Raw genomic sequence first — 140,728 nt, 5'->3', positions numbered from 1 at the left:
TCCTTTGAAGTCCTATGTGTTTGTATTATAATCCTAGTAAAACTACATAATTTGATAACCAGTATAATTGGCTTCCTTTGTAAATCTATGCAGTTTTTTTTATTCATTTAAAAACGATTCTGAGAAGGGGACCATAGGCTTCACCAGCCTGTCTGCGCAGGATGTCCAGGGCACAAAAAAACTGTTGACCCCCTTTAAGAAGGAAAAAATATCTGGAGACAAGCCAACGGTTTGCTGTGTGACCCTGGGGAGTCATTTCCCTTCTTTGGCTCCCGTCTACCAGTCTATGAAATGGGAGCATTAACAAGATAAGCCCAGTCTTGCTCTTGGAGCAGTTCTGATTGAGGATACATGAATATGAATGTGTCCCTTTGCCTGTAGCTTCTGGAAGAACTTCAGCTGTGGAAGGCAGGTTCACGAACAAGAACGAGCAGCCTACCACGTCATCCAGACTGAACAGAAGAAGCTGGGCCCCATGAGCTTTGCTGAGAAAGCCGTCACCTTCCTGTTCATCCTCCTAGTAGTGCTGTGGTTCACCCGAGAGCCCGGCTTCTTCCGTGGTTGGGGAAACCTGTTGTTTCCTAACCATGAAGGGGAAAGGTGAGACATGGGTGGGAGGCCTCATGCTTGGGGGTGAGGAAAAAGGATAAGGAAGAGCCCTGAGGAAGATGATGAGACCAGTCCCAAGAGTGAGCAGGCAGATCCCACCAAGCTGCACCCCAATGGGCATCCTTCTGCTGCAGGAAAGGAAGGAGAGATATTAGACGTGGGGAGGAACTTCCCAGAAGTGGCGGTCATGGAGGTCAAAAAAGTCTTCAGAGAGAGAACTGGATGAGGAGATCCCCAGAGACAGAGCTGAAGAGGACTTTGTGTACTGTCTAGTTCAGGGACTTCTTAGTTTGGGATCTGTGAACTTGGTTTAGTTTTTTTTCTTAATATTTGGGGATTTTTCTTCATACTTGGTTTTCAATACCTTAATATTAATACTTAATGCTTGGGGGTTTTCTTGATATTCTAATAGCTATATTTCAATGTAATTGGTTTCCTTTGTATTTATGTACTTTGAAACCTAAAGAGGGGTCCATAGGCTTCCCCAGACAGGGGCCTCCAACACAAAAAAGTCTAATGGGATGAGAGGGGAGAGATGGAGTTGGGAGTAGAAGTGTCTGGGATGAGGAGCTGGAGGAGGGATGAATTAGGAGGTAGAGGCAGATTTGTTTGATTTAATAAACATTTATGAAAAGGCTACTATATGCCAGGCACTGTACAAAGCCAAGACAGTCCCTGCCCACTGGGAAGGTACAACACATAAACAAATGAGTAAATATAAGGTAATTTGAGGAGGGAAAGCACTCTAATAATTATAGTAGTAGCCAACACTTAGTGCTTTTAAAGTTCTTAAAGCCTTTTATCTCATTGGCTGTAATAGTGACAATTTAGAGATATCCATCAAGACATCTTCACTGTACCTTTAAAGAAACAAAGAATTCCTAGAGTAGGAGATGAGAAGGGGCCAGATCCCAGGTTCAGGAGACAGCTTATATGAAAACAGAAGTAAAAGATGAAATACCCAGTTCTGGGGAAAGCAAGGAGGTCAGTTTGGTTGGAATATACAGTACATGAAAGAGAGGAAAGCAAAAAAAAAAAAAAAAACCCTGGAAAGGTATGGAAAGGTATGGAGGGACAGGCTGTTGAGGTGGCCAGTTCAAGAAGGGAAAATACTTTCAAATTCCCTCTGGTTCAGTTCAGGCAAATTCCGCCTTCCAAAAGAGGCCTTTGTCATTGTCCCCTCTACCATCCTCCCAACCACCCCCACTGCTAATGCCTTCCCTTTCATTTGCATACACATACCTTATACGTGTATACTTGTTTGCATGTTCCATTAGACTAAGTTTCTTGAGGGCAGGTACCATATTTTTGTCATTCTTTGTATGCTCAATACTCAGTACCATGTCTGCACATAATAGATGCTGAATAAATGTTTGTTGACTAACAGATATCAAGGGGTGGCTATCAATTGCTCCAGCATACTAGGGAGGGATAATAACAGAGGAGACAGGCCCAACATCAGGGACCCCAATGGGGACGACAACATATGCACACCAAAAACCATAGGTACAGAACAGCCAATCAATAGGTGAGAATTAATGCCAGCTAGAGCCCCAGCTTCAGAGGAGTCAGGCCTCAAACTGGGAAGGCTCCCTGGAGGAGGCAAGGTTTGGACTGAATCAATCAGTGAATTAACCACTCATCTTGATGGAGAATCTGGATCTCACTCTGGCCTCAACCTTCTGGCTTGAGGTCTAACCTTTGATACACTACATTACACTCTATCATGCTGTCCTCCTAAGTAATATAAAGGTTGCCCAAGTACTAGGTGTGGTACCTGCCTTCATCGAGTTTACAGCCTAGCTATAGAGATAAGGAGGTACATGATTACTATGCACAATAAGAGCTGGAGGAATTTGGAGCAGAGGAAGACCAGTGAAAACTGTGAAACATTATGTATGCATGTGAGACTTGACCTGAGCCTTGAAGGATGGGCTGGATGGAGAAATGAAGGGGGAAAGGCCAGAGCTCTCCTAACTGCCTTCCGCCCCCAAGCCTGTGCACTCATTGCTTCCCCACTCTCCTTTGCAGTATGGTCTCAGATGGCACTGTGGCCTTCTTCATCGGCATCATCCTGTTTTTCATACCCTCAGAGCTCACTGGCTACTCCCAGCGGCAGGGTAAGCATTTGGTGGCAGAAGAGGGAGGAAGAAAGGAGGATGGTAGGGAAGGAGAAGTGGGGCAGAAATCAGCAAACCTTAGACAAGGAAGAGAACCCAAAGTCATCTGATCTGCATCCCATGTCCCTCCCTCCCACCTTTAGGTAGATAAAGTCCTCATTTTACAGAAGAGGTAAACAAAGCCCCAGGAAAGTGAGGGTCACTTGTACATTGGTGGGCACTAGAACCTGAGTCTTCTAGGTACCAGCTCAGTGTTACTTTTCCCACTTTGCTACAATGGAAGGAGTTAAGCTCTGGTGCTCTTCCCAATACCTGGGCAGAGTGAGCAGAACAGGATTAGGGGAGACGGAAACATGTCATCCTGGGGCTCTTTCAATGACCCAGCTCCTCTCCTTGGGGACCAGGCACCCAGGGAAAGTTCAAGGCCCCAGCCGCCCTCCTCGACTGGGATACTGTGAATAAGAAAATGCCCTGGAATATTGTCTTCCTGCTGGGTGGAGGCTTCGCCCTGGCCAAGGGCAGTGAGGTAGGTATCCCCCCCACTCTTGCCCCCATCAGCTCCCTCTCTGCTCCCAGGCAGAAGAGAGAAAGAAGCTGGGAGGATGAGGAGCTAACTGGGTGGGGGAGCTCACATACCACAAAGAAGGAAGTTCAGAAGTTAGAAGTTTTGGGGGGAAGATGAAAGGAAGTAATTTGATTAAAAGATTATGATAATATATATATATATGTAGTTAGTGTTATATACATAATAAATTACGTGTGTATATTATATGTGTGAGTATATTATACATATACATATGTGTGTGTATATACATAATGTCCACACTTGTGATTTCGTCAGCGTAGGGAATTTCTAGTGGCAGCTAGGTGGTGTAGTGTAGCAGGCCCTGGAGTCAGAAAGACTCATCTTCCTGAGTTCAAATCTAGCTGTGTGTCCCTGGGCAAGTCACTGCTTGCCTCAGTTTCCTCATCTGTAAAATGAGCCAGAGAAGGAAATGGCAAAACCGGGCCAGTATCTTTGCTGGGAAAACCCCAAAAGTGGTCTTGATGAGTCAGATACAACTAAACAACAAGCATTTATACAGCCCTTTAAGGTTTGAAAAAGCATTTTTACATTTGTCTCATTTCATCCTCACAACAACCTTATGAAGTAGGTGCTATTATGATACCATTTTACAGATGAGGAAACTGAAGCACATAAAGATAAAGTGACTTATCCAGGGTCACCTAGATAGTATGCGTCTGCGACAGAATTTGAACTCAGTTCTTCCTGACTCCACATTCTGCACTCTTTCCACAACATCACCTAGTTGCCTCCAGGAAAAGAAAGCATGAGCTTGTTCTTTGGAGTCAGAAAGTCAGGTCCAGGAACCTCTTGCTCAGCTTAATCCAAGGACACTGAAATAATACCCTTCCCTCTCATCCCACCCAATGCTGACCCAGCTCAGAGAATCACTTTCTTCTAAGTTGGAGTGGCCACATTGCCTGCTACAGCCACAAGGGGGCAACAAAATCCCATTCGGGATCTCACCTGAGGCGGCTGTGAAGCCTCCCTCTAAGCCCAGAGCTCTTTATCTGTCCCACTACGGACCAGGACAAAGGGGACTTCCTCAGAGAGCATATCCCCAGGAATATTGTGCCAGGCCCCACCATTCCTCCTCATTGTACAATTGGGAAACCTGTGTGTTCGATGGGAGAAGGGTAGCATGTCCTAGTCACCTGACCTCAAGGCATGGATCCAACTTTCAGCGGTCTCAGCAATTCTTTTCTCTGAGTTGTGGGGTCAAGGAGATGGCTAGAGTGGAGGGCTGGGGGGAGATGGAAAGGACAGATAGAGGTCTCCCTGGCCTGAAGGATTGGAGTCCTATCCCTTCCTGCTTAAGAGGCCAGTTCATACAGTGCTCGTTCCCCTTCCCCTTCCCCCCAGCTCAGCCCCTAATGCTCCATGAACAAACTGTGTACCCAAAGATGAAGGGGAGCTGGGGAGGGCTGAGGGGAGGGCAAGAGTGGATGATGACAACAGGGAGGAGGGGCAGAGATGACAAAATTGTCCCCCTTTTAAAGGATGATCTTTTTCCCATCTGTTCCCCCACCTTACCACCACCATTTTGTTTCTGCATTAGAATGTTTCCCATTGTTCTCAGAAGTCTTATCAGAAATATAGAGCCAAGGGATGCTACCTCCAATAATATTTTGGTCTTCCAAATGTCCCAGTTGCCCCTAGGTCAAGGAAGAGACAGGGAGGAAGGTGGGGGAGGGGTCTGGAATCCCTGTCTGTTCTCTTCTTACTCAAGCCACTGGGCCTGATCCCCTGACCTGCCAAGGGAAAAGGGAAAGGAAATGAGGCTTTGTCATACCAAAGCTCAGAGAGACAAAGCAATTTTGTCAAGGGCACACAGCATCTTGGCCCTTGCTCAGGGCTCCTGGGTGAGGCGACCATTGTCCCTGGTTCCTCAGGTCAGTGCCATGTCAATTCCCATTCCTTGCTCCCCATAGGAATCAGGCCTGTCCCAGTGGCTGGGAAACAAGCTGACACCGCTGCAAAGCATCCCTTCTCCGGCCATCGCCTTCATTCTTTCTCTGCTTGTGGCTATCTTCACCGAATGCACCAGCAATGTGGCCACCACCACCCTATTTCTGCCCATCCTTGCTTCCATGGTGAGACACCCCTCAGCCCCATACCTCTTTCTATACTGCCTTTTAGAAGCCCCTCTTCCTTCATGTCCTCTCACCCCAAGCTGTCCTAGATCTCTGAGCTTCTAAACTGAGGGATAGGACCCTGCCACATCTATGATTTGTGGAAAAGACTGGAGAACTCCCAGCCTCCCTGAGCTGCCAGGCCCCGGTGACCTCTGGATGCCTGGCTTTTTGGCCCCTGACTCACCTCCACCCCCTACCCTCCCACCCCCATTCCCTGTCCTGGCTGACATCACCAGATGAGAATCCATTTGGTTGTTCTGTCATTTCCCCCCCTCCCAAACCCTCCCAATATGAGTCTTGGTCACCCTCAAAGTGACCAGGTGAGATTTCTCACCAGGGGCGTCCCTGGGCCCCAGCCCTCTCAGGGAGCGTTCCCACAGCCCTTTGATGGAATCCCTGTGGTCCCTTTGAGATTGGTTTTATGGGCCCCTCCCCTCTCCACACCTGAAGGGCAGGTCAGCATAGTCATCCTCTTGAAGAGATCTAAGGCCCAGAGAGGTGAAGGGCCCCTCTTAGCCCTCAAAGTACCTTCTTAAGTGGAGAACAAGTCCCAGAGCCCTCCTGAGGGCTCCAGGCCTGACTGAAGGGACTCTACCCACATGGACAGAGAACATGGGGGCCAAAGCTGGTCCCACTCTCATCTTGCTCTGTCACTTTCAAGGACTCCCCATCAGTCTCCTTTCTGTGAAATAATGGAATGTGAAGCAATGGAAATAATCCCCTAGCACCTAGGTGGTATGAACAGACCTCTTTCCCCTTCCTGCTCCCTCCCCACCTCACCTTCGTAAGGCCAAGGCTATTATTTTTTTTTATTTCCTCTCTCCCATTCCCTGGTTGTTCTGACCTCTCCTCCCCTTTGTCTTCCCTGCTAGGCCCAGGCCATCTGCCTCAACCCCCTCTATATTATGATCCCCTGCACCCTGGCATCCTCTCTAGCCTTCATGCTTCCTGTGGCCACCCCACCTAATGCCATTGTCTTCTCCTTTGGGCAGCTCAAAGTGTGTGACATGGTGAGTAGGGGAGGAGAAACCAGGGTAGGAGAAGCTGCCCCCTCCTACACACACACACACACACACACACACACACACATTTCCATTCTCTCTCTTCTCCCATCCTACTCCATGGGAACAGAAGGTCCTAGTAGACCACAAGCTGGATACAAGACTCAGCTCAAGTGCTCTCCTATATGATGCTTTTCCCTTTTCCACCTTAAGTACCTTCCACCTACTTCTTGTCTATATCTATTCATGTACATATTATCTCCCCCATTAGAATGCAACCACTTGGGTGGGGGTGGGGGGTGGCTATCTCTGCCTTTCTCTGTCTACCCAGTTTTTAACAGGATGCCTGGTACATACACTTAATAAACTCTTGTTGATTGATTGGTAGAAAATATGCTAAGATCCCATTCTCAGGGTCCAGATTAAGATGCAAGGGAAATTGAGGGGGGGAGTACCTCAAGTTAGTAGGGGACAGGAAGGGAGTCCACTTTCCTTCTCCAAAAAGTACAGCATGGAACAGTCCAAAGAATGTTGAACTGGCTGTGGATTCAAATCCCGACTCTGACACTCACTATCTGTGTGACCTTGGCAATCAACATACTTCACCTCCCTCAGGCTTAGTTTTCTCCTCTGTAAAATGAGAGGATTGGGCTAGACCAGGGCTTCTTCAGCTTTTTCCACTCATGACCCCTTTGACACCTCTTTAACTGTGGGTCACGACCCCACTTGGCTTCTGCGGCTTCTTCTAGCTTTAGAGCTACAACACTGAAGTATTGGCTTATCGTTCTGTTCTTCCCTCCTTTCCCTTATCCCTGCAGAATGTAAGCTCCTTGAGAGGAGACTGCTTTGGATCCCTTAGCACCTAGTACTATGCCTTGCTTATGATAGACACTTAGACATTTAATAAGTCTTTGTGAGATGGGATGGGGTGGGATGGGATGGGATGGATGAGATGGGATGGGATGGGATGGATGGGATGAGATGGGATGGAAAGAGAAGGGATGAGAGAGGATAGGGTAGCATGGGATGGGATGGGACGGGATGGGATGGGATGGGATGGGATGGGATGGGATGGGATAGGATGGATGGGATGAGATGGGATGGAAAGAGAAGGGATGAGAGAGGATAGGGTAGCATGGGATGGGATGGGATGGGATGGAAAGAGAAGGAATGAGAGAGGCTAGGGTGGGATGGGATGGGATGGGATGGGATGGATGGGATGGGGTGGGATGGGATAGAGTAGGGGGTGGCCTCGAAAGAAGGAAGGAAATAAGCATTTATTAAGTGCCTTCTGTGTGTCAGGCACTGTGCTAAGTACTGTATAAATATTATTTCATTTGATCTTCACAACAGCCCTGGTAGGTAGGTGTCATTTTTATTCCCATTTTACAGTTGAGGAAACTAAGGCAGACAGACACTAAGCAACTTGCTAATTAATAAGCTGGTGAGTGTCTGGGGTTGAACTTGAATTCAGGTCTTCCTGACTCCCAGCCCAGAGCTCTACCTGTTTTTCAGTCATGTCCAGCTCTTTGTGACCCCATTTGGGGTTTTCTTGGCCGAGATACTAGAGTGGCCTGCCATTTTCTTCTCCAGCTCATTTTACAGATGAGGAAACTGAGGTACAGAGTGAAGTGACTTGCCCAGGGTCACCCAGCTAGTAAGTGTCTGAGGAAGATGAATCTTCTTGACTCCAAGTCTAGCATTGTATCCCCTGTGTCACCTAGCTGCCCAGGGCCCTGTCTACTGCTGTTCTAAGGTCCTTTCCCATTCTGTATCCACGATTCTATGATCCCCCCTCCCTTACTCTATTCAGTCAATCAACCAACAAGTCACAATGCTAAGCCCTATGGATACCAAGCAAAGCAAAGACACTCCGTGCCCTCAAGGAGCTTACCTTCTAACATAATTCTAGTTGGAGTGGGAGTCCCACTGAGCCGCTCACTGAGCTCTGCCATCTCTCTTTCTCTTCTTCCAGGCCAGAGCAGGATTCATACTCAATATCTTCGGAGTACTGGTCATCTCACTGGCCATCAACACATGGGCCTACCCCATCTTTGGACTATACCAATTCCCCAAATGGGCCCAGTCCAACATTACTTCTTGCAGAGTCAACGGCCAGTTCAACACAAGTTTGGTCTTCCCTTAATCCCCCTAGGGAGAGGGAGTCCACTTGGAGAGAGGCCAGTGATGTTCACTGAACTCATGCTCCCAGGCCTTTCAACCTAGGTGTCTGGGAAGGGCTGGGGATGGTGAAGAGGTAATCCCAGCATTAGTGTGAATGGCACATGTGTACATATGAGCGTGTTTGTGTTACATAACATGTATGTCAGAGGGCATGTGTGCTCACATGATGTGGTGTGTTTGCGTGGCACACCTGTATGTGTGTTTATGTGTGTCCAGGTGCTAGCCGACTGAGGGTGTTTGGTGCCAACACTTACTTTGGTTTCTCAAAAGACATGCCCGCAGCCCCTTTTGACTATATTTATTGAGACTCCGGGGAGGGTCAGGTTGGAAGTTCCCAGCCCCTCTGCAAGAAGTTTAAGCAATTCCAGCACCTAGCTGGACAGCTCCTCCCTTGAAGAGTCTGGGGGTGGGGTGGGAGAGGAGGGTCAGAGGATTTGCCACATTAAAGGCTTTTCAATATTGGAGACTCTCAGCGCTCATTTAAGGGACTACCCCAGCACCTCTTTCTCTGAACAAGCCAACCTGTATGTTGGCCCCAGAGTTTGGGGGCCTGGGCAGCCGGGGAGGGGGAGAGGGAATGCCCTGTCCTGAGGCTAGAGAGGCCCTTGGTCGAGTGTGGAGCCTTCTCTAGGAGAGAAGCAGAGAACACTGGGAGGAGTTCTGGCTCACAAGTCAGAGGACCTGGGTTCATATCTTGCCTTCACCATTTAATCCCTGGGGCCATTTGGGCAAATCACGACCAACCTCTCTAGGTGTCACTTTACTCATAGATGGCCCTTAAGGTCCCTTAATTTCTCTGACCTCATTTTTTTTATCTGAGGAGATTGGACTTGATGACATCTAATGTTCCTTCTAGATCTGAAAATCTGTCCTAGAACTTGGGGCTAGTGGAGAGATCTGAGCCGGAGGGGAGGAAGAGAGTGGAGGAGAAGGTGCTGGTTCTGCTGGGCTTGTTCTCAGTCATAGGATTACAGGCTTTGGGGCTGAAAGAGTCCTTAGAAATCACCTAGCTCAACCCCCTCATTTTACAGATGAGGAAACTGAGGCTTAGAGGGCTTGCCCAGCATCACACAGCTAGTAAACAGTCAAAGTAGGATTCAAACCCAGGTCCTCTGACTCCAAATCTAGCTCTTTTCCCACCGCACCAAGATTCAATAAATCAGTTCAGCCTCACCACGAGACACCCACCATCCTAGTCAGCTGCCCCAGGGAAAGATAACCAAAGGGAAGCCAGGGGAGATGGGGAGAACTCACTCTCCTTTAGCAAACTTGGCCTGTCAGGGGTGGGGGAGAGCTGGAGTAGCAGGTCTGAGCCCTTGGACACCAGTGGCCCAACACTGTGGGGGTGTGCAGCCCCTCCCCCTGCCCCCATGCCAGCCTCACCCCCTGGCATCCATAGCACAGAGAGAAGGTAAGGCCTGGCACTGTTGCTGGGGCCAACCAGAGTAGGCGCAGCCACCCAAGAAAAGCAGGGCTGACATCACCACAGCCGGGCTAATTGGGAGCTGCCGGTCCCTGCCTGTCTTTGGGAAAACCAGCCTACCCCTTCCCAGAGCACTCCCTCACCATTTACATAAAACCCGCCATCCCTGCCAGCTCCAGTGAGCGCCGTCATCCAGACCCTTTCTCAGGCTGGTAAAACCGGTCCTGGGCAGGGAGGGGAGGCAGTGCCACCCAAAAGGAAGGGGCATGATGATTTGCAAGGCATCCCCTTTCCTGCTTCCCTGCTCAGGAAAAGGAGAAGGTAGAGAAAACATGTTATCAGACCCTCTGAGGTTTGCCAAAGACTTCCCTAAAGTAGCCTGTGCTCTGAATTATGCCCATTTCACAGAAAAGAAAACTGAGGTGCAGTCCAGACCCAGAGATTTTAGAACCAGAAAAAACCTTAGAGTCTATCTGGTCCACACACCCCCTCCCCATTTTTACAGATGAGGAAACTCAGTTACGGAGGGATTGGAAACTGGATTGCGATTGTCCAGACTTGAAGCATCACAATGGAAAGAACACTGACCCTGGACTTCAAATACCATCTTTGTGACCTTGAGACATTACTTCTCCAAGCCTCAGTTTCCTCCTGTATAAAATTAAAGGGTTGGACCATGGCCTCTGAAGTCCCTTCCATCCGCCCCCCTTCCAGCCTATAAAGATGTCTCAGAACAGAGCCCAAGGCCAGGCAGTTGCACCACGTAATCCCTCCTCCCCTCCCTGGCCCGAGATTCCTTCCCTCTTATCATCTGTTACCCTAACTTATATCTCTCACCATCTGGAGGTCCCTTCTTATGTCTACCTTATTTCTTGCCTGCTGTACTTCACTGGCGAATATCATTTTTAAGCCCACTTCTCCTTTTTAGGAGCCTCCAAAGCATCCCATCCGATTGTCCTTCCTGGTGCTCTCTAGGTGTGACAGGGTGAGGAAAGGGAACAGGGATGAGCAGAAAAGCAGGGGAGACCCAAGAGCGCTGCAGCAGCCTGAGAAATCCCTTGCACCAGACTCCTGGGTCTTAGCATAGAATGCCACAGCTTCAACCACTTCTGGTAGAGGCTGGGCGAGGAGGGGGCTGTCTGATGGAGACTGGACGGAGGGGGAGAGATGGGCTTGGGGGAGGAGGAGACAGAAGAGGTGAGAAGGGAGGGGGGCTGCTGAGATGGGGAGAATGCAGCTGTCCCCTGAGGGTGAAGGGGGGGCATCCTGACAGTACTTGCCGCAAGATTCCCAGAGAAGTAAGTTCTCTGGAGCCAGCTGTCCTTGGTCCCTGGGGGCTGGCATTCCTCACCCATGAAGTACAGGGATATAAATCACTTTTCCCACCTCCACCGCTGAGACACAGCCACACCTGGGAACCCTAGCCCCTTAGGAGACAGCCCCCATGCTAGGGAGAGGGTATCCTCACCCTCCCTCCTCTTTCCCAGGTTTGGCTTCTCCATTTTCATACAACCCACCTCCCTTATTATCACCACTATGCCCAAAAGGAACACTTACCCATAACTTCATAGTGTGGTGGGCTCACCCCACTCTGGGGTTTCCTTAGGAGCAGCCCCCAAACTCTAAGCCTAACATATACCCATGGTTGAAAAAACAAAGCCCCTCCCTTGATGTCCCCAAATTAGACTACAGTTAGTTCACCAAGCATTAGACAATTTTTTAATGGTTTTGCTTTAAATGTGGGTACTCTCAATCCCTGCCCACTGTCCCCAGTACCTCTGAGGATCCAGTCCCAGAAAGAAGACAAATCCCTCTTCTCTGGGCAAGTCAGCCCACTTTTTCCAAGGAACTCCAGTATCTCTCCCTTTTCCTTCTCCCAAGGCAGACAGGAGAAAGAGGGTAGGGGTGGGAGAGAGAACCAAGAAGACACCCGGATAATGGCACGCCACAAGCAGCTCCGGGAAGAAAGGATCGTTGCCTGGATCCCGCCACTATGGGGGTGGGGGGGAGGGAGGTGGACACCAACCCAGGACCTCCAACTCTGCCCTTCCTCCACTGTTGGGAGATCTGTGAATATGGTAGAAACAGCCCGGCCCTGGGTTGGATCAGGGTGGCCAGACCTGGGGGTTCTCCTGAGTTCAGGTTGCCAGGCCTGTGTGCTCTCCTGGGCTCAGGCTGCCAGGTCTCACCCAGCCATTCAGAAAACAGCATTCTCAGCAGCAGCACCTGCTGTACTAATCACCATCATTAGTCCAGCAATAAAGCGGGCATCAGGGCCAGAGATCCTTTGAAGGGCCTGTCCGCCTCCAGCTAGACTTGTACTGACATCCCCCTCCCATCTAGGACCGTGGCAGGTGGATAGAACCTGGTGAGGAGTCCAGCAAGCAGGAGAGCAGCCCCTTCCCCCATTTCCTGCTGAGATTTTGGAGGGACTTCGGCAATAATTATCTCAGTGAAGAAGGAATTTATTAGTAAACAGTAAGCACTTAATAATTGTTTGTTGACTGACTGACCAACTAACTTAGAGCTGTCTAACGACTGAACTGGTTGCCTGGGATGGGAAGAAGTAGTGAGCTCTCCATCACTGGAAGTGTTCAAACAGAAGGTGGAAGACAACCTGTTGGAACAGTACAAGGACAATACCTGCTTTAGATGAGGGTTGATTAGCACATCTCTCTTCTTTATCTAGGATGCCAGGGGAACTCAGGAAAACATCCTGTACTCTCTGGTCCTCACTGCCCCAAATTGTATGAATTCATGGAGGCTCACATGCTCCTTGCCCTCCCCACCCCCAGACTAGCACCCCAGGCTAGATGCATTAATGAAAAGGTCTCCCTCTGCCCCAGCTGAAAGTCCATCCTTGGATCTGCCTCAGCTCCAGGGGTGGGGGGCAGGGGAAGGGAAGGAGAAGAAAAGTGCCAAGTGGTGCCTAAGCCTTGCCTGGGCCCCATCATGGAGAAGGAGGAGCCTCGGGGAGGAGGGGAGAGCCCTCAGGCCCAGGTCAGGGAGGGAGGGAGGGGAGCTGGGTCTCACTGGCCTCTCAGTCCCATGATTCACCCCTGCCTGAGCTGCTAGCTCCCTCTAGTCTTCCTTTCCATCAGAGATGGTGCCAGGGGCACCAATAAGGAGTCTGGAGCAAGATTTCTGACACCCAAATTGGAGACTTAACAGGGGACTTCTCCCTCAAACCACCTAGCATCTCAATAAGGATGGAAATCAGGGTGGGGGCAGGGGGCGGGAAGGGAATAAGCATTTATATAATGCCTACTGTGTACTGTGCTAAGCACTTTTTACAAATATCATCTCATTTAATCCTCACAATAATCCAATGAGGTAGGTGCTGTTCTTACCTCCATTTTACAGGTGAGAAAAATGAGGCAGACAAAGTTGAAATGACTTGCTCAGGGTCACACAGCTAGAAAACATCCAAGGCTAGATTTGAACTCTGGTCTCTCTGACTGTAAGCCCAGTCCTGTATCCACTGCACCAACCAACTGCCTCCCAAGGAAAAACTCTCCAAACTAATCAGAGCCAGGCAACATCCCTCCCCAGAACAGAACCATCTAACCCATCTGACACCCCACTTCACCCTGTTCCTTCCCTCTCTTACACATTACTGTCTTTGGGCATCCTTCGCCATCCGCAAAGTTGATGTGGCAGAAGGAATGATGAGTTTAAAGTCACAGGATGGAGGTTTAAATCCCAGCTCTTGAATTTGTATCCTCTGTATGACCTCCGGGAAATGACTTTACCTCTCTAGGCCTCAGTTTCCTCATCTGTAAAAAGAAGGGGGTGAGCGACGTTGTTGTTATTGTTCTGTCGCTTCTGATTCTCTGTGACCTCACTGGGGATTTTCTTGGCAAAGATACAGGAGAGGTTTGCCATTGCTTTCTTCAGCTCATATGACAAATAAGAAAATTGAGGCAGACAGGGGTAAGTGACTTGCTCAGGGTCAGCTAGTAAGTGTCTGAGGACAGATTTGAACTCAGGAAGATGAGTCTCTCTGTCACTCTCTCTCTGAACACCCATCCATTTTGCCGTCCAACTGCCCAAGGTTGAACAATATGGCTTCTGAAGTTTCTTCCAGGTCTAAATCAATGATCCAATGATATATTTCAAGTCCCTCTTTTAATTAAAAATTTTTATTCTAAATTTCAACACTAAATACCATGAGAATTTCCATATCTAAAGCAGAATTGAAGAAAGAGGATTGTGCATAAAACTGCAAATCCCTGTTACGGATAGCTTCCTTACCTTTTAAATAGATAGTAAATTCAGCATGGAGCTTTCAAAGCTATCCTGCCTGTCTGTGTTTCCTTCTGAACTTCCTTCTCTTCTGTGCCTCAACTCCGACTTACCCCCAAATAAAGAAAAGAAAAATGAAGCTCTGCTATTAGACAGTCATCAATTCCTTCCATTTTTACAGATGGGGGCAGGTAGGTGGCACAGTGAGTAGAGCAATGGCCCTGGAGTCAGGAGGACCTGAGTTCAAGTCTGACCTCAGACACTTGACACACTTACTAGCTGTGTGACCTTGGGCAAGTCACTTAACCCTAATTGCCCTGCCTTCCTCCCTCCAAAAAAACACAAAACATTTTTACCGATGAAGAGACCAAAGCCCAAAGTGGGACTGACTTTTCCAAGGCCACATAGAGAATAAAGAATAGAGGTGGGATCTGACCCCCAGGTCTATTTTGTTTAGCTCTGGTGACCTTTCCATTGCTGTTCCCATGGCACAAGGCAAACCTGGAGTTAAAGGACCCAAGAGGACAGAATCAGAAAATTGGATTTCATTGAGAGGCCCCATTTGAGCTCATTTGGAAGGAAGAGAAAGGGGATGGGAGACCATTCTCTCTATTAAAGCTTCTTTATATAAGAACAGGAGAAATGGATCTGCTTGGGAGAATCTGGTTGGGGTGAGAAAATTGAGCAGGAAGAATTTCTCTCCCACTCTCACCCACCTTGAGTCCACAGCCTCCCTTCTTCTCCATTTCTTCTCCAGCCTACTCAGCCTCTGCCCTCCAGGAAGCCACCTGGGCTCCTTGCAAAGTCAGCCCCTTCCCTCAGGTGCTTAGGGCCCCAAGCTTTCAGTCTCAAGGTGGGTGTGTCCCCCCCAATTCCCAGGGATTGTCCTTCATCCCCATCCCCTATTAATAGGCTGGTCCAGGCTGGAGGTATCTATTAATCCTTTCAGCATGATCATTAGGCAGTAATAGAGGCCCTGGCTATTTCCTCCAAGGCTCAGAGGTGGATCATCAAAGACCCTGATCTGTTCCAAAGGAGAGTCACAGAGAAGTCCTTCTGGGTGGATCGAGGTCTGGGGAAGCTAGAGGCCCTTGGGCACTGAGGCTCCCTCCAAGGCCAATGGAGAATGGGACCTGAGTCCCCCTTCTGGACCACTAGCACATAGGAGAGAGAATGGGAAGCTGGGAAAAGAGGGGCTGACACCTCTAAGGTGAAAAGTATACTTCTGGCCTCTGGCCCAGATCTCTGAAGTGATGAGACTCTACAGTTTGCTCGGATCTGGATCATCCTCTGCTTGCCTGGCTCAGGAGGGCTCTTTCTGCCTCAAATACATCACCTCCTCCCCCAATTAAGGCTTTTGCAGCCAGAGGAGTTGAGGTCAAGCTTCAGGAACCCCCTCCAGCCTCCTGAAGTTGCCCCTCCCTGCCAGACCCCCTCCAGCTAACAGCTCGGAAACTCCCTGGATTTCCCCAGGCAGGCCCTAGGGTCACCCAACCAGAACCAGCTCAGGCCTCCAGGCCCACCTCTCCCTGGTGCTCTCCACCACCCCCACCCCCACCCCCACCCCACACTGGTTTACTCCTCACCTGTCAGACAAGAATAACAGTTTGGTCCCCTGGGGAAATGTCTCCCCCAGTTCTCAAGTACATGGAGCCCACCAGCCTTAAGTTCAAGAGCTGACCAGGGACCAAGCCCATTAGCTTAGAAGTAACTTATAGACCTGACCCATTCCCCCCAGGCTTTTCCACTAGGCCCCTGTTCCTCAAACCTTATTCTTCTCTGCTCCTTTGAAGAAACCCTCTATAACTAGCTCCCTCCCTTCGCTCCTTTTCAACCTGGCTCATGACTGACTCACTAGCTGCCTCCAGGAAGTCTGCCTGTCTTAACCTCTGCTCCGCTGTGATCTCGTCTTTATGATGTCCCTTTTGCGCTTAGCTCACCTCAACCTGGCTGCTACTCAACCAGTGTCTTATCATTCTTCATCCACTCTCTTCACCTCCAGTCTCCCCCTTCCTGTGTCCTTTTCTTTATTTGGGGTGGGGGGGTAAGTCAGAGTTGAGGAACAGAAGAGAAAAGAAGGAAGATCAGAAAGAAACACAGACAAGGCAGGACAGCTTTGAAAGTTCCATGCTGAGAGAATCCTCTCTCTTTTCACTTCTGTGTCTTAGAATCCCTGATTTCCTTCAAGACTCAAGCTCTACCTTCCAAAAGCCCCCAGCTACCTCCCAAATCACCCAAATCCAATGTGTGTAGCGGGGCAATAGGGGGGAAGAGGTTCTCCTGTTCTCATATAAAGAAGCTTTAATAGAGAAAATGGTCTCCCATCCCCCTTTTCTTTCTTCCAAATGAGCTCAAATTGGCCTCTCAATTAAATCCAATGTCTTTTTCTTCTAATTTATTATTTTATTTTCCCCCAATTATATTCATTTTATATCCATTTTGTATGTCTTTTATATCTATATTTATGTACATGTCTCCCTTGGCTAAACTGGATACAGGTACAGTTTCACTTTCATCTTCAGAGAACTGGAAATTGAGGGGATGCCCATTAATTGGGGAATGGCTGAAAAAGTTGTGCTATGTTTATGCAATGGAATACTATTGTGCTAGAAGAAATGAGGAGCAGGGAGATTTCAGAAAAACCTGGAAAGGCTTCCATGAACTGATGCTGAGTGAAATGAGCAGAACCAGGAGAACACTGTACACAGTAACAGCAACACTATGCGCTGATCGTGTCCATCTTCACTGTCTCAGTGCCTGACACGTAGTAGGCGATTAATAAATACTTGTCGATTGGCTATTTGCCGTTGTCTGGTGGTCTTGGGAGAGTCTCTGAAGTCCCTCTCGATTCATTACAAGTTATCTGAGTGTCGATTTCGTCCAGCTCGCTTACGGGGGAATAAGAGAAGGGTAATAACCATAACTGACATTTATAGAGGGCTTATAAAGTCCTTTACATATATTATCTCTCCATCTTGTGAATGCTGTTACCCATTCCCATTTTGCAGATGAGAACACTGAGACTCTGAGAGATTAAATGGATCACACAGCTGGGAAGTGTTCAAGGCAGGATTAGAATCCAGGTCCAACTCTGTATCCACTCTACCGTGTAAGCTTCTTGAGGGAAGGGACTGTCTTTCACCTCTTTTTGTATCCCCAGTGTTTAGCACAGTGCCTGACCCATAGTAGAAGCTTAATAAATGCCTGTTGATTGATTGAAGATGCCTCTTGAAGTAAAGCATAGAGTATGCTCTTAAGAAAGGTGCTTCTAATCTAATCAAAGGGGTCAACCCTGCATAGAATTAGAGCTAACTTGTCTATAGGTTTTGAGATTTACAAACCACTTCTCTTAGGCAGTCGTGCAAGGCAGGCAGCAGGAGTATTATCCCAGAAATTTTACAGATAAAAAAACAGAGCCTCGGTTTCCCTCCTTGTAAAGTGACCAGTTCAGTCAAATCTAGACAATATCTCAGGCTCCTTCCAGCCCTGACATGCTATGGCTGTGGGAAAGAAGATGATATACCCCCCTACTCCAATCAATAGCCAAGTCTCCTTTCTCCTCATACCCTTCTCTCCATAACCCAGCCCCCACCCCAGTCCAGATCCTTATCACCTCTCACCTAGAGTGGTGAAACACTCTCTAATTGGTCTGCCTGCACCCCCTCCCCGATTCCATCTTGCACATAGATGCCAAATCGATATTCCTAAAACACAGGCCCAACTATGTCACTCTGCTGCTCAAAAACCCGTACTGGCTTACTATTCCCCCAAAGATAAGTAATGAACTCTCCCATGAAGCACTTAAAACTCTTCACAAACTGGCTTTAACCTAATTTTCCAGGAAGATTATACAATACCCCACCGCTTCCCCAAACACATTCTATTCCTCAAACTAACCCACTTGCTGCTCTCCAGTATAGAACATTTCATCTCCTCCTTCAGGGGTAGTCTCTCCCCAGACAGCCTCCCCATTCCTGCAATACTTTCTCCCTCAGTGCTGTTTTTCAGAATCTCTAGCTTCAGCTCAAGCATGAACTCCTAAGGAAGGCCTTTCCAAGTCTCTCATTGGCTAGTGCTTTTATGATCAGAGCCTTAGAGCTGCAAGGGACCACCTTAGATGACAGGAAGGACAAACCTCCCATTTTACAGATAAGGAAACTGAGCTCCTGAGGCAGGATTCCAGGCCACGTCTTCCTGGGGACACTAAGATGGTGATCAGTCGAAGGCAGATGCTTTCAGTTTGGGTCAGCAGGAAGGTGGGGTCTTACAGGAGACCCCAAATGACTTCTGAAGCACCCTATCAGCTTCAACACTGGGATTTCCAAGGCTCCAAGGCTGCACCTCCTGCTTGGGGAGGAAGTCAGGCCTTCCAGAAGGGCCGAAGAACCAAGCTCTCCCATCCCCCCGGCAGAGGCGGAGTCCTAACTTAAGAGAAGTCCATCAGGAGCCTTAGCCTGACAGACAGACACAGACAGACAGGTAGACAGAACCACTGACACATTTTTGCAGTTGAGTCCCTGGGGCTCCTGCCTTCTGCCCAAGGAACCTCCCTACTTGTCTGTAACCTTTCTGTTCACAGAAATGGGGGGCGGGGAGGGGTGAAGCTGCTCATGTTTTCACCTAACGATCACTTTGTAAACACCCCTCTATTTCCTTATCTGGCATTCTCTTCTATGCCCCAATTAAAATTTTAGCTCCTTGAAGGCAGGGACTGTTTTCCCTTTTGTTTTTGTATTCTCAGCCTGGCACACAGTAGGTGCCTAATGACTTCTTGCCAAATTGAAATGAATTAAATCAGTTAAGGTTGTTTATTATAGTTGTCTTCACATGCTTCTTAACACTGTACTAGAGTCTAAGGTCTGTGATGGCAGGATTGGGTCTTAGCTAAATTTTGAGAGCAGCTAAGTGGCACAGTGGATAGGGGGCCCTGGAGTCAAGAGGACCTGAGTTCAAATTCAGCCTCAGACACTTACTAGCTCTGTGGCCCTGGGCAAATCACTTAATCCCAGTTGCCTCCAAAAGACAAAATTAAAAAAAAAAAAGCTTTGTATTCCCCACTTACAGCCTAGCAAGGTATTTGATACACAATATATGTTTATCAAATGAATGAACAAACTAGCAAATGAATGTCAAAGATAAAAACAGTTAACAAACTGTGAATGATAATCATCTTAAAAGGGAAACCAGCTTTAAAAGAACTGTGAATTTGAGGCCACTCTCAGTGGCACGGGCCTACTCAGGTGTAACTCTCCAACCCCCAATACACACAAGCACACACACACACACACACACACACACACACACACCACCCTCACCCCCACCCCTTATAGCTTGAGAGTCTGTCTTCCAGTCTGTCAAAAAATTTCGACCCTCCATGGGCAATCCCTGCATTAGCTCTCTAAATTCAGCCAGGCTGGGCCTCGGGAAACAGACCAGTTACTTGGTACATACTTACAAGGTCCATACTTGCTCCAATCAAACATACCAGTGGGAATTCATTTCTTACCCATCACCAATTGGCTTCACCTAGACAGCAGAGGTTAGCTCAGACCATCAAATCTTTTTCCTGGGACAACAGAAGTATAAATGGGTTCTCCCCACTCAGGAATGGATTCCCACTCTGCTATAGACAGTACCAGAGAATCCTGGGGACATGGTGTTCAGAGTTGGAAGGGATCCAGAAACCCAACTAGTTCTACCTCTTTGTTTTATAAATGGGAGCCAGAAAAATGAAGTGATTTACCCAAGGTTGTTCCTGAGCTTGCTATGAATGCCATCCAGACCAGGGACCCTCCAGCTGTTTAGGTCCTCATCCCCGACCCCCACCATTGATTGAATACTTCTCCTAACTCTCAGTAATTCCTTTCACCGGGAAAGTGGCTCCTGAAAGACTCCTTTCCATGAGACAAGCTAAAAGGCCTCTATGGGTTGTTATGGACATTCGTGTGGTGTAGTGGATAGAGTGCTGGCCTTGGAATCACGAAGAACATATGTGTCCCTGAGCAAGTTACTAAACCTCAAACACAAAATGAGGGGGGTAGGCGAGATGGTCTCCAAGGCCCCTTTCAGCTAAAGCTGTGATCACATGAGGAAGGAATGTGCCCTGAAGACCCCAGCTAAAGGCAAAGGAACCCTCAGGCGCCCCACCCAGAGACCCTGAACTTGGCCTCATCTCTCTGTATCACTCACCGCTGGACTCCAAGAGGGGCATGTGGACAAGGAGACCAGGGCAAGGAGCAGGAGAGAACATGGGAACCAGAGAGGGAGGCTGAATAGAGACAAGGGGGGTGTCAGCGAAAAAAGGAGTCTGCTAGAAAGATGGGAATTAGGGCAGGGAGAGGAGAGGGTGCCAGGCCAGCTTGTGGCTGGGGATACAGAAGGGTAAGACCCGAGCCTAGGGGAGAGAAGGCTCATTCTCAAGACAGATATTCCCCCATAGGGCTCCACCTTCTGAATTAGACTATGTTTCCCTAACCTCCTCACAAAGTTCTTCACAAATAGGTTACTCAGGCTAGGCGTTAATAACATAGAGACTGAAAGAGATACCCAAGGTAGAGAGTCATGCAGACAACATAGATAAAGTTGGAGAGAAGGCAGTCATAGAGGCAGACAGAGTCAAAGTCATGGGAAAGGACAGAGACCAGCAAAGGGTCTCAGTTTCATGATCCTTACCCCAACAGCCTCAGCTCTAGCTTGGACCAACAGGAATTGATTCTTTGCCTTGGACCCCCACCACCACCACCCCAAGAGAACTGTACTCAATGGGGTCTCTCAATTCTGTCTCCTAGCTAGCTTCCCCCACAACTACCACCCTTTCCATGGGTCCTGTGCCAATGCCACTATTAGGCTCCCATCCCGTTTTCCCTTTTTCTAGGGTCTCCTCAAATATACATGTGGCTGGGCCCTGGCTCTCCCAAAACACATGTGCAGGCCCTGGCAGGCCCTTGCCCCACCCGTGGGACTGGCACCCCAGGAGAAGGGGCTGGTGGGGTACAGGTGAAGGTGATGGGGGAGGGCTAGGGAATGATGTGGGAGGGGAGCCTTCACTCATTCCCTCTCTGAGCGCTGGGCATCAGTGTGGAGCCCTACTTGGTCCGGGGACGGGGGTATGGCCTGGCACTGGGAGGGGCAGGGGTGGAGTTTTGGGGGATGGGGTGTGTGGAGGGGGGGGAAGAGGGCGAGGCCAGGGCTGCACGGGAGGCCAGTACCTGTCAAACAAGAGTGAAAGAGCAAACGGGCTGCTTAGTCATTTTTTTCCTTTTCCCATTTTGGCAGGCTGGCCCCCAGGGCGAGGGGAAGCTGATATCATAATTATTGGCTCACCCTGGCAGCTGCCTCCCCTCACCTGATGTCAGCGCAGAATCCCGGCGCTCCCCAAGGCCTGCGCACGGCTTCTCCCCCCCCAAAAAACCGGCCCCCTGCCGCCCAGCCCCCTGAGCCTGGCGCGCCCCACGCCGAGCTGCTTCGCTGAGAAGGTAAGAGGAGACCCGGCCCAACTCAGCCGTGGAGGCCAGAGGGGGCTGGGGCCCAAGGGGGTGGAAAGGGAAGCAGGCTACTTAACCATCGGCTGGGGGCTGCTCCTAGGGAGCCGGCCAACCCCAGAGAAGTCTTGGTGTTCACCCCACATTCCCATCTGAACCTCTCACCACCTGCCAAAGGGGAACAGGTCTGCAGGTTGGTGTCCGGGGCAGGTAAGTGCCCCAAGGGCTACTGGAAGGGCAGGAAGAGGTGTTGTTACCGAGGGGAGCCTTCCCACCTCATCCTTCCTCCTTCTCATTCCCATTCCAGGTTGTCTTACCTCAGTTCTTCTTGATGAAACAAATTGGCATTCTGGATCTATTGCTTGGTGAAAGGGGAGGGAGGAAAAGTCAGAGTGGATGAACTCTATGTCACACAGAACGGGGCAAATCAGCAAAGTTTGCCTGGGAGGAGATGAAAAATTTGAGCTGAAGGATGGGACTGGAGGTTTCCCCTGCTGTGCTATGCCAGAGTTGAGGTTGGGTGGTGGGGTAGGTGAGAAATGGAAATTAGGGGAGTGGATCTGGGATGGGGATGTGTCAACTCTGTGGAAGGATCCCATTAGGTCCTGCATTAGCAAGGCACCCTGGACACCAAGGTCCATTGGGACAGGGCTGAGTGAGTGGGAGATGAGGACAGCACCTTGTTGTGAAGGCAGATGAAAGACAGTCATTGCCTCAGACCATGCCCCCTCCTTATTCTAAGGGACTGTGCATGCAAGCAGAGTAGAATGATGGAGACCCATTGTTTGGGATTTGTGGGGGCAAGGAGTTCTCAGAGAAGGAGAGTGGCGAACAAGAGGCAGTGCCAGGAATCCTTGAAGTCCCAGTAGCCTTGAGGACAGAGAGCACAAAAGGAAATAGAAGCATGTGGGGAAAGGGGTGAACGGGAGCATCTAGGTTGGGATTTTACCATAGCATTGAGAACCTAAGAGTGAGGCATAACCTGAGATTGTGGATTTGGGATTCATGGAGAGGCAGGGGGATCCCAGGGCAGAAACAGCAGAAACAATCTTCCACCCATCCCCACTGTCCTTCATTCTCTCTCAGATAAAGTCGAGGCATTCTCCAACTCCCCCTTCCTCTTTTAGAAACTACTCGAACTCCCAAGCAAGGCCCTGCTAAATCTTCCAGTCTCTTGTCACCAAGGGAAAAAAAAATGTGAAGGGCTGAGGGACGATTTCCATGGGCTGGAAAACAGGGATATGTTTTCCCCTTTTCACTGTCAGGGAGAGTTGGCTTGGAGGGGGCAGAGAAGATGTTCAGGCTGAGGGGGGTCTCTCCCTATTCTCTTGAGAGGGGGAGCTTAGCTTCTATATTAGCTGTCTCTCCTTCCAAGCAGAATTGTCCTCTCCCTGTTCCAAACCCTGAAAGATGGGATTCCAATGGCTTCCATGAGGATATGTCCCTCAAAGATTGAAAACTCTAGTACAGTGGGAAAAGTGATGAAATTGGAATCACAGGAGCTGAATGTCAATCCTACCTTTTACATTTATTACCTGAGGGATCTTGAGTAAATCCCTTAACTTCCCCGGGCCTCAGTTTCCACATCAGTAAAATGAGGAGGTTAGGCTTCTAGTAAGCCTACTGCTGCAATCCCCAGCCCTCACTTCTGAGCAGACGGGGCAACCCCAGTTCCTTTGGTATTCGGGAGGTCTTGGGGACGGGGAAGGTGCCCAAATATCTCTGGAGTTTGGAATCATCATTCCTCCTTAACCTCCCTCTCCTTCACCCACCTGCACAGGACCCATCTCAAGTCATTATGTCATCTCTCTCCAACTTACTCAGTTCTCGGTCTTCAAAGACCATTGGTTCTCTGTGTACCCTAGAACAAGCCCATCCATCCTCTCTGGGCCTCAGTTTCTGCTCCATCAAATGAGAGGATTAGATTAGATGGTCTCTAGCCTGGTTTTATCATGTGCAACTCTCATTTGTGCAGAGGAACATGGGAAGCAAGTTCATGATTTGCGCATGAGGAGGCAGGACCCCCAGCATCTGGGACCTCCAACCTTAGGAAGGCCCTCCAATGGAGCTAAACTGATTCATAGGATAGTATCATAGATACATTGCTGTTAAGGGGCCTTCTAGGCCATCTGTCTCATTTTACAGCTAAGGAAATAAAAGTCCAGAATGGTGAAGTGATTCGTCCATTACTGCACAGCTAATAAGCATCAGAATCAGGGTTTGAAGCTAAGCCTCCTGCCTGACTCCAAATCCTGAGCTCAGTGTGGGAAGGGGCCAGTGGTGGCCCAGGTTACAGGCTGAGGAATTCAGTCTTGCTCCAGACTTGGGAATCCCAAGGGGTCCTGGAGAGGGGGCTGACAGAGGAAGGGGGTGTGGCCCCCTCAGAGCTCCCAGCCCCTGCCCTGCCCCACCTGCCCCTCCCCTCCCACTGTCTCTACACAGCTCAGCTCCAGGCTCCTGGGGCCTGCCAGGGCATGCCGACCCCCCTGGCCGTGGTCCCTTGCCAGTTTGGTGAGCCAGGAACCTGTTCTCCTGGGAATGCCAGAGAGTTCTTGAAGGACGTTATTTCTCAGGGGCTCAGGGATCCCCAGAATCCTTTGGGGATAGTGAATCTGAGGAAGGAGACAGATCCAGGGCATTTTGAACATTCACCCACACACAAAAGCACATCTTGGCACTTAGCTCCTAGTTTATAACCCTCAACCCCTTCTCTCTAAAAACAAGCAATTCAACAAGCATTTATTAAACACCTACCAAACGCGAGGAACTTTGTTATGTACTGAAAATACAAAGATAAATAGTGCCAAGTTTCTGCCCTCAAGGAGCTTATACTCTGATTGGGGAAAAAACTCTCAGTGCCCATCCCTAGCATTTAGCTCCATCAACTTCCATTGAACCCCCATCAAAGCATTTCAGCTCTATTCCTGAAACTTCACCTTTCCCTAGCACACAGGTCGTTTAATTCTTCATCAGCCAAATTACACAATCTGATAGAGGAGGGATTTCAGAAGCCATTTAATTCAATCCTTATCTACAAGAGAATCCACTTTATAAAGCACCCGAAGTGATCATTCCCTTGAATGCGTATAGGAAGGAAGGGGAAACCCACTACCTCCCTAGGCAGCTAACCATTAGGGAATCTTTCTTTATGTCAAATCCAAATCTGCCTCTCTCTGACTGCCACCCCCAGCTCCTAGCTCTGCCTTCTGGGACAGAACGGAACAAACCTAATCCCTCTTCCACGTGGTCCCCACCCCCAAACCTTCTCTTCTCTAGGCTAAACATTTCCAGCTCCTTCAGTCTTGAATGGCATCGTTCCAAGTCCCCTCACCGTCCTGGTTCCCTGCCTTTGGATGAACTCGTCTGTCAATGCCCTTCCTAAAATAGGGCACCTGAGATCTGAGCACAGTTTCCCAGACAGAGTCTGATTACCCCCCTCCCCCACCTTCCCTCCTTATTTTGGTCACAATGCTCTCTTAATGCAGCTTAAGATTACATTAGGTTTGGGGGGCTACCATTTACATCATTGACTCAGTTCAGTCTGCTGAAAGCCTCAGATCTTTTTTCACACCAGCTACACCTCTTCTGTCTTATCAACCTGCAGAGTTGATTTTTTGAACCCAAGAAAAGGGCTTTATGTTTCTCTCTATTACATTTAATCGTATTAGATTCCGTCCCAAATTCTCATCTTCCAAGCTTTTCTTCTGCTATCCATTGTTCTAATAATCCTCATTCATCCCTTTCCATCCCCACCATTCACATCCTGAATGCAAATCATTCAGTCATCCCCATGCCCATCCTTCAGAACCCATCATCAGTCCCCAGAATGTAGGCTTCATCCCCATTTCTTGGCCCCCATTCCCATCTTTAATTTCCACCCCCCCAGTCCTCAGTTCTTCTTCCTATCTTTTAGTCCCCCATCTCCAAGCATCCATTCACTCTCCCTAAGCCATTTCCCCATCACTCATTCATTTCCATCCCTAAGACTCCCATCTCCAGCACTTAGCTCCCTCATGGAAATGAGTGCTGTAAAGGTCAGAGAGAAAAGTGAAGTATATTGAGTTGCAAGGTCACTTTCCAAAGCATCTTGTCTATTTGGGCAGGACATCTCTCTAAAACTGACAATGTTTTGCCTTTCAACAGGTGATGTCACCACTTGTCTCAGGCTTCCCATCCCCTCTCAGCCAGCAAGTCCTTCCTAATGTCTAATTTCCTTCTTCCTTTCTTGAGTCAAAATCTATTCTTTTAAGTATTTTCCTCAAGGATTAGCAGGTAACTCCATCTGAAAAAAAATCCCTCCAGATCTCACTTAACACCATCTAATGTGAGTTGTGGACCTACAGTTATGTGCTGAATCTACAGAGGTAAAGGGGTGAGTTATCTTTCTTATCTCCTCTATCCTCTTGAACATTTAGGGGCTTTTAGGAGATTTTCCCCCTATTTTATCTGACCACCATAAAACAGAAAGTAGGTGTAGGGACAAACTGGAGCAAGGACAGAGACTTTCAAAGTTTACCATTCCTTCTTTTCTAGAAAAAGAACATCAGGTCTTAGCATATTCTCCTCCCCTACCCTACCCCAGTGGCTTCCAAAACCATGATTTCATCCTCCCCAATCCCTAAGGTAAGGGAGCAGGGAAGAGCTTAGAGGGCAAGGAAGACTGGCTTTTGTAGCAATAGGGATAAAGTTGGATTTAAGGAAGGGCCTTTCATTACTTGAACATATGGAGGTGGTTTCCAAAATGGAGAGAAACCTATTTATCCTGGGTGAGGGCTCATCATGCACCCAGAGGTAGGGTACAGTAGAGGATGACCTCTTGGAAGAGTTCTCTCCAGTCTTCTACCCAAATACCCCTGAGATCTTCCCTTCTCCCTCACTTTGGGACCCCAGATCCAGTTTGGGGGAGGAGTTTTCAAGGATCCGATAGAGTAGCTAGTTGTACCAACTGTTACTGGTCCAGGAGCTAAAGGCAGGGGGAGAGTTTCTTTATCCCCCCAGAACTGTAGCTCCTCAGCTCCCCAGTTCCTCTGCCCTATTCTTTCCTATATTTTAAGGCTCTCAATTAATATTCAGTGTTAATGAATGATTAATTCGTGAGGTTCCACAGGTTCTTATCTACTTGGCCCCATTTGCTGTCCCCTCCATCTCTTCAGTCCCATCTCATTAATCTCCTATTTTCTCAGTTCCATCTCCTATCTCCCTCTGTCTAGAATTAGCTTCATTCTCTCAGCGTCCCCTCCCCTGACTTCTATATCCATCCCTTCAGTCTCATCTCCTCAGTCTTTTCTCCTTATCTCTCATACCCCTTATCTTCTCCATCTTCAGTCCCTTCTCAGCTGCAGCTGCTTCTCCTTGGTCTCCCATTTTCTCTCCACCTCTTCAGTCCCCTTTTCCTCAGTGATATCTCAGTATCCCATCTCATCAGTGCCATCTCCTATCCATTTCCCAAGTCCTCAGCCCTATCTTCTCAGGCTCCCTTCTTCTCGGTCCCATTCCTTTAGTTCTTCCTCCTTGGCCTTTTCTCCTTAGTTCAGACCTCATCATTCCTCCACATCCTCAGCTCTCTTCTCTTCAGCCTCATCAGTCACATCACCCATTGCTTTAGTCCCATTTCCTGTCTGCATCTTGTTTCCTTAATTCATTTTACATTCATATCTCCTTAGCTCACCTTCTCTTTTTTATCTCCCTAATCTCTAGCTTTCCTTCACTCTCCAACACTTTTATCCTCTGTGTCTCCCTCCTATTTTCCTGTATCAAACCTGCCTTCCTAATCTGTGCCTCCCCATTCCTAGTACTCCTCTCCGAACTTCAGCTCCCAGGCTGAAAACCCCTGGGGTTTTCTCTAGTCATGGGACCCTTCTACTTTGAACCAAGAGTTTGCAATGGATCACACCTAGAGAAGTCCCAAGCTGCCTGGGGCTTGAAGCTGTTAGGTCATGGTCAAATCACAGGAAGAGATAAACTGGAGAGAGATGGGTTGAGGTCAGAATTCTAGAAGAAGAGTTCCTCTGATTTCAAGAGGAAAGGGGGATGAAGGGGGATGCAAGGGGAAGAGAACAGTAGAAAGAATGCTAAATTTGGAGTCAGAGAACCTGGATTTAAATCCCAGCTCAGCCGCTTAGTACATGTATGACATTGGGACTCAGTTTCCTCATCTGTAAAATGAGGGGGTTAGACTAGATGGTTTCTGATGTCCCTTCCAGTTCTAGATCCATGATCCGAAGTGATTTCATCTCTATGGGATTCAGTTTCCTCAATCTATAAAATGAGAGGTTTGGACTAGCTTTAAACTTCCTTCTTGCTCTGACTCCATGTTCCTACAAGTTCCTGGGTCCGAAAAGGGAAGCTATAGCGTCCAGGAAGGATTGACCAATTGGATTTAGGTGTGGTCTAATCCCAAGAGAGGTAGGGAGATGGGCAGAATGACACTGGCTCCCACTCTGCCAAGCCTCCTTCTCCTGCTCCCACCCTCCCCCACTCCCAATGAAAGAGCAGGGGAGAGAAGGAGGCTTGCTGAACCTTTTAAAGATGACTGAGGTTCTGAACATCCTTGGGTCTCTACCCCACCCGAAAGTCCTGCTTAGTCAGCTCAGATTAATGGAGCCGGCAAGTGAATTAGCTGAATAGTGCTCTCCTGGAAGAAGTTAACTAGAGAGACGGGCCATGAGTCACAGAACCTGCTCCCACCAATAGTGCCAACCTGCTGGAAAAGCTAGCAGAGAGTGGGAACAGAGGAAACAGAGATACTAGATTTCAAGTCACAGGACCTAGGTTCAGATTCTGGGTCTGCAGCTAACCTGGGCAATCTTGAGCAAAACCTTTAATCTCTCTAGCCCTTGGTTTCCTCATCTGGAAAACTGAGAGGATCTTTGAAGATTCTTTCTAGCTTTAATTCTGTGATCTAGGATCTTTTGATGGGAGGATCATCCAAAGATGCTGGTAATGTTGGGGGTGGAGGAGAGACAGTGTAGGGATTCTGGGAGATGCTGGTAGGTTATTTGGAGAAACCCAAAGTGCCAAGGAAGAGGGATTTAGGATGGAGTCCTCCATTCCCACCTCCCCATCCCTACCCCCTGCCCTACCCCACTGCCTCCAGGCAGGCTCCCAGCTCTGCCGGCTGCCAAGCCTTCTTGATCAATAGGAATGTGGATTGGCATTCTGCTTCAAAAAGTACAGGATTGGCCCAATTTTCCCCACATTAAGGACCTGGTGAGTAAGTGAAAGAAGGGCATGACTTTAGGACTACCCCACCAGGCTTTCCTGGCTCCCCAGTGAAAAATCAAAACGGTTGGCAAGAGCTTCCCCCATCCTGGGCACACACACCCAGAATGGGGTGTGTCCCTGGAACTAGATCACCCTGAGACTGTTGGCCACACCACCTACCCTTGTAAATTCCACAGCCATGTACCAGTCCTTCATCAGCCAAATCACCTTCAGAAGGGATGGGGTGGGTACAAAACAGGGAGAGTGGTGATGGGGTAGGAAGAGGGGGAAAGACCAGCAGCAGCCTCCTCTAATTTCCTGAGACATCATTTTCAAGATCTGCTCAATTCTGTCTTCAAGAAAAAAGAAACTCAGGTGCTATCCTTAGTGAAGGTAAATTGCTGTTTTCATGGAAGTTACAGAATCCCGGAATGTCAGTGCCAGAAGGGACCTGGAAGGGCATCTATTCAAAGCCACCCTTTTAACAAGTAGAAAAGCAGGGCTCAGAGAGAAATGTTCTGTTTATAAATGGCAGGGCTAGGATTTGAGTCTCTTGACTCCAATTCCAGTGTTCTTTCCTCTGCTTTGTGCTTCTGTCTGTCTCCTTTTGAGGGACACAGAACTAAGTGCTTTTTAGGGACTAAGTTCTCGCGTTTGGGACATGGATGCTATGCGGCCTTCAAGAAGTTTTTCAATTCCTCTGTGCCTGCTAAACAAAAATATCTACCTAGATCAAGGCTAAGATGGATATTGGAGAGACAGAGGGTAGGTTGAAGATGCTAGTCTATAATAATAATAATAATAACAACAATCCCATTTATATAGCACCTACTATGTGCCTCCCATTTATATAGCACCTACTATGTGCCAGACACTGTGCTAAGCACTTTACAAATGTTACCTCTTTTGAGCCTCACAACTACCTTGGGAGGTGAGCGCTATTATCCCCATTTTACAGATGGGGAAATTGAGACAAACAGAGGTTAAGTGCCTTGATCAACATGTGCCTTGGTCATACAGATAGCAAGTGCTTGACTGAGGGTGAGCAGAAGAGTTAAGGGTAGGAGTAGGAAAGAGAGAAGAAGCCAAAAAACCCCAGATAATATAGGCTAGGTGATGAGGTGAGTCCATCTAGCTGGCCCTACTGTTGGAGGGGGAAGGAGCAAGGTGGGAGAAAGGAAATACCATAAGAAGAGATCATGGAGGGCTCTTTAAGCACCATTAACTCCATAGGACCACAGGCTTCTCAGATAGAAAAACACCTTACAGGTCATATAGCCCAACCCCCTCACTGAGGCCCAGAGAGGAGGACGTAACTTTTGTAAGCAGGGCTTAGTACCTACGATCTTCATCTGAGAACCGGTCCCAGAAATACCTTTGATCATGGCCCTGAAAGTCACTTCCGGTTCTGGATCTATCATCCTCTGGTCATGGGTGACCAGGCTATTAGGTCATCGAAATCTGCTGCATTTGGACTGAGATCACCTGACAGAGGAGAGGGGTCAGTTTTGGAGGATAGAGCAGGGGTGGGGCTGAGGGCATTTGTTATTGTAGCCTTCCATCACTGTTATTGGCAGAACCATTAATACCTCTAATAATAGTATGGTTAATAATGAGTACTCATCTTGATAATCATATGTGCCCAACATCACTTGGGTAGTAGGCCTCATTCTTGACCCTAGAGCAGGAATTCTTAATTCCTTGGACCCCTTGGCAGCCCAATAAAGCCTATGGACTCTTCTCGGAATAATGTTTTTCAATAATTGAAGGGAATGCTAAATTTCAGTAAGAGGTGAAAATAAAGATGTCACTTTTTTCCCATCCAAGTTCACAGATCCCCTGAAATCTATCTATAGGCTCCTTAGGGTGGGTGGACCTAAGGTTAAGAAACCCTACCCTAGAGGGAACCAGGATTCTAACTTTCTCCAAGGTATGAGTGGAGAAGAGTAGGGAAGCAGAGTAAAACCGGGGATAGAATTGTGAGCTCCTTAAGGTCAGAGACTGAGTTTTTTTTTTCTTTTCCTTTTTTTTCCATTTCTTTGTATCTCTAAACACTTAGCACAGTGCCTGGCATAAAATAAGGGCTTAATAAATGCTTTCTGATTGATTGGTTTGGTGCTGTCAGACACAAAGCAGTTAAAGAAGGACTCTGGGCAATCTCTCCTTCCTCTACCCTAGCTGAGATGGGCAGCCTGGGAGGAAAGCAGTAAGCCGGGTCTTCCTGAAAGGAGCAGTGGCTGAGAAGGGCCTTAAAAGAAGGGAGCAATCCATTGCTTTTTGTACCCAGGTAGGCACCTGACTACCACCTGGGGAACTGCCTCAGATGAAGGAGGAAAGGGACCATAACATGAAAAATATGAGCATAGCTTTGGGGGGCTTTCACATCTATTAGCAAAACAGTAGAGGTTGTGAGGTAGGTGAGGAGAAGGGTTATTGTTATTCAGATTTGAAAGAGGAGAAACTGAGGCCCAGAGAAGCCAAGGTCGAATAACTAGTAACTGGAAGAGCCCAAGTTCCCCTGACCACACCATCACCCACCTCAAAAACATACAATGCTTTTTGCCATGACAACACATACATTATTGACTTTTTGTGGAGTGCAAGCCTGGGCTGGACAGGTGTGGGGCTTGGGGGAAGTGGATCAGTGAGTGATACGTAAGGCTGGGAGAAGGAAAGAGAATCTCCCAAATCTTCCATGACAGGGTGGGGGCAGGGCTGGATGGAGGCTTCAGGAAGAAGTTGAATTGCTGAGGGTCTTGTGGGAGAGGATGAGATCACCCACAATGGAAGTAAAGAGAGACAGATCATGACCTTGGCCCCATAGCATGAGCTTTTTGAAGCTTGGAGAAGGGGGGTGACCAGTGAGGAGGGAGAAGGCAGAGCTCCCTGGTACTTGTTTTATGATGTCGCTAGAGGGGCAGGGTCTCCAGCTGGGGAAATCCAAAGACCTGGAGCAAATTCTGTCCTCCCACTGAAATGTCTTCTCTAGCCCCACCCTCAATACATTTTAGCAGAAAGTAAAATATGATAAGGATGATAATTCCTGAGACAACCTCTTTTCTCCCCTATCCTCTTCATCTCACTCCAGAACTATCAACTCAACATAACCCATCCGTCCCCAAACACACATACCCAACCCAATATCCTATAGAAAAGGTTGTGGTCTTGGTCCATTTCAAAGATTAATAGACTAATCCTGAGAGACAACTGATCCTTCTGGAGCTCTGAGATAGGTTTGTTCCCAGGAAGACAGATATTGGTTTCTAGGGCTCGGTGCCCTATCTGGGGATGATTTCTCATTGCCCAAACCCCCTTTTGAGGATATTGTCCCCTTTTTGTCCATACAAACCTATCACTCAAAAATGATAAAAGTCTTGGATGGAAAGTGGCAGTAAAAGGCCATTATATCAGTTTTCCTGATTTTAAGGGGACCTACTGGATTTGGAGTTAGAGAACCGATCTATGTTGGAATCCTGACTAGGCAACTTACTACATAGCCTTGGGCAAATCCCTTCCCATCCCAGTCCTCAGTTTTTTCATCTCTTAACCTGAGGGGGTTAGATTAGGCGGCCAATGAAGCTTCTGCCAGCTCTAGGTCTATGATTCTGTGATCCTCACAGTCACCCCTTTGTGCCTCAGTTTCCTCATTTGAAAAATGAGGGGATTGATCACCTCTAAGATGATTCCACTTGTAAATCTTTGATCCTATGATCCCTCATGCATATATGTAGTTCCAGTGCTAAAGACCATTGGTATGGGACTCCATATTGGTGGAGATGCTTTTTCATACCAAAGGCCTTTGGGACTGGGGTGACATATATAACAGTCCATACTCCATCTTGTCTTCAAGGATCTCTCTCCACCATGCCAGGGAAGAAGGTTTTCCTGAGCCATCCACTGTATATCCCTTTCAAATGGAGAGATCTTAAAGATATCAGAAATGAATTCCTACTGTGACAGTTAACACTTCCCCTAACCTTTCAGAGCAGAATTAGTTAGAAATCAACTCATAAATCTAAAGGAGGGACATATAAAACCAGGAATAGGAAAGAGGGGAGGAGGCAGATGAGATCCAAATACCTCTTCAGGAGCTATATATACACGAGTGGGGACCAAAGGAAAGTGGAATCCTAGGGAGAGAGGATTCCCAGTGGATCAAGAAATACTACTAGTGCGTGAGAAATCCCAGAGGAGTAGATTTTAATTACACCCCCACTCCCACCTCCCAAAGTAGGGAGGAGATCCCAGATGTATGTGATGGGGCCAGAGAAGCAACAGAATAGAACTCATAAGAAGTGTAGGATCTCAGAAGAGTAGAAGCCAGAAGAGACATAGGTCCAAGAGGAGTGGATTCCAGGGAATGACAGATCACAGAAGAACAAATCTTAGGATAATAGGAGATTCCAGAAGAATAGATTCAAAAGGAAGGTGGATCCCAGGAGGAAAGGAATCTTTTGGGGATAGGTCTGAATAGGTTAATACATTTTGGTCCTTTCCAATCCTTTCTCCCTATCTATCAGCTGGAAATTCTGGGGTAGATCTGTCCATTTACCCATGGAAGGAAGCTTGTTGCCCCAGAGGTGGCCTCCTGGAGGGCCAGGTTAAAAAGCCATCCAGACTGCTGGAAAGAAGTTGTGGTTGCCCATGGCATTTATGGGGCATGTGACCCACCCGGCCTGGGGGAACCAGTCCAGAGCTCCACCCCTCAAGGAAGGGGCTGGTCTAGAACATGTGGGAGTATTTATACGGCAATGGATGCTCCAGGAAAGGCTGCTGGGCAGCATTGACACCACGAAGCCCGAGACGGATGGTCATGGCCTGGAGCCTGCAGTAGGTGCTTAGAGATATCTCCTATGGGGATTCAGTGGGCATGGGTGATGGATGCTTTGATTGGTTGGATATGAAGTGAAGCTACTCTGGGGAGCCCTTAGAATCCTTAGAGATGGGGACAGGAGATGGGACTGTCTTGGGAATAGTAAAGGAGATGGTGGAGGAGGGGTTGCGAACAAGGAGAAGGATGAAATGGTTTTTTGGAACCAACATTCTGAGGCATGGTTGGGATCCCACAAATGGAGAAAGGAAGGTCTAGAGAAGTCTTCATAGCCCTTGCCTGTTCTCTGGAGGATTAGTGGATCGGTGTCAGGGAGTGGCCAACCTTTGCTTCCAGGACTGGGCAAGAAGGTTGAAACTACAGCAGGAAGGACTGAGATTAGAAGTCAGGAAAAACTTCCTAACTGTCAAAGGGTGTGAGCTTTAGGGAGCTGGCTGATTTGCTTTCTTGGGTGTCTGGAATGCTTTTGGGCCATCTTGTCCCAAAACGTAGAGCAATTGAGTTTATTTCCATGGAACTTTGGAGGTATTGGCATCTAAAATTTGAAGAAACTGTCAACAACAAACCTTGATCATCAAATACTCTGTACCGGCTGTCTCCATGGCCCTAGGGGGATGGAAGGGGCAAAGAGCCAGGGTTTGGGATCTGCCGGTGGACTGGCTGAGATCTAGGAAGGAAGGATGTGACTTGTCTTCAGTCCCTTCTTCTTTTTTCTCTTTCTCTCACTCACCCTTCCCTCCCCCATCCACCTGCCCCTCAAAGCACTTAAGCAACCAGGACCAGTCAGGGTGATAGGATAGGGAAACTGAGGCAAGGAGCAAGGCTGGAAGCAGCTGGACTACGGGCAAGAAATGGAGAACCAAGACTTTCCCACCTCTCTAGCACCTTCCCCCCCCACAACCCCCACCCCTGGCTTCCATCTCATCCTGGTCCTAGATGACCATCCCCTAAACTCCTCCCCTTGTCAGGTAATTACAGAGCTCCCTAAGGGGACCCCTCCCAGCTGCTGGGCGGGTGCGGCCCCAGGGTGGGGCCACAGGGAGAACTGGGCAGCAAGAGCCCCACCCCTCGTAAAACATGCTCCCGCAGCCGGCAACAGAAACCATTAAGGTGGAACAGGGTCTCCACCTCACTCATAAAGAAAAGGAGCCGGTCTGGGATCCCAGAGTGAACTCAGCAGCTCCCGGAGGATCACCCTCCGTGTGACTCACCCTTCCGAGAGTTGGGGGAGAGAAACAGGGATGGAGCAGCTGGGGAGGAGGTGCGTTCAGCCTTCCCTACCTCCAACCCCTCAAGTACCTGCAGACCTTTATACCATATCTGTGTGGGTTAGAGGTGGGGCAGTCACAGTCAGAGCCCCAGGACACTGCTTAAGAGCCTAGACTCTTGGGGACCTGCCTTTCCCACTGATTGGAAAGTGGCTCCCTCACAGAGCTTCCTGTTGCTGATGCTAGAGATAAGAGTTGAAGAGACCCTAAAGGGGACCTGGCCAACAACTACCTTTAGTTCCTCTGCCTACAAAGGGGGTATTTTAGAGGATCAGAGATTCCCCCCAAGAAGGACCAATCCCTCCATTCTCTTGCCTCTAGGCAACACCTAGTTGCTCACCCTGGTTTTTCCAAATCCTCAAAGAAAGGGACTTGCCCCTGAATGGTCTTGTATCCTCCCTGGCTGGGGGGTGGGAAGAGGAAGTTCTCACTAATACCCAGATTAATTTTCTCTTGCTGCAGACACAGCCCCTGCTCTTGAAGATGAAGTCCTGAGCCAGTTAGGAGTGGGGATGCTTTTGCCAGCTCTAGGTCACTACAGGGCCTTCAGTGGTGCCAACTTCCCTTCCTGGCCAATGCCCTGGTATTCTGGTCTTTGTGGTCCGTCCTCCTGAAAGCTTTGCTCTTAGTTTATTTGGTGGTGGTGGTAGTTGTTCTTGGGAGAGGGGCAAGAAGAGGTACTCCTCTACTGAAGTGCTCTGGCTAAAGTCGATTTGCTGGGTAGTCTGTGACTTTGACGTCAGATTTAGAAACACAGGCCAGTCCTCCACTTGGTTCCCCTTCCTAAGGTACTCGGGAGTCTGAGAGGGCAGCAACGTCGTCTTGTCTCATTCAGACCAAAATTCAGTGAGATTCTTTATCAGTCTTCCCCAGTCCCTGTACTGAGGCTCTCCCCTACACTACTCTCTGTAGGATCCAGGGATCCCAGTGGAGAAATGAATTAAACTGGCCTGAATCACACAAAATGGGACAAATCTAAGCAAAGCATTCACTTGTCTGTTCGTTATTATCTTTAATGATAACAATAGTAATGTCAATGTACATGTCGCTCACAAATGCTTTCCTTACCACAACCCTGTGAAGCAGAAAGCATAAGAATCACTACTCCCATTTTACAGATTAAGAAGGAAACTGAGGCTCAGAGAGGTTAGATTTGATGAGGTAAAGTATTTATTAAGTGCTTACTGTGCGCCAGACACTGGGAGATTCTACCTCCTGTTTCCTATATTCCTGGGTGTTCTTGGTCATGGAAAACCTTCTGGGAGTGGCACCACTAAAGAATCAGGACCCAGGACCCAGGGAAGGTCTCAAATCCTTGGAAAAGCTTCGTGGATTTCCAGAAAATGTCCAGAAAGGACACCAAGGCCCATAGGTTTTGTCCAAGGTCATACTAGACAAAGGTGGTCAGAATCCACTAGTTACAGTGGAAAGACTGTCAGAGGATGGGGCGTCTAATCCCGACTCTGCCACTTGAGTGACCTTAGGGAAGATATTTCCCCTTCAGTTTCCTCAACAGCAAAATGAGAGATTTGAGTTAAATGGCCTCTGAGGCTTCAAGCTCTAGAGCTAAGAGCCTTTGATTTCCTTCTATCTCTAGGGTCCTCAGTTTCTTTATCCGTAAAATGAGGGTCTTGGACTTCTAAGGTCTATGGCCAGCCAAGCTGGAGATGGGAGTGGCTGGCTATCTACCAAAGGGACCCTTACCCCAAGGTGCATGTGATTTGAATATGGTTTGCGTTCATCATTCCAGGACCTTAGTTGAAGGCAGGACAGGCAGAGGAGTTCAGCAGCTGAAATGCTAAGATGTTAGAAGAAACTAGGAAATTCCTCCTCAACTTTTGTTTCTCTAAATGAGAGTTGCAACCAATGGCTGTTGGGGAACTGAAAGGAAAAAAATAAATGGAAAGGTCAAGGAAAAAAAAATAATAAGTGACCATGTTTGAATTGAGGTTAGGGGTGAATTAGGGGTTAAAAAAAATCTAAGCTTGAACTCAAGACACCTGGGTTTAAGTCTGTTCTCTGGCACTTGCCAGTTGTGTGACCCTGGGGAAGTCACAGGTTTTCTAAGGCTGAGCCTCCTCATTTCTTAAAAAAAAAAAAAAAAAAGTTGTTGGATTAGTTAGAGGCATTAGAGGACCTGGGTTCAAATCCCAGCTCCTCTGCTGACTACCTGTAAGACCCAGGATAAGTCAATTTCCTTTATTTCTCTAATTTTCCAGGCCCTCAAGGGCAGGGAGTGGGCACAAGCCCTGGCCGCTTGCAGGGTTGTACTAAGAATCAAGATTAGATGATGGATATGAAAACACTTAATAATAATTATATATATACTTATTAATTATTTTAATTTTGAATTCCAAATTCTCTCCCTCCAGCCCCTCCACTCATTGAGAAGGTGAGCAATATGATACAAATTTTTACCTGAAGCATTTAATAATCTTAAAGATTATCATTATATTGATTTTATTATTACTACTGTTATTATAAAGATAAAAGCCTGCAAATGTATTTGGTTCAGACCTGATTTCAGTGGTCCGGGGAATTAACTATTCCAATAAGGAAACTCCTCTTACTAATGTAGAACAATTAGTAATCTTAGAGAGTTGTCTGGGTTACCGAGAAGGTAACCAGGGTCATACAGTGAGAAGAGTCAGCAGCTGGACTTGAACTCTGATGTCCCTGTCCCTAGGGCTAGCTCTCCATCATGACAGGCTGCATCCCTCAAATGTGTTGCTTATCAACCATAATAGCAGGGCAAGGATCTGTGATTTCATCTGAATCCCTCCACCAGCCCATCACAACCAGCTGCTTACTGTCTGAGGTTCATGGAGTTGAAGTGTCTTGGCCAGGGTCCCAGAGCGAGTACATATTAGAATCAGAACTGGAACTCAGTTCTTCCTCACTCCAAACCCAGCATTCTATCCACTAGGGCATTCTCCTCCTCCTCCTCCTCCTCCTCCTCCTCCTCCTCCTCCTCTTCCTCCTCCTTCTCACCTTCCCCTTCCTCCTTCTCTTTCTCCTCTGTCTCTTTCTTTTTCTCCTCCTGCTTCTTCTCTTTCTCCTCCTTCATCTTCTCCTTTGTTTCCTCTTCATCCTCCTTATAATTATTATTTCTTCTCTCCAGAATCCAAACTCCCTAAAACTCCAGTGCCAATTTCCCCTAAGGGAAGTAGGAATCTTCAGAGAAAGAAAAAGTGGGTCAAGAGTTATGAACTAAGAGAGAAAAAAACCCAGATTGGAATTCATTTTCATCAGAGCTCTGCCACTAATTCCCTTTGGGACACAGGGGCAATTTACTCAGTTTCCTTAACTTTAAAGGAGGGGATTGGGTAGATAACCTCTGAGGTCTCTAGCTGTGTGACCAGGGGCAAATCACTTAATCTCCCAGAGCCCTGGCTTCCTCATCTGTAAAATAGAGATAATTGCCCAACCTCCTTCATGGGACAGTGGCAAAGATCAAAGGAGATAATGGTGGTGGAAGCTCTTAGCAAACCCTAAAGAATGACATCAATGTCAGCTATTATTTTGGGAGGCTGCATGGTATGGTAGAGAGAACACAACACTTGGAATCAGGGGACCCGGGTTCCAGACTCAGCTCTACTCCTCAGCCCAAGTTTGGGCCAGGCATGATACTTTCAGAGGCTCTGTTTCATCATCTGCAAAAATGAGGCGGTTGGACTAAATAATTGGCTTAACAGAGGAGGCATTGGTCTTGGAAGACCTAGATTTAAATCCTAGCTCTGCCACCAACTGACTGTGTGACCTTAGGCAAGTCACTTGGTTTTTATGCACTGCAATGCCTTTACCTGTAAAATGACATTTTTAAAAAATCCACTTCTCTAGATGTAAGTTGTTTTGCCCCAGCAGAAGAGAAGTCATTGAGGGCAAGGACCCTTTGTGTTGCCACAATGCCTAGCATAATGCCAGACAAGTAGTAGGCATTTAAATGCTCACTGAACAAATATGCGAATGAGTTGGGCGAGAGGATGGCTAAGGTCTCTTTCAAATCCTGAAAACCCACACGTGCCACTCACCAGCTTGTTCTGAAGAAAGCCTTATATAAATATGACTGGCGGTGTTTCGAAGTAGAGATAGGGCTGGTCTGAAAGTCAGGAAGACCTGAGTTCAAGTGCTGACTACATGTGACTCTGGGCCAGTGACTTAGCCTCTCAATGCCTTAGGCAAAGTTCTAAGCCTGTAAGTCACAGATCTGAGTTGCAAGCCTGTACCCTTGGAGGTATCTATCTCAGGAATTCCCTCAGTGATGAATGGGGCTGGAAGGCTCCTCCTTCTCCCCAAAAAGGGAAGTCGTGACAGTGGAAGTGGAGTTCGGGTAGGAATGGTAACAACAGTAAGGAAAGACCTCCTGACTTAAGATGAGGCTTCTTGCCCCTTAGAACTGTGCCCCTCCTTCCAGAAATGGTATAAGGGTCAGATTTCTAATCAATCAACAAGAATTAATAAACACCTACTATGTTCTAGGAACTGTCCTAGGTACGACGGATTAAAAGAAAGTAAAGCAATATTTGCCCTCAAGAAGCTTACATTCAATCAAGGAAGACCATGTACACACACAGACACACAGACACACAGACACACAGACACACAAAATAAAAGGGATAACTACTGGGAACTGAAGAAAGTCAGAGAACTGTATTAAAGGAACAGTGGGAGGTACCCCTACCCCTACCCCTGAGATTAGACTGGGAGGGTACAGGTCCTGCTGCACAGGGATGGATGAAAAGTCTTCCAAAGGAACTCTGTAACAGTGAAAGCCTTGGCTTGGGCAAGTATCAAGACTTCCTTCCTGACTCAACTTCCCCAAGAAAGCAGCTGTCTTGCCAGGATTCAGGGGTTTGGAATAAGAGTTAGCTGAGGTGAGTATGGGGTGATGGCAAAGGGAATACTCTCTGGCAGGAGAGGAAAAAGTTTACATTCCTCGGCCCCCCCCCCCCCATCACTAGGAAGGTGGAAAGCCTTAAGCTACTAATTAGCTCTTTAGCATCTCTCTAGGTTTAACCTGAAAATACTACTAATCCTTTTCCCTCTAAGGGAGTCAACTAGTAGACTGTACAGCTACCTCCACGATCCTTCACCACACCCCACCCGCTGAGTCTTTCTCCTCAGTCTCCCAAGAGCTCAGGTAGAAGTAAATCACCTGAACCTTAAAGTCCTGTAGAACTGCAAATAATTGTTATTAGCATCAACATGGTTAGACTATTAATAACAATGATTATGATAGTCAAAATAAGAATTGTGTTATAGATCAAGAGGAAGCATGGATATGGTTATTGAACACACAGCAAGAAATCCACACCTTACTTCAGGGAATTGGGGAGAAATCAGCCTTGGAGGAAAGATTTGGGGGGGGACTCCACAAGTTAATTATTGCACTTGGAGGTGACTTGGCCATCGCAGACTTCCAGCTTTGATGGCCTCCCGTTAGCATGGAAAGGGTTTCAGAAGAGAGGAACTCTGGTCTCTTGGATTTTCTGAGTTTGATAACTAGTCGTGGTTTATCTATTATCGTACCTAAAACCCAAGAAAATTTAGATCTCCCTGGAAACCTGTGTTAGTGGGAGCATCTTTTTTTCTCTTTTCTTTCCTCCCATGTGGGTGGTAGATGTCAGAGAGAAAATTTAAAGCTTAAAGGGGAGAGGAAAAAAGAAGAGTTGAGGGAGAGAGAGAGAGAGAGAGAGAGAGAGAGAGAGAGAGAGAGAACAAAAGGAAAATTAAGAGAAATGGAGAGGACAAAAGAAAGAGAAGAAAAGACAGGGGAGAGAGAGAGTGAGTGAGGGAAAGGGAAGAAGCAGCAGGCAGACACAGAAAGAAGATGAGGGGAAAAAAAGAAAAAAGAGAATAAAGAGGGGGGAAGAGAGAGAATGAAGATAGAGGGGGAAGTGAATGAAAGAGAGGGAGAGAGAATGAAGACAGAGAGAATGAGGGGGGAATAGAGAGAGGTGTCAGCTGTGATTCTCCCCCCTGTTCCCCAATCCCCCAGCACTAGAGAACAGGTCTATTGAGAGAGATGTGAGAAAAAGACGTGAGAAAGCCCTGAGTTGGTGCGGGTCCAAGGCAAGGTCCCTCACTAGGAAAGAGAAGGGCAAATGAGAGAGAGGCTAGGTGGAAACCCAAAAAGGCTTCACTGGGAACTCAGACTCCATAACAGGGACATGGAAACAGGGGAAGAAAGAGAGGGGTAAGTGGTGGGGAGGAGGACATGAAGAGTGTGTGTGTGTGTGTGTGTGTGTGTGTGTGTGTGTGTTCTTTCAAGCACAAGGAGAATCACTCTGAGGAAATGCTCCCCAGGCTGGCAAAAAGGCTGATAAGGGGCAGCTAGGTGGCACACTGTATAGAGTGCTAGCCCTGGAGTCAGGATGACCTGAGTTCAAATTCAGACTCAGACACTTGACACTTACTAGCTGTGTGACCTTAGGCAAGTCACTTAACCCCAATTACCTTGCCTCCCCCTCTCCAAAAAAATAAAAAAGAGATTGGTCAAATCCAATCTTTCATGGGGTTTTTCCAGTCTTTCTAGTTGTTTTTTTCTAGTCTTTCCTCAAATTTTATGGCCCCTTCTGGATCATCCCACCCTTGTCAACATGTGGAAGCAAACAGAAGACTCTGGCCCATGTCTTTCCTGCCCAGAGTCTCCATTACTCCCCCAACCCCACTGCCCCAGGTTCAGTCCTGTCTACAGGGAGGTTTCCAGCTCTGAGGTTTCTCCCTACCCCCACCTCCCCCATCTTTGTCATTCACTTAGAGAGTAAGAAGGTCAAAACCCATCTCCGTGGAGATAACATGGAGGCTTAGGCTAAGAGAGCTGCTGAGTCCACTGGGAAATCACAGAATTATTATTTTATACAAGGGCAGCTGTCATTAGCTCACTATGCTCTGGTAAATCACTTCCTCTCTATGCCTCAGTTTCTTCATCTGTAAAATGGGAGGGGGGAGTGGGTCAGACTTAATGATCCCTAAGGTCCCTCTTTCTAACCTTGATATTTCATGGTATTATGAGTCTATGATATGATGAGAGTTGCTCTTCCCAGCAACTTAATCTCTCTCTCTCTCTCCCTCTCCTTCTGTCTTTCCCCCCTCCCCCACTACAGCTGTTACCTATGAAAAGTCATAGAATGTAAGAGTGAGAAAGATCCTTAGGGAACATTTCTTCATTGCAGTCAGAAGTCCTTTCTCTGGCATTGGTTCTATGATTTGGGCAAGCCTCTAAGACTCAGTTTCCTTATCTGAAAAATGGGGATGATAATACTGGCACTACCAAGTTTATAGGGTTGTTGTGAGGTAATGCTGGACTGAAGGCGAGACTTGGAGTAGGCAGAGAAGAGTGTGAATCCTGGCTCAGCTACTTTCTGTCGTAACCTTAGGCAAGTCACTTCCCTTTTCTGGATCTCACTTTGCCCATCTGTAAAATGGGAAGGTTGGACAAGAGAATTTCTAAGGCCACTTTCAGATTTAAATCTATAACCTTACATACAAGAGATAACATTATTGCAGAGAAGGAAACTGAGGATTATGACATTGGGCAAATAAATGACTTCCCTCTATAAAACAATGGGGCTTGATTAAATAATCTTAAAGTTCTTGGATTCAACCTGGGGCATCCTTCAGCTCCTTTCCTCCCCCCCTCTGCTCTGACTTCTTCCTTCTATCTCTCTCCAACTGGTAAAGGTCTAGGTGTCCTTCCAGGATGGGAAGCCCAAGGTTACACAGGGAGTTAGAGGTAGAGAGGGGCCTGGCTCCCCAGCCATTATGCATAGAATCACTTAGAGCAGGAAGGGCCCTTGACTCATTTTACAGATGAGAAAACTGAGGCCCAGAGAGATGAAGCGGTTTGCCCAACGTTACATGAGCAAGAGCCAAGGATTTGAACTTGGCTTCTCTAATTCCAAATCCAAGATTCTTTCCAGTGGACCAAGCTGACTCCCTCCTCTACAGCCCAAAGCTTCTCCCATCCCCATAATAACATTGTCATGGGAGCAAAGAGATCCAAGAGAAAAGAATGCTGGGTTTCAAATCAGAAGACCTGGGTTCGAATCTCGTCTCTGCCACTCACCACCTGTGGGACTTTAGAAAAGCCCCTTCTTGGGACTCTGTTTCCTCCACTGTCAAATGAGGTGGTTGATTGGATGACTTCGAAGGTTGCTTCCAACTAAATCTGAATAAGGGCTGAATTCGGAGTTCAAAGGCTCCGATTTGAATCCCAACTGGGATGGTCACTTCTGGATGACCTTGGCCATCCCGCCCTCTGTAACTTGAAGGAGTTGGCCTGGCCTCTCAGCTTTAATGAGCACTTGGGGAATGGGGTGGGGGGGAGGGAGGAGGAGGAAGGGAGGAAAGAGCCAAGGATGGTGTCATTCCCCCCCGAGGATGAATTATACCTTGGGGAGAAGCCAAGTCTCCTCTGTCCTCCTCCCCTCCTCCTGGAAAGCTGATCTTTGCCTCGGGTCGGTGGATGCCAAGCCCCCCCCCCCCTTCCCTGCAGCGGGAGGCAGAGCCTAGAATCTGGGCCGGGGCCGAGGAGAGATTGGGGCCATGGTAGTCATGCGGAGCGGAGCTGGAATCTGCGGCAGCCAAGGAGCGAAATGAGCCTCTGGGCGCGTTGGGATCCAGTTGCAGGGGTAGTTTTACCTGGATGGACCCCACTGCTTCCCCTCGGTGGTCACGCCACATTTAGTGCCGGCTGCGCCAGGCGGCGGGGATTCTGAGAAGGGTACTGCCGGGGACTCGCCGAGGGGAAGGAGGGAACCTAGTAGGGCCCAGCCCCAGCCCCACCCCCAGGGCCTTGAGGGGGCTCAGTGGGAGGAGCAAAGACTCGGAGTCAGAACCCTGGACTTGGAATCTGCCTTGGCCATTTGGAGGCAGTGACCTCAGCTTCCTCCTAGAGCCATAGCCAGGCGTTTACCTGAGAGGTCCTTTGGTCATAGAAGCCTAGAACTAGAGTTGGAAGGAAATCCGAAGCCGAATTTGTCTGAAGCAGTGCCACTAAGTTAGGATTCGAACCCCAGTCCTTTGGACCCTTTCTGCCTACTCCGTGCCTCAGTTTCCCCCTCTGTAAAACAAGGGAGGTTGGATTAAATGATCCGGGATTACTTCTCTAATCTTATCTCAACCTAATACCCCTTAGCTATTAGGAATACTCCTTCCATCTCATCCCACACTGAGCCGTTCCTTCCATGTTTCTCAGGCTGGTACCTTGTCCTAAGGAGAGGGTCAAGCCCTTCCTGACCTGCCCATGTAGCTCAAGTCCCTAATGCTCCCTAAGTTTCTTGAGAGTGAGATCTATTTCTTATCCATCTTTTCCCAAAAAAATCTGCCCCAATTCTACAAACAACAGACGTTAATAAATATTTGTTTTGTGAATTGGATATATCTTCCCTGGCCACCAGGGACATAGGTGTCCCATGGGCCTCTGGGTAAGTCAGGTCCTGTCTCCTTTCTCCCATGCTCCCACTTAACCAAGCTAGGAGCCGCCCTATAGCCTCTTCTGTTAGAGCCTTCTCTCCATCTGCCAGGAGGTCAGAAGCCTCCTCTTGAGAAGAAGGGTGAACAACCCATCCTCTCCTGCTGCCCCATGGATGCCTGGCCAACAGGATGGGCACAAGTGATCTTTAAGCTTTAACTGAGGGACTGGTTATCCTAGAAGTCTTGGCTGCTGAGCAGCCATACCAGACACACACACTGTGTCATTTGTAAAGGGACCACAGTACAATCTAGATAGCGATCCTGCTCCCCACAGCCCTGCTCTGGACCAGCCAGTTAGGATACACACCATAATGGTGTACTTCTGGTTGCCTAATCTCAGCAGAACAGATAGGGACATAAGTCAGGCCATCTTTAAATGACAAGGGCCCAGGCAAATGACACAATGCCATCCTCCTTTTAGGTCATATCAGGGTAAGAGGAGGGACCATGGAAGTAATGAGGATATCTCTAACCTCTTCCAGGATGGGAACACCTGCTTTAATATCTCTACCCATACCCAAATCAATTAGACAGGCACCCAGCATCAAGAACTCAGAATCCTCTAAGGCTATCAGGGGTCACATCACCTTACAAGAACAAAGGCATCAGGGTTACAGGCCTGTCTCTCAGGGCATCACATACAGAGTGGAAGGAGGTGTTAACGCTTTTTAAAAAACATTCTTGGAACCTCACATGGTAGAAGTTGTCCTGTCATCCTTGAATATATATGAAATGACACTAAGACTATCGATCTGTCAGTCTACAAACATTTGTTAAGCACTTACTATATGCCAGGCATTGTACTCAAAGCTGTGACTAAAAGGACAAAAACTATTGGTTCCTGACCTCAAGGGACTTACATTCCACTGGAGCAGACAAGAGAAACCTAAAGACATACAATGTACATTGTCTAAATACAATCTAAATTTTGGGAGGTAGGGAGCACCATGCCTGAAACATAGGAAGCATTTTAAAATCTCTCTCTCTCTCTCTCTCCCCGCCCCCCACTCTCTGCCCTCTCTCTCTGACTCTGTGTATGTGTCTTTCTCTTGTTCTCTCTCCCTCCTCAGCAGGAAGCAGGGGTGTGCTGATAAATGTTTAACAACCAGCTTTTCAGAAATGTACGCATGACACACTTTTAAGTTTAATCTTTCTTATTAACATTGTCTCCATCACCTTCTTAAGTCTAGACAATCAACAAAACAATAAATCAAGCTCTGATTTGTAGTTTGTTCTTATTATACCTTTATTATAGGTATAAATTTAACAATCGGCTCTCAGAGAGCTGGTTGGAGCTGGCTGTAGCGTGCTCCTTGCTAGGAGGATCATAAAAGTTTCATGTAGGTATCACCTGAACAGTCTTTTTGGGGGAAAAGGGGAGAAGGAAAACCTAAAGATTCTAAGAGATGGGAACAGTAACACTTTTAAAGAAATTTTTTTAAATTATTCACAGCAGACTCTATATACATCTGACAAAGAGTAAAAGAGACTGGCTTAAGGAATAGAGAGCAGGCCTCAAGGGTTCAAATCCTGTCACTGACACATGCTGGCTGTGCAACCTGGGAAAAAGCCTTAAATCTGTCTGTGCCAACAATCAGCTTTCTTTTTCTTAGGCGATTGGGGTTAATTGACTTGCCCAGAGTCACACAGCTAGTAAGTATCTGAAGCTAGATTTGAACTCAGGTCCTCCTGACTCCAGGGCTGGTGCTGTATCTACTGCAGCACCTAGCATCCCCTACCAATTGGCTTTCTAAGACTATCAGTTGTACATCAAGTGCTGATTTGCATTAGTGGAAGGAATTTCCACACTGAGAGTTCCTTATGCCAATGGAATCACGGGGTCTGTCCAGAAAGGCCACACTGACATGTGAGACATTATTCAGTCTATAAAAGCAGTCAATTTATCCATGGGCCACCCCCACCCCTCCCTGGGCGTCTTTGGAACCTTTGGTGTAATCCAGTGCCATTACTTGGAGGGGGTGATGAGGGCTTGACTCCAGAGTGCCCACACTGGGTGAGTGTGTAACTTTCATCCTCTGCCAGGGTCTTGTTACTGTGGTGTCCACCTCTTGAGCTTCTCCACCTCTTGCCCCATCCCCAGGACTTTTCAGAGAAGATTCAGCCAGTCTCTCTCTCCAGATAACTATGCCCATAGTCCTTCTGTCCTTTCTGCCTTTCTTTTCCCTCAGCCTCAGCTGTTTTTGACCCAAGTAACAAAATTCTTAGTGTTGGGTCAGATAATGATTTGGAGTCCGGAGAACCTAAATTCTGCTACCTGTAGCTCATGGAGAGCTTGGGTGAGTCACTTCACAACTCTCTGGGTCTCCAATTCAGAAATTATAATTGGGGTAGAATTAGATGATCTCTGAAAGTCTCTGATCTGTGCATCAAAGGTGCCCTTAAAAGAGAAAAGAGGGAATGTAAGGGCCCCCTGAAGGGGTAGGCCACAGAAGAGAGGGGAAGCAGTCCTACTCCTCTCAGTGACATGATCTGCGGACTGAGCTGCTGGGTAGGAGCCTTGAGTTGTTTGGTGTTTTTAAACATTTACAGCCTGGAGGCCCTTTGTGCATTTCCCAAGGTGAGGACCTCAGGAGGTCACCCTAATTCTCTGTTCTTAAACAGGATTAATTCGAATTAAGGATAACTCTTTAGCCCTCTCCCGTACACCCACCCACCCACCATACACACATACACACACACCACACCACACCACACCACACACACACACATACACCACACATACCCCATACACACAGATACAGACACAGACACAGACACACACACACACACACACACTAGTTCAGCCTGGATTCTTGGCCTCGAAGTGCTAGGGAGGTTGGTGCCTTACATTAGACTCAGCAAACCCTGGTCTTCAAGTGAAAAGGAACCTCAGAGGCCATCTCATCCAGCCCTAACTTTTACACAAGAAGAAATTTCGGCCAGGGAAGGGAAGGGACCCTCCCAAAGTTAAACAGCTTGTGGCCAGCAGAGCTGGGATGAGAAGCCGGCTGTCCCGACATGCAGGTCAGGGCTCTTTCTGAATGGATTGCAGCAGCAAGATAATGCAAAGTCTTTCCCTTATCCCCCCATCTCTTCCCATTTCTTTCCCTCAATGATTCTTCTCCATGCCTGGGACCTATGAGGGTTTAGAGGATCATGAGATTAGAAAGATTTTAGAGATTAAAGGGATTTTTTTAAAATCACAGTAGTCCCAACATCTCCAATTTTACAGATAGGAAGACTGAGGGCATTTATTGGTTGCAATTCAACAGATTTTTCTTAAGCATCTTGTTCAGTGGGTTCCTATGTGCCAGGTGCTAATCGGGGATAGAAAGAAGAGCAAGACACAATCCCTGCCCTCCAAGAACTTTCAGGCTGGTAAGGGAAATGCCCAGGTTCTTCCTTCATTATACTATCAATTATTATTTTACTATGTGCCAGGCCCTGTACCTAGGCACTGGGGGCAGGTGGGGAGAGGTGAGTTCAAAGAAGAGTGAGCATTCCCCCCCTCAAGGACTTTACTTTTTTCCCCTCTTCTCCTTGTCTCATCCACTCCATACTCCACTTATAATGGGGGAAGGGTTTTAGGCAAGGATTATGATAACAATAAACAGTCACATTCCAACCAACTAATTAACAAGTATTTCTTTCCTACTATAGTAGGAAATTTAACAAGTATTTCCTTCTGACATGGTGCCAGGCACTGGGCTAGGTGCTGAGGAGAAACTGTCCCTGCCCTCAGGGAGCTGACAGTCTTTCAGAGCAGACACCATGTACACATATAAGTACATGCCGAATAAATATAAGATAAATATAAAAATACCAGACAACGTGGAGTTGGGTACTAGCGACCAGGGAGATTGGGGGGCGGGGAGGCCTTAGTAGAAGGAGGTGCTAGAGCTGAGCTTTGAATCTGGGCTGGGGGGGGGCGGCGTTCCAGGAAAGGGCTTAAGAACCCTGTCCTATGAGAAGACCACCAGTCATCACCAGGCCATGACTGGGGGGGGAGGGGGGAGGCGAGGATGAAGGCAGGTGAGAGCTCCAGGCTCATGCATTGGGGCATTGGGGTCTCATTGCAGCCGACTTTCTCCGAAGCCAGGATTGGGTGATGGTCTCTCTGCTCCAACAACCATCTGAGATCCCACTGACCCCCCCGGAGAGCCTCGAGGGAGAGCATCGAGAAGACCTCATGCAGACCCGAAGGGCCACGGGTTCCCCACCCCCACAAAGTGTAAGTACCTGGTGGGCGTGGGGCCCTGGGCCACTCTCCCAACTTTGAGTGACAGTGGAAAGTGGGACAAGCTCCAAATTTGGAGTCAGCCTGAGTTCAAATCCCAGCTCTTATTATCTGTGTGACCTTGGCCAAGTCCTTTCCTCTCTAGGCCTCAGAAACTTCCCAAGTAAAACATCGCTCCCAGATCTGACTCTGTAAGTCACTTAGCCTCAGTTTCCACATCTGTAAAATGAGAGGGTTGGATTGAATGGCCTCAGGGGTCGCTTCTATGATGATGATCAGTTATTTGGTGAGGATCAGAGGTGACCATCTGGGCAGTACTTAGCACAGCAAAAAGCCTTCTACAAATGTCAGTAATTATTATCACATAATTATAGATCACAGAATATCAGACCCGGAAGGGACTTTAGATGCCATCTGATCCAAACCCTGCATTAGGGTGCTGAGGTGCAGAGAGTCAGCCGCAGATTCAGGACTAGCGCACAGTAGGTCTCCTGAATGCTAACCTCATGTGTGTCCATGGCACACTGCATCACAGACCAAAAGCTTCAGAAGAGCACATCCTGTGTCCCTTATCTGTCTCAGAATGGCCTGAGGGCAGGCGCTCCACCTTTCCCTGATTCTTTATCCTTAGTGGCACAACCAGTGGTCCCACCCTAAGGCTGCCCCCTCCAGGTTGGCCTCCAAAGCCAGCAGGTATCTTCATCTTCATCATCTCCTTCCTCTTCCAGGAGAACCCTGGCTTCAGCTGCCCACCCTACCCAGGCGATGTCCAGCCAGAGCCAGAGCCCTCGATCTCCTCCCACAGCCCCAGCCCTTCCTCCCCGTGCCCAGAGCAGCTCCAGACTCACTTCCCCACTGGACCGGGCCAGACAGCATTCCGGCTCTCCCAGTCGGAGAAATACCAGGGCTTCGGTTATGAGGACGGGCCAGTGGCAGGGAGCCCCGGACGCTTCCTCAAAGGCAGCCGTGTCCCCTTCCATCCTTACAAGCGGCAATTCAATGAGGACGTTTTTCTTGAGGCCCATCCGGCCCTTGGCCTGGACGGCCACTCCTTCAAGAGCCCGGGGTGCATGGAGACTTTTGAGGATGTGGCCAGCGCTGGGGACACGGAACCATTTGCCCCCAGTTTCTCGGCAGAGGCTGCTGCCTGGTGCAATGGCCCCCACTACCCAAGCCAGGAGCACAGCCCACAAATGATGGTGAGTGAGAGGCCACCTGGGCCCTATCTCTTTCCTTTGTCCTCTGCCCCATCCCCAAGCAGCAGCCCAACTGAAGGTCTTTGAAATCAAACAGCTCTGGGCCCCCTCTCCCATCCACCACCACCCCACCACACCACCCAAGGCAAGTGTGAGCCAGGAGGGAAACAGCTCAGCTTTAGACTTCACTTGGGGCTCCCAGCAGAGCATCGAGGAGGAAGGGGAAGGAAGGGGAGGAATGTCATGGCCAGGTACAGGAAGGTGGGGGCTGACAGGGCAGGGAAGCTGGACAGCTTCCCAGCTACTCCTGAGTCAGGTCTCTATGGTGTGGTTTCATTATTTTTTGTTTGAAGTGTCATGATTCTCCAGCATATCTGACACACCCATATGTAAATGTCGGTACAAAAACACATTCCACAAGCACAGAAGAAGTCATTTTTAGGTTATCCACATTGATTTATTTTTGTTATTTGATGGGTGGGAATCAGCACTGATGGTGGAAGCAACTACCTCAAGGACTTCACCAGTCCATGGATATGTTGATGGGTATAGGTTCTAGCAAGAGAAGGGGTTTCAGGATCATATAATCCTTAGTTTTACAGAGGGGATAGAGGATAGAATAGTAAGTAGAGCTGGAATTCAGAAAACCCAGGTCCTATGAGCCATAATTTCCTTATCTGGCAAATGAAGGAGTGGACTAGATGTTCTTCAGTGTTCCTTCTAGACCTCTAAGATCTAGATTCCCTCTAGCTTCCAATCTGAGGTTCTTTTCATCCCATCAGCCAAAGCCATCATGCAAGAGAACATACAATTGGGAACTGAGCCCCTCCCTTTGGCTTCCCACTCAGATTTCAGGTGTATGCACAGACCTCCCTGGAAAGAGAACTCAGGAGGTCAACTTGTCCATCCTCCTGTCTCCAGGCAGGATTTCTCCTGAGTCGCCCCAGACCCCTGAAGCTACCCAGAGAAGTCTTCCTGGCCTCCAACCCATCCCATTTGTATCCATCAAAGATGGGAACAAAAGCAAACTATATTCCTCGGTGTTCGCTTGTTCTAGCCCACCCTTTCTGATGACCTTGCCCAAGGTCGCCCACCCAAGATCACAAGAGCGTAGCTCCAGGGCTGGAAAGGACCTCAAAGGGCATCTAAGCCAGCTCCTCATTTTTACGGTGGAGGAAACTGAGACCCAGGGAGGTGAAGAGACTTGCCCAAGGTCACCCAGAGGCAGGATTCAAGCCCAGGTCCTCTGACACCAAATCCAGCTCCTTTTCTACTGTGCCACACGTCTCAGCTATCACTTCCATCTCTGATGGTCTATGATTCAATTTCTTATGAAAGCCTCAGATACTCTCATTTTGCGGATGGGGAACCCAAGGCCCAGGGAGTTTTAGCTTGGTTAAACTAGCTGGCGGCACAGTGGGTCCGGAGTCGGGAAGACCTGAGCTCAAATCTGTCCTCAGACACTTACTGTGTGACCTTGGGCAAGTCATTTAACTCTGGTTTGCCTCAGTATCACCATCTTACCTCCCAGAGCTGCAGTGAGGATTAAATGAAATAAAATTTGTAAAGTGCTTAACGCAGTGCCTGACACGTAGTAGGCACTATAAGGACGTTTAGGTAATAGGCATCAGGGGCAGGATTTGAACCCATGATCCCTGACTCCAGGACCAGAGTTCTTTCCAACATCCTATGCCAGCTCCCAGGCTCATCTTGTGATCATCACCCAGGTACATTTATTGATCTCCTACCTACTGTGTTCTGTACAGTAGAAAGTCAGCAGAGATGAACGGGACATGGGTTCTGTCCTCAAGGAGCTAATAATTGATTAATAATAAAATTAATTAATAAAAATTAAATAATAATAATGAAGGTAGAAGGAGCTAAGGGTCAGATGAGGGACCAGAGGTTCTATACAGAGTGTTAGAAGGAGAAGCACTGAGCCCTGAGAAGGGCTTCACGAAAGAGGTGGCACTTCCATCAGGTTGGAAGAGGGCAAGCAAAGCAGATATCATGGACCAATTTGGACATGGCTGTTTCAGCTTTCCTGAGATGGTTCACATTAGTGAGGGAGAGCTAGCCTCGGCTCCATCCTTCTTCCAATTTAAGTGAGCATGTCCTTCCCTATAATAACAATCATAGGAGAGGCAGCCTGGCCTAATCCACAGAAAGCCAGCCTGAGAGTCAAGAAGACCCAGGTTCAAATCCTGCCCCTGCCACCTATTGGCAGTGTGACCCTAGATAAATCACTTCAATCTTCGGTGTTCTAGGTAACTCTGTAGGACAATAAGTTGCCAACCTGCTTTGGTAGTGGGAATTCCTTAGGCCAATTAAATCATACATTTAATTCCCTCCCTCCTACCAAAATAATAATTGTCATTTATATAGTTCTTTAAAGTATGCAAAGCACTTAAGGTACACATACACCTCTTATTTCAGCCTCACAGTGACCTGGTGGTGTGGCACACAGTAGGTCCTATAGCTAATATTGTCTCCGTGGAGGAAGAAACTGATATGTGTCAGAATCAGGATCGGAACCCAGGTCCTCCAAGTGCAGCATTCTCGACATTTCTAAGTAGCTCATGGCTTCCCTGTTGGAATCCTGGAGACAGTACCCACTCTAGCAGGTCTTTGGTATCCTGCTCTCTGGAAATTTGGATTTGGGGGCTTGGGGTACACTGTGTCTGCCTCTGCTAGGCAGCTGGTGTTGGGGCCTCCTGAATCCAATTCTCCTTCGGGTTCTAAGAGATGGCAGCTCAGTGTCGAGCCTTTGTCCTTTGGCCCTTCCTCAAAGATGTTGTGGCCCTTAACAAGTCAGTGCACTTGGGGGCATCTGTGGCCATGAGTCCGACACCCTAATGAGCAATAGGGAGGTAGGGAAGATTTCATGATATAATGAAAAGAGCCTAGGACTAGGAGTCACTCTGTCTCCCATAGCTGTGGGACCATGGGCCAGCTACCTTCCTTCCCTGGACTTCCCTTACTTCCTATGTCAAAGGAGGGAGCTGTGCATGACAGCTGTGATGTTCTTCAGTTCCATGACTCCCAAAGGCTGTTTTAGCTCCATCCTCATCTTCCCTCATTTCTTGCCAGCCAGAGGAGGAGAAGAAAAGTGAGAGCAAGGGGTGATAGAGAAGAACCATGGCAGAAAGAGGACTTGACTGAGTTTGGTTTGGGGTAAAGCACTGGTCCTTAGACATGGAATCTTCTTTAGATGTTCCTGGGGATGGAGATGTACCCATTATTTAGGACTGTAAATTTTGAGTTAGAAGAGACTTTAGAAGTCATTGAGTTAAACCACTGTGTTTTACAGATGAGGAAACAAAGTCTCAGAAAGATTAAGGACTTGTCCAGAGTCACCCAAATAATAACTATCTAGGGTGGGATTTGAACCCAGGTTTTTCTCACTTCAAGCTTGGTGCCCTGTTCACTAATTCCTGCTGCCTCCAAGTCACTTTCCATTTCTTCTTCCAGCACGGGTCAGAGGTCAAACTCAAGCCACCCCCTATGGAGGGCCCACCTGGACTGTATTGTTACCAGCCCCAGCACATGTACTGCCCCTCACAGCCCTTCCACCAGGTAGGTATAAAGGGCAGGGGAGAGCAAAAGGGTCTCTTGGGGCCTAGGAGACAATCTAGATACTAAATCTCAAGGTATGGACTAGTCAGGAATTTTGACCCTCTTGAGATGTTCCAGGGAGGGTAGGTGAGTTTTCCAGGAGCCAGTGGAGCACATGGCCCTGGGCATACTACAGGAAGAAGCTAGTCCTCTTGACCCTTTCTCAAGGCAACAAAGGAAGCAGCTACAGACCAAATCCTCAGATGCTCAACCTCACATATAGGCCCCTGGGGATGTAATAAAGCCCACTTGACCAATTAGGAGAGGGAATTTTAACCCTAGTAAGGGGGATGATTTTCTGCTCCAGTTATGAAATCCCAGTTAGGTGGCCTAAGCCTCAAGAGAAGCCAAACCAACAGCACTTGGAACTAGGGTATGCATTCCAGGAGGGGAAAAGATAGAAACAGAGCAATCCATGGAGAGAGTTGGGGACGGAGAGGGAGAAACAAGATCCAGGAGCGATTAAACATAGTAGCTTAGTTTTCAATAAATGCAAACTATATCCCTTTTTAACAAGAACTGCTGAGAAAATGAAATCAGTCAGGCAGAAATTAAGTTTAGACCAACATCTCACACCATATGCCACAATGAGCTACCAATTTATACCTGATCAGAATATAAAAGGTCATAGTGTAAACAACTCAGATGAAAAGGGAAGGAGTTACCCCTCACAGATAAGGACAGAAGAAGAATTCTTGACCAAATAAAGGATAGAGATGATGCTAAAAGGTACCTAAAATTAAGGGTCAGAGGACAGTACGATGAGAAGAGATGAGAAGGAAAGTGTGAAGTAAGGGAGGCCATACAACATGGTACAAAGAACATTATACGCTAGTGTGGTTGTTACTTGTGTTCTTATCCTAAATATGCCGCTTATCCACTGTGTTACCTTGAACAAGTCACTTCTCTCTGGGTCTTATTTCTCCTTTGTAAAATGAGGTTTGGTGAGGGGATCTCTAGTGTTCTTTCCAGCTCTGATATTATATGAGAAAGCCCTCTCTGATCATTACTACCTGTGCAACCTGGGCCATGTTAATTAACCACCTTGGTCCTTGGTTTCCTGGTCTAGAAAATGAAGAGATTGGACTATATGGTCTCTATGGCCCCTTGCAACTCCAAATCTATGAAACCTAAGCTCTCTTCCTTCCTTGCTCTGATCCGTCCTCCTTTCCCAGATTTTCCCTTGGCCCGTCTTCCCATCCCCCTGGTCTCAAGCTCCACCCCTGATGCCTGGGATACCAAGTGATTACCCCACACTGGCATTGGCTGGATGTAGAAAAAGTTTTTTAAAAATCCCCACATCGGAGGAGCTCAAACGCTTCCCGGGAGTAGCCGGGCAAGACAGAGCAAGTGATATGCCCTGCACCCATCTACATCCACCTGCAGCCTGGCACTAGGACAAGACTTGCCTGCAGAGCAGGTTTCATTCCCCAATTCTCCAGCAGCATTTGCCCCGTTTGCAGTGAAAGCAGGAGTGCCAGGTGTAGACAAGTAGAACTCTCCCTAACCAGGAGAGAAAGGGAGCGAGAGAAACCTCAGAACGTTCGAGCTGGAAACAGAACTTGGACAGCATCTGGTCTAGAGGGAGAAAGGAGGGCACAAGAGACAGACGTAGGTGCTAAGAAGCTTTTCGGGGGGCAGGGAGAGATTGGGGTGTAGGGGAGCTTCAGGAACTAAGTCCCAAGTCCCTAACAAGGATTCAGCAATAGCCAGGCACCGTCCTGATTGGGCCTCTATCAGATGCTTCAGAAAGTCCAGTGCCTGCTTTGATTCCAAGCCCAGAACCAGATGGCCCCTCCCTGGGCTTTATGGGGCCTGGGGTAGAGGGTGACTCAGCCCTGAGTTCCTTCCAGGTGACCTGAAAAGCTCGAGACACAGAGAGCACCTTGGGGAGGTGAAGTCTCCCACCCCCCCATAAAAGGCCCGTCCCTGACACTTCACAGCCCTCGCACGCCGCATAAAACCAGCCCCCTCCATCCCCACCCCATCCCTGCCACCACCTTCTGCCCTTCCAAGGAGCCACTGAAACTCATAAAAGGGCTAAGAAACTGATGAATGCCCGAGCCCTGCCACTGCTAATGGTGATGGTCGCATTTCAGGGGCTATGGCCAGAGAGATGTAGGCAAGGGACAGAGCACTGAGGAGCAGGGAGGGGAATTGGATGACCTACCCAATAGAGAGGACAGAATTCTCTGGGGTGTTCTATGTCACTCACTGGTCCAAGGGTGGACCATGTCCTAGCTGTGTGGTTGTAGTGACCAAGGAACATGTGGGGCCAGATCACTGTAGGGAGAAGGGGACTATGAGTGAGCTGGGGACCCAGAAAATTGGATCCCAAGATGCCCAAACATAGAAGATCAATTCCTATCCCAGGTGGAACAGAAGAGTGTTGGATTTGGAGTCAAGACCCTGGGTTAAAATCTTACCTTGTGTGACCTTGGGAAAATCACTTCCCCCCATCTGAACCTCCCTTTCCTCTATAGAATCTATAGAATGAGGAGGTTGGGTTAGAAGAACTCTAAGGTCCCTTCCAGCTCTAAAGCTATGATCTCATTCACTCCCTGCAAAACTTAGCCATCTTGTGATTAGTGAAAGCAAATGAGGGGGAGTGAATCAACTAACAAGGATATGAGAGACCCCCCACATATATGCCCCCCATTCTTGATCATAGGATCATAGATTCAGAGCTAGAAAGTCCCTCAGAGGTACAACCTCCTAATTTTACAAATGAGGAAACTAAGGCACTGAGTGGTTAAATGACTTGCCCAGGGTCATATCACACAGATAGTATGTCTGAGGTGGGATTTGAACACAGGTCTTCCTGACTTCAAGTGCAGTGCTCTATTCACTATACCATCTGGCTTTTCCAATGTTGTTATCTCCTCTGGATTTCAGTTGCCGCCTGTATTTTCATTAGGCATCAGGCTAATCAGAAGCATCGGGCTTCTGGGGATGTGTCTCTATTTTAGGGAGGAATCAAGGGGAGGGGCCACTATCTTGATGGAGAAGCTCAAACTCACCACAAACCCTGCCATGCTGACTTCCTTTCTCTCTACAGTACTCCCCTGGCAATGGCAATTACCCTATGACCTACCTCCCATCCCCACATTATGCGTACCAGAGGATCGCCCCTCAAGCCAGCGTGGAGTCTCAGCAGCCACTGTTCCCCAAGCCCATCTATTCATACAGGTAACCATACCCTGACTCCTCTCTGGTCCAGGCAAACAGCCTTCCCTCCCAATGCCCCTCTCCCCCAATCACTGCCTCTCTTCCCATTTCCCCACTCTGCACTCAACCCCTCTGAACTCAGGATGCTATGAGGACTCAGTCAGGTGGGATGGAAAGATCCCTAGAGTGGGAATCAGGAGACCAGAATGGATACAGCATTGGAGTGTGAGGACTGGTTTGAATCCTGGTTTTGATGCTTAATAGCTTGTGTGACCTTCAGCAATCCATTTCAACAATCTACGCCTCAGGTTGCCCTTTCGGTAAACTTGGGGACTGGATGGGCCTCTAAAGATCACTCCCATCCCTGGATCTGATGATTCTAGTGACCGTTCTGCCACAGACTTGCTTGGGAAGCTGGACAAGTCACTTCCCCTAATGGTTTCCAATTCCCTACTCTGTAAAACCAGGGCTTGGACCTAGAGGAGGTGCTGTGGGATAGTGGAAAGTGTGGAACTGAGAATCAGACAGTTATTCAAGTACTTGGGTGCCCTTCCCTGAATGACCAAAGCTAGCCAGGTCTCGGGTCCTCATCTATAAAATTTGGGGGTTGGCCTAGATAACCTTTAGACAAAATCTATGACTTTGAGATTCCTTTCAGCTCTAACACCATGTAAGACCCTATAATGGGTGTCCTACCCCTGACTCCTCCTGCTCCAACCTCCCACCTTCAGCCCTGGCTCCAGGACTCAGATGATAGACAACTGTCTAGAAGGACAACATTGAAGAGGAATAGAGTCAGATTTCACTGACTCTCAGAGTTAGAAAGGACCTCAGAACCCCAGTGTCTAATCCAACCTGCAAATGACCAAGAGTCCCATCTACAACACTGACTCAGTCCTGTGGGCATTAGTCTCCAAGGGTTACTGACTCTTCCCCACACTATAGGCATTCACTGATGCTTCATCTTGTGGTTACACACTTTGGTGGCTGATGGGTAGGGGCTGTGAAAGGAGACTACACATTGGCTCTCTTAACACCCACTACATTTCTGGCACTTTCTTCCCTCTGTCAGTCAACCTGAGCTCAGCTCTACCTTAATGTAGGGGGAAGGCAGTATAATAGAAAGAGGCCCAGGAGACCTCTAGTTTCGCCACTTGACCTTGACCTTGGGCTTCAGTTTCTTCCTCTGCCAAGTGCAGATGATGACGATGATGATGATGGTGACGATGATGCTTTACTTATCTCACAGGATAGTAAATGCTAAAGCGTTATAGAAATGCAAGCTATTATTACTGCTTTTACTAATAACAGCCTAAGCCAGATGGAATTAGGAAGGCCAACTGAGGCCCGGGGATCATGGAATGTTCTCTAAAAGAAAAATTGTTTTGGCATTATTTGGTGCTTGGGGTGATCCGTCCATGTCCTGGCACTCTGACGTTAGTATAGATAATCAAAAGCTGGTCGATCATCTCCTCAAAACTGCAAGGATCCCTCAGATTTCCACCTTCCAAAAAGGCTCAGAGTAGTGCCCCTTCTTCGTTTAAAAAAACTGAGTTTTTAATTGATATCTTCTATTTTTACGTTGCTCAAATTTCCCCCTGTATCCTTCTTTCTCGTCTCTCTCAGAGAGCCACCCCCCTTTTTTTTTGGAGGGGGGAAGGCAAGGTAATTGGGATTAAGTGACTTGCCCAGGGTCACACAGCTAGTAAGTGTCAAGTGTCTGAGGCCGGATTTGAACTCAGGTCCTCCTGACTCCAGGGCCAGTACTCTATTCACTGTGCCACCTAGCTGCCCCAGCCATCCCCTTTAATAAATCATTTTCTCCTTTCATTTTATCCTCATGAGACAGTAGATATCAGGGGATATTTCTATTTGCCGTATGAGATAGATGAAGCCCAAAGAGGCTGTGACTTATCATTGAAGCTACAGAACTGGGATAGATTTCCAAGTCTTCAGACTTGCAGGGGTGGAGAACCTGTGTCCTTGAGACTACATGTGGCCTTCTAGGTCCTTGGGCTCAGCCTTTTGACTGAGTCCAAGTTTTACGGAAGAAATCCTTTTATCAAGGGGATTTGTTCTGTGAAGTTTGGATTCAGTCAAAGAGCCGCACTTGAGGACCTAGAGGGCCACACATGGCCTCGAGGAGGCAGGTTCCCCACCCCTGCTCCAGTGCATTCATGCAAGCCTAACACGCTGAATCAAAACTCAGTTCCATTCTCTTCATCGGACAAACATTAATTAAGCACCCACTATCCTGGCTCCCCATACTGCTAGTGCCTTTCCTCTGAGATGACCTCCCATCCACCCTATATACATCTATACAAGATGTATATATCTTGTACGTTCATAGTTACTTGCGTATTGTATCCCCTTCTAAAATGTGAACTCCTTGAGGGTGGGGACCATGTTTTCACTATTCTTTCTAGCCCAAGAATTTAGCACAGTGCCTAACACGTAGTTGTTGTTGTCGCTGTGTTTGTCCTTCATTTTCCAAGAGGACCATGACATCAGGGAAGTGATGACATGACTTGCAGTTGACTTTGATTTGAGGGAGGGAGGGAGTGCTTAATAAATGCTTGTGGACTAACTTGTTAAAACAAGCACGGGGGGTAGAGAGGTAAAGCTGCCCTCAAGAAGTGTATATTCTATAGGCATGCTTGCCACTGAGCAGGGCTCAAGAAGGGAAGAGGAGAGAGGCAGTGTAAAAGTATGGACTTACAGAGGTCTCACTCTTCCTTCAGCATCCTCATCTTCATGGCCCTCAAGAACAGCAAAACTGGCAGCCTTCCAGTCAGTGAGATCTACAATTTTATGACTGAACACTTCCCTTATTTCAAGGTAAGCCCAACTATGAGCCTGCCTGCTTGGCTTTGACATTCCCCAAGCCTAACCGCGCCCCCCATTCCACCCCCCACGCCCCCCCCACCCCGCAGCCAAGCTCATTCTCTAAGCGCAGTCTATTCCCATGAACCAGGAAGTAGAAACCCACTGCCTCAATACAGTTATCCCACCTAGCTAGACTAAGGAACTGAGAGAGCAAGGAAGCATATTTTCTTCCATTTCCATCCTCTTCCTCCTCATCCCTTGCATGATGATCAAATTCCTGATGTCATCAAAGGGGCCTCTGTTAGGTCTTGTCCCAAAGAGAGGTAAGACAACTCCAGATCTCCCCAGATGGGGAAATGGGGAGGACAGAGAGGGCAAGATACTCAGACTGAACATCTAGGTTAGAACTCCTCCTTCTTCAACAAAAGGAATGAGAGGCTCCAAGAAAGGATGGATTTTTTCCACAGCTCTCAATCTTCACCCTCCCCACACACAGGACCCTGACAACTTAGTAGGGAAGATCATTAAAAGCTTAAGGAATTTGGTTGGGAGACAGTTGTGAAAGATGCCATGGGGTGCCAGGTTAGTAGCACCAATCTTCTTTTCTGGAAAGAGATAAGGATCTCTTGTGGGTGGCAGGGGTGCAGTCCCGCCTGGAGGCAAGGCCATGGACTTAATGTCTGTAGAGGCCCTTCCAAGCCCAGGAATCATACTTACCCTACCAGCCATCTAGAGAACTGAGCTTCCAATGTTAGCAGAGGGGTTTTGGGGTGGGAAAAAAAATAGGTTTTGTTCTGGTGAAACAGACAAGATTCTCTCTAGATGGGGAAGTAGAACAGATATGAAACTTGCCCAGAATCACACCGCAAGTTAGGGGGAAAACTGGATTAGAATTTAGGGTCAAGGCCAACCCCATGAGTTGCTTTGATGGGGAAGCCTCCCTTTTCACTAGCCCAAATCCACAACACCTCTGACCTTCTAGCCACGTGTCTCTCTGTCCCAGGTATGCAATGGTTTCTCCCTGAGAAAACTACTCTCACCCCAGTCCCCTGCCCACACTAAAGCAACATGGTGGCTGGGGGCTCAGGCTTCTTTGCTGCTCTCTATCACCCATCCTGGGAGAAGGCTAAGATGCCAAGTTCCTCTCTCCAGGGTCTTCTCTCTTCCCTCTCCACCCCTCCTCCCACACTCCCCCATAATCCCCAGAGATCTGCGGCTCATCAAAGAACTAGGGAGCTGTCCATAAGCCAAGAGTCAGAAGTGCCCTTCCCACCTCCCAGACCACATTTCCTTGACTCACACAGCTCCTGTCTTTGGGACAAAGCCCCCATCTTCACACTCCCACTGCTTTCTTGTTCCACAAGGGAGAAATTCCTTTCTTTAGGGAGTCAACCACAACACTCTTCCAGGAGTACTTACTTAGGCTTCAGCCCTCTTCGGCATAGATTACTGTTGATTCTTTCCTTGATAAAGGGGAAAGTGTAGCATGGATAGTCCAAAATCACAAATAATAATAAGAACGCCAATAATAGTAATGGCACCTTTCCATCCACCATTTTGGAGTTTCTACCTCCCACAACAGACTCAGTTTCCCAATCTTTTTAAGTGAATGGTCTAAGTGTTATTGCTGTTGTTCAGTCATTTCAGCAGTGTCCAACTCTTTGTGACCCCATTTGAGGTTTCCTCAGCCAAGATACTGGACTGGCTTGCCATTGCTTTCTCCAGCTCATTCGATTAAACACCTATTAACTTGGGGTGGGGGAGGAGGTGGGGAGCTGGTCTGAAAATTAAAAAAAACCCAAGAACCACATATAATCCCTAGAGTTTTTTGAAAAACCTGTAGACCCCGGTGAGACCCTCTCAGAGAGTCCTGCCAAGATAATACCAGAGTCCCCAGGGTCCCTCAGGAGCTACCCAGTCCATATGATCATCTGCAAAACAAAAGGGATTCTACATCCATACCCTCCTTGGGAGAGTAAGGAGCTCCCTCCCCTGTCCCCACTGTATACCTCCATGGTGTGGTAGATAGACTGCTGGCCTCAAGCCAGGAAGACTCAATTCTGACTCAAAGTTAGTGTTGTGTGACCATGGGCAAACAAATCATTTAATATCTCAGTGCTCTAGGCGTTTTCTCTTGAAAAAAAAATGACCAAGGGAAGAGAAGGTGCTGACTTGCATTGGTAGAGGGAGTTTCCCTACCTGGGAGTTCCCTATACCAAGGAAATCACAAACCCCATCCCTATCCCTTTCTTCTCTCAAAGCCCATTCCAGGGGCAGGATTGAAGGAGCAAGTGGACATCTGTCTGAGTCCCAGTACTTTGCTGCATCCTTCTCAGTCTTTCCAAGGGATCTACTCCCTAGAGGCAATCTCAAACTTGGGTCCTCAGGGAGCCAGACCATTGGCAGAAGAGGGCAGACTGCCCCCTCCCAAGCCCACTGCATGTTCATCGGCCTCCCCCAGGAAGCCCAGAGCTCCCCACCCTGACTCCCATCCTGCTCCTCCTGCTCCTCCCCTCCCTCCCCCAGCCTTCTCCTCCCAGCTCATCTTCCTGGCTTAATTATTTTTACTAGGAGACATGTAATCCCTGTTTTATAGAGTTGGAAATAGAAGAGGTTGGACGGCTTTTTTTTTTTTAATTCCAGTTGTTGCTCTTAGCCAGTTACATCACTCTTTGCTACGTTTACCTTTGACTTAAGGGAGAAAACATCTTTCAGGTTGGGGATGGGGAAATCAGAGGACTCTGGCTCTGGAGCTGGAAGAGACCTCGGAGGCCATCTAATCCAGCCCCCTCATGTTACAAAGGAGGAAACCAGGGAGGTGAAGAATCTTAGGATCCTCAGTCTATGGCTGGCAGTGACCCCAGAGGCCATCTGGTCCAATCTTTTCATTGTACAGAGAAAGAAACTGAGGCCCATTCAGAGGCTGTCTAGACACATTCTTATTTTACAAATGAAATAAAGGAGGTCCAGGGGACTTGTCCAAGGTCATACAGGTAGTAAGCCCCAGAGGCTGGGTTTGAAGCCAATTCCTCTCACTCCAGGGCCAACTCCTGTCCCCACACTGTCTCCCCAGTTCAGATGGGCAAAGGCAGAGAAAGATGGCAGATGGGAGGTAGGGACAGACCAAGGATGCTCAGGTTAATTACCAAGGGGTAACTTGGTCAATGAAGACATGCTGGGGGACAGTCCCATCAATCCAAGAAACCAAGCATTGCCTTCAACACCAGTCCTGCTGCTTGCTTTCATGCTAGGTGGGGTAGAGGGCATAACCTAGCATGAGTTCTCCAAAGGCCTCTGTGCTCCTTCTGAAGGACTGAAGACAGGGGCAAAAGAGGGTGAGGAATGGCTGGCCAAAAGAAGAAAGGCTTCCACATTCCTGGCCGAAATGGCATGAGGCAATATGGTGCCATGGAAGAGAGATTTGGGGGGGCAGGGGGGGAGAGTCAAAGGACCTGGGTTTGAATCTTGGCTCTGCTAATTACTGAACTTGGGTGACCAAGTCACACACCCCCGCCTCAGTTTTCCTACTTGTAAAATGAGTAGATGACTTCTAAGGCTCCTTCCAGCTCTAGATTTAAGATCCCATGATTTTATGACATGTAACATGACATGGTTGGTCTAATTCATGGATTCTTTACCTTTTTATATTTTACGGACCCTCTAGGCAGTCTGGTGAAGCCTATGGACCCCTTTTCCAGAATATTTTTTTTAAAAATTCACAATTAAATAAAGTAATAAGTTTCACTTAGCGATTAACGAAAATAAAGATGTAATCTTTTTTCCTATCCAAGTTCATGGACCTCCCCCTGAAATCTATTCCTGAACCTCTTATGGGTCCAAGGGCCCCAGGTTCAGAACTTCTACTCTGAAAAGCTTCTTTTGTCTTTTTCTCCACAATGAACCTCTCCGTTCCAGAGAAAATACTCCAAATGAAGTTCACCCCAAAGCTACCTGGTACTCCCCTGTTAACCCCAATTCCATCCTTACCCCCTATATTTTTTTGAGGACTGTGGTTCCCTACAACTAGGGTTTTTGTTTTTTGTTTTTGATGCAATGGGATGAGTTAGAGGGGTGGAGGAAAGAGGCAAAGGAATATGGTGAGATAAGTCAGAGAGCTGTTAGGTTGGGGAGGTGATCCACCCAATGGAGGGCGACAGCCAGGGGGAAGCTTGTTTTCCAGATGTTCTTCTTCTCCCTGGGGAGGGGAGGGGTAGCAAGGGGAGAAAGTAAATCCCAGATGCCCTGAGCCCTAGATGACAGGGGATATGTCTCTCTTCATGACAGGGACTCAGTAAGGCCACTCAATATAATTGTAGGATCCAACCTTCCCTTCTCCAAACAGGAAGAGCCAGGGCCCCCAGCAAAGGGACTGGAGGTGGAGAGCATCCCCCTAGTCACCAGTTTATGGGATTGTAAATGGACATAGTGCCCATTAACACACTAACCACCTTCCGCATGGCTGATTGATGACTCTGCAAAGGGGACATCATCTTGGGGGCTGAGAATAAGTACCTAGGAGGTGAATCAGCTTCCCAACAACCTCTTCTCCAATCCCTAAGGACTTCTGAATATCCTCTCAGCCAGACCCCTGCCTCTGAGCTTAGGTTCATTGATCAGTTCTCAGCCCCTTTCCTAAACCTCTCCCCCCACAAAAAAAAAAAAAAAGGAAAACAATTCAGTGCCTCCTTAGGGCCTTCAGGGCCTTCTGGAGATCATTTGGGTTCTCCTCCTGCCTTCGAACAGCTCGGCCCTCCAAAGACTTAGCCAGGACTCACATCCTACCCCTGCAGCTGGCTGAGAAACCTGCAAAGGCCAAACCCGCCTCAACACCCCCGCCCCAAGTGGCCCAGGAAAGCTGCCCAAAGCGCCTCTGCCAACCTGTAGCATGTAGCAAAGGAGGCTGCTGGCCTGCTTCACTCTTGCTTTGATTGGGAATGATTAAGCCCTCATGTTCTTCCCTGGAGCAAGGAGGGAGTGGTGATTCCTCATTAAGCAGAAGTAGCTGCTTAAAAGCAGAGAGGGCAGGACCAAGTGGGGGCGAGAGCCAGGCTGGAGGAGGCCTGGGGGAGATGGAAGGCAGCCCAAACCAAGGGGAGCGCTCTCTCTCCCAGGCTGCCCTTTGGGGATCCTCCCAAGGCAGCCCCTTCCTCCGAGTGCCCGAGCAAAGAAAGCAGAGGCCAGGGAGGCCTGGGCCCACCCCTCCCCCAACATACACACACCCACCTCTCCCTCTCCCCACACTGAGTCAGCCTAATGGTTTTTACAGGCCCCCGTGTGCCCAATTATGATTCTGGTGACATGACAAGACATAATGGGTGTTTATTCTGCTAGCAGGAGCACCCCCAGCCTGCTTGTTTGCCTCAGTTTTGGGGAGGGGACATACACACACACTCACACTCTCTCTCTCTCTCTCACACACACACACACACACACACACATACATACATACAGTCACACACAGTGGCTCAGAGATACTCCTAGAAGCTGGGGGAGGGCAGAAAAAACACATTCACACAAACTCTTATAGAGTGTGCTTCATTGGAAAGAAAAAATAAAACCACTGTGTTTGGATTCAGATGTCCTGGGTTCAAATCCTATTCTGCCATTTACTAGCTGCAAGAGTCTGAACAAGTCACTTTACCTCTGTGGGCCTCAGTTTCCTCATCTGTAAAATAAGGGAACTGATGACCTCTGAGATGCCCTCCAATTCTAGCCCTGTGGCAGTCTGACTCCCCCCACCCCACTCCCCACCCCCAGGAGCCTCTCCAGCTATGGTCCATTGTCTCCATGTGCTCATGGTTGCCCAGGAAGTTCAGTGTTAGGCTGAGGAGGGGGAGTGGCCTCCCCGTGTAGGCTTCTCTGGGGTGCCTTAAGGCCCCAGAAGGGGATGAAGCTGGGAAGCTCGGGTCTTAGAGATGGGAGTGAGCTCAGAGATTTCTTGCCCATCCCTTCTCCTTGACTCCAACAGACGGCCCCGGATGGCTGGAAGAATTCTGTCCGCCACAATCTGTCCCTCAACAAGTGCTTTGAGAAGGTGGAGAACAAATCAGGCAGCTCATCCCGAAAGGGCTGCCTGTGGGCCCTCAATCCAGCCAAGATCGACAAGATGCAGGAAGAGCTGCAGAAGTGGAAAAGGAAAGACCCCATCGCTGTTCGAAAGAGCATGGCCAAGCCAGGTGAGGCTGGGGCCCAGGAGCAAAGAAGATGGCTAGAACGGGCTGAGTGCTGGGGATGGGGGCTGAGTGGTAGGGATGGGGGCTGAGTGGTGGGGATGGGGGCTGAGTGGTGGGAGTGGGGGCTGAGTGGTGGGGATGGAGAGTCTAAATGATGAAAATGAAGACTGAGTAATGGAATGGAGAATAAATGTTGAGAATGGAAAGTCTGAGTGATGAAAATGGAGGCTGAGTGATGAAAATGGAGGCTGAGTGATGGAATGGAGGATAAATGTTGGGAATGGAAAATCTGAGTAATGAAAATGGAGGCTGAGTGATGGGATTGGAAGCTAAAGGATAAAGATGAGGGGTAATTAATGGAAGTGGGGTCAAGTGATGGAAGTGAAGGTTGAATAATAGAAACAATAGAGACCTAATGATGGGGATGGAGGCTAAGAGATACAGATGGAAGAACAGTAATGGGAACAGGGTTTGCATGATGGGAATGAGGGTTGAGCACTAGGAGGGGGAGAGGAGGCTATGGAATGAGGGCTAGGAGGGAATGAAGGAAATGGAGGCTAATAAATGAGGAGCATGTGAGGTACCGAGTGAAGGAAGTTGTAGGAGCTGAGAGATGAGGACCGGGTGGGGGGAACAGAGTGACAAGCTGACAGCTACATTCCAAGAACAAGATCAAGGCTAGATGAGGGGGCTAGGTGTGCCAGATATGGAACCCAGGGGGTGGCTAAGTCGGGGCTTAATGAGTTTCTCTCTTTGTGTTGGCCCTTCCAGAAGAACTGGACACACTCATCGGTGACAAGAGTGAGAAACTTCGGTCTCCTCTAATGCCCTGCCCACCCCAAGGGCTGACCAGCTCAGGTCCTGCCAGACCAATGGCATTGTGTGACCCAGCCAACCCCACTGCTGTTCCCCAGCCCCTCCACTCACTGCACCCAGCACCAGGCCCCATCCATGCCAAGAACCCCATGACAGGCCTACTTGGAGGACACCCACCCTCCTGCTACCCGCAGAGCTACCCACACCTCTCACCAGCCTTGGCCCAGCCGGGGGTCCCACAAACCCTATTCCCACCTTCAGATGGGCATGGTGAGCTCCGGGCTCAGTCAGGCACCCCTCAGGACTCTCCCTTACCGGCCCACACTCCACCCAGCCATGGCATAAAGATATTATCAGAACCCTCCCCAGCCAGAACAATGCAGGACAACCTCATGCCAGAGGGAGACCTCAGCACTGATATCGACACCATCAATCCCTCCTTCACTGACTTTGACTTCCAGGGTAAGAACCACCCCTTCCCCAAAGAAACCACAACCGGGCAGCCAAGGGTCAGGAGAGAAGGGTCTGTTAATATAGGAGGGGGAGGTTCAGGGATCTCCAAATGAGATTTTTTTTCAAAGGTTCTCTGGGTAATATGGAGATATGCAAATCACAACCATTTAACAACAAAATACCTACTATGTGCAGGGTATCTACTAAAATTGGAGGAAATACAAAGATATACTCAAGGAGTTTACAATCTAGTAGGGGGACAGGGGACAGCTAGGTGGCGCCATAGCACATAGAGTGTTGGGTGTGGAATCAAGAGGACTCATCTTCCTGAGTTCAAATATGACCTCAGACACTTACTAGTTGTGTGACTCTGGGCAAGTCACTTAACCCTGTTTGCCTCAGTTTCCTCACCTGTCAAATGAACTGGAGAAGGCAATGGCAAACCACTCCAGTATCTTGGCCAAGAAAAACCCTAAATGGGGTCACAGAGAATTGGATACAACCAAACAACAACCAACAACAAAAGGGGGAGCAGGATAAATGCACACAAATAACCAAGATACTATTGTGGCACCTGAAAGAAAAACTCCAAGACAGTCACTAGTCAAAAGGTTGTCTTACTCGCAATGCAAGTGAAATGCCCAGAGACTCATATCTCTGAGTACAGATGAATTCCACTAGCTTTTTTCTACAGAACATCTTTCATATAGAAAAGCAGCAAAATCAGAGGGTATACTCCTTCCACTCTGGTCTGCTGCTATCTTGTTGCCACAAGGCACAGTTTTGCTAACAGGATACAGATGAGTGAATGGGAGTCAACGTATTCTAGTTGTTAAGAAACATTGGAGATACATAGGAGCAAAAACCTCCTCATCGTTCAAAAATGTCTTCACTTGTAAGATACATTGTTGTTCAGTCATTTCCAAGTGTTCACGACCCCATTTGGAAAGGTACAGGAATGGTGTGCCATTTCTTTCTCCAGCTCATTTTACAGATGAGGAAACTGAGGCAAACCATTAAATGACTTACCCAGGATTACACAGCTAGTAAGGGTCTGAGACTGGGGTTTTTTTAGGCAATTGGGATTTAGTGACTTGGGTCACACAGCTAATAAGTGACTGAGGCTGGCTTTGAACTCAGATCTTCCTGCCTCCAGGGCCAGTGCTCTATCTACTGCACCACCTAGCTACCCCCTAAATCCAGATTTGAATTCAGGTCTTCCTAACTCCAGGCCTGGCACTCTATCTACTGTGTCACCTGGCTACCCTTCATAACATATAAATGGTCTTTATATATTTATATCCATGTAGGTAGGCATAGATACAGATGTGTGTATGTTTGTGTGTGCATATATGTGTGTATATATATATACATATATATATACACACATATGCTTACATAAAGATATATCATTATATCTTTAACCACACCTGTGGTCCAGACAATTAAAACAGGATATAGCTGATATATAATACAGGCAATTAATTGTGTATAGTTAAAAACCAAAGCAAGTCCAGGGTCCAGGGAGTTTTCCCGTAGATAAGCATTGTTCTATATTTTGCTTTCCCAGCAATCATCTGATTGCTTAATACCCAGATGGCATCACCCAGGTTCAAAGTTAGCCCAACTCCATTTGTAAAAGAGAACATGGTAAGATAAGAGAGGTCCCAAGAAAGTGCCGTGTCAGGACCCAAGGAGCAAAGATCGTTTCTGCTGGGGATCTAAGGGAAGGTTTCCCTGGCGGAGGGTCACTGGACATGAATCTTGAAGGATCAGCACAAATTTAATAAAAGTACATGGGGCAGAGGGAAGTACATTTAATCTGTGGCATTCTGGGGCTAGGAGGGTGGGGCCTCGCACATTTGCTGACAGTGTATATAATATCTTATACCCATAGCCCCCCACTTTTGCAAAGATGGGAGGGATGGTCACAGGTTTTTAAAACATTACTGACTTTGAGTCAGGAGTCACATCTGCCAATTCTTTAAGTATTGTGGAAGGCAGTTTGCCAAGAGTCGGTGACCAAAACTAACTGGGGGAGGCTACAGCTATCTCCTCATTTATCTTGATTTTGAAAGCCCCGAGAACCATTTTTGTTTATCTTTTCTCAGTCTGATGAGCCTTCTCTTGGTAGGAAAAAAAAATCAGAATTAGTTTTGCCTCTTCTCCATGGCCCCTTATCATCACCATCATCATCCCACCCACCCCAAGGAGGGCTGAGACGTGGGATGGGGGATCAGACACTGGACTTGGCATCAGGAGCATCCAGGTTCACATCCCAACTCAGATACTTAATAGCTGTGTGACCTTGAGCAGGTGACTTAACTCCTCTGGGCCCCATTTCCTTATCTATAAAATTAGAGGGTTAGACTCAATGGTGTCTAAGGTTCCTTCCAGTCGCAGATCTATAATCCTGTTCCTCCCTCAGTCAATCCACAGACGCGTATTAAGTGCCTATTATATGCTAGGCTCTGTGCTAAAGATACAAATACAATTATAGGTTTAAAATCCGGATTCTGAGAGGGGACTATAGGCTTCACCAGACTGCCCAAGGTGTGCATGAGATTAAAAAAAAGTTTAGAAGCCCTCCTCGGGAAACACAGCTCAGTAGCAGTTGACACAGAGGAAGAAAGGAATGTGGGTCACTCAGGGCTGTTGAGAGAGACAATAGTGCGGGGAGGCCCAGTTCTGGCCATCAGTTAGTCAGTTAATAAGCATTTACCTTATGGCAGTCACTATGCAAAGTGCTAGAGATACACAGAACCTATACACATATATACATACGTGTGTATATTGTTATATGTATATATGTATACATGTATGTGTATGTGTGTATATATGTATATATACATGTTATCTATAAGGATCCCTGTCTGTGCACATTAACTTAGAAAAACACGTATTAACATCATCTATGTTCTATTGTATTTTTATCTATTTTGTTCCGTATTTTCCAATTACATTTTAATCTCACTGTACTCAGGGATCTAAAATGGCAGCCAGTGAGAGGGCCAAGGGCTTGATGCCCTTGCTATAATGGATAGAGGCTGGATTTAGAAGAAGACCTAGGGTTGAATTCTGTCTCTGATACCAATCATGTGACCTTGGTCAAGTTACTGAGCTTCAGTTTCTTTAGCAGTAAAACAGGGATAATAATACCTGGATTAAGACATTTTCCCACATCAGAGAGAGAGGGCCTTTTGTGCTACCAGGAAGACTTGGATCTGGGTCTTGTTTCTGGCTTACCTGTGTGACCCTGGGCAAGTCACTTACTTTTCAGTGTACTGTAACTAACGTTTTAAGTTACAATCCAGTTCATAATTTGCATTGTTGGAGGGAGTTTTCACACATGGAGTTCCCTAGCCCTTGAAATCACAGATCTAAACTCCCTTCCCCCCTCCAAAAAAAAAAGAATGAACAAAGTGGGTGACCCACAAGACAATCATGACTCCAAACCAGTTGGAGAGATTCTTGGCAAATGGAACAAAGCAGAAATCGCCCTAGAACCCTTTGCTAACATTTATGTAGGACTCTCAGCCCTTTGTAAAGCACTGTGCACACATTTTATGCTTACAAGAACCCTGGGAGGTCCATGCTAATATTATCCCCATTTTCCAGAAGAGTAAGCTTCAGAAAGGCTGGTCACATAGATATTGAGGGTTAGATTCAGAGAGTACTTTGGGCATAGGGGTATGAAAGGGGGACAGGTAAAGGCAAGAGCCTAATAGTTTTCCCTCTCAGCATTTTTGGGGAACCTGAGCTGTGATTTTATGGGTATGGGGAGCCCAGAGTGAGAAATTCCCTTTATCGAGCAACTTTTTATTTTGTTATTCTCCTTCCAGGAAGTCTCTGGGAGGAATTGAAAGATGACGGCCTGGCCCTAGACCCCCTGGTGCTGGTCACATCCTCCCCAGTGCCATCTCACTGCTTGCCATCCCACTGCCTGTCAGGGTCAGCAGGCAGTACCAGTGAGCTAGGCCTGCAGGGCAATGGCGCTCCTAGTGGACTGAATGACCTGCACCTCACTACCTTCTACTCAGCTTTAATGGACCTGGACCCGGTGGCCCCAGCCTACCTGAACTCCACCTCCAAGCCCATGGGACTCGTGTGAGCCATCGGGAGACCGCAGCCACTCCTGCAGATTGCGGCATCCCCCAGGGGCCAGGTCTCTGTCGGGGGACAACCAGTGACCAACGGATCAATCATCTTCCCCCCATGAAGGAAGGAAAAAAGGCTCCTCCCTCCCCTCAAAAAAAAGGGAAAAAACCCTAAAAAAATCAACATGACTTTGCCAACTTGTTTTTTAGGAGAAAGGCCTGGGGAACTGAAGGGCTTTTCCCTGCCTTCTCTGGTCCTGCTCTGCCACCACTGTCCCTAACCCCCAAATATTTCTGCAGCCTCTGACTTAGGGTCCTGAGAGCACCCTCTTTTCTTCCAGTTATTTCACCTCTCAGGGCCCCTGGTCACTTTCTAAGACTCTTGAGTTGCAAATCAGGAGCCATCTGCACTGTGGGGGGAGGGAGGGGCTGCGTCTTCACTGAATCCGCTGTATGATAGCATAGATCTGGTAAAAAGCACCCACGTATGTCACATGTGTACACACATGCACATTTGTGTGCATGTATATATGAATGCACACATTCCATGTACGACCCAACATTCAATGGATCCATGATCTCATTCATGCAGGTACCAGCAAAGATTTTACAAAACTGTGCCTTCTTGTGTAATCAACACATAAGCAAATGAACATGTCACAGTGTGTCTGTGACAACGTGCACCCATAATACACATGCCTTGTAGACATCATGTATACCTCATATGGGATACGCATGCATGTACAAATAACACTTGCATCTTCAAGTATATACGGACATATATGTATACTTCAATATTCAATGGACCTGCAATTTCATCAGTGTAGGTACTTTAGAGGTCCACCAGTGAAGGTTATGACAAAGCCTTTTGTCATTCTCCAAAGAGATAAGGCACATACCACATGTGTGCCATTTATCTGCATTGCCACATGTAAAATGCACACGTGTGCCATGGGTGTTCAATATGTTCGATGGTGTGTACATGTGTGCATTGTATTCCATATAAAGCTATACATCAATCAATATTTATTAGGTGCCTACTATGTGCCAGGCATTGTGCCAAGTTCTGGTATATATGATACTTACAAAGCATATGAATAATATATATGCATACAAATATGTATGTATCCACTGGCAGACTTTGACTTGGTATGTGGGTCATATGTACATGTGTATACGTGTGCTGTGAAAAGAGAGAGAGGAGGGAGGGGGGAGAGGGAGAGAGAGAGAGAGAGGGAGGGAGGGGGGAAGAGAGAGAGAGAGAGAGAGAGGGAGAAAGGGAGAGAGAGAGAGAGAGGGAGGGAGGGGGAGAGAGAGAGAGAGGGAGACAGGGAGAGAGAGAAAGAGAGAGAGAGAGAGAGAGAGAGAGAGAGAGAGAGAGAGGAGTATATATACCACATATTAAGGCAAAGCTACCAATAGGAATCTGCTTTTGATCCCCATGTTCGGTGGCATCAGCTTCCCCCACTCCCTACCTGCCCCACCCCCCAATCCCTTCCCTCCTGGCAACATTCTATATTTATTGGCCAGGTTTCACCCCAACAGGACAGGGAAGAGATAGGGGTGCTAGAGTAGGGACCCTCCCCTCTGGGGCAGTCCTGGGTAGAAGACCCTTCCGAGTCGGCATGGTATCCAGGTCCTGATGTTCCTGCCAGGAAAGGACAGAGTAGCCATTGTCTGCTCTGGCAAGAAGATCAGCCCCAAATCAGATTCCTTAGGGAAGGGAATTAAAAGGCAGGCAAGCTCAGAACCATGGACACTGCTGGAAACTTGAAAATGTCCTTAGGGATTTGGAGGTTCACGGAGGAGGAAGCCAAAGCTGTCCAGGTCTCTTTTCTTCTCTTTAAAGGAAGCTACATAGCTTAGAAATGTCTCTAACTTCTTCCCACTCTTGGAGTGGTCCCTCCTCCTGGGGCAGCTGTGAGGCAGCAGGGGCTCTGGGAAGCAGAGGGTTGGCCCCTCCCTTCTTGGCAACTGAGAAGATGGAGCCCCTTGGCTTCAATTCCAAGCTGCCATATAGTTCTAGGATTCCAGAGTGCTGCAGAGCCAGCTCAGCCCAGAAAGGGGAACTGGAGGAACCCCACTTTGTGGTCTGAAATCTGGCACCTGGATCCCCGCCCAACTGGGTCCCACAATATCGAGCCTTCACAGACTCGTCCGCAGCCCCATGCTCTGCTGCTGCCACCCCTTGGTCACTCACAGGAGGGACACCTAGGGCTGGGACTGGGTCCATGGGGAGCCAGCCAGAGCTCAGCCTCAAGCTGCTGAAGAGCACCTGGAGCTTGCCTGCCCCAGGGCCTCCTCAGTTCACTGCCAGCCTATAACATGTACTGTAGAAATAAAGTAAACTTCTGTCTTCTCGGCTCCTGGTCCCTTCATTTCTGGTCTCTTTTCCCTGGGCAGACGGCCAGGGCCCATCTGACAGATGAGGCCCAAATGACCCTTAAAAAAAAAAACCTGTCCCTTCACACCAGGCTCCCCAACCTCCAAAGCATTAGCTTCCATAACAGAAGGAGGCCAGAATGAGAATTCCCAGGAGGACTTCCTGTCAGTCAACAGGCATCAAGGATTGCTATGTGCCAAGCACTGTTCTAATTACTCTTGGCATACAGATAAAATCAAGCAAGACAAGGCCTGCCCTCAAGAAGCTTACACTCTAATAGAGGAGACAACATACAACTATGTACATAAGGCCCTAGTTTGAGAAGAGTATGTCACTGGGGCCTAACTGTGAGAGCAGGCTTAGTGTTTTCCCACAAAGCGATCCAAAGGCCTTTTCCAACGGAGGCCATCCCAGTGGTGAGATGGTGATTGCATCTACTTGGGCAGCCCCTCGAGGGAATGGGAGAGCAGGAGTCAGAGAAGGATGAGTTGACCTTAGCAGAATTTGTGACCACCCCTTCCAAGTTCCAAGAGCTGCTCCCAATTCTCTGCCCAACCTTTGTTGTTGTTCAGTGGTTTCAGTTATGTCCAACTCTTCCTGACCCCATTTGGGGTTTCCTCAGCAGAGATAGTAGAACGGTTTGCCATTTCCTTCCCCAGCTCATTTTACAGATGGGGAAACTGAGGCAAACCAGGTTAAGTGACTTGCCCAGGGTCACATATATGTACATGCACAAAATGTGCAGTGTATGAATGCAAACTGTATGTATACATATATAGAAACACATATATGCATGTATACACACACACAACACACATACACAGCTCCCCAGTGACGTCAAAACTTGTGAAAAACTCCTGAGTGTCCTGAGAAGATGCCACCCTTTGCAGCGCTCTTCCAAAGAATGTCTCACTGATTTTTGGGCCTATACTGCCCCCTTCTGGCCACACACACACACACACACACACACACACACACACACACACACACACTCCAGGCTAGCCTCTGCAGAAGAAATGTTAACGACTGTTTACTAATGATCGATAAAGTGGTCATAATGGTGACTCTCCCTGATCTGTTCAAATAAGGTACTTTTTCAAGTACTCCAGAATATTCCAGAGTCTCCTTCTAGTACCTACTTCTCCCTCAGGCCTCCAAAATAGTTTCTCCCCTCTGTGGGTTAGCTCTGGTTTACCCTGTCTATATCTAACATGCATAGATGTTGCCACATGGTCTCCCCCGTTTGAATGTAAGCTTCTTGAAGGCAAAAACTGTCTTTTGCCTTTCTTTGTATCCTCAGCACAGTGCCTGGCATATAACAAGCACCTAATAAATGCTTGTCGATTAAGTGACTAACCCCGAGCCAGGCCATCACCCCAGGTGGCATAGCCAAAGGCTTCTGCACTTGCTAATGCCTGGGATTTGGAGCCCTGTCCTGCAGCAGGGAAGATCAGAGACCTTTGAGGGAGCCAGCATCTCTAAAGCACCCAGCAGTTTCTACCAGTGTTTCTGGAGTCAGAATTGCTAAGTATGACAAAAAGATCTACCGGACTACGTCGAGGAAAAGAGTGCACATTGCCAGCGTTTGGTACCTGAGCAACAAAAAGGAAATTTAATGGAACTGAAATTTAAAAGGTATTGATTTCAGAAATTGAAATATGATAGAATCCTGTACGTGGTAGAACAATAGTCCAAATTCACAAATCTTCGACATTAACCAGAATGAGCGCTTGGGCCGGAGAAGCCACTCCCAGTCGAGGGAAGGGTCTATTCCCAACACACACCCAGAAGTGGAACACAGAATGGGGAGTCCTGAGGAGGAGCTGGGACCGCCAGGGAGAAGGTCTGCTCCTTACCCCAGCCCGTCAGACAGAGCCTATTCAAGGTCTGACCCAAACACAAGCTCTAGCCCGGCCCCAGTTGCCTGACAATGTAAACCCTGGACAATAACGGACTATGTTCGAGCTGGAAGGGACCTTGGAAACAATCTAGCACACCCACCACTTTACAGAGGACACTGAGATCGAGACATGAAGTGACATGCCCAAGGTCACACAGCTAGTTAGCAGCAGAGCTGGCATATGAACCTGGTGGGGGGTGGGCAGGGAAGTCCTGACTCTACCGACTGTTTCCACTACACCATAGTGCATCATCCCCATCCCTAGCCCCAGCCCCAGGGGCGGGTCCTCCAGACTAGAAACTAGGTCCCTCCTACCGAGAGGCATTCTCCCTCTTATCCCCAGCCCATTAGAGGTGTCACCCCATTCGGACCGTGCCTTCACACAAAACTTCCCCTTGAGCAAATGAGATAAAAGATGTAAAGCGCTTCAGAAACCTTAAAGCGTTACATTACCTGTTATTGTTAGAAGACATTTTCCTCCTCTGAAAATATACCCATACACCGCTCTGGGAGGTGTGAACTGGGCCCCTCCCCCAATTCCTTTGTGTATACTTTACTGTGTGTTTGTTGTATCTCCCTAGGAGAGTGGAAGCTCCTTGAGGACAGAGACTAGATAGATCACTTTTGTTTTAGTGTCACCAGTGCCTGGCACACTGTAGCAGTTTAATAGCCATTTGCTGAATTGAATTAGAAAACACACACACACATACACACACACACACACACACACACACACACACACACACACACACACACACACACACACACACCCTCCTTAAGCTTCTTGTACCACTCCAGGGGAAACGGAGCAGCATTTTTACTGTCCCTGTCTCTTCCAGATTTTCAGTCCCTGGCTCTCAGCTTACACCTATACTTCTGATTCGGACACAAATTCTGTATCCCTAAACCCTCTTGATAGTCATTTCCACGGGATAACCTGCCAAAGACACATACACAGGCGCACACCCACACACACACACACACACAAGTCTAACTAACCACCCACCACTCACACTGGGGTAGAGAAACTAAGGTTTTGCTTTTGTGCCCAGAAAGATTAATAGATCCAGAGCTGGAAGAGACCTCAGAGGACGTCAAGTCAAACCCCATTTTATAGATAAGCGACCCGAGGCCAAGGGAGGTCACATAGGTGATAACAAAGATTGGGTTTGAACCCAAATTCTTTGACTCCAGAGATAGTCCACTAGTTGTTACCATACTGCCTTTGTCTGTCATAGACCAAATGACAGATGAACACACTCCTTTCTCCCAGTCCATTCAGTGCCACACACACACACCCACCCACCACTGGTTCTTTCCCCAGTACCCTCTGCAGTGCTTCTCTCCCATACCCTTGGGAAGTCATCCTTGGTGTCAGGCCAATCCAGAGACTTGCCATGCAAACTAAGGAACTATCCTGAGGGCAGATGTCCACCCCTGGGCTGCCTATTCTCCTCCCTCCACATTTTCACATGGGGAAGTTCTTCCTGGCCACCCCCCTCAATCTGCCTACTCCTCCACTGCTGTTGTCAGTAGAGCTAAACAGCACCAACTAAACGCTCTTCTTCGGTTTTGCTGGTTGTTAGAGCCAAGGACTGATAATCCCAGGCCTCCTAGGGATTTCTTTTTGCATTGCCGGTATCACTTTCCTCTTCCCCGCTACTCTTTCCAGGTCACCTGGGTTCAGGATTAATTCTCCAGCCCCAAGCTAAAATGATCAGAGTTGGCCTTGCTAGCTGGTGCCCACCTTAGTGGTGGAAGATATGGAAAAATGCTTTCATTGCCCAAAATATCTCCCTACCCAGGTCACAATATCTGAAATACCCTTCTTACCCCGAGAAAAAGATAGCCCAGGGAAGAAAAGTATCTCGTGCGTCATTCCTTCAGCAGATTTTTTTCTAGAATGATATATCCCAATCATTTTCCTTATGAGTCCAATCCCCATTCCCTCTGCCTAAACCTTGCCCAAAGCACTCCTCTCTAGCCAGCCCTCCTCTGTCTTTAGTCTTCCCCTATTGGAATGTAAGCTCCACGAGGGCAGAAATTGTCTAGTTGCTTGTACTTGTATCCCCAGCTCTTCACACTGTGCTTGGCCCTTGGAAGGTGCTTAATGGTTCATGGCCCAGAAGAGAGGGAGGCTGGGAAAAGTTGGGAAAAAAACAAAGACAAGACATTGACGCTCTTCATTCATGCCCAGAGCCAGTCCTGCAAGGGTGATCTCCAGCCAGCCCAGTCACCTTCTCTCTTTTGATGATGCAAAGGGAGATGGAGGAAGGAGGGGAGCAGGTGTACTATGAGTAAATCAGGGAGACACCATGGGAGGAAGCATGAAGGAAGGAGAGGCTGAACAGTGGACAGCTGCAGTGCAGTGTATTCTAGTCCCAGGTCTGTCTAACTGTGAACCACCTCCCTTCTCCTGGCCTCAGTTTCCCTAGATGTAAAATGAAAAGGGATTTGGTTCTTTTCAATCTCTGTGTACTAGGCACCCATGGTACATGTCAGAGTAGGAAAAGGCGGGCCATGTGTGGCAGAGATGGCTACAGGTCCAGTCCGTTGAGGACTGGGGCAGTCTACAACTTCACTGCTTATGCACATACCTACCTCATCCTCATCACTCCCCCTGTGGCCTACAGAAATCCAAATACAGCCCTGTTGTGCTATATGCAACCTGCCCCCTCCCCTCCGCCCCCACAAGCTTTGCATCTAGCCTGACCCTCCCTTAACTGCTTGTTCAGAAGGTGGCTCAGTTTCTTAATTTGTAAAATGAGAACATTGGATTCAATGGCCTCTGAGGTCCCTTCCAGCTCTAGAACAATGATCCCTGATCTTGGTCATCATCAGTGAGCTGGAAGGAAGAGGGAGGGGAGGGAATCAGACGTTGGAGGGAAAATCTCAAAATCCTGAGGAGGAGTCCCTAAGTTATGGCAGTTTGTTATCAAAGACACCCACCCTGACATTGTCCCCTGGATAGGCGTGATCTCTGCCACCTCTAACCCAGAAAGCTTTCTTTTACAAACCTCAGTGTATATGTTGACCACTCAGGAGGAAACAACAGAGGCTTTAGGCCCCAGACTACCAAGGCCTGACTCTATATCCCCTTCTTAGATAAGGTGTCTCCTACCAAGGCCAGGCTCTGTTCCCTTCTTAGGTAGGGCACCTCTCAAACTGGGGCCTTCAGGGGAGAAATGTCATCTAAGCACATGACCATTGATGGCCCAGAAATGCTGGGAGGAGGGAAGGGTAACTCCTGCATTGGGTCAGGAATGACAGCAAAGACAGAGACTCCCATGGGGATGGAGGGGCTGAGGTGGCAGAGTTGGGCTGCCTGGGAAGCAGGTCTGCCTGGAGGTACTGCCCCCACAGCAACTGGACAATGAGAAAGACTTTGGAGATTTAACACAAAAGGAGTCTGGCCCCTTCCCTGGGAATACACTGAGTGGGAAGAAAGGTGGGAAAAGGAGTCATTGGTCATTAGGGGGCTGACTGCTAGTGTCTCCAACTCTCCCCCTACCAGGCTGGAATGGAAGCACTATCCCTATCCCACACCCCACTCCCACTCCACCCTGCTACCCTAGGTCAAGAGAATTCTGCCAAACTTCTCCAATGCCTGCAATCGCCTAAATACCCTAGATCCTTACCAAACAACCTCCCCCCTCCCACCCAAGGCCTTCCTGGAAGAGGAGGACATGCCCTCTTCAAACTATAATCTGAGACCCCAACAAATGCATCTGTCTAACATCTGGGAAGAATTGAGATAGCAGGGGAGAGAAGCCACTGAGATGGAAGGGAACCCCATTTCTCACTCAAGGACCTTGGGGATCCCCATGACTTTCAGCAGAGGGGATATATGACAAGGTAAGAACCACCCCCACACCCCCCAGGCAGTAGGGAGCAAATCACACCATCTGCTTGATGGAGGGAGGGGCCAGGAGCTGGGGTGGAGGGAAAGTTGGAGGCCAGAAGGGGCCTCAGTTTGGGGGAGGTCATGGCCCCCCGCTGTACGAATAATCTGCCTTGTTGTGCATCACCAGCTTGTTGTCTACAAAGTAAAAACTGTCCGACTGCGTCTCGTAGGGGTGGCGGATCATCTCACTGACTGTAAGAGACCGAAGACAGGGCCAGAGGTTAGGAGCGGCTCAGAGAATGGCTTGTTTGATGAAAATCTAGTTAGAAGGGGGCCAGATAGGGGGCAACTAGGTGGCGAAGTGAAAAGAGAACCGGCCCTGGAGTCAGGAGGACCTGAGTTCAAATCCGGCCTCAGATACTTGACACACTTACTAGCTATGTGACCTTGGGCACGTCACTTAACACCAATTGCCCTGCCTTCCCCCTCAAAAAAAAAAGGGGGCCAGGTGAAGAATCAAGAACCATCCCAGACAAGAGAGAATAGAACGTCTCAATCCTCCGGGAAGAGAGGCAAAGGACCCCCAGGACCCACACTGGACCCACGCTGGATCATGGCTACAGAGCAAGGCCCCCTTGCTTAAGGGTCCTTCACTGTAACAAGAAAGGGCTAGGCTTGGAAGCAGGGGGGTATTCTCAGAAATAATTGTGATGCAAAAAACAAAGGACATCAAATACATATTTTTAAAAAGGGACTAAGTGAGAAATGGATGGTATTGCGTAGTTAGGATCCAACCCCTGTCTTACCACTGATCCTCTGTGTCATCCTAGGGAAAAATTATGGACCTTCTCTATGTCTCAACTTCCCACCAACTCACCACCTTTACCCCAATATACAAGTAGAGAGAACCACGTGGTAGTGGGCACACACACACACACACACACACACACACACCTACACATACGACCACACCTGCCCGTGTGCATCCCATAAACGCACTTAGCTCCTCCGAAAGCGGGGGAAACTCATAGATGTGTTCACAGGTGTTCTTGCTTCTGGGGATGCAGAAACCAAATTCGAAGTCAAAACTCTTGAGGAGTCGGTTCCGAAAGTAGTGCCTCTCAATCATCCGGAAATTACTGATGGGCTTGTCTCCCACTGTGAACTCCACACTGCGAAAGGATGGGGAGATGGGGAGATGGGGAGGGCAGCATCATGGAAGGGGCAGGAGAGGAGCCAACATTTGGGAACAGTCTCTTCCCCCTGAGGGGGAGGGTTATCTCCTCCGGAGGCCAGTTCGAGGGGCTCCCAGGAGCTGGGGCCTGATTGGCCTGGCTTTATGGAGCCCCTTTAAAGAATGCACAATGCCCAGATGTCCTCTGGAAGGCAGGGCATGGTTCAGGTGCCTCCCCAACCACAGCCCTATCCCACACCCAGATTTCCCAGTAACTCACGTGGCTCCAACCTGCCGCAGGCGGAGGAAGGCTGGGGTGAACTGGTAGCGGACAAAGCGGCCAGCATTGGGGTCCACGTCCCGCTTTTCGCTAAGGTCTCTCTCTGCAATGGCGGACCCCCACCACCCCCGGTACCCTGGGGTGAATGGCTGGTAGACCAGCACCCGCCCCCCCTGAGCACAACATCCTGGGCTTCCTTCATACCCAGCTTAGCCTTCCCTTCCTTGAGTAGCCAGCACCCTGACAGTACTTGGCATAGTACCAACTGCAGGAGGCCCAGGCTCTCTACTCCAACATACACACACACACACACACACACACACACACACACACACATATACTCTTACACACACACCTCCCACATATTCACACACTCACGTATATACATAGATATGCTCTTACATCTCTCACACACTCAAACATATACATACTCTTATTCACACATAAACATACTCTTACACATATTTTTACTCATTCACACACACTTTTACCCACACTCAAAACACACACCCTCTCACACCTCACACTGTCACACACATACACTCTCACACACATACACATACACACACACACTTTGCACATAAACAAATTCTCACACACTTCTCACAAAAACATATTCTAACACTCTCACATACACAATCATACACATACACACTCACTCAAGCATACACTCTCACACACACACCCCAACACTCTTACACACATTCACTAATACATACACCTCTCATTCACATATACTTGCACATACTCTCACTTACACACACAAACACAACCCTCTTACACATACATACACACTCTCATACCTCTCACACACATACACACACATTCTCACTCTCACACACACTCTAACACACATCCTCTAACACACATTCGAATATACACTCTCACAGCCTTCTCCCTCTTTTCCTCTCTCTCTCTCTCTCTCTCTATCTCTCTCTCTCTCACACACACACACACACACACACACACACACACACACACACACACACACATATGCACACACCCCTTACACCCCTCCCCTTACCCTCCCCACCCTCCAAAATCAGCCAGGTCCTAGTGTCTCCTAACTCCTAAACCCAGCTCTATCCAGAGCACCTTCCTACCTCACTCCTCACTCCCAGGGATTTGGGGACAAAAGGAAAAGAGAAAGGCCAAGGCCCCAGTCCTGCCTCTCCCTAGCTGGGAACATAGCTGATCAAACAACAAACAGGTATACCTACCATCTGACTGACACTGTGCTAGAATCCTAAAATTTAGACATGGAAAGGACTCATTTAACAGATGAGAAACCTGAGGCCCAGAGAGAGCTTAAGTGACTTATCCAGGGTCTCACAGCTGGCAAGTGATGATGCTAGGGATATGAAGACAAAATGAGAGCTCAATGTGCTTCTATTCCATCAGAGGCAGGGGGATGGACAGGATGACCTCCCGAGGTCTTCCCTGGCCTCTACCTGAATTCTCACTCTTATAGCGTGGTCAGTTCTGCCGCAAGCACAGCCAGGCACACAGGAAGAGTTTAATAAATGCTTATTGATTGAATAATGATCATGGCCAGTGAGCAGGCACCACAGCTGGCCTAGGAATCAGGAGAACTGGATGGCAGCCCTGGGCCTGCCATCCACCAGCTGCGAGACCTTGGGCAAGTGAATCCACCATTCTAGACCTGTTTCCCATGAATGAGGAATTCCCAGTGGGTGAATCTGCACCACCACTACTAACCCTCTTTCTGATCCAGCCCTCTACTCACCTGAATTAGGGGGCTTGCTAATCTCGAAAAGAACAGTGCCTGACTCCATGTCCCGAATCTTGAACCTGGTGAAATCAATCTTGTAGACATTCTCCTCTGGAGAGCAGAGGTAATCTGTGTCAGAGAAGGAGGAAGGGGAGGGAGATGATGGCCAGTGAGACCAGAGAGGTTGGTGTGCAATATACGTAGTCTCCAAGTGGCCCTGGGTAAGTCACTTCCCTCCTTGGAGGGTGTGAAGCTACCACCATCTGTCCAGAGAAGCCAAGGGAGGAGACTCACAGTATCAAACCAGAAAAGGATCTCAGGAGCCTTCTGTCTGGTCCAGAGAAGGAAACATGCCCAGGGAGGTGAAGAAGCTTAAGATCCTAGCTCTACAGATGGAAGGGACCAAGTCCAAGCCCCTCGTCTTACAGAGAAGGAATACTCTATGTTCTAAGATCCTGCCAGCACTAACATTCAATTCCAACATTTGATGTTCTAAGGTCCCTTCCAGCATTCCAAAATGCCTACAATTCTATGTTCTAAGGGTAGGCATGGAAGGAGGCCAGACCCCATCCTCAGGGAACCTTGCGTCTGATGAATGGGAGCTCTGGGGTCTGAGGGAGGAGGGAGATCCACAGCCCACCTGCCCTGGGGAGATCCCAGTAACAGGAAAGAGATAACTAACCAGAGAAATTGGCAAACAAGTCCCACACTTTACAGACAAACGCCAACCTCGCACTGAGGCTCTATGCAACTGATGGTGGGGTGCAATGTAGGGGTGGCTGGAAGCAAAGGGAAGGAAATAAGCACTGATTGCTAAATCATCTAACATATGCCAGGCACTGTGCCAAGCCCTCGATAAATATCTCATCTGAAGGAGGAGGGTGACTAGGGTGACTAGGACCTGAAAAGACCAAATCTGAACCAGTTTGGGGGGAGGGGGCTGGAGAAGGAGGAGAGGGAAGGGTACAATCTGAGTGAAGGCTAGGAGACATAGGGGAGCTAAGTCATGAAAGGGACAGGGTATCTGCAGGGCCTACGGAAGGTCTGAAAAGCCTCCGGCCACTCCTGCTTGAAAAAGTCTCTACTTAAAACGTTCAAATTTACTTATGGAGAACGAAATGCTTCTGAGTAGGATTTTCTGACATTTAAAATACTTGTGTACATATATATGCATGTGTGTGTGCACACATACCTACACACCTACACATACACACATATATATACATGCATGCATGAAACAGCATAAAGTATTATGTATGTATGAGAACAAAAAATATATAATATATTGTATATATAAATGCAAGTATTTTTAATGAATGCTGAAAAATCACACTCAGAGGTATTTCTGTCTCTCTAAGTAAATAATTACGCATATATTTTAAGTCATATGACAAAGGGTCACTGGACCCCAGGCAGCTGCCTGTCTTGACTCTCACTTAGTTATTCAAGCCTTGCTCCCTTTCTCTCTTCATATCAATAGGAAGGGAAGATGAAGCCCCCAACCCAGATCCCCCTCGACCTCCCCCAACACACACCCACACACAAAATCTCTCCTGTGCCCTGAGTCATCAGTCCCTGGTCCTCCCCTCATAAGAGGCTTAGCTATCCCCTGGAACAACGAAAGCAGATTACCAAGAGCTATCAGCTGACTGAGTGTAACTAGAACAGAGGAATGTCCTGGGGGCAGGGAAGCCCTGCCTGGAGCCTCAGGCCCCATCCTCAGGGACCCCTCCACCCTCCTCTAGCCCAGTTCCAAATCCACTCAGTGCCAGAGAAGCAGAAGGGGCTTCTAGAGCTCAGAAAATAGGTCCCTAGCCAGGCCTGGTGCCCCCAGGCAGGAAGGTAACTCTAGGCCCTTGCTTCTGGGCAGCTCTGCTCCCAAACCTTTGTGGTCAGCTCTGGTCTAACTTTAATCCTCCTTGCCGTAATTCTAGGGTGACCAAGTTCCTGGTCCAACTCTATGCGCTGATGAAGGGGACTGAGCCAGAGGGGGTAGATACTTTAACCACTAACACCCCTCAAAAAACTCCAAGCCTGCTTGTCCTCCTGATAAAGTGGAGAGAGGACCTGGAGTGGGGTTGAGAGGCCCAGGGGGACCCTAGAAGGAAAAAGCCCAAGTGTGTCACGTCAGTAACAAACAGGAAGACAGAGTCCCTGGAGAGCTGCTTGGGGCGATAAGGAAGTACAGGCAGCTAGGACCACAGCTCTGCTCAGGAAGGGAGGGAAGGGTGGAAAGAAATTGTAGCAGGCCCTGAGAATAACCTCACTCGGATCGGAGGGCAGGCCTGAGGCAGAAGCCACAAAAACCAAGCCTGCATCTCCCTCACACTTGTCCCCCAACCTCAGAGCCCTTAGAAAGGCAGGTTCTCGTGGGAAACGCCAACCTCTCACCCCCCACCTCCATCTCCTCAAGCCTCTTTCTACCCCATCCCCATCTTGGCCTTCCTGAAGCCTCCCCTTCTTTAGAAAGTCTGAAGAAAATGCTGTCTCCCTTCCTAGGGGTGGGAACAGGCCCTGGAGCCCCCCCATGCCCAGCCTTGTCTTCTCTCTCTGACAAGAGATTGGCTGACCCTTCTCATCCTTCTCTCCCTAGGAGAAGCCAAAGCGCTACAGCCTCTCATATCTCACTGCATGTGCTTGGGCAAGTCACCTATTTCTGGGCCTCCTTCTTCTCCTTGGTAAAATGAGGAGGCTGGGACAAAAAGCTCAGGTCTGAGGTTCTCTGGAACAATGACCACTCCCCCACAATCTCTCTTTAAGCTGGGTCCCATAAAAATCACAAAATCTTAGCCTCAGAAGGGAGCTCAAAGACCCATTAATGCCACCACTTGTTCCAGCCCCTCCCCTAGGTCTGATCTGCTTTTAGAAGGCACCCGCTATTCCCAAAAGGCCCTCAGGCGCTGTGGGCCCAGAAAACCAGGCATGGGTCCCTCCTTGCCAGCCTCCCTCCAGTCTCTGCTCTCTGGGGGGAAGAAGTCTAACTGGTAACTACAGTGGCAAAAGACTGGGGAAAGATCTAGGGGTAGAGGTGCTTGGGGCCAGTTCAAAATGGCCGACGACCGACCTAAAGCAGAATGGGTGCTTCTGGGGAGGGAGCTCCACATTTCCCCCTAGCCTAGGCTGCTTAGGCCACAAATCCTTCCCCATCCTCTCCTCCCCCAACTTCCCAGCCAAGAGCTCAAGGCCCAGGACAATCCTGGAACAGCTGGTGTCAGCAGCCAAGTGGGGTGGAGGGGGGGTAGGATCTGAATCTCTGGGAGATTGGGGGAAGGGGGAGACATGGGGGCAACAAGGGAGGAAACTAGAGGACAGAAGCAGGGTCCCATTGGTCGCCTGTTCACCAGATGGGACCATAGGTATCAGGGTTAGGGGTCCAGGGACTGAAGGGAGGAAGGCAGTTTGGAAGGGACAGATAGATGGGCTGACTGAAAAAGAGAGAGGAGGGCAGAGGACAGGAGCAGGGTCCCACTGGCTGGTTTGGGTTTGGGATTTTTTGGTTTTGTGTGGGTTGTTTTTGTTTTCAGATAAGACTGAGGTAGGTCAGCTAGACTAAGAGAGACAAGAAAGAGATCTTGAAAGAGAGAAGGGCTATTTTTCTGACCTGAGTTCAAATCTTCACTCTTCCACTTACAACTTGTGTTACTTTGGACCAGTCCCTTAATTTCTCTGGACCACAGCAGTCTCATCTGTAAAATAAGGGGGTTGGAGAAACCCATCCCTAATGTCTCACAGGTTAGTTCTAAATCCTATGATTATGAAATCGACCTCAGCTAGCAGTAGAGAAAATAAAATGGGCTGAAAGCGAGTCAGGAGGGACTGAGGTCAGAGCCAGAGAAGGACTTCCTGTTGTTTCATTTCTGTCTCTGTAGCCCCATGGCTCACCATAGCACCTGGAACATAGGAGGCATTTAGTACATGTTGAATATGAGTGGTGAGACTTTGGAATGGGGTGGCCAAAGTCAATCTGGCCTACAGAAGGAGCTAGGTAGGTCCTGGTGCCTCATCCTTGGGAGGTTCAGAGGCTAAATTCAAACCAGACAAGGCTAGGAGAGAGAAAAGGAAGTGAGGGAGAGGAACTCAAGACAAAATGGGAGACCCCGAGGCTCCATGACCCACTCCTCAAAAGTAGCTGTTCCAAGGATCCTCAAAGCCTTCTGGGTAGGGAAGTCCTTCCCTAGAGCTAACCTGCATTCTGCCCACCACAACTTAAGTTTCTTCTCTACCCAGTCACAGAAGATATCTTTCCATTAGATATGAGCTCCTTGAGGGCAGGGCCTGTCTTTTGCCTTTCTTTGTATGCCCAGTGCTTAGCACAGTGCCTGGCACATAAAGGTGATTAGTAAATGCCTGCTGACTGACCTTTCTCCCTGGTCCTACCACATCCAGCAATCCTGTTTCTTTGCAATCGGGGTCAGAATGTCCAGTGTCCCAAGGCAAGGGCCCAGTCTAAGCAGGCTTTTCCTCCTGTGTTAGACCCCAAACCCCAGGGTAAGGGACAGAATGAGGAAGGACAGCCAGGCCCAGGGAGATGAAGGAGGAAGGGGTCTACTTGGGCTTAGGGAAAGAACAGGCCTATTTGGTTAGGGAAGAAGAGAGAAGAATCCTTGGGGAAACTCACCACCCTACCCTCTACTCAGCCACTGCATGACCCAAGTAACATCACATGCTAGACCGACCCAACTCACACTCCTTTCCTTAGCCTAGGAGGTTGAAACAGGGGCCTGTGTGACAACGCCCGGGTTCCATAGCCTCGGGCCCTTGCAAAGGGGCACAGGGCCAAAGCCTTACTCCTACCCAGGGTGCTCAGGAGCTCCAGCTTCCCCAGCTATAGTGAAAGACCTTTTCTCTCCACCCTGGACGGTGAGGGAAGGTGGGGGAGACCAGAGGTATCCCCTCCTGTCTCCCCCTTCCCAAGGGGCTCTCTGCCTTGTGACCTCATCTGGGCCCTCATTTCGGCCCTTAGCAGAACCCGCCTAGTGACATATCCTGTACCAACCGTTATGTAACTTTTAATGGGTATGAGTTGTCTTGCCGGCTAGGCTGGGAGCTCCTTGAGAGAGGAGATTGCTTTACATATCTAGGCATCCCTGTATACAGTAGGCACTCTCTCTTTTGATTATGGACCAACTCCCTGTCTCATTTCTTTTTCCAGATATCAGGATCTTGGGAAGGAGGAATTGAGCCCCCAAGATCAGCAATTCAGGGGCATTCTGTAATACCTAGCCCCAGGACCCAGAATTCCCTAATGGTAAGAAACAGAGCCAGCCAACTCAACAGTTGCCTGGTGGCAGCAGCCGGGGGGGCTACACTTAGACCCCGCCCCCAGCCTTGGGTCTCCAGAGACAGCATCAAAGTCAGGTGGGGGTGAAACACCCCCAAATGCCGCTCTAGAGAGTAGAAGATGATAGGGAATGGTTGGGCATAAGCAGCCCCTCTCTTCCCACAAAAAGGCTGTATGTCAACATGAGATGCTGTCTTGGGCTGGGGGCACTAGGCCACCGGCTTAAGACAGAGAGATTAGTGTTCAGGGTCACCTCATTGACCTCAATCCATAACAAGCAGATCAGAGACTGCTCCTGGGGCTGGGAGGAGGGGAGTGTGCCTGGAGGGGCCAGCCAGCCCAGGTTTGACTCTTCCTAACTGGATGCCCCTGGCCATGCTCCTAGCAAGAACTGGTACTAAGACCCACATTTACCCCAGGGTGCCTCCCCTCCACATTCAATGCTAATGCCCAAACGTAGTGAGGGTCCATTCAGCAGGTACTGGGCCCTCCTTGAAGTCTAGGTCTGATCTAGAACCTTGCAGGGGTACCCAATTAATCCACCCCATAGCATAGAAGGTACAGGAGGGGAGAAAAGACGACCACCCTCATTGCCTCGCCCCATTTAGTCTAAGTGGAAACGGGGGTAGGGGCCATGCCCGAGGCTCTCCGCAATTGAAGGCTATTTTCATAACTGAGCAAAAGGCAGCTCCCTGAAGGCAGAAAGGGGATGAGAAGGCAGGATGGGGGCTGGAAGTGGAGAGAGACGGTAGGATAGGGTCTCGAAGTGGAGAGAATGGGTGGGGCGCAGGGAGCAGAGGAGAGGAAGGAGGGGCGCGGCTAGAGCACAGATCGGGGTGGAGATGATGGGCTGGGGCTGGGGAAGGGGAGGTGTGCACAGAGGACAACGCCCAGGGAGCTCCCTGGGGCCGCATCCCTCCGCCCCGACCCCACTCCCCGAAGCCCCCCACTGCTCCCTCACCGCACGTGATGCGCTGTAGCCCCAACACATCTTCAGGCCCGATCAGCGCCTTCCTCCGCAGCGCCTGGGGCTCCGGCTCCGATTCCGGCTCGTCGTCCTTGCAGCCCGAGGCCCCCGGCCCGGGGTCCGACCCAGCCGTGGCCCCGGCCCCGCTGCCGCCCTTCTTCACCTTCATGGCCCTGGTCCCGGCCCCCAGCTGCCCCTCGCACCGCCGCGGCCGTCCGGCGCCCGCGCAGCGGGTAAGGGGAGGCAGCAAGATCTGCCCAGGTCTGTCCGGCCCGGCCTGGCCTCTCTACTTCCCCACCCCACCCCACCCTCCCCCCGCGGCTCCCGGGCCGCCCCTTGCTCCTGGCCCCGCCCCGACCCAGGTACCTGCTCTCTGCTCCACCCCTAGGCCCGCCTAGCTGCGCGCCCCTGGACCTACATCTCCAGCCTTCCTCCCTCGGCGCCTCTTTCTTCACATTCCCTGCGCTCGTCCCTTCTCCCCACCCCCAGACCTATCCCCCAGTCCTCCTCCTCCCCCCAACCTCTCCGCTTCACCCCGAACGCGCAGGGAACACCCTCTCCCCAAGTGCCAGCCTCAGTGGGAGGGGGAAGGACAGTCCATTTGGAAAAGCAGATGGCTCGAAATAACGTTCAGAGCTGGCACCGGGGCCTCGGCGTGCGTGAGAGGGGGGTGAGGACCATTCTGGGCAGGGTCCCTCCCTAAAGGGGAACAAAGGGATCTCTGAAATCCTGTCCCAACCGGCCTGTAGGCCCCCAAGGGGCGCCTCTCATCTAGTGTCCGTACTCTGACCACCCCCCCCCCCGCCCCAAGTCAGGCTCTAGCTCCTGGAACCATGGCTGCCCATACCCCACTCTAGAAAAAGGGGTAGGGGAGGAGAGACTGAAGCGGGGCGGCGAAAATTCAGCCAACAGAAGGGAATGGGGGAGGGAACAGGACAGCCAAAGGCCAGATGGCATTTTGCTTGGGTAGTGCCAGCTCTGGGAGCAGGGAAAGGGAAGTTGCAAAGGCCAGAGCTGTAGAGGCCAATGTCTTTTCTTCACAGGCTAGGAGCCAGAGACTCAGGCCCACCTGCTGTGCCATACAGCAGTGGGCAAGGGGAAAGTCAGTGAAAAAAGCTGAGGAGCTGTTGCAAACCAGGGACATCTAGGGCCTTCCCCCACCCCGAGGGAGGAAAATGAGCCCCAACCTGGGGAAGGCCAAGCGACTCCAGGGCCCGCAGCTAGTGATGCCTAAGCCCTCTGTAAGGAGGCTGGGAAAGTGATTTCATGGGAGAACCAGGGCTCAGCTGTCACTACTAGGGCAACACCAGCAAACGTTGGTCCTTTTCTGCCTGGAACATTCCATCCCAGGATTCTCCCAGCAAGGCAATGCCAACAGGTCTCCCATTCTGTATACCTCCTCCATCCCAAGAATCTTTCTTTCTCTGTCCAAGTCTGCAGACACATGAATCAATCCTCCAACAGCAGCATGCCACCATTTTGTACCCCAAGTCTCAGTTTGGAGCTTACAGTTTAAACCAAAGAGTGAATAAAACACGGGCAAATCGTGGAGGGTCAGGTGACCCTAAGAGTTTTATTTCCTTTTCAATTTCCTCCCTTTCTTTCCCTTTACTGTCCCAACCCACCAACTGGGCTGATATCCCTTATGAGGGAACTAAATCAAAGTCCCAGGGCAGAGAACTTCTTAGGGGGCCTTCCCTTTGCCCTCCCACCCACCCACCCACCCACCTGGAGGCCTGGCCTCTAACCAAAAGGATCTGCAGAGTGAGGGCACAAAGGACAGAGAATGAGGGTTCCCCAAAATGGAACCAGGCTACTCCCAGGAGCAATAAATAACTCATCTGCTCTCCAAGCTGGCCAACCCCACCCCCCCCCCAGCTTTCATAAAGAGTAAACTCTTTGCCCCCATTCTCCCTGCTTTGCACAATCAGTCCACCTTTTCAATATCCTTCCTGGCTTTTTGGTTCTCCACGATAATCTTGATCATGGAGAGAAAAATGGGCACTGCCATGGGCAGGAAGAGGGGAATGTAGATGGCAAACTTCTGGTCATCAGGAAAGTAAAGGAGGTGAAGAAGGGAGGGGTCAAAAAAGGCCTTCTCAGAGGATGTCACTGCCTCCCGGCTGGCACGAAAACCAGACTCCAGGTTCCCAGCAGACAGTTCCACCGCTGCCTCCTGGAAGGCATCCACTGCTCGATACACCTGGGCAGGAGGGCATCAATGAGCTGTGGGGCCTAAGTTAAGCATGGGGAGGGGAGGGATGGCACTTTGGTGCCTTCTGATGCCACTGGTGTCCTGGGTCACTCTGGGAGTCACTTAAAAGGACAACCAACCCCCTCACCTAACCCACGAAGGGGAAAGGCAAAAGCAGGGGGTGCTACCAGGCGCTACTCCAAGCCCCTCCAGGTGTCATCAGGACTCACTGGGGAGCTCCCAACACCCTCCACAGCAGCGTGCAGAGGATGCGGAATCATCCCAGGACCCTGGAGGTTGGAGGTTCCAATTCAATGAGTCCTTCCTCATTCTAGAGTTGACAAACTTCCACCCTGGGACCCCTAACCCCTCAAGTCAGATGCCATCTGCTACGTCAAGTCCTTCCCCATGCTACCACTTTCTACCAACCTTGGCCCATACCCTCTCCACCCTGCCACTCAGGAAACCCCTAGCCCCATCTATTGTTACAACTAGACAGCGCACGCGCACACACACCCCAGTAGGATTCTACTTATTCCATATTTCTCATGGCCACTTCCAGATGTTCCCTCCACCATCATCACCCTTTGAGATTCACTCAATCCTTTGACCATTTTAACCAAATTCTTGTTGCTGTAAGACACCTGTCTCCAAGCTATACCCCGTCCTTTCTCAAGGGATTCAATTCTGGGTCACAGTCACTGCACTCATACTTGGGGACTTTAACATACATGCTGATGTTCCCTCAAGCATCCAGGAGGGTCCAGGACAAAGCCTTAAGAGATGCCCACAATCAGTGTGTGGGAGCTGGCAGAGGAGACTAAGGAGGGCTTAGGAAGCAACCTCAGCTCCCTACAGTCACCTTCATTTCAATTCTGCTGCTCACACTCTAAGTCACCCATAATGGTGCCAACTCCAATTCCAATTTCTGATAACAATGCACCATCCTTCCATCTCCCGCTGCTTCAATCTTCCCATGTCTCCTCTTCATCATGATTTTGATCTTCAATGCCTCCATCGATCCCTGTCCTCCAAATCCATCCCCTGTGCTTGGGCTTCCCTTCTCTCCCTTTGTCATCCCCTAGAGATGTTAGTTTGGCTTGGAACAATCTCCAACCACTGAACGATCACGCCCACATCCATCTGCCTTCCGTGCCCTGACGTGCCGCTCTGCTGAGCGTCGGCCGACAAGGCACCCAAGTGTACGTTCATCTCACCTAGGCCTCCCAGCCAAATGCTGCTAGTCGATTCTTCCTGCATGGTTCAATCACAAATTCCACATCTTCCCTTCAGAGCTCCCTCCTCTCCCCATGACAGCTAGGTGGCACCATTGTGCACAGAGCGCTGGACTTCAGACACTTATTAACTGTGTGACCCTGGGCAAATCACTTAACAGACTGCCTCAACTCTGACATCTATAACATGGGGATGAAACAGCAGCTACCTCCCATGGCTCTCATGAGGACAAAATGAGTTAATATATGTCCTCACAGAGGGCCTTGTAAGCTCCACCTCGCCTACTACACACCTCAAAACCCCGACATTCTTGCTTTCTCTCCTCTGACTTGGTCTGAGAAAGCGGTGGTCAGTCCCTTTGTCAAGGCTCCTGCTGTACCCGAGCCCTTCTCCTGCCTCCTGTCTCCAGTCTCTGCCTTTCTATTGGCTCCTTCCGTGGGGCTGTCAAAAATGCTGGGTCCATCCCCATTCATAAAAAAATCTTCACTCAGCCCTGTCACCCCCTTATTTCTGCCTTTCCTTTCAATGGACTAAGATGCCAGAGTGGTCTCCTTTCACCCCCTTCCTCCTGACCCCTCTACTCAACCCAAACTGTTCTCCCTAAGGTTAGCAACAGGCTTGGACCACTAAATCACGCGGCCCTTCTTCCATCCCCTCGTCCTTGGCCTCTGAACCCTCTGGCCACCTCCCTCTCCTCCTCTTCAGTCGGTTCCCACACACTAATCATGGGCATCTCTTAAGGCTTTGTCCTGGACCCTCTTTTCTTGCGTCATTCAAGGGTGGCTGGTGATCTCCTCAGCTCGCATGGGTTCAATTATCAACCCTACACAATGACTCCTAAATTATATGTCCAGTACGAAGCTGCTTCCTTCATCTCTGGCCCTGAACTGATCTCATCCAGCTTTCCCCTCTCTGTCCGGGGTGCTGCCATCCTCTTTCATTAACTCCATCCCGACTGGGCCCTGTAGATTCGGCTTCCTTCACCTGTCTCACATCCATCCGCTTTCCTCGCTCCTATCAGGGGCCACCCCTCTCCTGGACACTAACTGCTTCCTCCCTGGCATCCTCCCCTCTCCACCCTGTGCATCTTGAGAGCTGCCAAAATACTATTCCTCCTTTCTGGAGTGTGCACAAGAAAAATCTGCGATGAACTGTTCCAACCTTTGACTCTAGAGCTCTTGCCCCTGGGCACCAAACCCAAGGAGACCAGAGACAGATGGTGAGGGCCCAAGGGCCGTGTCAGCCAAGAGGCCTATGAAGACTCCGTGGTAGTAAACACCAGGAGGCAATGTGAATGGCTCACAGGTGTGGCTGCTGTGCTGGTAGCCGCCATTTCTGGTGTTCCAGGGTTCACAAAGAACTTAGCGTCTTCTGTCCTTGGACACTCACGATACTGCGACTATTATTACTTCCGTTTGACTGAGGCTGAGTGAGGTTCAGTCACCTGCCCAGGGTCCCAGAGCTGCCCACTGTGCCCACGGAGGAGAGCACAAAGAATTCAGAGAAACAGGGAGACTCGTACCAAGAGCTGGAGAGTGAAGTCAGCAGTACCTGGGGCACAGGAGTCCTACCCACCCTTGCCAATGCTGATGTGCAGAATGGTGGGCATGGAGGGCTCATCTGGACAGGGTGATTGTGGGGGGAGGCAACGTACACAACTGACTGTGACATAAAGAACAGGAGCACTGACTCTGGAGTCCAAAGACCTAGGTTCAAGTCCTACCTCCACCATTTACTACCAACCTACTCTTGGATGAGTCCTATCCCCTGCATGGGCCTGTTTCCCCTTGGAGGTCAGTACCAGCTCTAGATCTAGGACCCTCCCCTACTCAACAATCTGCTGTGGCTCCCTATGGCCACTGTGGTAAAACACCAACTCCTCAGCCTGGAACCTGAGGTCCTCCGCCATCTGCCTCTGAGATCCCTTTGCAACCTTGTTCCCATGATGCCCCACAAAGTGCTTGACCCTGCAGCCAACCCAGAGCACAGCTATCTTCCCTCCAGCATCTGCACACCCCAGGCCTGGCCGTGCTCCTTCCTCATCTAGGCCTCTAAGAATTCTCATATTCTTATTAGGCCAGGCAGTGGTAGCCCAGAAGTTCCTGGAGGGCAGTGGCTATTCCTTTCCCGGCCTTGTATCCCTAATACTCAGCACAGTACCTACACAGCGGGGAGCCTGTATGCAACACACACCTCGGAGGCCACATCATCCTTGATAACAATGTTGCTGATCTTGTCTAGCAGCTCGGCGAGGGAGGTCAGAGTGGTGATGACCGTAGCCAGGTTCTCCACTGCCCGGGCCCACAGTAATCTGTCCAGCTCCCAGGACCTCAGCCCTTCACTCGGAGGGCTTCCCAGAAGGAAGTTTTCTGGCATCTGAGGGTGGGGGACCCCAAAGAGTAACCTGAAGAACAGGGAGAGGAGAGAAGCAGGTAGGGGCAGGTGGCAGGTGAGAGAGCTGAGCCCTAGTCCATGCAGGGTCTGGCCTTAGATGGGGCATTAAAAGATCCGGTGACTGCCAAAAGATGATGGACATGCCTGAATACCCCCAAGACTCCCCACCGCATCCTTTGTGAAGCATCCCCCGATGCATGGCACCCCACCACGCAGCCAAGGTGCCTTCTTCCCACCTCCCAGCCCTGTGGCCGTTCCTCATGGCGCGTGGCTCATCTGCCTTGTGCCAGCCTTCTGTGTCCTAGCTTATTCCAATAGACTATACATGGTCCCTGAGGGCAAGCACTAAGTCTAATGTATCTCCTGTGCTCTCTCTCCCTATAATGAGTACGGTGGACACGCAGCAGATTGTTTGCTTAATCCCGACAGTTCAGCTAAACCTTGTGAAGCAGAAAGGGAGGGTGGCCGACTGGCTAGCTGGGAAGTCGCAGCCTCTGGCCACTTAGATGCATGACCTTGGGCAAGCTGCTAAGCCCTCCATGCGTGATGAAACACTCTCTGGCTCTCGGCAAGCTCCCAGAGTAACCTCCCAGAGCCTGGAGCCCACCTTTATCCCCAGCCCTTCCTGAAGCTAGCCCCTATTTTCTGCTTAGCACTGCTGCTCCAAGGAAAAGGAAGGAAACTCATCTTCAGGGACCCTTCTGGTGAGATCTGAGGACAAAGGGTTGCCTTCTGACACTGAGCCTGCCCCTCACCTCATGTTCTCAGGGGGTCGGAGATGGAACGCGCCCCAAAAGGTGACAGGTAGAAGCACTGGAACTGTAAGAGCTGATGCCTGTCTTCCTAGCGAGGTTCCCCACCCAGTACTAGAGGTACCCAGGGCCCTCACCGCATCTGGGACAGGAACACTTCCATCACTGGTAGCATGTCCACATTGACCTTCACAGGGTACCTGCTGGTATTGTAGGCACTGGGGTCAACGTTGTACACCTGGAGAGAAGAAGTCAAAATCACTGCACGCTGGCAGAGCCCCCTGCTAAGACACTAGGGATGATGACAACATGATGACAATGACCAATCTCAGGCCTCCCAGTCCTAAAAAAGAGGAAAGGTGACACCCTGCAGGTGTAGAACACCGCCCAGGCCGTCAAATACAGCTGACGCAGCCCCTGGATGTGCCCCCGCTCTTTGCTACAAGGGAAAGCTCACTATAGGCAAGGGGTAGGTCCCAAAAAGATGGGGATGGGAGAACAAAAAGGCATCAACAAAACTTTAACAAAAGAAGACATGGAAGACAGCCCTGCCCTCAGGGAGTCCCCATATCCAAAAAAGACCAGGACAAAGCCAGTAGCCAGGGCAGCCAATCCTGGGGGATCAGGGCTGAGGGCAGGGGAAGGCTCCATTACCATGATGCCCCCCCCAACGGGGGCTATGGAAAGCATTGGTGGCCACCCGGGCCCCATCCTTGTCCTGGATATACAGTGGGGAGTGGGCACGCTCGGGCACGTACAGGAGGAAGTTGATGACTGGGTAGAGGGAGGCAGCTCTGGATCCTGGAGGAGAAAGAGGCCAAGGAAGGACAACTGAATCTGCTCTAGAGCCACACTGTGGCCCCAGAAGCCGCTGTTCTCCCCTGGTGGCCCCCACTATTCCAACAGCTCCTGGAATCTCCCCTCCCACAAACTCTTGACGGATGAAGTTGAAGCTTCCCTGGCCCTGCCATGGCTGGGCTTGTAACTGCCAGAGCCAAGCAGAAGAAAGTGGCAACAACCCCACACGCAGCACCCTGTAAGCATAAACACTTGCGTGGCTCCAGGCTTTGAAACCATGGGTTCCACCATTCAAGATTCATTTCTTTCTCACTACCCTCTTCCTGATATGCCTGCAGAGAGGGAGCCGTCTAAAGCACAAACACAACATAAAGGAGTTATCAGATACTTTCCTGGTGAGGAAAATGGTGACCAGAAGCCTTGTGGACTCCTGGGGGCACAGTGTTCAAATTCTGCCCAGGCTGCTTAGCAGCTCTGTCCCCCACGCTCCTCCTCTCTGCCCAATTTTCGACCATAACCACTCATCCAAGCCCCTGCTTGTGTGATCGGTGTCTCTAAGGGAATCCCAGGCCCTCAAAATGGCCAACAACTGTCAAACTAGCCTGGGGGCCCCTTTCTCACGCCTGCTGCCCCTATGTCCTCTAGTCTGGACCACGAGTCCCACCTTGGCAGAGATCGGACCTGGGCACCAGTTTCCACACGGTGCCTGAGCTGTGGGGGGTAATGGCTTTGGGAGATCCATCGTCATCTCTGCCCAGGTGACACCCAGGCCTCATCTCCGGCCTTCCTGAGGTCCAAACTGGCACCACCTGCCCATTGCAGACTCAACTCATACAGAGCAGAAGCCACCATCGTCCCCCCAAGCCCATCCGACATCTGTGTTTCCTATTTCTCTCCCCATCCCCCCATCCCCCCAGTCCACAAGCTCTGTCATCCTCAATTCCTCATCTCTCCCTTACATCAAACCCCTCCTTCCACTCTAATCCTCTACACAGCTCCCAGAATAACATTCTTGAAGCGCCCCTCAGACCCAGTCACTGACCTCCTCAACCAACTCTGCCCTGCCTGGCATTTAAAGCCCTTCTCACCCCGGCTCAAACCTACCTTCCTAGTGTTCTATGTTACTCCTCTTCACACACTCTAGTTTAGCCAAGCTAGCCTCTTTACTCTTCCTCACACACAACAGTCTATCTCCCATCACCACACTTTTGCACAAGCAGTATCTCATGCCAGGAATCCAGTCTCCTTTGCTCTAAGAATCCCTAGTTTTCCCTAAAGCACAACTCCAATAACTCCTCCTACAGGGGGCCCTGCCTGATTCCCCATTTCCATCCTCCCAGTTGCTACTGCTTTCCCAGCAAGATTACCTCATGTTTATTTTGCACTGACTTAGTGGTGTTAAGTGTTTTCTCCGTCAACAGAACGTTAGTTCTTTGAGGACAGGGAGCATTTCACTTTCATTTCTATATAGTGGGGATGGGGAGCCTAAGAGTCTGCACAGGGCAGGGGCATATTTAACTGATGAAAGTGACAGTCTGGAAATGCTCCCTCGTCCCTACACCAGGCCTAGCAGGGACCTGACCCACAGCCTTCAGGATCACCCCTCAGTTCCCTTCCCCATCACCACGTGTGCACACACACCCCAACACACAGAGCTGCTTTGTAAGCACCCTATAACCCCCTCCTTCCCTGTCACCACACATACAAGAGTACATACGCACACACAGTCCCTCTCCTTCCCCGTCACCCCCACCCCCACAGAGGGTTTGTTTACCCAAACGGGCCTCCACAGGGTTGATGACGTGAGGGAGGCTGTGAGCAGCCAGGGTGTAGCTGGAAGAGGCTGCATCAAATCGAGGAGTCACTCCAAGCATGGCATAGTACAGGATCTGGGGGAAGCCCAGGTGTCCGGCTGGTTAATAAGGACCTCCAACACCTCCCCTGAAGCAGGAAGCCTAGGCCAGGCAGCCCCTCCCCAGCATCCCTCACCTGAGAGTCCATGGAGAAGTTGCCGATGGCGCTGAGCAGAGACAGGAAGGGCTGCACGTAATGCTCCACTGCTCCCTCTATGTCCCAGTGGACTTCATGGGACTTGGGATCAGGGTTCAGTAAACTGAAGGTGATCTCATAGCCTGTAGAGGAAGAGGAATCAGGGAGGTCACAAAACCCCTGGACTAGGAGAAAGGAACCAAGGAAGGGGAGAGACAGATGGGATCTCGACTTCTCCAAAAGGAAGAGGCCTTATCTCCATCAGCACCCGGGACCTCACAGTGTCTACATTCCTTCTCATTCTGAGATTCTGGGATGCCCACTCCACCATGGGCACAAGGCCAGGGCCCTCTGGGCCTCTGCTTTGCCTGCCCCACCTCACTCACAGGCAGCCCGGGAGGAAGAGAGAAGCTGAGTGTGGACCACACCAACCCAGGCTAGACTTGAGGGGCCGCCTCTTGTCCAAGCTCAGTTTGTCCTCTGGAAGGCGGTCACCCAGAGCAGAAGCAAGGACCTCCTCGGTCAGCGACATGGCCTGGGCCACCTGCAGCACCCTCTGGCCAATCACCGTCAAAGCCTGCCGACCCTGGGCTCCCCGGACAAAGGCAGTCCTCTTGGGTCCAATGTAGCTCATCTTGTCCTGTGGGGAGGAGAGATAGTAGATGGTGTGGCAGTGTCTCAGGAAAAGGGGCATCACCCCCCAGCTGCATGAGATGGGTGGTATGTGGAAATGACCCCTATGACAGAGACTTCCATGGGATGCAAGAGACTTCCCGAGAAGAAACAGCAAAACTTCCAGGGCTCTTTACCTTGGGGAGCAGTGAGGATTTGTCAGGGATCACAAATATGTTGAGTGAGCCCAGTGAATCCTCCTTTGGTGAAGGTAACGCGGCTTCAGCCTCTAAGGAAGAGAGCAGCCAGTTGGGCAGGAGGCCTAATGCCCTCGCCCCCTCCCCTCCAGAAAGTACCACGACAACCCCAGACCAAGGGGCATCCTCCAGGTCAGAGCCCAGCATCCCTTGTGCGGGCCCTGAGAAAGCTGCTTCCCTGGGGGGACCCTCCATGGTGGCCCCCCTCCTGGCCTTTTTCCATGGAGGCCACAGAAAAGGAAAGTGAAGAAGGGCACAGGCCCTCCTCGCACCTTCAACAGTGTCCATTTTCAAGGCTTTCTCCTCATAGGACCCCGCCATCCGATAGGCCTGCTGAAAGCGGCTTTTGAGCTTCATTTTGCCTGAGGGGAAAGGAAGTGTGGGTTCAGAGGCTGGCCCTCAGGACAGTTCTCTCTCTGTAAGCTCGTCCCAGATACACCCGAGGCAAAAAAGGCCCAGAAGCCTTGGCTGTTGGCTTGGCCATTTGCTCCCTATTCACTTGTCTCCAAATGTGCTTGTACTTCCCCAGCTCCACATCTCTGTTTATATGTCCTTCTGACTTGGAATGCCCTACCCCCTCCCCAACCTCCATAGGTCAGGGAGGTACATCCTGCCCCAAGCCTTCCTTCTCCTCCTGTTCCCCCAGCACAGAGATGGGCTCAGCTCTTCTTGGTTCAGATCCCATGACCCCCTCTGCTCCCTATGGTCACTCTACCAGGCACTCATGCCCACCCAGGACTGGGGCAGGCCACCATCTTGCAAAACCACTGTACCTCAGTGGGGCTAGGGGAAGAGAGAATGAGATGCTCCAACAGCCCTCCCCCACTAGGATCCAAACCAGTCCAGTCCAGTCCAGTGTTCTCTTCTCACCCTCAAGTAGCATTATTCCTGGAGGGCAGAATGTTTCTAAAAAGGTTGAGGGCTACCTACCAAGGAAGGGTTAAGTGAGGTGGATGGCCTAATTCCCTTAGCCTTCCCTTGAGAGATAAGGGACCATGGAGGCCAGAGGTAGCTCCCCGTTACATGTCTAGATTTGGCATGGACTGGGCATAAAGGCCATCCTAGAACTGACTCATCCACTCTAGGTCTTCAGATGAATCCCAGGCCAATTTCCCCTCCCCATCATCCTGCTCTCAGGTGTCCCTCCCTCTGTGGTCTCTTGGTGAGTGTTCAAGGACAAACTCATTCTCACATCAGTCTAAGCCTAACAGAGTAAGGGGTATCTGCTGTGAAATTCAATTCAAGTGAATTCAGCATTTATTAAATACCTACAGTGTGCAGAAAAATGGGAGGCAGTGATGAAGGAGATGGGGAAACTGACCAAATTTGGATATAATACAAAAGTCTTTATGGAACTTTCGGTCTGCCTTTCAAGAAAAAAGACCCTCAAGTGTATTACTTGAGCCCTTTATACAGCTGAACATATTTATCTGAAAACTGGATTGAGAATCGGAGGACCTGGTTCTGCCACTGACATGCTGGGAGACCTCAGGCCAGTCACCTCATCTCTCTGGGACTCCGTTTCCCATTTCTACACTGGCCTAGATGATCTGTCTCTCAGGTCCCCTCCGGCTTTAAGTCATGATCTGCTGCCCCTGGACCCCAGCCACTGCTCCCTTCAGACAGACCACCACCAACCCCAAACCTCAAGGGGGAGCATGCCTGGCTCTTGGTAAGGACATTCCCTCCTTGCTGGCTTGGCACCAGAAGGAGATATGGAGAATTCAACAAAACAGAGAATCCAAACAGCATTCATAATTCATTTGAGGTTCTCACTTTCCTCACTAAGTCTCACCCTACCACCAGCACTACTGTTTAGCCTTAATCTCCCAACGCAGTTCAAGGGTCAAGGAGCCTGGGCTGTTGTGGATAATGGGCAGTTTCTGGAAAGCTGTATTTGGGAACGGAGCCTAAAAAATACCTGTGTCAGCCTTCCACCTGCCCAACAGCCATACAGTAAGCATGCTACTTGGAGACATCTATATGCTATTCTTTATATTGGGGAAAAAACATTTCAGACCATAAGGAAGATGATTTCAGTGCCAACCCCACTCCATGTCTGCCAAAATCAAGAGGGACAAGGGGTATGAAGTGCTCTACAACCTTACCGTGCCAGACCCACATCAGCTGTCACCATTACCAGGACTCACGGTGGAAAGACTAGACGGTATAATCACATCCCCTTGAATTTCTAGACTATTCCTGCTTTCAAAATACTCGGCCAAGATCCTCGAACTCAGCTCTGCTGTTCCCACTCCTGCCCGAGGCATCTCCAGAATGCTAGCATGCAAACCAGCAGTGGGCCCTGGCTGCTTCTGGAAACTCGGCTTTTGGGGCTTGGGGCTGGCCTTGGCAGCGGGTTCTGCTCCTGAGGCCTCCCAAGAGTCTTCGGCTGGGTCTCCAATTCAACAAACACTGATCAAAGGGCTCCTAGCTATACAGTGCCTGGCCTCAAAGAAGCCACAAGCATTTCGTAAGCACCTACTGTGTGCCGAGCACTGTGCTGGGGCTACAACAATCCTCTAGGTGGAGACAACACATATAAGCAGAAGGATTTCACACAAGATAGCATACAGTGAGGAGGGATTAGCAGTTGGGGGACATGGGCTTGATGCCATTCGGGGAACAGGATAAAGGTTTGTTAATCTGTATGAAGCAGAGGCCAAGCTGAGATTTGGAGGAAAAGAGGCCCTGTAGGAGGTGGAGAGGAGGAGGAAGGACAAAGCAAGCCTAGGGAGAGGTCAAATGAACACTGTCTACAGAGAGCAGCCCATTGGCCAGTGTGAGTGAAACATGGGAATGAATAAAGAGAAGTGCCACGGAGTAAGCCTGGGAAGACAGGTGGGAGCCAGGCTGCAGAAGACATTGAAGGCCAGTAGAAGGATCTCATCCTACTGTATCCTAGAGGCACCCAGAGCCCCTGAAGATTACTGAGCTGACGAGTGACACGGTCAGAGCTCTGTTTTAGGAACAGAAGCAAAGAGATGATTTGGAGGGTGGCTGTCTTAGAGAGCACTGCCAACCACCGCACTTAACAAGGCAGAGAGAAAGAACATGGCAGAGAGAACAGAGAGCGAGACGTGGACCCACCTCCAGTACTTACAACTGCGTGACCCTGGGCAAGTCACTTCATTCACTGGGCCTCAGTTTCCTTAAATGTGAAATGGAAATAACTATACTCATGGCGCCTACCTCGCAGGCTTGTCAGGGATCGAATGAGATTGTGTACTTTCTCATTTTGTAAATGTGAACTAGTATCTGACTGCTGAGGGGTAAACTCCCTCTCACCCATGGATGCTGAGAAAAATCTGTGTCTAGGCTTTGGTGACCTGGTGTTAACACTTGTATCCTATAACACGGGGTGGAGTGTGTTGGCAACCAAAAATGGGCTCCTTAGCACTTAGTCAACAAGTGCCCTTGACTAGTTTGGCTTTTTCCCCTGAGCTGAATGCTGTTTGTATGTTGGACTGGAGTAAGCTTGTCGCCCCCTTCACCTTGCTTCCCTTGCTTAAGCTGATGGAAAGAACCTGTGCTTTCCTGGTCAACCCCTTCACCTTGCTTAAGCAGACTGAAAGAACCTGTGCTTTCCCTGGCGTACCTTACACTCCCGCAGAAGCCGGATGGTTAAAAACAGCTTCCGTTGGAGCCAGAGGCTGCTATAGCTACAGCCACAGCCGAAGCTGAAGCAGGAGCTGCCAGTAGCAGAGCTGACCTATGGGAGGAAGCTGAACAAGGACTTGAAGCCAGTGGGTAATCTTTTTACCACAGAGGGGGAAGCATGATTTTGTTTTACACCATCATGCTTCTCTGTAGCCTCCTGGTTACTCTTGTGAGGCGTACTTACTGGGCCTGGAAGCTTTTGATCAATATGTCAAAATGGGGATGCTGGTTCATGGGTTGGTTACTGTGGAGCCTAAATATATGCTTTGATTCTTCTGCCTCCTACTTTGAGAGTTTCTTATATCCAGCGGTTCCGAACCTTTCAGACATATATGTGATCCTCTTTGAGATTATAAACTCTGCCCTCCTAATACAACACTATAAATTTAACATCCAAACAAATACACAAAAAGGGTGGGGGGATAAATGAAACCATAAATTAATTTGTGGGGCTTTTAAAAGCACCTACTAACTTTACCATGGTAACAACAAAATCATCCTTAATCAGCTTTACCAGACACCCAAGGCTCCAGGACCCTGTGCCTTGCCCAATTGCATTCCCAGACTCCCCAAAACTGTCAGGGTATCCCCGTGTCCATCCCTAAGAGCTAGAGGGAGGCAAAGACACAGGCAGATGGGGATGGAGGCACTCACATTTCAATGGGATATCCCGTTCATTGACAATTGTGAAGGGCAGCTTTTGCTGATCCACAATGGGCAGAGAACCCTGGACAAACACCACCGAGACTGGAACTCTGAGACGGAACTAAAAGGAGACAGAGGAGATTAGGGGCCCCCAGCTGAGGTGGCAGATTCCTCCCATCCTACAGCACCACGATATAATGTTGCCCCCTGTCCCCCCTCCAGAGGCCTCACCAGTAAGGAGTCCAGCTGGCTGATCTGGGAATAAGGCAAGGCTGCCCGGTAGGTCTCAGTGGTCTTCCACCACAGGGGCAGTCCCAGCATGACAGCCATAGTGGCAAAGCAGAGGGCAGCATGTTTGCCTCGGATCTTCTCTGAAGGAAGAGGGGAGATAAGGAAGGAATCGGCCAGAAAAACCTCTCTGGAAGAAGTGGGGAAGGGAAGCCCACTAACGTCAACATCTCAACAATCAGTCAATGCTCCCTATGTGCCAGGTGGTGGGGCCTAGAGGCTGGGAGCTGCCCACACTGCCCACCTCTTCAGCTCCAAGGGGGTCTCTAATCCTTCCTCCTGCTCACACACTAAGGGGGGTGTTCTCAAGTCCCTGTTCTCCCTCCCTTTACAAAAGGGAATCTCCAGTCCAGGAGCTCTTAACCTGGAGCCTTAGTTTTTTTTCCTTCTTTTTGATTAACCGTATTGCAATATATCTGGTTTCCAAGGTAATCCTATTTTGTGCATTTAAAAATCCTGTGCTGAGAATGAGTCTCTCACTATGGAGAGCCTACGGTGATGCCCACACGGGCATGAACACACACATTCCAAGAGGAGCCTCTAGTCCAGGGGCTCTTTATTTATTTTCCTTCTTAATTTTGATAACTGTATTTAAATATTTATGATTTCTCTGGTAATCCTATGTAAATCTTTGCGTTTGTTATGCTGAAAATGGGTCTCACACACTATAGGGAGCCTATGGGCATGCACACACATGCATGTACACACGTTCTAAGGGGCTCCTTAGTTCCCACACACCCACGTAGGCAATACACACACAAATGCACACCTGCTTGTGCATACGCACACAAAAAACCCAAGGGCGCACGTACATAATGCATACCAACACACGCGCGCGCAAGCACCTAACCACACAAACACGCCACACCCAGGAGGAATGCACACAAAGCACACCAACACACGCGCGTGCACGTACACCCAAAGGTGCATGCACATATGCGCACACACGTGCAACGCACACAAGCTCACAACACGCGCAGCCACATACACCCTTCCCCAGCTCCCCGCAGACCAGGGGAAGGAGGACAGCTCTCCCCTCCCCCAACTTCCCCTCCCGGCTAGGTCCCCGCCCCCCTCTGGGCCTCAGTTTCCCCCTCCCTCCGCGGAGGCCCCGCCAGGCTAGGACCCCTCCCCTGCACACCTGGGTCCAAGGTCAGCGCTGCCAGCGCCTGGTTCCGTTCCCGGTCTCCTCGGTCCACCCGAGGACGTTCCAGTCGAGCTCGCTCCGGCATCCTTCCTTCCGGCATCCTTCCTTCCGCCATCCTCCATTCCGCCATCCTTCCTTGCAGCAGAGCACAGGCCGAGTCAGGGCGGGGCTACACCGACGTGTCCTCCAATCAGAGCTCAGCGTGCCGTTGCCCCGGACGGGGCGGAGCCAAGGTTCAGTCGCGGCCAATCCTAGAGCGGTATCCCCTAGCAACTTGACCGGGCCCACCTCCTGAGCGCGAGATGCCCGTCCCTACGGGCCGAGGCGAGGGACTGAAGAGCTTGGGACGCGTTGGCCGAGGAAATGCGACATCGGGAAGAATGCACCTGCTCTAGCGGCTCCTGATGCAAACCCAGACGGGAGACGCCCCGGAAGACGTGAAGGAGGCTCGGGGGCGGTGGCGCAGACCTTGCAGACGTCATCTGGAAAGGATCGATCGTGCAGAAGGTCTTCTGATGCTGCCCAAATCAAATCAACAAGCGTTTATTAATCGTTAATCAGTATTAATCATTATTAATCAAAGAAAGGCAGAAAGAGACCCTGCCCTCTAGGAGCTTACAGTCTAAGGGGCCATCCCTGAACCAGAGTTCCCAGCCACTCCATGGCACTGTTAGCTTTTCATTGCGAAGACATCCTGCCTGACATCAAGCCTCAGTTTACCTCTCTTGCATTTCCCATTCCTTGCTTCCAGTTCTTAGGATCATAGATTTAGAGCTGCAAGGAACCTTGGAGGTCATTCTGTCCAACACACTCATTTTACTAATGAGAAAACTGACGCCCAGAGGAGTTAAATGACTTGCCTAAGGTCACATGTATAGTTCAACCCTCTCCCATTTCACAGATGAGAAAACTGAGGTCTAGAGGAGTTAAATGAGTTACCCAAGGTAAAACATTTAGAACGTGAATTCGGTGGGATTTGACCAGACTACAAGTCTAGTACCCGTTCCAACACATAATGGTGATGTTTCAATTCTACCTTTCAAGGTCCAAGAAGTGCTTTCTCCCTTCAAATACTTGAAAACAGATATTATTGTCTTCCCTGGGTCTTCTCTTCTCCAGGCTAAAATACTTCCAGTTCCTTCACCTAATCCTAACTAATCCTCATATGGCCTGTGCTTCATCGGCCTGATTGCCTTCTGGCCAACTTATCAATACCGCCCTAACTACTCTAGAGATATTATAACTCATATATGACCAACATTATGACCTCTCTATAGTGGATAGGTAATATCTATCTAATGATATACTTCTGGGTGTGTTGTCTGTCACCTGGACAATACATCTAATTGTTAATGGGGCCTGAGATTGTGGATAACAAAACCTGCCTCAAAGTTAAAAAGTTAAAAAGAACAGGGTTCAAGTCCAGCCTTTGACAAATGACTCGAGAACCTGGGAAAATTAACTTTTCAATGCACTGGCAACTTTCTCAGCCATAGCAGTGATCTGCATAGATGGAGACTGTTCCCTCACCAGGAATTCCATACACAGACGAAATCACACATCCAACCCTCTGCTCCAAACCCACCCCGCCCCCCCAAATTTACGGCATTAGCTTCCTTCGTATCCCCTTCATACTGTGTCCTATCGGAATGAGCACCTACTAAATCTGAGTTAGTTACCAGGCACTGGGAATATAAATAATGAATAGAAACAGTCTCTGCACTAAAGAACTTATGTGTTCCCAAGGAAACAATATTTACACACGGTAGAGAGATACATGTCAAAGGAAAGATACAAGATAAACATATGGGATGAGGGGGCGTGGCTACCAAATAACTGAAAGAACCAAGAGAGGGCTCTTGAAGGTAGTTTGACCTTGATGGGAACAAAGAGGCTCCCAAAGGCAGAGGAGAGGAGGGGTAGCATTCAAGGCATGGGGAGCAGTCTCTGCCGAAACTTGAAGGTTTCAGATGGACTGTGATGTACAGGGGACAGCAAGAAAACCAACATAGCAAGAGTATAGATTGTGTGAAGGAAGTAATGTGTAGCAACCTGGAAAACAGACCACTACCAGATTGTAAAGGGCTTTAAATGCCAAATGGAAGTGTGTACGTTAATGGATGCGGCACCGGACTTGAAGTCCGAAAGACCAGGGGTTGAATTATGCCTAAGAGTGAGACCCTGGTCAAATCACTTAAACTGTCAGTCTCAGTTTCCTCATCTGTATACTGGGAATAGCAATACGCCTACCTCACCAGGTTGCTATGAAGATCAAAATATATGGAAAGTGGTTTTCAAAACCTAAAGCACTATAAAAATATAAGTTATTAGCATCACCATTGAAGCAATAGAGAGCTTCTTAAACAGAGGGGAGAGACCTCTTCAGACGTATGTTTTAGGATTGCTGATTTCATAGGTATGGGGGAATAGACCGGAGAAAGAGATTGGATGCAGGGAGACCAGCTAGGAAACTATTGAAATAATCCAGGTGAAGGATTAAGGTAGCCTCAAGTAGTGTGGTTGTGCTTTGAGTACAAAGAAGCGGGTGCCTTTGAGATATGTTGTGGAGGTCAGTGTTTACCAATTATTCCTTTAAAGATATCTTTTAAACAATAAGAAAACCCAAGAGGATATAATAGAAAAGCACATGGAAAATAACCGCAAAATGCATAAAAATCAAGATTTTATATAACTACAATTACAAAGCATTCTTTAAAGAAATAAAGAATAATTTAGTTTGAGGTGTATTTATTGCTCATAGTTGGGCCATGCCAAAAGAACTAAAATGCCAAAGCTACCTAAATTAACTTAAAGGTTTAGTGCTAATATCAATCAAATCATCAAGGAGCAGGGGAAACAGAAACATTTATTAAGCATCTACTATATACCAGGCACTGTACTAAGTGCTTTTGCAAATATTATCTCATTTGATCCCCACAGCAACCATGGTGGGGGGAGGAGTAGATGCTATGATGCTCCCAATTTTACGGCTGAAAAAGTAAGGCAGAGATAAAGCAACTTGCCCAGGGTCACACAGCTAGTAGTCACTGAGGTTAGATTTGACATTAGGTCTTCCCAACCTATCCACTGCTCCATCTAGCTACCCACTTTATAGAGCTAGCCAAAGTATGAATAAACCATTTGGAGGGACAAAAGGTGTAGCACCTTAAAGGATTTTATATTTTTTGGTTTTTTTAATTCTCATAACAAAATTTTCCATATTCAAAGCAGAACAGAAAAAGATGTAAAACTATGAATCTAATATAGCTTGCCTTTTTAAAATATTTTTCCTGTTTATTTACTTTTAAAATTAAATCAAATTTTTTTGATTATGAGAACCTCTCTTCTCTCTCTCCCCATCCTCCCCTAACTGCAAAAGAAAACCAGCATCCTTGCAACAAATACATTGTCGTTATTCAGTCAGTTTGGAGTTTTCTTGGCAAAGATCCTAGAGTGGTTTGCCATGTTCTTCTCCAGCTCATTTTATAGATGAAGAAAGTGAGGCAGACAGAGTGAAATGATTTGCCCAGGCTCACACAGCTAGTAAGTGGCCTACTTTGAACTTGGTCTTCCCAACCAGCACTTTATCTGCTACACCATCAAGATAGCTGCCCCCAGAAAACCATGGAGTCAAGTAAAACAAATTCCCAGGTGAAAAGTCAGTTCATAAAAGACTTCCCAGGTCTTTCTGAAACCACCTCATCACTTCTTACTGAGAAATAATATTCCACTACAGTTTTGTCTTGTAATATACTTATCAATTTCCCCAATTGATAGATACACCTTCCATTCTCAGTTCCTTACAAAAAGGGCTTCTACAAATAGGTCTTTTTCTTCTGCCTTTGTTTTCTTTGGGATATAGGCCTAGCAATGGTATCATTGGGTCAAAGGGTATGATGTATCAAATGTGGCTGAGGTCAGTGCGGCTTTTGAGATATAGTTCCAAATTACTTTTCAGAAGGGCCAAGACCAATTCATAGTTCCACCAATAGTGCCCCAATGTGCCTATCTTCTTACCTCTCGAGGGAAATTGTGGGGGGAAAATAGTAGGAATGAAGGGAGAATACTACTTCCTGGCTTCAAATTCCGTTATAAAGCAATAATTCTCAAAACTATTTGGTGTTCTATATCAGATTGCTTGCCTTCTTGGGAAGAGAAGAGGGAGAAAAACTTGGAGCTCAAAATGTCATATAAAATGAATGTTCAAAATTATCTTTACATGTAATTGGAAAAAATAAAATACTATTTACACACACCCATTTAAAAAAAAACTATTCGGTATTGATTTTAAAAGAAGAAATACAGATCAGGGGAAGAGTAAGAATCAGAAACGACAATAATACAGTGACCCCATGCCTAGTAAACCTGAGAACATAAATTATTTGGGAAATAGTTTGGCCAAAAAAACCAGGTTTAGACTAATGTCTTACACCATATAACACCACAAATAGATGTGTGATCTGAACACAGTTAACAAGTAGTTATTAAGTTGTTATTTTGTGTCAGGCACCATGCTAAGTGCTGGAGATGCAAAGAAAGGCAAAAGACAGTTTCTGCCCCCAAAAAGCTCAATTTCCAGTGGTGGAGACAACTATGTAAACAACTATATACATACAAAATATATACAGTATAAAAAAGAGGGTGGGGGGTGGAGTTAGTACCAGAGAGAAGGAACTCATTGGGAGTGACCAAGAAAGGTCTCTAGCCTAAGGTAGGATTTGACCTGAATCTTGAGGGAAGGCAGGAGGTGGAGAAGACGAGGGAGAACATTCCGGTAGAGGGGACAGCCAGTGAAAAGACACACCATAAAATAAAAAAAAAAGTTACAAGAGAATGACAGAGAAGAACCTTTCATATATATTGCCAGCAGAATACTTAATCCAACAAGGGACAGAGGAGTTCATAAAAAGATAAAATAAATGGCTTTAGCACATGAATTCGAAAAATTTGGCACAAACAAAACCAATTCAGCTTGGATAAAAAGGAAAAGTCAATGGGGGGGCGGGGAGAATATTTGTATTGGGGTTTTCTTGGCAAAGATACTGGAGTGGTTTGCCATTTTCTTCTTCAGCTCATTTGACAGCTGAGGAAACTGAGGCAAACAGGATTAAGTGACTTGTCCAGGGTCACACAGCTAGTAAGAATCCGAGGCCAGATTTGAACTCATGAAGATGAGTCTTCCTGATTCCAAGCCAAGGGCTCTATCCACTGCACTACCTAGCTGCCCTCTTGCATGGTTTTACCCATTCTGAAAAGCAAATTAGAATTATGCTTAAAAAGTGACTAAAACTTCTATACCCTTTGACCCAGAGAGCCCATTACTAAGCATATACCCCATTCCCCAAGGAGGGAAAAGAAAGATCTCAATATACTTCAGTATTTTATCCAATCATTTTGTGGTAGCAAAAAATTGGAAACAAAGTAGATGACTATCAAGTACAGCATGGTTAAATACACTGTCATTGTGAATATAATGGAATAGAATAATGGAATGTTGCTTTGCTATAAGATAAATAGGAAGAATTCCAGAAAGCATGGGAAAAACATTCAAAGTGACTCAAAATAACTGCTAGTTAAGTAAGCAGGACCAAGAAAACAAGTTATGGGGCAGCTAGGTGGCACAGTGAGTAGAGCACTGGCCCTGGAGTCAGGAGGACCCGAGTTCAAATCCGACCTCACTTAACACACTTACTAGTTGTGTGACCTTGGGCAAGTCACTTAACCTAAATTGCCCCACCCCCCAAAAAAATTTAATCCACCTTTTGTCAGCAATAGCTTTCCTCACCAGCCTTACTGGCATTATTTTAGTGCTAATTGGCAAACACTGTCATTGCCATAAACAAGGAACAGAAAGAGGGCTGTATACGAAAGCATGATTCTCTACTACTTGTATTTTTAAAAAATGCACATACTTCTTAACATTTGTACCCAAACTGTCCTGTTTGGTTATCTCTTTCTTAACTTCTTTCTGCCCTCTTTGGTTTGACACTATTCCCTCAGGGCCATACCATAATTTTATTAACTTTGTTACCTAATCGTGTTTCTATCTTCTGTATATTAAAAATAAAAAAATCAAGCTTGTTGGTGAGCTCCCTATGCATCCACATCAGGCTCTTAAGACAGCTCTCCTCTTTCCTTCTCACCGTATTGTTTGTTTTATGACTTCACAGCAAAAAAGGAAATTTTTTTAAAGCACTGGATTTGGAGTCAGGGAGCCTGGGTTCAAATCTTAGTTTTGACACTACCTCTGTAAGGCACCTGTAGAAGCTGGGGGCAGCTAGGTGTCACAATGGACAGAGTACTGGGCCTGGAGTCTGGAAAATAATTCAAATCCTGCCTCAGACACTTACTAGCTGTGTGACCCTTAACCTGCCTCAGTTTCCTCACTGTAAAATGGAGATAACAGCACCTACCTCCCAAGGTTGTTGTGAGGCGTGAGATATTTATAAAGTGCTTAGCACAGTGCCTGGCACATAGTAGGTGCTTTATACATGCCTGTTTCCTTCATTGGACAAATCATTTGGCCCTTCTGGACCTGAGTTTATTCATCCATTAAACAAGAGGGTTGAACCAGATATTTAAGGGCCCTTCCAGCTCTAAACCTCTGATCTCCGTGGTCTAAGAAGCCCCCAGGTTCCTGAGCCTCTTGACCAAGGAGGAAATGGTTATCATGGTCGAAATGATGGGAATCTTGGGTGAAAGTGACCGCTCCATCTTAGGGTTTGAGACATAAGAGAAGGAAACCATACAGAGTCTATGTTGTGGGTCAGGCCCAATTCAGACCACTTTGGTGGTTTTGGCTCAAGATTGACACGCATTAGTTCTAAGTTAGCAAGAACATGGAAAAGACATTCAACAAGGATGGAATATTCAGATGGGCACATGAGCCCTCACTTCATCATCTGTGATGGTGGCACATCCAACCAGAAACTACATCAATGTTCAATTAATCCGATGGCCCAATTCAGTCTCAAGGGCAGTTTTATTGTCTTTTCAGGGGAAACCAGCCTAGCCTAAATGGAGGTGATGTTGCTTTTACTACAGTCTGACATATACCCTCGATGTTTGGAGAGCTAATTTCAAAGGATTCAGGGAAATGACAGGAGGATCCCACGGGCTGAAATACTACAAGGGAAGTGAGCCCAAGTTCATAGACTTAAAGCTGGGAAGGACTTTAAATATCCAATGTCAACATTTTAAGGAATCAGGAAACTGAGACCCAGAGAAGTTAGGTGATTTTCCCAAGAATCAACAAGTATTAAGTGACAAGTCAGAATTTGAACCCATTGCTCTGACCAAATTCAGACTTTCCCCATTAGCCTATGCTGCCACTCTATGATTATGGGAAGACAAAGAAGGGAGAGGGAAGAGAAGGATGGTAAGGGCAGGATAGAGAAGACTGACAGACAGAAAGACAGACACTTCTCCCGACTTTGACTTCACTAACATTTATTGGAGGCACTACACAACACAGCCACGTGGAAGGTGTGGCATGAATTGGGGCCCAACCCCATAACCCTGGGCGGGGATGAGAGTCCAGGAAGAAGCTAGAGAATCACAGGTGTAGCAAGTAGGGGGATATCACACAAAGACAGTGTTGGGGGAGTGGGAACCCAGATATCCTGCTCGGATCTAGCAGCTCCTCACCCAAATCCTCCTGTCTGACCCCCAAGGGCTCTCCATTTCCTCCTTCCCCAAGGTAGAACAATCCAAGGGAGCAATGCTGGGGTACTTGAGCAGAGGGTGGAAAGGGTGTTATTCTCTCTGCTCTGCATAGCTATTTGGTTCATGGCAGTGGCTACAGGTAAAGCTTAGTATGGGTGGTATGGGCTGGGGATAGGTGTGACCAGGGTTCACAGCCTCAGTAGGCATGATTAGCAATGTAGAGAGATTGCCCAGCTGCCCCTGAGTCTTCTCCACCTCCTTCATACTTGCCCTGGGCAGCAAGACCATTCACCTGCAATATCAACGGGAAGAAAGACATCAGCAAAACCAGCCCCCGCTGGTAAACTGGCACCACCCAGTGCACAGTATCCCAGAGCAAGGCACCTTCTGGACGAAGACCTGCACAGCTCTGCCATCAAAGTGGGGGTTACCACCCAAATGCCCACTCCTTTCCTGCAGCCTCACCTCTGCCCGTTTGATGAACTCCTCAGTGGCAGCGCTCTCATTGTCCTTCTGCCCACGCCAGGCACTGAGAGCAGAGGCTTGCAGGGCACGCCCATAGGAGAAAGTCAATGCCCAAGGCCGGGGAAGAGGACAGCGGTTAATGGCATTGAGGTTGATCGAAGCCTCCTCCTCACTTTGACCTCCAGACAGGAATGTCACACCTAGAAGGGATGGGGTCAAGGGGATGGAGGAAGGAGAAGATACTGGCTGGTCCCTCTCCCTTCTCTTATTTGTGTAGGGATTCAGACTGGTAAGTGCCCTGTAATTTTTAGGCTGAGAAGAGCTTGTCTGGGGATAATGGGAGATTAAATGACATGCCCAAAGCTAGCCAAAAACAACTGGCCACAAAGCCAATGTATCTCAGAGGGGAGACTTGAACCAATGCCTTCTCGACCCCAAGGATGGTTCTCTATTAGTAACTCTGCCACATCACTTCTCATTCCCTCCAAATCAGAGACTCCTTCAGTGGGCAACAAGGTATGGGGCCCAGGGATAATTTAGTACAAGGTATGAGACATGAACCTCCAGATATTCTGCTCCGTGGATCCTAGGATAGGCCTGACTGGCTTTGGGGAGCAGAGTTAGGGCCAGGGATACCTGGGACAGCAGGAGGCACTGTTCGACGTAGGGCAGAAACCGTTGCCATGGCAATCTCCTCAGGGGTGTACTTGAAGGGGCAGGCGTGGCCAGGGGTCACCATGTTGGGCTTGAGCAGTGTCCCTTCAAGGTACACATGGTGGTCACTCAGGGCCTTGTAGACAGCAGCCAGGACCTGAGAGAGACAGGAGAGGGAGAGTAGTCCCAGGGTTCCTTTCCCCTCACCTCCCGCTTCCAGATCTTTTCCGGACCCGCAGACTCACATCTGGGGTGTATCTTTCTTCTGGGGGGACAAAATGGAATCGTGATGTCCCAAAGGCCAGGAGTCTCCTAAGCACACTCTCAATGTCTCTGGGCCTTAGCTCATGATATTTCCTATGTCTTAGTCACCCTTTCTGCTGCAATTCTCAGGTAAAACTAGATTAATACAGCTGTATCTGTGCCTTATCCCCTCCCTTCCAAGACTGTAGGCTTCTGAGGACAGAAACCACCTCATCTAAATGTTCTGTCACAGTGCTCTTCACACAGTGGGTGCTCAATGAATGTTTGCTGTGGAGCACTCTACGCTTAATCATGGCCTGGCCCAAGCTAGTAAGAGCCTGCTTGTAGATTCAGGCGGACAGCCAGAGCCTACCTAGAGCTCAGGCAGGCACAGATGGAGATGGGAGCACCCAGGCTGGGCTTACCTTCTCAGTGACATACTGGCATCGTTTGAGGTCATGGTCTCCATCTGGCAGGATCTCGGGCTCCACAATGGGCACAATGCCATTCTGAAGGTCAGGAGGAGGAAAGGAACTCAGGCTAGAGCAAAGAGTGTCACTAAAACATAAAGCCCCACAACCCATCCATGATCATAGATCGCCTCAGATGGTGGGCTCTTCCTCCCACCCAGGGGTCAAGGTCCCCACAATAACCTCTGCACACACGTATACACAACCTGCTGGCAGATGCTGGCGTAGCGGGCAAGCACGTTGGCATTCTCCAGGATTGCCAGGGGAGAGGGCGTATGATCACTGATCTTTAGCACACAACGCCATTTGGCAAAGTCAGCTCCATCCTTCTTGTACTGAGCGCAGCGTTCAGAGAGCCCGTCCAGCCCTGGGGCCACAGTGTTAGTACTTGCTAGCACCCTGACACCCTTGCCCAATACCACACCAACCCTTTTCCATGGCCCCACCAGCCCGCACATGTTCCACTCCCCACCTGCCACTCACCCCTGCAGCCCTGACCCTCCCTACCCCTCAGGCACCCACATCGATAACAGTTCCTCCTACCTTGTGTGGTGGTTTCTCCATCAGTTCCAGCCAAAGCCACCACACCTTTATCAACCTGTAGGTTGGAGAGGAGGAGAAAACATGGAGGTGAGACCAAAGACAGGAACAGAGGGCCCTCTGTCACCCTGGGAGACTATATCTCCCCAGTGCTCCCCACCCAGAATGGTTCTCCCCCATCTCAGGACCCAGCACTCATACCTTGATGCCCACAACAATGCCCTTGTCCTGGATGGTGCGGACAAAGGGCACCCCATCATCACCCTTCTGGTAGAGGGTCTCATGGAAGAAGATGACGCCCCCAATGCATTTCTTGATCCTTCCATCAGCACTGAACAGGACCTGACGATACTGCCTGCGGTTCTCCTCTGTATTCTCCACTCCAATCTGGCTCAACCGCTTGGCCATACTGCCTGTGGGGGAGCAAGGAGGCAGCCAATATTGACCCTCCTGCCTTTCCATTCTGGGATCCTTGCACCACCACTGTGCCCTTTCCCCCTCCCACCATGCACAGGGGCTCCCACCTACCTACTGACTCATCAGCTGCCAAGATGCCCTTGCCCGGAGCAACAATCCGAAGGGCAATATCCGACAGTTCCTTCTTTTGCTCAGCCGACAGGGCTGGGTATACGTGAGGCATGGTGGCGGTCGTCTCTCCTCTCGCCTAAATGAAATTAAATTGCTTCTCTCACTAGAGGGGTTGGTAAGTGTGTAGGAGTCAGTAGCCCTCCTTGGCCTGGGTCCTAGGTACCACAGCAATGGATGGTACTTTGGCAGTACACAGCCTAGGGGGGCCCATTCCACATTCATCTCCCTCTGTCCCCAGTGGGCACCCTTCCCAGCACTCTGGCTGGCCCTAAAGGGAGGGGGATGGGTAGCCATGGGAAAGCACACCATTTTGCAAAACTGCTTTCTGGGTAGCTCAGGGCTTCTGGGGGAAAAGGGAGTAGCATATTCTATCAGCCTGGGGCTCTTTAAGGAAAATGCTATTCCAACTAGAAGTTTGGGCCTTGATTTTCTTATCTTTAAAATAAAGAGTTTGGATTAAATGATCCTCAAAACCCCTTTTACCTCTATTATCTACAACTATGAAAAGATACCATGTCAGGTTGTCAAAAAGGGATTAAGTGAGAAAAATCCAATATCCTGAGCTCTACCCCTCCCTTTCTTGAAGGAAAAGGATCCTGTCAGGGGTAGGGAGATGCCAGTGGCATCTTTGCCCGAGCACTAGCTTATAGCAAACAAGACTGCTGTGCCAAATGTCTATTGGAACAGATCCTGGGGTTCCCATTTGCTCTGGGGAGGAGACATTGAGGAATCTGCTAGAATCACCCAGCCTTTTATCTGCAGTGGCTGGAGACAGCGAGGGTCAAGGAGAGGGTTAGGAGATGGAGTGGGCCATTCTTGGGTATCTCTTCTCTTCCCTACCCCTCCCTAAACCTTCTCAGATGGAATGGGGCTCAAATAAACGAAGACACAGACATGAATGGGGGAGGGGAGAGGTGAAGGGTTAGATGAAAATTAAGCTCCCGAGATGTATGGTGGGGGCAGGGAGGGAGAAAGGGATCGGCTACGGTGGGTTATACAAGAGATGGGGAGGGGTCAGGGAGAAAGCCAAGGATGGAGAAAGTGGCTTAAAGAGATTAAATCGGAGGGACGAAGGTGGGAAAGATGCATGAGAGAGGTTAAGGTAGTGGGGAAGGGGGCTGAAAAGGAAGGTTGGGGACACGGATGATGAGAAGCTGAAGAGGCCAGAGAAAGAGCCAGGAACGAGTGAGTCCAAACTGGGAAGGAAGGGAGGGGAAAAAAGGCTGGTTTGAGGAAAAGGACGAGCCAGAAGCGGAGGAGGAAAGGAGCCCAGGAAAGCAGAATCCCGCCGTCTGGAAGGCGCTCAGGGTTGGTTGCAGGTGGGAAGCCTAAAAAGGAAGGATGCCTGTGGGGAAGGGAAAGCCTGGGCCAGTGAGTGGCTGGGGAGGGAGGGACGGGAGCGGACAGGAGCCGCGTGGCTGGAGCCCGGAGGGGCTGGAGGGGCTGGGGCGCCGCGCAGAGCCGAGCCTGCCTGGCAGGGCAGCAGCGGGCGAGGGAGAGCCGGAGCAGCGGAGCGCCCGGGCGCGATCCTTACCCGAGCCTAGAGCGTCCTGCGCAGGGTCCGGGAGTCTGGAGAGGAACGGCCAGGGGCTCCGGGTAAAAGAGGCTGCGGCTGCCGCAGAGCTACGTGACTTCAGCGGGGGAGGAGTCGGCTCCGCCCCCTGCCCGCCTCCGGCTTGGACCAGCTGGGGCTCCCCGATGCCCTCCCCCCTTCTCAAGGAGGGCGGGATGGGCGGGTGCTCGGTCTGGATGGCCCGGAGTACCATCAGCCTCCCTGTTGGCTTGGTTCGTCTGCCCTTCCCCCATTCCACACCGCACCAAGCAGGGGCATCCCTCCCCCCACCTCATTCTGGGAGGGGTGGGCGAAAGAGAAAGAGGCCCGTTTTGTTCCACCAGGCCCAAAGCCCGGGAACAAGCTGTCCAGTGCCCAGCACAGTGTAGGCACTGAATTGGAAGGACTTCGGGCTAGGTGAAGACCCTGCCACAGTGGCCTCAGAGGCCCGGCCACCTGAGGCAGAGTAGCACCAAGCAGAATTGACACTCCTGCTGCTAAAGCCTGCCCGGCAGCCTCACATTGCCTCAACACAAATGATTCAACCCCATTAAGTGGGGATCATGGGCCAGGCACTGCCACCCTGGCCTCAGGGAGCTTACGTTCTACCACACGGGCACATCGTGCACACCTTTAAATACAAAGTTTATACAAAATAGTACAAAGTCATTTCAAAAGCATTTTTAAGTGGAGATGAGGAAATCAGTATAGGTTCTCTGTACAACAGGGCTCCTGGGCTGTGAACGGAGTGGAAGGGGGGGAGATGAGAGAATGCATCCTAGGCCCCCTGGGTAAAGGAGCTGTCACCTGTGGGGCAGCGTGTGAGTAGGAATAATAGAGAAGATAGAGAAGGAGGGAGCTCGGAGGGCAGCTAGCCCAATGCCTCCTTTTACAGTGAAGCAGCTCACCAACGTCAGCTCCTTTGGCACACAGTTATCAGGCGCCATGTCTTGTCACCTCCTCCAGGGCTGATGCAGCTATTCCTTTCTCCGGTCCAGGCCCTCCCACCCCTCATCTGAACCATTACAATATAGTCGCCTGTCCAGTTTCTTCCCTCTCCAATCAGCCTCCACAGAGCTGACAGTTATTTCTAAGGCACAAGTCTGACTGCATCACTCTCCTGCTCAGGAAGGGTCAGTGGCTCCCCAAGGCCTTCAGGTTAAAACAAATGCCCACTCGACATTGAGTCCTTCATAATCTGGCTCCTTAACCACTCCACTCTGGGCAAACTGATCTCTGCCCATAGATTCTTCCACAGATCACTTCGGGGTCTTTGCACTGAACACTCCTCATTCCTCACAGGGCTATGCTTGTCAGGGACTTCTTTCTCCCTCAGGCCCCTGAAAACTCATTTCTGGGATAATCTCATCACTCTAGCCCATCAGCCTTGAGACTCCTAGTCACCACTATCTAAAGCCTCTTGAAGGGTGGGGCCATGAACTCCAGACCTCCATTAAATAAGAGCTTGGATCAGACATCTCTTTGCTCACCTAGTGGCCCTCCTCTGGGACCGGTTTCCTTTAGTGTTTTATAAAGTCTCCCCATTAGATAGTAAGCTCCTGGAGGGCAGGAACTGTCTTCTTTTCATATTTGAACCCCTAGGGCTTAGCAGTGCCAGGACCTAAGTAGGCCTATCTAGAAATGTTTGTAGACTAGCAAGGCAATGGGATGCACAAGCTGTCTCCCCTACCTAGGCCTCTTGGAACTCCAGCTCAAGGGCCACCTCTTTCAAGATTCCAGTAACCTGCTACCATTCTACCTCTCAAAGGTAGATGACTTCCTAAATAACTAAATCTGTTTTTTCTCAGACCTCATCTTCTTGATCAATGTAACACTGTTGATGGTCCCATCCTTCTCGAAACCCTCCTCACTGGCTTCCAAGGCATGTCTTCCTGAGCTATTCTTCTGTCTTTCGCTAGTTCTGATTTCTCCACCCTCTAGGATAAAGGAATGTGGAAGCCAGATTGTGGAGGGCTTTAAATGCCAGAGTGAGGACTTAGAATTTCAACCTAGAGGCACTGAAGACAATTTGTGGAAAGAATTTAATAAAAACAACTTTATTCCTTGTTATCTATTTCAAGGATCTATGATTTCATTGGCATCCCCTCTACTACTGATCCCAAACTCTCCCCACCTAGATAATCTTTGTGACTTGCTGAATCCAAAACAGTCTTCTGGGGCTTTGCTTCCATGCTTATGTGACAGGTACACAGTCCATTCTGAGTTAGACCTTGAAATCCTTCTAGATTAGGAGGACCTAGAGTTTACACACCACTGGTACCACCTTTGAAAACTCAGGGTCACCACTCCACAAGGACAACTTATCCTAAATAAATTTATTCAAACTTTAAATACACTTAAGTAGATACAGATTGGTGTCTTCTTCACAGCATCTTTTCTTCTTCCCTATGCGGCCTCCATTCCACCCCCCCCCCACCAAGAGGTCCAATCAGTCATCATTTTGTGTTAATTAGCTCAATAATTGCATCACTTTTTGCAACTCTTGGCAGCCACTCACAACCTCAGGAATGCTCAACAAAGCCTGAAGAGAAGACAAAGAGAAGAAGTAGAGGCAGCTTAGCTGGCTCCTGTGAACCCAGAAGCCCTTCCTGCCTCTCCCCTGCTTTCTCTCAGTAAAGAGCCCCAACATTAATAGAAGGAAAAGAGTTTTTTTAGGTCATGGACCCCTTTGGCAGTTTGGTGAAGCCTTTCTCAGAGTATGATTTTTAAATACAGGAACTACATTGGGTTACAAATAAAGATGCAATTTTTCCCCCCATCAAGTACACAGACCCCCTGAAATCTATCCACAGATTCCTTGGTGGGGGGCGGGTCCAGGGACTTCAGATTAAGAAGCACTGCTATGGAGCAAATTAAGTCACTGAAACTTATAACAACTAATGGAGGTGGTGGGGTCTGCACTGACCATCATTTTCACCACTGTGATCATACCACCTCACCCTAATGGAGCCCCATCATTGGGTCTTTCTAGCCGTCCTGTGGCTGGACTTGTATTTAATATTTTTCCATTTCATTCCACCCCCCCCAATACCTCATGGACCTGTTCCAAGATATCATCCAGTTTCTCCAGCTCCTTTTCTGAACACCTCAGGTTCTCTTCCAAAATGTTCCTCTGCCAGAGCGATAGAGAGCATTAACCCTCATCCCAGGTGAAGGAGACTTGAGAGACTAACCCAGAGTATGTGGGACAAACCAAGGAGACCAGCCCTGACAGCAAACTCAGGCTCTTGGCAAGTACCAAGCAGGAAGAGAGACTCACCCCAACAACTTACATGGCTCTGATACTTGACCAAGACAGCTGCTTTCTCTTTTTCCATATCAATCAGTAACAGCCTCAGTTTATCAACCTACGGAACATTTTTTTTAAATCACACTGGGCTGCACGTTCCACTCCTGATGCTAAATGGTTACAAACCCACTGAAACCTCTAAATAGGAGCCCACTTCCCCTGCAGGGCCCATGCACTACCTCCTGGCATAGCCACACTTTCTCTTGAATCCAAGCAGTGTCCATGGGTTGAGAATTCGGATTCTGCTGGCATGCCAATGCCTCCTGGAGCACCCTGGCTTCAGTCTCTGATCGCTGTAACAATCGGGTGAGCTGGGTTACCTCCTCTCTAAGGCTCTAGGGATGAGAGGAAAGATCAGTAATACCCCTGGCCTCAGGTAGACAGGTTCCTCTTGCCCCAAATGGAAGGATACAGGACAGAAATGAATCTCAGTGCTGCCAAGGAGGGCAGGAGGCCAGGGATCACAGTAAACATACTGTGAATTCTCCAATCTTATCTGTCTGTTCCAGGAGCTTCTTGTCCTGCTGTTGTATCACTTCCTGGAGTTCCTTCTCATTCTGTGGGGAAAAAGAGAGGGCAGGGAAAGTCTGGATCAGGCCATGGGAGAGCTGGCCTCTTCTCATACCTATAAGAAAATGCCCAGTGGCACAATGCAGCTACAATCTCCACCTTCTTCCTAAGTGGTGCCAGAACACCATACACACCAGAACTCATACAGGTAATATGACCTTCCCCATGTTAAGGCCTCTTTTTCCTGGGTCTGCATGGAAAAGAAGAGGTCAAACCTGCTAAGCCTCATCCCTCTAACCCTTGGTAGGGCAGGGCAGAAGTAGGGCAGTAGCTGGAAAATCCCCACCCAACCAGAATCCTAGAGGAGCCATGGGTCCCACTGGGCCCATCTGCTGTCCCAGTTCTGTGCTGCCCCAGTTCTGGGCCTCTCCCTCACCTTGTAGCGTGCACACAGGGCTTGGCTGAACTTCTCCACCTCTGCCTCTTGAATCTTCAGGGCCTCCTGGTGCTCTTCCTCCTGGGCCCGCAGTTTGACTTGTAAACCTCGTCTGTGAAAAAGAGTTCAGCATTATTCCTTTATTGGGGGTGCGGGGGGGATGGCACAAGACCGGAGTGAGCACAGAATGGGAATGTGTCAAAGGACTGCCCCCACCCCCTACCTTTACACACACACCTCCCCCCACCTCACACATCCCCCCTAGCCCACCTCCTACTAGTACCCTGATCCTTCTCACATTTCTTGCTGCAGGGCCCCAACAGCTTTTTCTTTAGAGTCCTGAAGTTGAGAGCACAGACTCTGAGCCTCCTGCACTAGGCAAGCCAACTCTTCCAGGCTCTTCTCAGTATGGGGGACCCCTGGGAGAATGGGCCCCACAGAGGGAAGATTAGCAGGCTGAAGTGAGGGGAACATAGCCCACTTCCTTCCCTTTTCAGACAGTCACAAGTGAGAAAGATGCCTGAGTATAGCCCTGCTGAGACGATCCAACCAGAAAGGACCAAATACAAATAATATGAAGGGAAGAGGGGTAAGGAAGGGGACCACCTGAGCAGAACCCAAAGAAGGAGTGCAGGGGACAGGGAAGTGTGTCCACAGAAAGAGCACACATCTCATGTCCTCCCTTCACAAGTAATGATGAAGTACCTCCAACGTGCCAGGCAAACAATGGTACTAGTGAGCCTAGCCCAGGGACGTCCAGGCCTCTCAGCTCTTCTATGGATAAATAAAAATTTCTAGAGCTCACCCTCCTCTTCAGGCCAAAGGGAGATTTTAGATTCCACTCGGGTAAAAGCACTTGTGTCACTTCTGAACAAAGGGGTGAGGTCAGGTTTTGACTCTGAAAAAGAAAACCAGGCAGAGGGCAGTAATCTGGTGCCCCTATGATGACCCTACTCAAATGATGGAAAGTGACCAATGTAAGGTTTATTATCTAGAGGGGCTGCCAGTTCTGCATGGTAGACAACAATCCACGTGGGCTTCCTCACCTCCTGCCATAGCTCTTAAGACACTGCCCAGGAAGCTGTTGTCATTGGGGTGGAGGTGCTGGGCAGGAGTCCAGGCTGCACTCAGAGGAGGGCTTCCCGGCTCAGCCTGTGGACAAAACCAAAAGGAAGGAGTAGGCACTCGTCTTTCTTGGGGGCTGAAGGTTTTCCCCAAACCCTTGAGGTGCTCACTCACCTGGGATTTGGTACCAAGGAAACAATCAATTAGGCATTTATTACTCTGCACATTCGTTCAGCACCAGGTGCAGTTCAGGATATAAAGAAGTATAAGACATAACTCTTGACAAAGGCCCTCATACATTAGCTAAGGAGGCCAGACAAAACTCAAGGAAAGGCACTATGTGACCAAGTGCCAAACACAAGCGTGAGATAGCTAGGACTAGAATGGTCAAGGACATCTTTACGGAGGAGGCGAGGCTTGAGTTGGGCAGGATTTATTTAGGTTGCGGGGAAGAAGGGACAAGAACTTCTAGGAAGAGCAAAGGCACACAGGCCAGAAGGCAAGTAGTGCATTCAGGAAGCCAGTGCTAGAGAGGTCTGTCTAGCTGAAGCAGAGGACTCATCTTGGGAAAGAAAGAGAGGCTACATGGAGCCAGGCTGGAGAAGTCCTTGCAGAAGGTCCAAGCTAAGAGGCTAGTAAGTATCATGCAGTCGTTAAAAGCTGCCAAGCAGGTGCTCTAAGCAGTGTTAGAAAGATCAGTCTGGCAATGAAATGTAGACTGGATTGGCAGTCAGGAGACAGGGCACAAGGGTCCTACCTCCTTCTTTAATGCTGTCTGTAGTGAGAGAACCAGGTTATGTAGGCTCTGACTAAACATGGACAGCTTTGGAGAACTCTGGTACATCTTCTTCAGCTCCTGGGCCTCTGCTGTGGCATCAGCCAGTCTGGCCCTGGATGTGGGTACAGGGGACGGGTGTCAGGGTGAGTCACCTCCCATGATTTCTCCCCATGAAGAAGGCAGCCCAACATTCCTCCATAAGGACTATCCCAATACGGGGGAACTGCACCCTCTGGGCCAGGTGACCAAGCTCCCCTGGAAAACTCAAGTTCTAGAGCCTATTTCTGGGAAAGTAAAGACTGGACAGTGAAGGGAGATATTACTCAAGGCTGTCCACAGAGTCCTTGAGACCCTCGCATTGCACGTTGCGCTCCTGGAGTACTGACAGGGTGGTTTTCAGCTGAGATTCCAACCTAGTCAGCTCTGTGTGGGCCACTTGGTTCTCTTGGTCCAGAAACTAGGAGGACAGAAGAGGAAGGGGAAAGAGATGGGTAGAGAAGCAAAATACTGAGTTTCCAAGTCTTGGGGGTAAGGCAGCCTCTTTCAGTCCCATGTAATCTACAGACCCCAAACAATGACTTTTGGGGAGGAATCAGTAGTTAGGGCCCTCAGGTTTTCCTTCTCAGGCACAACACTCACCTCTACAGTTTCCCGAAGTTCTCGAACCTCCTCCATGAGAGCTGCCCGTTGCTTCAGGTGAGCCGACTTCAAGGCTGCTTCTGCCTCCTGCCACCTATCAAAGACCTCCCTTCAGCTTTCCACTGTATGGCTGACAAACCCCTGGGCTTCCCAGCCCCGACAGGGACTCACCAGGCAGCTTCTTCTTCCCTACTCAAGGTGAGCACAGCAAGGGCTTCATCCCGGGAGGCCAGATCCTGGGCACAATGGTCATACTGGTCCTGGAGCTTCTCCAGATGACTTTCAGTGCTAGCCAGGCTCTGCAGCTGCAGCTGCAGATCTAAACCAAAGTTGACCCGAGTAATACCCTTGTGAAACCCCACTCTCAACTCTTCCCGAAGCAGAGCAATTGTAGATCTCTGGGAAGCCTCAGAGTAACAAAGTGAGAGGTTTGGGAAGAGAGAGCTTTAAAAGTCACTCTTTAGAACAGGTCCCCAGGGGGTGGAGACAAGATGGCGGCTGGAAAGCAGGGACTTGCTTAAGCTCTCCCCCAGGTCCCTCCAAACACTTATAAAAAATGGCTCTGAACAAATTCTAGAGCTGCAGAATCCACGAAATAGCAGAGGGAAGCAAGGCTCCAGCCCAGGACAACCTGGATGGTCGCTGGGGAGGATCTATCACACGGAGCTGGGAGTGGAGTAGAGCAGGTCCCCATAATAGACTAGGAAAGAATCCCTCTCTTCCCTTCCTATCGTATATCTGTGACCTTTGGTACAAAGCCCTGGCCATGCGTATCTTTACCTGCTGCCAGACGTCTGTTTTCCAATTCCAGCTGCTCAATTTGGGCCTGGGAGTCCTTTAATTGAGCAGAGACCTGGTCCAGCTGCCAGGAAACCTGGGTGGAAAGGATCATTTAATTTCACAATTCCTTCTGGGCCAAGGGTCGGCTTAGTCTAGTTTTCCTATCCTGGGAAAAGGAGTACAAAACAGTAAGCCATCTTGTTTCTGGGCAGAAACAGGGCAAAAGATGGGTTTGTGGCTGAACCCCAGGGCAATAGTAAAGGGAAGGGAAGACCAGAAATATTGGCATCGGGTAAGGGCTCTGACCCAGGTGGCCAGATCTGTGGCACAATCTTCCACAGGACCCTCTATATACTGGCCAGGCTCTACAGGTGACTTCATATATAAAACAACAGAGAATGCCAAAATCTATCCTGTAGGTTGGCTAGCTATTCTCAATTCATAGTACAGAAGGAAATGTTGATGAAAGTGCAGAGTGGGAAGACCGCTGCCGCAGGGCCTGGCAAATCCAACAGGGACCAGGCCCAAGCATCCCCCTCGGCCTTATACCTGTTCTTCCTTCTCCCTGGCTACATCTCGCTCCTGCAAAGCCTTCTGACTCTTGGTTATCAAAGGCTCCATTAACTTCTGGGCCTGATTCAGCATGGCTGTCCACAGTGTATACTGCCAGGAGACAGAAAGAGCTAGTCAGAGGGAAAGGGAGGGAATGGAGAAGAAGAGGGACCGTAATGAAGACACACACTCACATCTAGCTGCATTGTAACCCAGTCCTCCCGTAAGGTGGAAGCAAGCTGGGTGGCCTGCTGGGACATCTCCTTCTGCTCCAAGTGAAGAGAAGCCTGCGGGTGAAAAACAGCCGATCCCTTAAGAATGCAACAGGATAAGGAACGTGGGGGAAGGGCTAAATGTTCTGCTTCTCAGCATGTACTAATGAGGCACCTCCTGACCTCTACCTGCCTCCCCACAAAGATTACCTGCTGGGCTTGGGTCTCCTTCAGGAGACCACAGAGCTCCATCTGTGACTCCAAATCCTGCTGGAGTTCGCTGATACGCTGACTGAAATGTGCACAGAAGGCCTCCAATATTGTCTCTGCCTGGCCAGAGATGGAAACAGATAGCACAGAAAAGCCCATTCCCATCTCCCCCATCACCCCTGCTGGTGGTGCAGCTCCATCGCTGTCCCTCTTCCCCTACCCCATGGCAGCCTGCTGTCAGAAGCCCTGGGAGGTAGCAGCTGCCACCCAGGAGGGAACCCGAGCCCTTACTGCATTTTTTCCTTTGAGGGCTGTTTCTTCTCGGCTCCTTGCTTCATCCCTCTCTTCCAAATGGCTCTGGAGCTTCGACCTGGCCCTCTTCAGCACCTCCCAGCAGTGGGAGACTAAGGCTTCTGCTTGCTGGTGCTGTAAGATGAGAACTTGGACTCTTTCTGGGTTCTCTTCCCTTGGCTTCCAACAGCCTCCACCACTATGCTCAAAGCACTCACCTCCTGCTTTGCTGCCGTCCTGTCCTCCCGTAAGTTCAGCAGGCATTGATTTAGCAAGGACAAGACCTCCTGGGACTCTAAAGCCCATAACTGCTACAAGGGACAGATGGAATCCTTGGGTCAGCCAGGCCATCCCTAAAATCCCCACATCCTACCTTAAAAGTTGCAGCAGGCAAGAAGTAAGGTTACTAGGGAAGTATGCTGTTTGCCCGAGATGGAACACCATGAAATAAGGGGAAAAGGTCACTATGGCTAGCCAATGTGTGTTGTCAGAGACTGACATACTAATTACCTAGGGAAAGGGAATAAGCATTTACACAGCGCCTACTATGGGCCAGGAACTCTGCCCAGCACTTTATAAATATCACAACAACTCTGCGAGGTAGGTGCTGTTATGAGTCCTTTAATTGAGCAGTTTAATTTTACAGTTGGGGAAAGTGAGGCAGGTAGTGAGTGGGTAAGTGACTTACCCAGGGTCAGACAACTAGTCAGTGTCTGAAGCCGGATTTGAACTTGGGCCTTCCTGACTTGAAGCCCACTGAGGTGCCAGGCACTCAAGCCCCTTCCTTCTTCACTTCCCCAAAGTATTCAAAGCAAAGAGCCCCAGAATGTTTGCCAAAGGGACTCCCAGGAGCCAGAAGGCCAGTCCGGGGACCTACCATGACATCCTTGGCCTGCACTAGATCCTGACGGATCTCCCGACTCTTCTGCAGATGCTGGGGTTCATCTGCCACCTAGAGAGAAACTCTCATATCTCTGTTCCTTCTGCCAAGATACTGTGTACTCTCAACCTTCGGGGCCCTTCCCACCCAAGGAGAGCAGTAAGACTGATGAATGAGCCTTAATGCCCCAAACCTCCCAAAAAAGCCTGGGGTGGGGAAGGAAAGGGATGGAAGAAATGAAATTAAGGTAACATTTCCATGTCCGTGAGAAACAAGGGTGGTCTGAACGGCACAATTCCTTTGACGATCTGGGCAAACTGATGGGGGTGCTGAAGTGAAGCCATGCCCTGGGATAGGGCCCTGGCTCAGCCCCATTATGCTGAGTCATGATGTTTCAGCAGTTTGGATTTAAAGTAGCTTTGTCCTAGGTCTCTTGGGGTTCACTCTAAAAGCAGCCTTGCTCCCCTAGACTCCCCTGGAGTCTCCTAGGCCTGAATTTCTTGCCAAAGCGAGGCAGCGCTTCTCTCTCTCTCTCTCTCTCTCTCTCTCTCTCTCTCTCTCTCTCTCTCTCTCTCTCTCTCTGATGTGCTGAGAGTCACGGAGTGGCCCATGTGCTCTGGGCAGGATGTGTGTGTATGTGTGTGTGGCCTGAGCCAGGGGCAGCCAGGCGGGTGATCAGATTAGTGGGATGGAGCGAGGAGGTCATCCCCCCTCTTGTTCTGTTTCAGGGGCCTCCCAAAGGACCAGGCAGACTGGGCTAGGGAGGGTACTGACAAATGTTTAGGAATGCAGAACAAGGTGAAGGGATGACAAAGGAGAATGGATAAACTACCTAAGATATGATCAGCCTACGGCTCTCAGAATTTCTTGGGCAGATGAAGCAAAAGTTACAGCCAAGTACATTGTCAACACAAACAGGTTTGCTTGGTGTTTAAAGGAAGACAGACAGACCACCATCTCTCACAGCTAGCAGCAGTCACCTCTATTCAACATCTGGGTAGCCATGACAGGCAGGGGAGCTCAGACACACAGGAGGTTAGGATATTAAGGTCAGAGCTTATTCAAACCCTCCTATTTTCCTATAATTCTTTTCCTGTGCTAAAAGCAGATAGTCCCTCTCCTCCCCAGGCCTATGCGGCCATAGCTGCACCAGTACATCCAAACGCACCACCTCCAATCCCTTCCCAGCCACTATCACTCCTCTAATTCTACATGGTTCCACCTCCTAGTTATATTTACTGGTGGCATTGGCGGGGGGGATGGGACGGTGAGGGCAGGCTGAAGAGGAGTCTTATACAATCCTCCTAGATACTCTATAGTTAAGACAACATTCACCACACCTGCGCCTTTGCTTTATGGCATCTGCTGGGTTTTCTAGGATTGGGAACAGGCCCTCTTACCTCATTGAGACAGATGTCAGTCTGTGTGCTGCTATCCTGGGCTTCAGGGTGAGGGGTAGCTCCACTATTCTGCCAATCCCGAAGTTGCCGTGAGAGGGCCTCCAGAACAATGAGGGAGCTAAGCAGATGATCTTCCAGGTCACGTCTAGACAAGGCACTCATATCTGGGGGTTGGCTGCATAAAAAGGTGAAAGTATGAGACATGGGGAGAGGTGGAAGGAAAGGTGCTAAGATGGAGCCAGAGAGGTGAAGGTATAAGAGATAACTCACCACCACAGGAGAGAATCTGTCTCAGAGGCATTGTCTTTTGTACTGGTCTGCCCTGCTTGAGATGTGTTGGTACTCTTTTCTAACAAGGCTGGGGTCATGAGCCATGAACCCACAGAGCTGGAAGAAACAGGGGTAGTGCTGGTCCCTCTATCTAGCAACAGAGCAGGAAGGGGGAAGCTCTGGCGTAGACTCTCCAGTACAGCTGAGGTGTTCACCCCTTTATCTAGCCATGCCAGCGGGGACATCCATGATCCAGTACTGGGACTATGAGTTTTACTAAAATCTTCCACTGTAGCAACAGGAGCCACCTGGGGTACAGTTTCTGCTGGAATCTGAGCAGGAAGTGACAGCCTATCTGTCAACTGGGCTTCCTCTGATGAGTGGGAAGGTTCCAATTCCCCTCCATCCGTAGTTGTGAGTGATGTACTCCCCGTGCCTGGGTCTGAAAGGCTGGCAGGGTGACTGACCCCTGAGACAGATGAAGTAGGTAACTGGTACATACAAGAAGGTAGCAGAGAATTGCTTGCCAGAGGCATGGAGGCCTTAGGGACAGCTTTTGTCCCTGTGTCTACAGAGCTCTCCTCTGGGTGCTGCTGCTCAGGACAGGGATTGGGGGGATTCTCTGTAAAGAGATGTGACAGAGAATTGTGGGAGATGGTTCTTTCTGGACTGGCAGTGGTAACATCTACAGGGTTACCTTTCAGACAAGGTACTGCCCCCATGGTCACTGTATCTGTCAGACTTGGAGAGAGGCTGAGAAAGATGTTATTTGCCTCTGCCTTAGCACCCAAACCCATCTCAAGTGGAATATCTGACTGCAGCCCTTGGCTGGGCCTTTCTTGGGAAGGAGAGGGGACCAAGGTCACCATTTTGACCACATCGCCATTCAGTGGGGCCACTGATCCTTCGGAGGCTTTGGGAGTAGAACTGGTTTGGGGAACCAGACCCAAACACTGCTCCTCTGTATCACCCTGGGAAGCCTCAAGCTCCTTCAAAGGCATACATGACAGTTCTGAAGAGAAATCTGTCCAGATGGTCTTGGGAAATTCCAGTGGAGAGGGGATGTTGTTGTCCTCTTGCTAGCAAGGAGAGAAAAAGTCAAGGAGTTGGCAAAGGTCACTTTACTAACCCAGGCATCTCACTGAACATTACACATAAAGCAAGCAAGCACCATCAGGGCAAGCTCCTTAAATTCTCTGCTCAACACTGGGGTGCTACACCATTTCAGCAAGAGGGCGCCATGCCAAGCAGAGCTCAGACTAGCTTTGTCTCATTGTAGAGAACTAGGCTGATCTCTTTTCACCACAGAAGAGACTACTGACTACAGGGAAAGACTACTATTCAGCAACTGAGATACAGCCTATGGTACAAATAACAAAGCTAAATGTTAACCTGTGCAGCCTGACTATCAGGAGACAGCAAAAACAGGTGGAAAGCCCCCTAGGTCAGGAGATAGGAGACCTAAATTCTAGTCCCAATTCTGATGCTAATTATATGACTGTGGTTAAATCCTATCATGTTCTCTCAGGACTTCAGTTCCCACAGGGTATTCCCTACTTCTTTTCTATCTTACAAAGTATTAGCCAGTGAATCAGACAGTACTTGCTGCAGCTCTTTTAGTGAAGAATTCTCTCTTCTTCTACCAAGGCCATAAATTACTCTTACACTCTGCCGCCATTCTTCCTTCCCCTTGTGACCTGTTTTTTACGTCACCGCCAGTCAGGGGCTCCACTTTAAACTGAGCAGAGGGAGAGAAGACTTCTCTCATCAGCCAGTGCTGTTCTGCCGCAGCTCAGCGAAGTAGGGGAGGAGATGGTAGAAACCAACAGCTAAGCAGGAGTACGGAAGTCTCGAAGGCTGTATGCTAAGGCTTCCCAGACATCACCATCAGTATTGATTATGGTCTCCTTGTCCTAGCCCGCTGCTCCCTTGGGATTCCAGGCTGGATGCAGGGCCCCACTCACAAGTCCAACCCAGAGCGAGACAACTGAATCTTACCTGTGGCCCAGGCTGATACAACATGGGGTTTGCTGTAGAACACGCCAAGGTGACTTTCCCAGGGCTGAGAATAGCATTTGGTTGCAAGAGGAGTTCCTGGAGTGGAGGACGATTCTCAGAATTTCCCTAAGATAGAAGGAATAAGTTCAGGGCCCTTCAGACTAAACTCAGACCTCTCAAGGAGCCCACCTTTCAGAATGTTAGAGGAGGAAAGTATCTTGGGGATCATTCAATCCCACCTCATCATTATATGGATGTAGAAACGTGGATTTCCAGGAAGAGGGCCAAGTGTAAGGATCTATATAAATTTGGTTTTTTCCCTGTCCCCTTCAAAATGGCTAGAAACAGATCACAAACAAAACCTCCAAAAATCTAATACATAATGAAGAAAGATTTACAGGATAAGAGAATCTCAGAATAAAAGCAAAGCTGATTGCACGGTTGATAATTTTCTAAAAAGGAGGATGCTGGGAATGAATACAAGACCCAAAACACTGGATACTGGGGATTATGGATACATAGAGCTGATTTCTCAAAAGAAATACTATGAGGATTTGGTGGAAGGAAAAACAATCGCAATCACGAATGGGATGCAGGGTGGCAGAATGAATTAGAAAGCAAAACTTAACAATCTACTACATATGAGAAATACTTAAAACTTTAAAAATTCATATAGAATTAAAGTGAGGAGTTGGAGTAGAATTTATTATGGGGGGGGAGTAATTATGACCTCAGACAAAATTACAATAAATACAGATATGGTCAAGAAGAAACAAACAGGGAAACTATGCTTAATGGTATTAGAGAGACAAAGAAAATATCAAAAAGGTATGAAAAGGCAGTTTTCAAAAGAAGACATCAATGTTACCCACAACCTTATTTTTAAAAAATGTTCTGAATCCTTAATAATGAAAGAAACACAAACAACTAAGGTTCGACCTTTTGGCAAAGGTGACAAAAAAGGATAATGAGGAATGTTGGAGGGGTGCTGAAAAACAGGCACATTAATGAATGTAAAACTGTGAAATGGTCCAGCTATTCTGGAAAGCAACTTAGAATTAGGTTTGGTTTTTTTTTTAAATTTTTTTTTTTAGAATTAGGTTTTAAAAGTCACTCAACTCCATACCTTTGACCCAGTGAGAGCATACCATACAAGACCTATGTCTTCAAAGAAATCAGAGAAGAAAAGGACCCATTTTTACAAAAATATTTTTAGACTCTTTGTGTAATGGCAAAAAAACTGGAAAGTAAAGGGGTGCTCATCATTTGGGGAACAGCTAAACATATGACGGTGCATAAATGAAATGGAATATTGTTTTACCATAAAAAATGATGACAAAGATGGGGCTTTTAATTCAATTTTATTTCTTTTCAGTTCCAGATTCTCTCCCTCCCCCCACTCATTGAGAGAACAAGAAACACAAAACCCAATTCAAATATGAAGTCATGCAGGATAAATTTCTGCATTAGCCAAAAAACCAAAACATCCCTCCCACCACACACACACAAAAGGCAGAAAAAAATATTCTTTAATCTGCACTCTTGAGTTCATCCATCTGGAGATAGAAAGCATTTTTCATCAAGAGTTCTTTGGATTTGTCCTGATCACTGTATTGATCAGAGAGTAATTAAGTCTTTCACAATTGATTATCTTTACATAATTGCTGTTACTGTTCTCCTGGTCCTGCTCACTTTGCTTTGCTTCGGTTTACCATAAGTCTTCCCAGATTTTTCTGAAACTATTGTCTTCATCACTTCTTATAGCACAATAGTGTTCCATCACATTCATAAACCATAATTTGTTTGGCCACTCCTCAGTTAATGGGTGTCCCCTCAGTTTCCAATTCTTTGCCACCACGAAAAGACCTGCTATAAATACTTTTGTACATCTGAGTTCTTGATTTCTTTAGGGTACAAACCTAGTAGCAATATTAGAGGGTCAAAGGGTACAATGTAACAGCTTTTTAGGCATAGTTCCAAATTATTCTCCAGAATGGTTTGTTTAGCCCATAGCTTCACCAACAGTGCATCCCCTTGTGGCGTTTGTCATTTTCCTTTTCTATAATATCTGATGGATGTGAAATGGTGGTATCTTAGAATTGCTTTAATTTGTGTTCCTCTAATTATTAATGATTTAGAATATTTTTCGTATGGTTATTAATAGCTTTAATTTCTTCCCCTGAAAACTGCCTGTTCATAGCCCTTGACAATTTATCAACTGGGGAATGGCTCTTACTCTTACAGATTTGGCTCACTTCCCTATATACTTGAGAAATGAGACCTCTATCAGAGAAACTTGTGGCAAAGATTATTTTTCCCCTCCAGTTTCTTGTATTTCTCCTAATTTTAGCTGCATTGGTTTTCTTTGTGCAAAAATGTTTAAATTTCACATTATTAAAATTAGTCATTTTATCTCTTGTGAATCTGTTTCTTTTTTGGCCATGAACTCTTCCCCTATCCACAGAAAGGATGGGCAATTTCTTCCATTCTCCACTAACTTGCTTATGATATCACTCTTTATGTCTAAATCATGTATCTATTTTGAACTTATCTTGGTATATGGTATGAGATGTTGGTCTACGGCCAGTTAAAATTGGAAATGTATAGTTTAAAAGAAACCAAGGAAGATTGATTCAGAGTAAGCTGAACCAGGAAAACATTTATACAATAACAGTGTAAAGATGAACATTTTTGAAAAACTCTTATCAGTGCAATGACCAATCCTGATTCCAGAAGATGGATGATGCATACTACTCATCTCATGACAAGAGGTGATGGACTCAGTGCAGAATAAGATATACATTTTTTGATATGGCCAGTTAGAGATTTTTCTTGACCATACATATTTGTTAAGAGGTTTTTTTTTCTTTTTCTCTTTTTTCTAATGGGGGCAGGGAAAGAAAATAAATGTTTGTTAACTGAAATAAAAGTATTTAAAAAGACAGTATCAATATCACATATATACATATACTTAATAATGAAGCATCTAAGTAATAGAAAAATAGCTGAATTAGATGATGTACACACTAATAGTTGGTGACTTTAACTTGCCTTCTGATTTAGACAAATCTGGTAAAAATAAAACTAAAATAAAATAAAAATAAAAAAGTAAAATTGAAGATCTAAATGATATAATAGATCTTTGACAAAACTGAACAGGAATCTTAACATACTTATTTTTCTGCATCAGAAGACACAAAACATCATCATGTGCTAGAATATAAATACTATGTGATTTTTACCTTAAGGTAGAAAGCTTATAACAACAGAATATAACACAATAAAGAATTGTAATCAGTAAAGGAAATATAGACCTATTTGGAGACTAAATAGGGTAATCCTAAACAGAAACAACAAATATAAACACACACACGCCCAAAGAAATGAAATTACTTGCCTAAAGTCACACAATTATCTATGGGTGTAGTCTAAATTTTGCTCATTGCTTGGCAAGGAAGGAAAGCTCCATGCTGCCCCTCAGCTTTGTCCTGTCTTTCTTGGTTAGGCTAGATGCATTTAATGGCAATAAATCCCCTGAAAGCCTAACTTAGTGTTCATGTCATCAGAGGGGAGATGTTACAGGTAAAATAGACAAATACCAGAGAGAGTGACTTACAGTGGGGCCTCTGAGTCCCCTGAGACAATTATGATAGCTGCTTAGTTCTTTCTAGCAGGAAGCCTGAAAGCAGTGAACTGAGCTCTGAGGACAGGACTGATTAGGTTAGTGTGTGATGTAATTGCTTTTAAGAATTAAGACATAGGTTACAGGCTGGGCCTACTCAGCACAGCCACAGAAAGGCAAGATACACCAAACGTGCCACCTCTCAATTTCAAAACAAAACAAAACAAAAACACCATTATCCCATTTATTGGAAATGCTTTGGTGCTGATCACTAAAGTAGGCCAACCATGAGTCCACATGACTGACAATGACAGCTTTCACTATGCAACGGCATATAACAAAATTGAAACCATCTTAGTGTAAACAAGAGGTTGATAAAGCTTTTTACCTATACTGTCCTCTTGCCAAACTATACAATGTAGTGCAATGCAGTCCAATGCAGTGCAATGTTAAGAAATAACTTCATTTTTAAGCCTGGATTAGATGAAAAAATAGCAGAAATCAAGTACTTGCTTAAATCGCAAAAGGGAAAAGTAGAACCTACATTCACTAAAAATCTTCACTTAACAAAAACTCCAAGAATTCTACCCTGGCAAATGGAAAGTGAAGGGATCTAGGAGCCAACAGAAGCAATGTCATATCCCTGTCAAATTTCCTTTCAATCCTACTGTTCAATTTCCCTTTGTTAAGTATTAGATGGGCTTGGAGTGTCTCATTTCTTACTTTTTTTTTAAATTTAGTATTTTATTTTCCCCCAATTACATGTAAAAAAAATTTTAAGATTCGTTTTCAAAATTTTGAGTTCCAAATTCTCTCCCTCTCTCCCCAACCCCCTCATTGAGAAGGCAAGCAATCTGATATAGGTTATACATTCTCATTTCTTTCTAATCTAAAGAGTAAAACACTTTGAAAGGCATTGCCCAGAACAAGGTACCTTCTCATACCTATTCCTTGGGGCCAAACTTGGTCAGCAGCTTAGACTATTTTGTCATCAATGTGTGTACTATTTTCCTGGCTCTGTTTACTTCTTTCACTTTGCAGCTATATTCATCAGTTCTTAGAACACAGTAATATTCATGTACCCCAACTTGGTTAGCCATCCCCCCAATAGATCGGTTATCTACTTTGCTCCCAGTTGTTTTACTACCACAAAAAATAGTATCTTAAAAAAAGAGAGGGGAGGGGCTGCCAGCTCCTTTAGTGGTGGAAAAGAACTGAAAACTAGGTGCGTGTTCACCAACTGAGGAATGGTTGAACAAATGATGGTATGTCAATGTACTAGAATATTATTGACTATAAGAAATGATGAAGGAGATAATCTCAGAGAAACCTGGACGACCTGTATGAAATGATAATGTGCAAAGTGAGCAGAATCAGAACAATTTATACAGTAACAACAACATCGTAAAGAGAAACAGCTTTGAAAGACTTAGCTCTGATCAATGTAATGACCGACAATTCTAGAGGCCTCAGGATGAAACATGCTGCTCAGCTCCTGGCAGAGAAGTGATGGGCTCAGAGATGTGTATTTTTTTTGGAATAGTTTTGCTTGACTGCATATTTGTTATAAGGATTTTGTTTTTCTTAATGGGAAGGAGAGGAGGTGAGGAGAAAGATTTTTTTAATTGAAAAAATTTAATAAGTGCTGCTAGAAATATTTTGGCATGTATGGAGTTTTTCTTTTTGACTTCTTTGGAGTATAGGCCTAGCAGTGGCACCTATAGGTCAAAGGGTATGGTCATTTTAATACCTTTATTTACATAAGTCCAGATTGAAATCTGGAACAGCTGAGCCAATCTGCAGTTCCACCGACATTATTTTAGTGTGCTTTTCTATCACTCTCCAATGCTGACGTCACCAGTTTGTTGGTTATGGGGTAAAACTTCAGAGTTGTTTTGCTCTATATTCCTCTTATGAAGATTTCACATTTTCTTTCATACAGCTAATAGTTTATAGTTTTTTTGAAAGGTGTTTGTTCATATCCTTTGACCATTTATCTATTAGGAAATGGCTTAATCTCACCTTTCTTAACAGAAGACTTCATAAGTCTATTACCAAAATATGAGAACACCAGGGACCCCACCAAATACAGGTTAATTACAAGTTAGTTTATCTTATACAAAGCATTTGTAGTTATACCTTCAAAAAGCATGTAAACACTTAGTAGAATAATAATGTATTCTACACATACTTTAGAATAATACTTAGTAGCCAATATACTAGCTAAGGGCGAAAAAGGGATGTGCCAAAAAGTTCCAGTAGGATAAAGAACACCTTGTTATTTAAAAAGCCACCCCAAATGCCCTAATACTTATACCACCTTCATCAACTACTGCAAAGTCTTTGACTCAGTTCCACACTCATTTTACCAATATGTAAAGAGACCTAACCACAGTGAGAACACTAAAGCATTTGATATTTATACGGCAAATTGTTCTCTATTTAAAACATATCACCATCACAATGTTAAGAACAAATAACATAAAACATGGCATCTTTCAGGGAGATTGTTTAAGTTTATTATGGTTTTGCCTAACCTTATCATCAGCATCATTTTTCCTCAAATGAACTTAGTACAGCTTCCAAGTCAAAAAGGAAGTTACACTAAAATATCTTGTTAATCACTTGATGTACTATGGATGACCATAAAGTTACATGGCTCTGCTGAAGAATACACTGAACAATTTCTTCATCTCGCAGAAAATCTGTCATATGATATAGAAATATCACTTGGATTTGATAAGTACGAAAGTCTTAGAATACACCAAGGAAAAATAGTGACTAGAGACTTTAAGCTAAAATCTGGAAGTCAAATTGAACCAAAGCATGAAGGCAACGCTCGAACATACCTTGGTATTCTGCAAGTAAGACAAAAGAATAAACAAAGCTTATGGCTGTTTATATAAAGAGACTTTTGTCATCTGCCAATCCAAAAGTTAAAACACAATGAGAAGAACACATTTAGAGCAATTAACTCCTCTACAATAATAAGTCTTAAGATGAGATTCTGGAACAGCAAAATGGACAACAGTGGATTTAAAACCTGTAAAAATGAAACCTAGATCTTATTTTCCAAAGAAAGAAGACTAACAGATGTTGGAAGAGAATAAGATAAACAGGTTAAAATTTTACAGAAATGCTCCTGGAAAAGACATCATGTCTTACCTAGTCTTAATCAGCAAGTGGGCATTTCCTCAGTCAAACTGAGACCTGGGAAAGACCTTAGCTTAAAAAGGCCAAGTTCTCCCACTGCATCCAGAGCCTGCCAGTCGTCCTGATGTATATCTCACCACTGGACCCAGATGGCTCCAGAGGAGAGTGAGGCTAGTGACTTTGTACAGTCCTTCCTCATTTAAATCCAATTCAACTACATGTCATAGTATCACCTTCCTGATGTCATGGTCCTTTTTGAGAATGGAAGACAAACAAGAACAACAGTAAAAGCTGGGACTAGCTACTGTTGCAACAATCCGGCTAGCTGCTGCTATGGTGGTGAAAGACCAACACAAGCCCAACAACAAGGATGCTGCCGGCACAGATTCTTTTGCTCTGCTTTACTAAGGAAAGTAACGTTAGGAGGTTAACAATCTTACTTTAAACCAACATACAAATATCACTCACTTAGTTCAGGCGAAAAAGCCAGCACCCTGAACTTCAGAGCAAATACAAACAAATTACAAACATACATTATAAACAGACCAAATACAATTCATAGTTACCAAGAAACCATCAACATCTGAGTTCAGAAGCCAGGGAGCTCATAACAATGGCTGGCCCAGAGTCACGGGCCACTCCTCCTGTGGCTCAGAGACCCAAGGGAGAATACCAACCTCTGGGTTTATATATCTTGTTTAGCATCAAAGGTGAGTCACACATGCGACTCACCCACGTGCCCAAAAATGCATCACCCACATGATCTAAAAGCCTCTGATGTCACAAACACGTCACTCAAACCCATGTAAACTAGGCTTTTCCTTGAGGCAAGGATGTCATCAATGACTCCTAATTTAATCAAGGAAACAAAGGCCAAACTCTTCAAGGGCACTTGGTTGAATAAGTGTTAAAAGCCCATCTTAATTACCAATACAGCCATATACCACTGGATTTATCTAATGTAAATCAAAAGTGGTTTGCCTCCAGATAGAACCTTTGAAAAAACTAAGATTCAAGAGTGGAAAGGAAAGGTGATGTTCACATAAATTTAGCCAACTATATGTCAACAAAGAAGCTCTGAACAAATGGCCATAGGTTTACAGAAATGGCGAGGTTTACAATGGACACTAGACCGGGTCACTGCCACCACAAACTACAGAAAAGTTTACCCTTAGAAAAGCTGGATTTGATTGATGCTAATTAGTCAAAGAATCAATAGAAACTCTGCATTATAATATATCAGGTTGCAAAAAATTAGAACCTAGAAAGGCATCCAGGTCAGACAACTGAGAGGCCAGAATTATGTGCTAGATACTTGATACATAGATGCAAATCCCTGTACTACAAATGCAAATTTCAAAATATCCTTAGGAATTCAATAAACAAGAGGCAGCTTTGTGGCAGAAGTGGATAGAGAGGTCCAGCCCTGAAGTCAAAAGGAGAAATCCATTCTCAGACACTTACTGTGTGACCCTAGGCAAATCACTTAATCCTGATTTCGACAAACTGTTCAGGAACCATAACAGACAAAACTTATTGCATACAATTGTCCTGATATAACATTTATTTTTTAAAAATTCAAATTTAAATTTTCAACAGATATTACCATATTGAATATTGACAATTTCCAAACTGTATAGAACAAAATGTTTCCAAGATCCAAAGATTTATCAGAAGAAATTAAAACTATTGGGGAACAGAATGAACTACATAACACTACCATCATTATTACTGTGTTTGTTCCTGGAGATGTTTTAAACATGCCTTCAGGGAGTCTACCAAGGATAAGCTTACATCATAATATGTTTATCAGTTTTTTAAAAGTAGTCATTTTATGATGCGCAGGAGGATGCTCTCAGAAAAACCTGGAAAGACTTGCATGGGCTGATGCAAAGTGAAATGTTCTATGTACAATGAAACAGCAATGTTGTAAGGTCATCAGCTGTGAATGACAGAGCTATTCTCAGCAGTACACTGATCCAAGACAACTCTGACAGACTTATGATGAAAAGTGTTATCCATCCCTAGAGCAAGAATTGATGGTGTCTGAATACAGATTGAAGCATAGTAACTTTATTTTTCTTGAGTTTTTTAGCTATATTTTCTTTCACAACATGACTATGTTTTGCACGACTACACATATATAACCTATATTGAACTGCTTGCCTTCTCAATGCGGAAGGAGGGAGGGAGAGAATTCAGAACTCAAAATTTTAAAGGCAAATGTTGAAAAGTGTTTTTTAACTGGGGGAAATTTTTTTTTTTAATTCTTTAAAAAAAATAGTCATTTTATCCATCTGCCCCCAACAGGCTGAAGAGCATTACACATAAAATAGCAGGCTAACAGCTTGTCCCAGCACCCTTTTTATCTGAATTTCAACGCACAAAGAAGAGAGTAAGACAGCAGCAGTAACAACGTAAAATGCTTGGTAAACCTCATAGGAATAAAAAAATACAAGGTATTATTACTTCCCACGTATACTATGCATATCAGGTATGCGCACAATTGTTTGCATGTTCTGGGCAGGGACCAGCTTTTTTTGTATTCCCGGCCCTTAGCACAAGGCCCTCCCTGTACATAATAAGCTATTTAAAAAAAACCGCATGTTGACTGATGACAGCAGTATCATGATGCTCAACCATGCTCCTGTTTATATATATGGCTTTAAGGTTTACAAAGCATTTTTTCACAGCAACCCTGTTAAGTAGATCATCAAGTACGCAATCATTTATGAAGCACCTACTATGTGCCAAGCGCAATGCTAAGCACTGGGGATTTAAAAAAAAAAAAAAAGGCAAAAAGCAGGCTTTATTCTAACAATGCAGCTAGGTGGTGCAGCCGCTAGAGCACTCGGCCTACGTGGGACCTCAGGCCAACCAGAGTTCAACTACAGCCTCAGATTCTGCCCCATGAGCAAATCACCTCTGCCTGCCTCAGTTTCCTTCCACTATAAAATGAGGGATAATAACAGCACTAGAGTTGTGGTATAGAGTCAATAACATTTTTTACAAAGCATTTAAAGTATGACCTGCCCCAGCCCTCAAGGGGCTTTTAGTCTATTACCCCACACACCGAAGTCACTTCACTAAGAAAAGCTGCGCCCCTCCCCCTCCCCTACGAGAAGAGCTAACGGGAAGTCCTACAAGGCCGGCCCGGCCCGGCTCACCCGCTGCGGCGTAGCCGGCGAGCCGAGGCTCCTCACCCGCCACATGGCGCGCCGAGGGCTGGGAACGTGAGCCTAGCGCCTCAGCTCCTGCCGGTCCACAAAGCCGCCGAGAGACGGGGAAAGGACTCAAGAGCGGACGCCTCCTCGCCACCCGCTGAACCCATTCGAACCAGCCGCGCGCTCCGCTGTTATTGGCTACGGCGTCGTGACGTCACCTACTCCAGCCACGCCCCCAGCCTCGCTGTGGTTCCGGCCGCGCCCGCGTGGCCTCGGTGCGCTTCTTTCCACAAACCCAAGGGGGCGTCTGTCGGTGATTCCGCAGAGCCTGCAGGTGGGTGGGATGGGGAGGCTAGGAACGGAGTCTGCGCGACTAGGGGCGGAGTTAACGCGGCCTGGGGCGGGGTCAACGCGGGCAGGAGCCTCCCAGCCCCCAGAGGTGGCTAAGTAACCACGCCCGTGAGATGTTTGTTTCTGCTGTTACAGAGGCTTGATAGACTCTTGGAAGAACTGAATTACGCCAATCTCGACATTTTTGCTGCGGTAAACTAACACACGGGGGTTTACAGTTAAACATAAAGCCACCTTGGAGAAGCAATTAGAGTTGTAATAGCCAGCTCTTCAT

General features: G+C 48.2%; 6 protein-coding genes across 10 annotated transcripts in view; 2 read left to right on the top strand and 4 right to left on the bottom strand.

Moving 5' to 3' along the window:
* SLC13A2 (solute carrier family 13 member 2) overlaps window positions 1-8,576 on the top strand; it is a 21,997-nt gene extending 13,421 nt beyond the window's left edge. The window contains exons 6-11 of the mRNA XM_036768083.1: window positions 382-600; window positions 2,641-2,729; window positions 3,134-3,255; window positions 5,226-5,387; window positions 6,302-6,439; window positions 8,406-8,576. Of these exons, the coding sequence (XP_036623978.1) occupies window positions 382-600; window positions 2,641-2,729; window positions 3,134-3,255; window positions 5,226-5,387; window positions 6,302-6,439; window positions 8,406-8,576 (901 nt within the window). The remainder of the gene's footprint in view (window positions 1-381; window positions 601-2,640; window positions 2,730-3,133; window positions 3,256-5,225; window positions 5,388-6,301; window positions 6,440-8,405) is intronic.
* Window positions 8,577-48,650: 40,074 nt separating this feature from the next.
* FOXN1 (forkhead box N1) lies at window positions 48,651-71,137 on the top strand. The gene is made up of 8 exons (XM_036769137.1): window positions 48,651-48,773; window positions 49,508-49,978; window positions 53,447-53,551; window positions 56,649-56,779; window positions 59,500-59,596; window positions 65,553-65,760; window positions 66,529-67,035; window positions 70,869-71,137. The coding sequence occupies exons 1-8, from the start codon at window positions 48,651-48,653 to the stop codon at window positions 71,135-71,137; spliced, it is 1,911 nt and encodes a 636-aa protein (XP_036625032.1).
* A 7,878-nt stretch (window positions 71,138-79,015) lies between these two features.
* On the bottom strand, window positions 79,016-88,954 carry UNC119 (unc-119 lipid binding chaperone). 2 transcript variants are annotated; one of them, XM_036768705.1, is made up of 5 exons: window positions 88,679-88,954; window positions 82,452-82,565; window positions 80,705-80,807; window positions 80,223-80,422; window positions 79,016-79,502 (listed from the first exon to the last, which is right to left on the bottom strand). In XM_036768705.1, the coding sequence occupies exons 1-5, from the start codon at window positions 88,851-88,853 to the stop codon at window positions 79,390-79,392; spliced, it is 705 nt and encodes a 234-aa protein (XP_036624600.1). In that variant the 5' UTR covers window positions 88,854-88,954; the 3' UTR covers window positions 79,016-79,389. The 2 variants fall into 2 exon arrangements, with proteins under 2 accessions (XP_036624600.1, XP_036624601.1); XM_036768706.1 differs by having other exon boundaries at window positions 80,250-80,422.
* Window positions 88,955-90,418: 1,464 nt separating this feature from the next.
* On the bottom strand, window positions 90,419-104,804 carry PIGS (phosphatidylinositol glycan anchor biosynthesis class S). Its single transcript, XM_036768804.1, has 12 exons — window positions 104,651-104,804; window positions 103,453-103,592; window positions 103,231-103,342; window positions 99,189-99,278; window positions 98,857-98,948; window positions 98,480-98,687; window positions 98,048-98,190; window positions 97,833-97,947; window positions 95,915-96,061; window positions 95,398-95,521; window positions 94,308-94,518; window positions 90,419-90,887 (listed from the first exon to the last, which is right to left on the bottom strand). Exons 1-12 carry the CDS (start codon window positions 104,784-104,786, stop codon window positions 90,612-90,614), a joined length of 1,794 nt encoding a protein of 597 aa, XP_036624699.1. The 5' UTR covers window positions 104,787-104,804; the 3' UTR covers window positions 90,419-90,611.
* A 7,279-nt stretch (window positions 104,805-112,083) lies between these two features.
* ALDOC (aldolase, fructose-bisphosphate C) lies at window positions 112,084-117,087 on the bottom strand. Its single transcript, XM_036768635.1, has 9 exons — window positions 116,816-117,087; window positions 115,222-115,357; window positions 114,895-115,106; window positions 114,697-114,751; window positions 114,360-114,520; window positions 114,109-114,192; window positions 113,423-113,597; window positions 112,787-112,986; window positions 112,084-112,613 (listed from the first exon to the last, which is right to left on the bottom strand). Exons 2-9 carry the CDS (start codon window positions 115,331-115,333, stop codon window positions 112,518-112,520), a joined length of 1,095 nt encoding a protein of 364 aa, XP_036624530.1. The 5' UTR covers window positions 115,334-115,357; window positions 116,816-117,087; the 3' UTR covers window positions 112,084-112,517.
* A 2,066-nt stretch (window positions 117,088-119,153) lies between these two features.
* SPAG5 (sperm associated antigen 5) lies at window positions 119,154-140,299 on the bottom strand. 4 transcript variants are annotated; one of them, XM_036768630.1, is made up of 24 exons: window positions 140,107-140,295; window positions 130,165-130,290; window positions 128,167-129,245; window positions 127,897-128,071; window positions 126,494-126,568; window positions 125,835-125,927; window positions 125,617-125,751; window positions 125,326-125,445; window positions 125,098-125,190; window positions 124,901-125,014; window positions 124,352-124,445; window positions 123,743-123,890; window positions 123,572-123,665; window positions 123,256-123,389; window positions 122,912-123,044; window positions 122,136-122,241; window positions 121,895-121,987; window positions 121,388-121,508; window positions 121,090-121,201; window positions 120,620-120,700; window positions 120,323-120,478; window positions 120,127-120,201; window positions 119,886-119,966; window positions 119,157-119,375 (listed from the first exon to the last, which is right to left on the bottom strand). In XM_036768630.1, the coding sequence occupies exons 1-24, from the start codon at window positions 140,149-140,151 to the stop codon at window positions 119,304-119,306; spliced, it is 3,555 nt and encodes a 1,184-aa protein (XP_036624525.1). In that variant the 5' UTR covers window positions 140,152-140,295; the 3' UTR covers window positions 119,157-119,303. The 4 variants fall into 4 exon arrangements, with proteins under 4 accessions (XP_036624528.1, XP_036624525.1, XP_036624526.1 ...); XM_036768631.1 differs by having other exon boundaries at window positions 140,143-140,268; XM_036768633.1 differs by lacking the exon at window positions 126,494-126,568 and having other exon boundaries at window positions 119,154-119,375; window positions 140,143-140,290.
* Between the last annotated feature and the right edge of the window lie 429 nt (window positions 140,300-140,728).

This window comes from Trichosurus vulpecula, chromosome 7 (genome assembly GCF_011100635.1).
Source record: "Trichosurus vulpecula isolate mTriVul1 chromosome 7, mTriVul1.pri, whole genome shotgun sequence".
Taxonomy (NCBI): Eukaryota; Metazoa; Chordata; class Mammalia; order Diprotodontia; family Phalangeridae; genus Trichosurus; species Trichosurus vulpecula.
This window is presented reverse-complemented; position numbering and strand designations above follow the sequence as displayed.

Excerpts from the sequence above, each read along its gene's own strand:
- FOXN1 (XM_036769137.1), top strand. The coding sequence starts at position 48,651 with ATGGTCTCTCTGCTCCAACAACCATCTGAGATCCCACTGACCCCCCCG. Across the intron at positions 56,780-59,499 it reads AAGCCCATCTATTCATACAG|CATCCTCATCTTCATGGCCC; the intron begins GTAACCATACCC and ends CTCTTCCTTCAG. Across the intron at positions 65,761-66,528 it reads AAAGAGCATGGCCAAGCCAG|AAGAACTGGACACACTCATC; the intron begins GTGAGGCTGGGG and ends TGGCCCTTCCAG.
- UNC119 (XM_036768705.1), bottom strand. The coding sequence starts at position 88,853 with ATGAAGGTGAAGAAGGGCGGCAGCGGGGCCGGGGCCACGGCTGGGTCG. Across the intron at positions 80,808-82,451 it reads TAGCAAGCCCCCTAATTCAG|AGAGAGACCTTAGCGAAAAG; the intron begins GTGAGTAGAGGG and ends CCGCCATTGCAG. Across the intron at positions 79,503-80,222 it reads TATGGGATGCACACGGGCAG|TCAGTGAGATGATCCGCCAC; the intron begins GTGTGGTCGTAT and ends GGTCTCTTACAG.
- PIGS (XM_036768804.1), bottom strand. The coding sequence starts at position 104,786 with ATGGCGGAATGGAGGATGGCGGAAGGAAGGATGCCGGAAGGAAGGATG. Across the intron at positions 98,191-98,479 it reads GCCCCTCAAGTCTAGCCTGG|GCTATGAGATCACCTTCAGT; the intron begins GTTGGTGTGGTC and ends CTTCCTCTACAG. Across the intron at positions 90,888-94,307 it reads AGGATGATGTGGCCTCCGAG|GTGTATCGAGCAGTGGATGC; the intron begins GTGTGTGTTGCA and ends CCTCCTGCCCAG.
- ALDOC (XM_036768635.1), bottom strand. The coding sequence starts at position 115,333 with ATGCCTCACGTATACCCAGCCCTGTCGGCTGAGCAAAAGAAGGAACTG. Across the intron at positions 113,598-114,108 it reads GCCAGTATGTCACTGAGAAG|GTCCTGGCTGCTGTCTACAA; the intron begins GTAAGCCCAGCC and ends TGTCTCTCTCAG. Across the intron at positions 112,614-112,786 it reads AGTTCATCAAACGGGCAGAG|GTGAATGGTCTTGCTGCCCA; the intron begins GTGAGGCTGCAG and ends TTGATATTGCAG.
- SPAG5 (XM_036768630.1), bottom strand. The coding sequence starts at position 140,151 with ATGTGGCGGGTGAGGAGCCTCGGCTCGCCGGCTACGCCGCAGCGG. Across the intron at positions 125,928-126,493 it reads TGCAGGCCAAGGATGTCATG|CAGTTATGGGCTTTAGAGTC; the intron begins GTAGGTCCCCGG and ends TGTCCCTTGTAG. Across the intron at positions 125,752-125,834 it reads GGACGGCAGCAAAGCAGGAG|CACCAGCAAGCAGAAGCCTT; the intron begins GTGAGTGCTTTG and ends CTCATCTTACAG.